We start from the raw sequence: 138498 nt of genomic DNA, 5'->3' as shown, positions 1-138498 counted from the left end.
AGAGAGAGTGATATTTCTCACTAATTCTACTTCCTATGCTGCATTATAGTGGGATCAAATCGTCAGGTGAACATTTAATGTCTTCAAGAATCAACAAATACACGCCACGGAACTAGACTAAACCAATGGTCCTTGTAGATAACGAACTCCTTTCCCATACATAAATTAATCACAGAACTCTTACACTAGTGATAGACACACTGTATTTGACCCAACTTGACTGGACTATTAATGTACGTGGCGTTGTGTTTGTTAATAAATTGAGATACTCAGACCTCCTATTAAACATTAATTTCCTTCTTGTTCAGGCATATGCCGATCGTATAAAAAAGCAACAAGAAATTAAGAATTGGGCGGATCGCTATTACCTGAACGAAAGGTCATTAAGTGAAATGTCAGATTTGATTAAGGATATCAAAGAACGTTTGGATCGGTTCGGCATCAAAGACAATGAGGAGACGAACAGAACGAATTGGACCTCGACCGAAAAGTCGTTAATATTGAAAGTGGTCATTGCGGGTAACACTTCAGCTTATTAACTTAATTTTCCAATTATCCGCTCAACCTTCTTGTTGTATCTAGGAGCATTCTATCCCAATTATTTCGTCCATTCATCGTCAGAAATGGAACAGCGGGAAATATCTCGTGTCCTCAACGGTCGTGATCCGTCGAATACAGTATACTTTACAGGCTTCCCGGAGAAGTACATTCGTCCTTTGTACGTTAAATCGATAACTAAGCTGATGAGTCCCTGCACAAATTTGCGGGAAAACATACAGGTCAGCTTCGACGAAGGAACCGAAAAAGTTTTCGTTTCGTTCAACCAAACAAGAATGTCGATAGAAGCGAATACAGATGCTGATCTCAATGTTGTTGAAATGGGTCCGGAGGAAACGTGCATTGAAGTGTACAAAGCACTGAAATTGAAAAAGTCCTCAAAGCAGTTGGTGCTTCGTGTTATGCAGTAAGTGCAAAAATTCTAAAATCTAAATTCAATCAACTTAATGACAACGTGATTTTCAGTCCCTTTGATGCACAGAAATTTGCCGAAGAAATGGGTGTTGGTTCGTTGGTCCAAGGCAAGTGGATATGCAAGAAGAAAACAATCGAAAATATCGAAATGCTCTGTCTACCGCGAAAGGATGTGAGAAGAGTGAAGGGAAAAATTACTCATGTAAGCAACAAAGTAATGACATCGCAGCGTCAATTTGTTATCTCTTTTTTTTCTTTCTCCAGTACGACACCAATTTCAACCGCTTCTGGTTTCGTTCTTCTGAAGAGGAGAAATATTTCCGCGTCATACAATCGGAACTGAATTCATCGAAAGATATTGAAGAATTCCAGACTTACGATGATATCGAAATTGGGCAAGTAGTTGCTGCGTTTTACGACGGAGTGTACAATCGTGCTAAAGTGTTGTTAGCTATTGAAGGAGCTGACACCGTTCTATACCATGTATACCGTCACCATAGCACATACTATAAGAATCGATGTAATTTTTTGTTCCAATTTCAGGTAATGTTGCTGGACATTGGCTCGGACGTTATGGTGGAATTCAGTGAATTGCGACGGTTACGTGGTGTGTCTGCACAGTACACGGACATACCACCACGCGTTTTCGAATGTCGCTTAGCATTTATCCAACCATCTGAAATGCATTCGCATCGATACGAATGGCAGTCCATAATGGCTGAATTTCAAAAATTAATTTCCGACGAAATAACAACCGTCGAGGTAAGTCAAACGGAGACCCATTTTGTCGGTTTGTCGTTTTACGATGATTACCTTCACTCAGATTTACTCCGTGGAGAGGGGTGTCGCCAGCGTTTCCATCTACATAGACGATCAAACCGTGCAAAACTTTTTAATCGGTGAAGGATTTGCCCGTGCGACGGACGAAAATTTCATGTCAAAATTGGACCACGATCAGAGGATTAAAAAACAGAAAGAAATTGGTGGCCGGTATGACGACGAATGTGATGCGATGGAAGAAGAAATGCGAAAAATGATGCCCATCGAAGAGGCATGCGAAACAGAAGAACCAAATATGTCGACGAGACACATTACTGTGACATTAAACGGACCGAAAAGTCCGTTGGAATGCGAATTATCTTCTAGCTTGCATCAGTCAAAATATCAATCGAAACACGTTATCGTTGATACGCATTCTGTGAATTCGATTTTGCTGAAAGCTAACCCTCAGGTATGGTTACTGCTGCTCTTTTCGTGCGGTGTGGACGTCCCTTGTAGACACAAATCCGTCAGTCGTTTCAAATGTTCATTTCAATTTACAGGATACATTCGAGAAGTATGTGGTTGCTGCTAGCGTAACTCAAAGCCAAAGAGAAAGTAAATTGACCGTTCATGAAACATCGCTTATGCCAAGTATTCCCGGTTTTGGACCTCTAATGGCATTGCTATTCAGTCCGTATTGTGAATTCTTCCGCGACAGTTACAAGTCACGGTACACTGCTATCCTTTGCGGCTTGGGCGAACATCCGAGCACTAAGCAACCAATTTACGGTGAACATGATGCCGTTTTCAATTTAGATGTGGAAATTGATTCGACCGACATCGAAACAGTTTAGTTCAATACGATTACGCGCCGCATTAGATTTAACGAAAATTCCTTACCGCAGATCAATCGATGTCGTGTTATTATGGATACGTTTCTGCAAATGAAACCTGACCAAAAGCAGCCAAAAGTGATGGAATGGAATCGTCATGATCTAACTTCGAAGATAAAGACTGAAATTCTGTCGTGAGTTGATTTTTGTACTTGTCCCAATTTTAATATTTAATCATCCCGAGGTAAACACATTTATGTATTCGCCCTGGTGACGAAGTGATTTCTGATTTTCTTCATTTTATTTACCTGGTTTTTCAACCTATTCCAGACTTCTCGAAAAACAACGTCCACTTATGGGAATCTCTTATAACTCTGACATGCGATGGTCAAAATATCATCCCAACGACTTGATTAGAGCCAAGAGTGTATTCCCATTAACGGCCATATTTCCCACCCACAACATTCTCAGTTTAGCTGCCGCAGACTCGCCGGACCGACTGTACTATCATCATGATTTAGTTGAAAATAACAAAGAGTTGCATCAAACGTCTAAGTCGTACGTTTTGGGACAGCTGCTTTTTGTGCTCAATTTGAAATTTTCGTTTCTTTTTTTTTCAGAGATGTAGCCTTGAGACGTCCTGTAAACTGTAGATTATGTCTAATGGAATTGGATACCGTTGCGGATTTGAAGATTCATCTGTATTCCCGTCTCCATTCAGAACGTGAAAAGAAAATTCTGTCGGGACATTGAAATTATTTTAAGAATTTTTTTGCTTGAAATATAACTGTTGGACAACTCAATTATTTCACACTTCGTTTTAGTTTGATTTGTGAGCCAAATAAGCATTATATGTTAAAGTGGATAATGATGTACCCTACGATCATGTTCAAGAAAATCCATAGATAAAATTGTAACCGAAATACTTTTTCCTTCCCCCGCCTTTCACCTTTCAGCCAAAAAAAAAACAAACAAAATTGGCAAAAATTCAGAGCCGAGCTAAGAGTAATAACAAACTGGTTTTTATTTCGAATCTTTTACTTCACTTTTTAAAACATGATTTTTTGCTATAATGAGCCAATTTTAATTCTGAAAAATTCCTGAAGTTTTTGAGAAAAATGCTACAAAAATCCAATTTTTTCCCCGAATTTTTCGGAATTTTGTTGATTCCCCCCCAAAAAAAGCACTGGAATATGGACGATAACCGACCGTAAGAAATAAACGTTTCATAGTTGTTTTATTCGTTAGTCTTTGCAACATTAACTTTTGTCGTCGCTCTCAACAACATGTGTACTCGTTTGCAAGTCAAACTTTCATCTACTCACAAAATAGTGACAACCAAAGTGACTTAGACTTAAAGGTCTTTTTTTGTAACCATGATTACAATTCTTTTGTTTTGATTTGGGTAGATTAGATTAGATTAGATTAGATGGGAGGGTGTAAGCCCAGCACCTAAGCCTCAGATGGGCCTGTTGTGCTATTGTACAAGTCTCTTGATCATATGGACTGTGATTTTACATCATATCTCTCCCGACTTAGATTGTTCACAAATCGACCGTGTGTTAACGTCCCATACGTTGTGAATTCTCCAAGCCGTGGGTGGTATGCGAATACCACAACCATCACTAATTGACCTGTACATTTTCCCAAAGATGGCGCTATCAACATTGTCATGTTGTAGCTCTTTCTACTATTGACATTATGTCGATATGGTTTCTTTTATGGAGAAAGCGAATGTTGGGTTTTTTGATATTTCCGACTTTGTTACGGTTACGGCTATTAGTTTTAGGTAATAGCAAGTGTCTAATCACCATAGGCCATGAGTTGCCTCTTCGTATAAATCGCCATGCCACCATGTGACTGAACTCGTTCTGGCGTTGCAGGTTGTAGCGTTTGAATGATTCGTATTTCGTCATATCCCTTGACATCCATACAACGTATCAATCAATAGATCTGTTAAACCTCGCGGTCATTTTGGAGTACAAGATAGTTTCTGTATCTTGGGATTGTACCACAGCAAATGTGTAAAAATTTGCTATGTGGTTTTGGGGTGTCAAATGAGAACCCGAGGCGTTTGTACCTTACCTGCACTAAAATTGACTGCCAGATGCCATACGGCAATGTGTTGATTTGGGTAACAACACCCTCTTCACACATTTCAAAAAGACATGGTTTCCTGAAGAGGCAAATCTACGAAAAATGCCTCCAAAAAATCCTCTGACAACGAAATGGACGAAATTGGAAATTGTTATCCATCGCTCGTCCTTTTATTTCCCTTTTTCCCTTCATCATCTTGTCTTACCCCGCACACGATTCAGCGCCAAGGCTTCCACTTCGCTCCAAGTCTTTCCTTGGTCCTTGGCTTCTTCGATGATTGTCCTTTTCCACGTAATCTTTGGACGACCTCTCTTCTTGTTTCCCTGTGGATTCCAATCTAGCGCATCTTTCGCTATGTCTTCACTGGGTCTACGTAGAGTCGTTCCTATTCAATTCCCCTTCTTTCTCCTGATCATTAATGCCATTAATACAAACCTGTTTGTATTTGTCAAGTTTTTTTTTTAAATATATTGCGCGTTGTGTCAAGGCAAGATGAAAGTCACAACAATATTTACACAACAATATTTACCGCGCCGAAAAAAGTGACACTTCTCATGATTTTCTGTTTGTATTTTTACCTAAAAGTGTCCAGTAATTTCTATCGGATTTTGATTCATACGATTGAATATTGAAACGTTTGGGAGTACATTCTGTTTTAATGATACGTCGTAAGTCACAATTGAGTTGATGTGTTTTGAATTAAAGTGATTAAGGGTATGAAAACAAAAAGAAGATTTTCAACCCTTAGTGATCAGATTGACTTTTTTGGTTGCAATTTTATGACAAAACTGTATTTATTACAGTAAATATATTTGGCTAAAAGTACAGGCTCACAGTCACTTTCTTATAAAGACATAATCGTTTTACATGTCCTTCACACTGTTCTTCCTGTTCTGACATAATGCAATATACCACGGAAGAGTAAAATAAAGGCAGTGGCGCTTGATTTGACTAGAGACCTGGATTATCTAGTATAGCCTTATATTTTGCGAATAAAATTTGTTCAATTTATGTCAGTGTTCATTTGAGTTCATTTTCATACAGTGAAAGGGACCTAATTATATGACGTTTCAAAAATGAACCGCTCCTGCCTGATCTATTTTACTCTGCCATAAACAAAAAGACTAACATTTTCTGACTAATGTTTATAGACTTCGACCCAATCGTTCAATCAATGCTTCAAAGTGTCCTGCGAACTAAGATCACTGTTATCACTGCGTCACTGTTATCAAAGTTTAAATTTCCGTTAAAATATTCTACGGCTAAATTACTGTGTAGTCCGCAGTGATTAATAAAACTTCCGTTGAAGACAAACGACTCTTTTAAATTGATAGTTGAGCGCTCTCCTCACAAAAGTGAAAAGTAGCTGGATATTCATATCATAGCTCACCAATACCCTCTCACCTATACAGAAAAAAAAAATTCATCCATCGTCACACTGTCAGTATTCGGTATCAAAATTTTAATTTCCGTTTAAATTTTCTACAGCTATGGAATCTGCCGGCTTTAATGTTGTTTCGTGGAATGTGAATGGACTACGGACGATCAATATCAAAGACGCTCTATCTCAGTTGGATTGTTCTATTTTGGGTATACAGGAAACAAAATTGGCAAGTACGTGTTTTAGGAATCGAACTTGGACTTTCTATGTTTTAATCAGTGTAGTAGTAGATTACGTTGTGTGATGCGAAAATAATGCATTACATGAGGTAACAATGTGGTGATAAACGCAAACTCACACAAGTGATTTTGTGCACTGGACAAATACGGGAAAAAATGCATTTCTTTACGATTTATCGTGTCAGAACGGTTTTGAATGAATTTTTCCATAATTGAACAAATTTAATATGGTCAATGTGACCCTCGACAGGAAATGGATTTTTTCAGCACACGTCCCAATTTTCCTTACTTGCTTCGCTCGGACTTAGGACTGGTGCTGAAAAAATCGTCATTTCCTGTCTTGGTACGAAAAATACTATTTTGTATCCGAGCCGAAGGCGAGTTATAAAACTACTTTTGTCGAAAAAGTTACCAAGAGTTACCAAGAGTTTGCGAGAATCACAAGGTTGTTTCCGAATTAACGAATTACGTACCAGCATCCAATGTGTTCTGGTTTATTTCCTGTCCCAAGCGAAAATTGATTATCACAAACAAATTCAAATAAAATGAACCGACAATGTTCATCATTGCCGCGAGGGGGCTAACGGCCATGTAATGATCAAGTTTCGCATGGTGCAAGCAATAATAGTATATTACTTCCGAGGTTCCAAGTTGTGTATTTGATAAGTGGGGTGTTACAGCCCGACCCGAAGGGGAGGGCTGTATTCCCCACTTGTCAAATAACAACTTGGAACCTCGCTTGGAACCTCGTAAGTACAATGCTTTACGTGATTAGGCAATGTAAATGAAAATGAAACATGCCGTAACACGTAAAATAATATTTTTCGTAGTGTGCTAGGTTCAATTCTCTGTGACTCTTTCGACCCACAATTTTTCACTCAAATTCTTTTCTTTTAACTATGTTTAGGGGATGCTTTATCCGAGGATGTTGGTGTTGTAGACCACTACACAGCATGCTTTTCGTTTTGCCGTAATCGAACTGGATATTCAGGTAATTGAACATTTTTCGCTCAATTCGCCTCAGTGAAAGTAGCAAGACTTTTGTAGGTGTTGCCTTATATTGTCGTGACAATTTTATGCCGACAAAGTCGGAGGAAGGGCTGAGTGGATTATTAAATAAGAAGTACTCGAAGGGGCCTGACAGTCTGATAGCAAGCTATGGAAATGTTGAAGAAAACGAAAAGACGAATGCCGCTGCGGCTGATGACGACGGGAGAAGCATTTTGACGCAACACACGGTAAAGGTAGGTGCGAAAAGCGTCAATAATGTTCCTTTTCACCCTCGAATTGACAAAACAGAAAAAAACATTATTCTTCCGCTGTAGCTGCAATATTTCATTATGCAGTGGTGCTGTTAACGTCAAAATGACATTCTAAATTTCCAAGAAAATCGTTGCAGATAATAACTTGAAATTCAATTCATTTCCAGCTGCCAAATGGAGAACACAAATTACTTACTGTGATCAATGTGTACTGTCCAAGACTACGTACGAATGATCCCGACGATCCAGTGGACAACACCGATTTCAAATATACATTCCACAATACTCTAGGAAAGCGAGCCAATGCGCTTGTGGCGAACGGATCCTTTGTCATTGTAATGGGAGACTTTAATATCTCACACAGACCTATCGACAGAGTCGAGGCTGATGATACAGAGGTAAAATTCACTGGATTGCCATATCAATATTCGTCTTCTAATTGCATTGATTGATGTGCAGGAGTTTGCTACCGATGTCTTCAGGAAATGGATTGACGAGTTGTTATCACTTGGATTTGTTGATACTTTTCGAATGCTTCATCCCGATACTTCTGACGCGTTTACATGCTGGTGCAGCCGAACAAATGCTAGACAAAATAATTACGGCAGCCGAATCGATTACATTATGGTCGATAAAGAACTATCGACCTATCTCGAAAAGGCGGAAGTTCATAGCGATATCTATGGTAGCGATCACTGTCCCATTTCGGCAACATTTCACACATTAATTCCGGTTCCGGCCGAGAAACCACCGCTGGATGCAGCCAAATATTACAAAGAATTTTGTGGAAAGCAAACGAATTTGAAAGATTTTCTGAGTCGAAACGACGGTTGTCCCACTCAAAATGCATTCGAAATTCTTAACCGTGCGAAAAGTAAAAGGAATAATGGCCCTGAAGGCAAACAAGCCGATATCACCAAATTTTTCGCAAAAAAACCAAAAATAACAAACGACACGATGACCGTAGAGAGTAACTCGTACAGGCATGACGATATGACCTCAAGTGGCAAAACGTTTGTCGATTTCCAACAGAGAAAAGAGAAAAGTTTGGCCGATGCAAATCAGGATGCGAGTAAGAAGTGGAAAAACCTAATGTCAACTCCGAATACTCCGTCCTGTGCCGGTCACAATGAGCTTTGTGTTCTTAGAACAGTTCGGAAGAAAGGATTGAATCAAGGCAGAAAATTTTGGGCATGTCCTCGTGGTGTGGGGCAATCGAACGATCCCAATGCTAATTGCAATCACTTTGCGTGGGTGGTGAACACGAAGTCGTAAATTCTTATTTTGATGAAAATGATGCCTTGGGTGTGACTGTGACGGTGTGAGTGTGTGATTTTTGTAAATTTGTATTTGCTGTGATTAATAAAATTCCCGTTGAAGACAAAAGATTTGTTTAAATGGATAGTTGAGCACTCTGCTCACACAAGGTATATTTTCGCAACAGTCAGTGCTCTTAAAACAGTCCTTCAATCTCCCCAGTTTCTGTGTTCAAATCAATATCAAAAATGCAAGGTCTGGTTGGCAGGCCCGGCATTTTCGATATTTCACCGCACATCGGAACAATGAAGCCAGCACCAGCCGACAGTGATATATCATTGACCGTCAATGTGAATCCAGTCGGAGCGCCTTTGATTGATGGATCACCCGTTAATGAATTCGACGTTTTTGCCATACAAATTGGTAGCTTGTCGAACCCCTAGAAAGCCGATAATGGAAAATCAGCTCAAAGCAATTCAAGTTTTTCAATCAACTTACCTTCTCGGTATAAAGTTTGATCGCTTCTTTGACTTTGTCGTTGAAATCAACGTTAGCAGCGCCGTACATTTCGCGGGCAATTTTCAAAATTTTCTCTTCAATTGACAAATCCAATTCGTAGAGAAACTTAAACTGTGAATCGACACCATCACATGCGTTGATTAGTGCACTGGCAAGATTCTCAGCTCCAGCTCCTCCATCACTCCAGTGGGAAGCGATGACAGCATCAAAAGCGCCATTTGCGATAGCCGATCTTCGGACAAGTTCATGTTCCGCAGGAGTGTCGTTCCTAAATAAACGAAAAACGTTTTATGACTGTCCCGATCCCGATTGTCCTGATGATGACAAGTTCTTCATACTTACGAATGAACATTTATTGCCACTACCACGGGGAGTCCGAACTTGGTCACATTGCCAATGTGTTTGATTAAGTTGGGTAAACCCTTCTCGAGTAGATCGAGGTTTTCCTCTGTGTACTCCTTTTTGAGAGGCGATCCAGCAGTCACAGGTGGTCCTGTCAAAGTTTTGCAAAATTAATGAGATGAAAATCTTATTTACCGAAGAGGAAACGTACCACCGCCATGCATTTTCAGCGCTCGTACCGTAGTAACAAGTACAACAGCGTTTGGTGTTTTCTTCGACGTTCTACACTTGATGTTAAAGAATTTTTCCATTCCGATATCAGAACCGAAGCCAGCTTCCGTCACAACAAATCCATTCCTGCCAACTAACTTCATAGCAATTTTGTCAGCAATAATTGACGAACATCCATGGGCAATATTAGCGAATGGTCCGGCGTGAACGAACACAGGCGTACCTTCCAAAGTTTGCATCAGTGTCGGCTCAATGGCATCCTTAAGCAAAACCATTATTGCACCAGTCATTCCGATGTCGTCAGCAGTAACAGGATCACCTTTACGGTCAAAAGCCACAACCATTTTGGAGAGGCGACTTTTCATATCTTGAAGGTTCGTAGCCAGCGCTAATATTGCCATTATTTCACTCGAAACGCTGATCGCATAACTTGTATCTCTAGTGAAACCTTTCTCTGTCGGAGACTGCCCAATTGTAATTTTTCTCAGGTGACGATCGTTCACATCCACCACTCTATTCCAGACAACATTGTTCGGATCAATATCCAAGCGAGAGAAACGAGTAAACTCCTCGATAGTCAAACTGTCCGGATCGGTTTTAGTTATACCCAATCGTTCAAGCCTTCTCAACTGAATGGCCGAAAATTGTCTTACTCCTTTCACTTTCGGAACCAATCGACTGTACAGAGCCTCATCACTTTGAGTGGATTCGTGAAACATTCGTGTATCTAACTGAGCGGCTAACAAATTATTGGCCGCTGTAACAGCATGAATATCCCCAGTCAAATGAAGGTTAAAATCTTCCATCGGAATAACTTGAGAGTATCCTCCGCCGGCTGCACCACCTTTGATTCCAAATGTTGGTCCTTGTGATGGTTGTCGTAAACAGGCGATAGCATTCCGTTTCTTGTGAGCGGTAAGAGCCTGCACTAGTCCCACTAGCGTTGTACTTTTTCCTTCGCCCAACGGTGTCGGTGTTATACTAGGAAAATTACAATTCGTTAGATTGCTTTGGAGTGAAGACTAGTCCCGGGCTAGCCCAATGAGCGTTCAAGCGATGCCTCAAGAGCGCAACTCGAAGGACATTTTCGAGTCTTGTTTGACCCTTGTAAAGACGTTGTCATTTACTCACCCAGCCACAACCACATATTTTCCATCCGGTTCATTTTCCAATCTATTCAAAGTTTTCAACGAAACTTTGGCCTTCTTCGTTCCATACAGGATGACTTCTTCTTTGATTAGTCCAATTTCTTCAGCAAGACTGGATATGTCCTTTGGCTCTTGTGATCTGGATATCGATATATCACTGGAGGGAAACAATAAAATATTTAATGGAAGTTGATGATGATGGTACAAGTAACGAACTGAGACGTAGCAATTGCTAGCTGTTATGAGATATCGCAATAGTCTATCAGCTCATAAACGTTCATCGATTCTTTAACAACCACTTTTCGAGTCTTGTTGTGTATATGATCATTGTTCAAAACAAATTTTAGTAGGTGCGTATGTACAACGTACTCCTTCGACCTTCTCTCATTCTATGAATATGTACCTTCCATCTGATGTGTGCCTACCTAATATGTCGGATGACTTAGATGACTTAACACTAATTTCTTTGTTTTCGAAGGGATTTGTTTCGTGAGGCAATTTGGAAAACGAGAACGATTTTAAATGGGATTTTCAGAGTTTCAAATTTTTAATTAAAAACTGTGAATATCGTGCAGCCTTCTACGAAAGGTATTATAGCAGCCAGAAATGAATTCTGATAAAATTTGCTTATAGCTCGCATAATATGTTATGAATCAGGTCGCAACTCTTTACACATCCTGATTGTCATCTGATATGCGCAAATGATGAATGTGTTTTAATTTTAACAATTTATCAACCATCTCCATTCGTAATTTCCCACGAACACATCATATTATACAGACTCATCAAATCTCGTTGTGCAATGAACTTCGACGCAATAACTTAAAAAGTTCTCGTCTTACATTCTTACTAACTAATGTTGATATAATATCACTCCCTAGCTAAGAGGCATAAACTGAAGATTTCTGCAAAATTCCTTTAATAACCAATTTATCTCGTTAAGTGGATCGCATTACTGAACTGGTATCTGGTATATGTACACACAAATTTCAAGTCATTCAAATGGCTATAATAATAAGACGATAATGATATCAACATTCAATCACTCCGTAATATATATCAGAATGGTGTGAAGAAGATAAACCGAAACTAAGATATTGCATTTACTCAAAAAAACCGGAATGTTTTAAATGTTATGGACAAGACTTGTTATCAGTGGTTTGTACTTGGCAACTTTTATGTTTACACGCACAAATTTTCAATAATCATGTAATTTGCGTAGCTTAATAACTTCACCAAAAATATTTTGCGAGATTCAAATTCTTGAGCTTCCTAACAAAATTGTGTATGGTTTGTGGGAGAATACACTTCTATTTCGCACTGAATCTGCCTTACAGTTGAGTAGTATGTAATAGCTACTTTCCTAAATGGCTAGTTTTGCGAAAAAGCTGCGACAGTTGCCAATACGATAGGGTAAAACACCCTTCTTACACACACACACACATATCTGGGCTCTCAAAAATTAATGTTCACGAGCTGGAGTACATAAACTTCCAATTGCAGATTTTCAGGATCCGAGACTGCTTTGCACTCGATGTCATAAATAATCTTACGCACCATGGGCGAAGCTGAGGTTGACAACGCATGGCAGATGTGGATCGTCATTTTTACAGATTTTACGCACTAGTGTGAAAACCCAGTTACGTACTACTTTTATCGCACTATTGTAGATAGACTAGTTTAGGTGCTTGGGGAAATGAACTCAAGAAACCGTTTCTAAGGACGCAGGTAATGACACATTTACTTATTGTTACCCGTGACAGTGCATTACGTCCGTCGTTTAAAATTTTTATTTTGACGAATGGAGACGTCTAAATAAAAAATTCATGCCTTGGGCATAAATTACGGAATTTTTCTCGTATATTAGGCATTCAGCATGAAAAGTTGTATACGCATCTGTTGTGGACGGTTTTTTTTAGACACTTTCGCTTGTCACTTCGGGCTACGAAATTGCCTAAAATATACAGTCCACAACAGATAAGTAAATAACTATTGAACGACTACGTACTGTACTTTGTGTCCTTCTAGTCTGTAATGGACTCAACAATATTGCATTTACCGACCAGGAGCACGTAAAAACATATAAACTAACTTACCTAGGAACAGGACGTTGTACGTTCAACGGTAACACTCTTAATTTCCACTCCATTGAAATGATGTGTTTGCGACCAGCACAGAATGACAACTGAAGACAAGAAATATTTCTTTTTCGTTTAAATAACTCACGTCGTTTGTTTTTGTTTGTAAACATGAATGATAATCACCATAATATTCTGATACATGTTGCGCCTTTATGTATGTGCTGAAAGTAAGTAGCCTGAAAAAGCTGCAGTAATGAATGGCAAATGTGGAAAGCTTATAACATTTTGTTGATTAAGAGGAATTGATGCTTAGTTAAAATTGTAGCCTATATTTGTGTGTCTTGTATTTCATTTTTGATGAATACTTTTCATCAGAATGCTTTTTGTAAATTGTACCAATGACCGCAATTACGACCACGAATATGTTGCTTCAAATGAAAATTCGTTTTGTTGCTCAGTTTATTTTTCTCAGAGCTGGTCAAACTGCTATAACCAAATCTATTTTCTGTTGAAAGGTAACCAATACTCTCTCTAGCATCGAAACTCTCTCAAAAAATCGATGTAGAGGGGAAAATAAGTTTACGAAACGCTGATTTTTAATATGACTTAAAACCAACAACAACAACACGAGCGAACAAAGTAGCAGTGATTCATAAACGTATCTACCACCTTAATAATTGTAGTTTGGTTGCTAGGGAGAGTATTGAAGGTAACACATCAAATGAAAGACGAGGCACACAAATGTTGGCTACAATTTTAGCTAAGCATTGATGCCCAGACTCTTCCTGGTCTGATTTTTATTGCAATGCTTAAATAACTGTGGAGGATATGACTTACGCAGTAAAATTAGATAATGGAACTTCGTGTCGTGATATGTAATTTACAGCCATTCACATTTAAAATTGCCGTCATACTTACTTTAAATTTCTTATGTCACCAACTTCTCTCATTTCTCCATAACGAGTATATGGAGAAATGAGAGAAGTAAGAATTTATAGTAAGTATGACGGTAATTTTAAATGAGCATGCCTGTAGGTAAAACTTGTGTGGTAATTTATTATCTATCCTTAGATGAGTCATTTAACACAACGAATATTGTTTTGCTGTTCAAAAAGGTGTCAAAAGTACAACTAAACGTGATCTAAGAAAGGCAAATGCTACTACAATACTGAATATTGGTCACTCTTATGACCAAGTAAAAAATCCCAATTTCGTATTTAACCTGTTACTGCGGTTCCCCTTCGATTCTCTGATTTCGTATACTATTTCAAATGTCAAACGAGGAAAATCACAGTCGCCAAAAAGAACAGAGATAGGATAATATGATTTTTTTACGTGTGCAAAACAACCGGTAAGAAAACTATATTTTCTCCTTCGTTAGACATAGAGAATAAATTTTAAGCTACATTAATACCCATTCAATCTTTCCATCAAACATTGCTCCATTAACCAATTTTATCGAATTTAATGCTTGTATTCCCTATCTAGTTTAAATGTATTTGAAACGCACTTTGCAGCTCCGGATCTCCGGACGATTAAAAATTAAATAGCTCAAAATATAAATCGAAAACTGTTCCTGTTCTCTCGTACATATTACCTTTTATCGAATGCGTCTATGAAATTATATACTCGCCCGTGTTCCCCATTTAAGGCTTTACATCGGATCAGATCAACCTGAAAAATTAAGGTCAGATTATCTTGTGAATTACCAGAGTTCAGAATTACCTACAATTTTAAGAGTCAATTTGCGAAAACTTTGAACAAGTTGTATGCAACTTAAAGACAAGCTGTTAGGACTGTTATAAGTAGTTTACGGTACATATTTTGTCTTGAAATAGTTTCGTGTTTCCATGCTGGAACTGATGGAAATTGGTCTGCACAGGGTAGGTCAAAATCGTTTTTGATTTAAATTTCTGACAATTCTCTTGAATCTGAAATTATAGCAGTTGGTACTACCAACTTGGTAGATATTTTAGAGACGCACTCGTTGGACTTTTTAAATTTTGAAAATTTGCGTATGAGCGGTATAGATTCATTATTTAAAAAAAAATACAAACTTATCGAAGTTTTTACAAAAAACTACAGTTTGTACGACCTAAAAGCAGAGAAATGATACGTTGGTACGCCTGTGGCGAGATAGAAGGAACATTGGAATGACAGTTGGCTTTTATGGGAGAGAATGTGATATAATTTGTATGTAACTTTCTAACATTCTCTCCCATAGAAGCCAACGGTACTTCTATCTCGCCACAGGGGTACCAACTTATCACTTCTATGCCTAGAAGATATTGATGTCGTTGGACAGGTTCAAGGAATCCACAATTTCGCCGATGGCTTGTTTTCAAGTTGTTCGAAGTTTTCGCAAATTGACTCTTAATTTGACCTGATTTTCAGGTTGACTTAAAACGTTTGTGAATAAAATGTGAATAGACAGATTGCAATTTTCACTTATCAGTTGACGTGAAACTTGAACATATTAAGGAACTTCTTCATAATAAATGTATGGGAAGTAGACTTGATAGCAACTCTATGGTAAGAAACTCACACCGCTACCGACGATAAGTCACAGAAAACCACAATGTCATCAAATGAACCACGGCAGAGTAAAGTAAACCAGGAAAGAGCAGTCAATTTGCCAAGAGACCTAAATTCATAAGTAGACCTTTGATTTTGACGTAAACGATTGTATTGGGATTTAGGTCCCTCCTTTGAATGTATTTGCGTCCTCTGCTCCTGCCTGGTTTACTTTACTCTGTCGTGAATGAACACATTTGAACGAGATTTGTAAGTCTTAACATGACATAAAGCCGATAGGTTTGACTCAACGTTGTTCTACTTTCATTGATTGAAAAGCACTTGAATGATTCAAAATTGTTTGATTGTTGAAAGTTTGTATAATTTTTGATTTCATTCTACATGCATAACAAACCTATCAACGAAAGAAACGTTTTCTGAAGAGGAAAAGTTAATCGAAGTTTTTCTATATAAGTGGTTGAATAAGCCTAGTTAAAACTAACTGCAAAAAAGAAACCAAATTATTTAAAGTTAAAAACCACTGCACAAACAACACACACACACACACACACTTCCACTGTACAAATGTTTTTTTCATAGGACTTTATGGTTAACATTGTTTAACTAACCGATACAGAAGTACTGGATGTAAATTATTTCGTTTAACTTAATCGTTATGTACATCAAGATATTCCTTTATCGCTACCGAATTAATGTAGTTCGATACAAAATGCATAAACGAACCAAACAAACAAAACTTTCTTGTGAGTCAGAAGTTCCCAAACAATTTTAGCAAAAACCAAAGCAAAATCAATATTGTTGTTTGATAGTTGAAATGATGAATGTCTTGTCAAGTTAAACAATTAGAATATAAACAAACACCTTGTCATAAATCGCAGCATAATTTCGGAATCGGTGTGAAACATTTGTTTCGTCGATTCATATTCTTCTGATGTTGTTTTGAACAATCATTATCCATTTACATATTTTCTACCATTCGTCTTTATATGGAAAAACTAAATCTTCAATTTAATCTTTATTTTTGTTTGCTTGTGTACTGACCTCATGACCGTGTTTATTTTGAGTTTATTTTTAATATTTTTAATTACAGTTGCAAAAAAATAAGCCGATACTATCGTCTGAGTACTCAGTGCACTATTTCTGATTTACAATTTTAGCTTAGTCGCTAGCGTAACTTTTAGCTTAGTCGCTAGCGTAACCTAGCGTAACGACACAGGATTTTAATTGTCAATATACTAGTTTTACTCTGTTGTCTCGCAATTCTTTAGAAAGTTTCTAAAAAATATTTTTTGAGTTAGGGGAGTTAGTGAGGGTGAATGTGCCAGTATCAGTCACCGACCTCAAGCCCATTCGATTCACACGTAGTGTTGTGTCTTCAACACTAACTAGCTACCAGCTAGTTTTCGATTTGTGGACTTTGGGGCGATTGATATTAAACTCTTTGATTCGGGCTTGTCACCCTTTAACTTGCGTATTTTATTGTCGAATGAATGTTTCTTCTCTTACAATTTTTCTTGGAGAACTCGATTCATTCGTTTTACAATGGCAAACTTGGATTCACGTTCCAACACGTAGTGATTGATGCACGTACAGCGACTGATGCACATACAGCGACTGATGCACGTACATCGACTGATGCACATACAGCGACTGATGCACGTACAGCGACTGATGCACGTACAGCGACTGATGCACGTACAGCGACTTATGCGACACACTAAGTTGAAACTTTACCTCAAGCTTTTAACTTAAAATACTGGGTAATGAAACAAAAGATTTTAAGGGTTTCTCGTTTGCTTACCGCCCCCGGTAAACTTCACAAGAAGACAAGTCCATACCATTGATACTATTCATGTTTCACCAACAACATTATCGACAGAACATAGTGAAGTATAGTGACTTACACGTTTTCCTCGTCTACCACTCGGACTAACAAATAAAAACGTTCAAACAAGTACGTAATGTCCTATTACGTAACTGACTTTTTTCAGCGTGAAGTTTGTAGTGCGAATGTCAGCTGTTAGTATCGTAATTAGTTTATTGCCGTCATTTATACCAAAAATAAGATGAATAGCATTTGTGCATAAAAAAGTGTAATGTCTGGCTCGCTTGTAAAAAACATTTTGTTATTTTTTTAAGACTTATTAAACTTATCGTTAAAATACATAAACAGATTGACCCAAGATGATAGGCAAACGACAGGGGTCATCTCGTCGGAATGATATTTACAAAAATTTTCCTTATAATCTGGTCAGTCGAAAGTTGAATTTAATCGAAATTTGTTGTCGTAAAATTTTCAATCAATTCTCCTCAATTTGAATTTGATGCCATGGGAACTTCAAATACAGGAAAAGTGTTGTCCGGCACCGAATTGTCAAAGTAAGACCCATTTAAATCAACGATTAGGCGACTTCTGATCTGGAGTTTTAGAACACACAGAAACAGACGTACAGATTCGTCCTTTTGTATCAAATAGGTCAATCGGCATTTTTTCCACATTTTTTAATCATCCCGTATAGATACCGCAGGTCCAGAGGTGTTTTTCTATGAGTTCTAAATAACAAGGTCAGAAGTGGATCAACCATTTCTATCTCTCTCTATCCAAGAATCCTTAGTCTTCATTTACAAACATTTCTAGACAAATTCGTGATCAGCTGAAAGAAGATGTGAGTGTCTGGAAAGCAAAATTGCCGGGATTTTCTCCTGGACTGGCAATAGTTCAAGTTGGTGGTCGCGAAGATTCTAATGTTTATATTCGAATGAAAATTAAAGCAGCAAATGACATTGGCATTGAAGCGCATCATTTGAAATTACCACGGACTACCACCCAGCAGGAACTAATGAGCAAGGTATATTCAACAAATTTTCCTTTTTGTTCCCCCAGCGCTGCAAACAATAAATGAGAGTTCAATAAAATTTTCGTCGCTTAGCTAAGGAAATTGAATGATGATCCCAAAGTTCATGGAATCATCGTGCAAATGCCGTTGGACTCAATAAATAAAATTGATTCGCATGTGATCACCGACTTCGTTAGCCCCGACAAAGACGTCGATGGGTAAATGGACTTTTTATCAAAAGAGTAGCTAAAATTGCATACCATTCGTACACAGATTGCATACCATGAATGAGGGCCGTGTAGCTATCGGCGACCTTACCGGATTTTTACCATGCACTCCGAACGGATGCATCGAATTAATTAAAATGAGTGGCGTTCCGATGGCTGGATCGAATGCAGTTGTAATTGGTAGAAGTAAAATTGTCGGCACACCAATATCAGAATTGCTGAAATGGAACGATGCCACAGTGACTGTTTGTCATTCCAAGACCAAAAACTTAGCTGCAGAGGTACGTGACGTCTGATACCTATCAAATCAGGGTTGTCTACCATTCTCTGTCTAGGCTAGAAAAGCAGATATATTAGTTGTTGGTATCGGTAGACCTCAGATGGTTAAAGGAGACTGGATAAAACCCGGAGCAGTAGTTATTGACTGTGGCATCAATTCAATACCTGGTACGTGTAGCTAACAGATTTTTATGACATCGATAGTTCATTCTTTACGCTTTTGAAAAGATCCGTCAAAAGCATCCGGTCAAAGACTTGTCGGCGATGTTGATTATGAAGAAGCGCGTAAAGTTGCCGGATACATAACACCTGTGCCTGGTGGCGTTGGACCAATGACAGTTGCTATGCTTATGAACAACACAGTTCTCTCATCGATAAAAGCTGCAAAAAAATTGCTGTCGTCGAACTGGGACTTCCAACCACTTCAGCTAAACGTATTGAGACCAGTGCCTTCGTAAATGATTTGGAAGCAATGCAAAAGACTGAAATGATTCAATTAGATTATTCACTTCCAGTGACATTGACATATCTCGATCACAAGAGCCCAAAAATATCCTAAGACTGTCCGAGGAAATTGGCCTGATCAACGATGAGGTTACGTTGTATGGTACGAAAAAAGCAAAGATTGCACTATCAACGCTGCAGCGATTGGAGAATGTGACGGACGGAAAATATATTGTTGTGGCAGGGTGAGCATTCCGAGATTTTTCTTTTCGATAACCGTTAAAACAACTTAGAACTACGTTTCAGCATAACACCTACTCCACTAGGTGAGGGTAAAAGTACGACGCTTGTGGGACTTGTACAAGCGTTATGCGCACATAGGCAGAGGAATGCGATAGCCTGCATGCGTCAACCGTCACAAGGACCAACATTCGGAGTTAAAGGCGGTGCAGCTGGTGGAGGCTACGCTCAAGTTATACCAATGGAAGATTTCAATCTTCATATGACAGGTGATAAAACGATCATTCCGTCATCATTTACTGATTTTATTGACTTTTTACCTTCTTCCCCGAATCAGGCGATATTCACGCAGTTACTGCGGCAAATAATTTACTCGCTGCACAATTAGACACAAGAATGTTCCATGAATCGACTCAAACCAACCAACAACTGTTCGACCGTCTAGTTCCGAAAATTAAGGGCGTTCGCAGATTTTCGACTATTCAGCTGCGACGGTTGGCCAAATTAGGAATCGGAAAAACTGATCCAGACAGCCTAACCACAGAGGAAATGGGAAAATTTGCGCGATTAGATGTCGATCCAAATAATGTCATTTGGACCAGAGTGGTTGACGTCAACGATCGGTATCTACGTAAAATTATAGTGGGTGCTTCACCAACCGAAAAAGGATTCACAAGAGAAACCAGCTATTCCATATCAGTGGCGTCCGAAATTATGGCCATACTCGCTTTGGCTGTAAGTCTGGAGGATATGAAGCAGCGATTGGCACAAATGGTGGTTGCGTTCGATCGATCTGGAAATCCCGTAACTGCCGATGACATTGGTGTAACAGGAGCGCTGATGGTTTTGCTAAAAGACACCATCGAACCGACTCTAATGCAAACATTGGAAGGAAGTCCGATTGTAAGTCATTGAATGCGAATGTTGAATCTTTAACTAAAATCTCTACGAAATCAGTTCGTTCATGCTGGTCCATTTGCCAACATTGCCCATGGATGTTCCTCAATTATTGCTGACAACATCGGAATGAAATTGGTGGGAAAGGATGGGTTCGTACTGACTGAGGCCGGATTCGGTTCCGATATCGGAATGGAAAAGTTCTTCGACATCAAGTGTAGAACATCCCAAAAAACTCCTACTGCAGTTGTTTTGGTATGCACTGTTCGAGCGCTGAAAATGCATGGCGGTGGTATGTTTACTTCTTGGTACCGACGAAATTATATTTTGCTGATTTGACATAATTTCGACAGGACCACCAGTAACCGCTGGTTCGCCTCTGAAAAAGGAGTACACAGAGGAAAATATTGAACTGCTTGAGAAGGGGTTGCCAAATCTGATCAAACACATAAGCAATGGAGTGAAATTCGGAGTACCAGTTGTAGTTGCTATAAACGCCCATGGGTGAGTCACAGTACTTTCGTCTTTCTTATAGTCTCATGTCGTACTGGAGAATTCTTTATAATTTTGCCTTATTCTTATTAGAGCTGACACTTCAGCTGAACATGAACTAGTGCGAAAGGCTGCCTTGGCAAATGGTGCTTTCGATGCTGTCGTTTGCACTCACTGGAGTGACGGTGGTGCTGGCGCTACAGGTCTGGCCGATGCCGTAATAAAAGCATGTGAAACACCCGATGACAAATTCAAATTCTTGTACGAATTGAATTCATCGATTGAAGACAAAATAACAAAAATTGCAAAGGAAATGTACGGAGCTGGTGGTGTTGAATTTACCCAACAAGCTAAAGGCAAGATTGAGCTGTACTCGAAATTGGTATGCGTTACAAAAAATGTTTTACTGTAATTGTTTGCACAAGAGAAAACGAACAATTCCCTTTATTTACCCAGGGTTACGACAACTTAGCTATTTCAATGGCTAAAACATCAAATTCATTAACTGGCGATCCAGCAATAAAAGGTGCTCCGACTGGATTCACTTTGCTCGTCAATGATGTTTTATTATCGGCTGGGGCTGGTTTTGTTGTTCCCATGTGTGGTGAAATTTCAAAGATGCCTGGCTTACCTACACGACCATGTTTGTATGATATCGATCTTAATACGGAAACTGGAGAAATTCAGGGATTATTTTAGTTTCGGTTTTTATTGTCTTATATTTTTCCGTGCCTTGTGACATGTTATGTCTTTCGAATAAATTTGTTGGTTGAGTTGTGACATTTTTTTATAATATGCGATGAACCAGTTAAAACTGGGTACATGCTGTTGGAAGCAACAGCATTGCCACCAGATTATTTCATTAGAATTAACAAAAGGTGCACCCGAATTCGTAGATAAAAATATTCATTTTATAACATACAATCCGTCGTCCACCATTCCCATGTAATATTCTACACCAATAAACGATTTCTTTGCCCACACACATCGTGCTGCAATGATAGCAAGGCTATTTAATTATCATTATTGTTATGCTGCGTTCCATTGTGATTATCGTAAATCAACTAATTAGTGGCCATTAGGAAAGTATGTCACGCCATAGGATTTCACACAAACAACGTGACAGAGTGTATGTGCTATGCTAGGAAGAGAGTCCGCATTATGCCCCTCGAACTATTTGTTATATATTTGTATGCTTCATTTTTACATCGAGATTCAACGCCGTTTAAGCGTTTGATGGTATGAATCTTACCCCGATAGGTAATGCAGCGTTAACGGTTACAGTTTACAGTCACTCGGAACTAATTTAGTTTGAGATTTCAGCAATACACTGTTCGTTATAAGTGTAGACTAAGTTTTGATTTCATACGTTAGGGTGGCGGCATACCAGTCTCCGGTTCAGAAATCAACAAAAACAAACTTGGGACGAAATTTTAATTTCAATTCTAAAAGATTCATTGCGAATTCTACATTACCATCTTTACAACTAATGAAGTGATTGGTATTACGCTTAAATATTTTCAATAAGTTTTGATAGATAGTATTCTGTGTTAGTAGCAACTCCGATAGGAGCAGAACGTCGTTAAATAAAGATTTAGATTTAAATAAAGTACTCGGACACCTATATTGCTCTCTCATTCATAAAACAGTTTATCAATGAAAGAATAATATGCATCCGATCGACTACTGGTAAATGTCATATATAATGCCGATGATACGTGCTGGTCGAAGAAATAATTTTTTTCTGTTAGGCTATTACAAAGTTGAAATTATACCATGAAAAATGGATGCAAAATGAGCGCTTCCATTAAGTTTTGAAAAATATTTGGAGGTATTCTTTTGAAAATCCACCTATCAAAATCGGAACCACTTCGTTAGGTTCACATTAAGCGTCATCAGTACCAGCCCAGACCTGTCTAAAGTACACTCAGATTTTGAAAATTTTTATTGCAAATTTTTGGAAACATATATCAATGAATCTAATCAAACTAGGCATAACCCGAAAGTACTTAAGCTCAGCTTTCCAACGAGCCCACTCTCAACCGAAATGATTATTTATAACGGCCAAAAAATTCGGATAAAAATCACTATTTTTCCAACTTCGGAGAGAGACTGCAGAGAGCCAAGCACTTAAAAACTCTATTTAAGTTAACGTAAAGCTCTATTTTCAAAGCATTTATCCGACATATATCACGAAATGTGAATTCATCTTAACTTCATGAGAAGTTCCTAATCTCTTTTGGAGAATAAAATGATTCACAGTTAACTAGAATTCAAGTTGCAATCACTTTTCTCTTATAAATATAAACTCTTCGGTTGCAATACCTTTTACACGAATTGCATCAGGAATGATAGATACAGTTGACATAGAGATGCGGTTTAACATTCACAGAATATAAATACATTTCCGTTTTTCAAGTATTTCGTCTGGTTGAAACCGCTCAAAACGTGAAATATGCAATGTAGTGATTGATTTCATATTTTCGTAACATTGAATAGCGAGAAGCGAATAATTTCTAATCTATAGACATAGCAGAATCTACAGACGTATAGACCCATTTATTTTCCTATTTTCTTATCGCCAACCCACTGTCATATATAGCTGCTTCGTTTCAATAGGAATATTAAAATCGCACTTCTCTTTTTCAGAGATAACAGCCCCAAAAAAAGAATTAAAAAATATCTTCAACCCAAAATCCTATATTGATCGAAAAATTAATATACATAACACATTGTAATATAAACAAATTAACTCTGGCAAGTGTAATGCCTTGATGATAACTTTCCAAATTAAGTACGCATAATTAAATATGATATGTGTGTACACACACTGTACACACTCTGTTATTATCATAATATGGGTTAACTATCACGAAATTTCTATTTAATCCTTCTTAATAAACATGTAGTACGTATATATATTCGCAACATCTATATATCGTACAATGAGTACAATATTCGTAATTAGCATTTATCAAGCATATTGTAGATATTTTGTCAGCTTTTAATTAAATGAATGAACTAACTAAATGTTTATTTAACACATTTTCCGATTCATCTAGATGCTACAAGTTCATGGCTAGACACTAGGTACACGGTACAATGTATCTACTGAACGTAAAGTGATCCTAACATTCACAATTACTTTAGCGATGTTTACTGCACTGAAAGATCTGACACATCCGTTGAGCCTGTACTTTAAGCCGAAACTTTTTCTATTGGATTTATTTTTAGAGCTTTCGTAAGCTTTCGCTTTCTATAGAAATCTATAGCAGGAAAAAATTAATTGGAATGAAAAATAATTTAATAGTCTTAGTAAAGGCAGGGTAAATTGAAGTGATCGATTATAAAGATTTTTAGCGTATTGTGATTTGAAAACGAGTATAGATCTAAATAACAAGCTTTTGGTCGATTTGCAAAACATTCACAATGTTTTTTCGGTGTATTGAGCTTGCGCTCGCAAGTTTATACTTCGAACTCGAGCTTATGCGTATGCATTGGAACTGTTTACAAAAAAAAAAAACTTAAAAAATGCACCATAAACAGTTCAAATGGGCGGTATGTAAGATTATACTGGCTTTCAAATCTGTCTTCACTCAGAATCGATCATTTTATTTTGCTTCCACTTTATGTAGGACCCAAAAAATCAAATCAAAACGAGATCAAAAATTGTTTTCTGCAACGGCGCTGCGAAAATGAACTTTTTCATGCGTCGTTTGGGTGACGTTCGATGGGTCTTTTTTTCACTGAGTAGTCACTGACAAGATTTTTCATTATGCAACTATTATTATTAGACAATTAATTTAAATTTTTTAATAAAAATGAATATTTTTCTATTACGACGTTTAAATTCATTGCACTGAGCTGTCATATTAAGAGGCATAGGTAAGTATGCGACTGAAATTAGAGTCAACATTTGGGCATAGGTTCTAAGAAAAGTCAATAGTTTGCCTGAATTTTCATAAATTGCTGAGTTTTCTCAGATATGGGCGAAATGTCACAAAAAATATATTTTTTATTGAAAGCTAAAGCATTTGTGAAGGCTATTGTCGTCTTAAATTTTTCAACAATGTTTCTTTTGATACATAAATACAGTTCCAATACTTTAAAACAATACTTAAAAAGCGCACTAATGTAGGCTTTTCAACAAAGCATACATTACTCTTAAATGTATTATATGGGCGACGATTCTCGTTTTTTTGTTACTCCAAATATTCGTAACGTGAAAGTTGCGTGTATAAAATCGCATAAGTACTGACAAGTTACGAACGTCATGAGAATCTACGCCCTGAGTACAAGACAAACAAGTATTTAAGATATTTTACTCGTAAAGCCTTGCGAAAGTGAGTTTTAAGTCAAGGATTTAAACAGTAGGTGAAATGAAATTCTCGTACATTTTTTCACATGAGCTGAAAATTTTGACAGATGACCCAAAACCCATACATTTCTGTCAAAATTACATTTCACCAACTGGTTGTGTATACTTGACTTTACCGGTAGTGTCAAGCATATAATGACTCAATTTCGCGGGGTGGTGTCAGTTCGAAGTTAACTTTAAATTTCATTATATATACAGGTCCAACACTGAAATCTCTCATAAAAAGACATTTCGCGCAGACTGCCCAACCAATTGATCGTGTTGCTCACAGTTTAATGTTGTCAGCAACACGATAATTTGTTTTTTTAGTTTTTCCTAATACAAACAACACGCACTCTATGGACAATTATCGAAAGGTCAATGATCAAATGAATGGTACCTTCAACACAAAACTTTTGGATTGTGCCACGGAAGCCACCGGAACCACTTGTGAAACTAAGCAAAATTTTCACTTGCCCGCTATTCTCCGTAGAGTGGGGTCCTATTCTTTCAAAAGGTAACCGCAACAACGACAAAGAAATTACAGCCAAAATTACTTTAATGGCTTTCTTATACTTTCACAATAGATCATCTTCAAGGCCGTTTGAAATATCATCCACAATTAGAAATGCCATCCACGTTAAAAAAATCTCATACAAATGAATGAATGAACCAAACATTTAACGAAGCTTAAGTGAGGTTACGTGTGAAAGTACCGTATCTTGAAGATGATCTATGAAAATTGAGTACAGCTGACCTGTGAATGCTTGTATAGAAACCTCCTAAAAAGGAGAATCTACCCACTTAAATTTCTGAAAAATATGAGACAGGACAAGATTGAGAACAGGTCATAGAGATTTTCGTATGACCACAACATCAAATTCAATTTCACCGTCAGTGCTCCTTGCATATTTACATTTCATCCTGTGAAAATAGAAATTTATTTTGTTTACTTTAGCATCAAATTTAAATAATGACAAAACGATTTATTTCCAAATAAAAGCAAAAATCCTAGCTTCTCATTCATTTACAAAATCTGGGTGTAAGTTAATGTAACCGTGATTCAACAAATATATATTACACCTCAAACACACAACTTATGAAACATCGGTGAAAAATAAAACCATTTTTCATAAAAAAAGAAACATTTCGTTTTTCACAAGTCTTTTCGTGTGTTTTTGATTGTAATATGTAAAAGTAATATTCCTGCGTCTTTATAAACCGCTCGTTATATTATTTATACATACCGAAACAATGTGTACATTGTTTCGCATATTAACATTAGTGTTCATGCTTCATCTCTGAGAAATATGGAATATATGAAAGTTAAAAATTACTAAAAGCGGATACCGACTCCGACCCATTTGTCCGTCTTTAATCGGTGTAGATGTCATCATATAGTCAAAAATATTCAGTGGTTGCACGGCTATGTTAGTAGCACGGCAGAGTAAAATAAACCAGGCAGGAGCGGTTAATTTTTGAAACGTCAAATAATGGATCTAATACATTGGATGAAAATGAACTCAAATGAACACTGGACTACTAGATTATTCGGGTCCCTAGTCAAATCAGCGCTCCTGCCTGGTTAACTTTACTCTGTCGAATTAGTAGTATTTTTCCGAGACTCGGTGACCGAGTGCGAGGCACGACGGAGTACACATCACGCGTGTTCAGTGGAGATTTATATTCCATTTTGATGAGTTTCCAAAACTAATGTTCAACGAGCGTAAAAATTTAAATCACGAGAGGGAGTAGTTCTTATATACGTGTTGTGTATTATTAGTTTCACTAACACCATGTCCATGTCCTTGCACTGGCTAATTGAATACTTTTGCTTTGTTTCATTCTACACATTTTTTCTCATTCTTTGTTTAATTCTATCTATCACTCCAATCTACAGACTAGTTTAATGTCCATTAAAACCATGATAAGCTCGAGGAAAAAAAAACACTTTGCCTTATAGCTATAGAAGATAAAAAGCACATCCAAACATCCAAAAAGAAAATTGTTCAGCTACACACTTACAACCATGTTGAACAACACACTATAAACGCTGGTATATATACACACAAGGAAACGTCACCACTGAGCATATGGTTCTACTTGAGGAAAATCGTAATTTTCATCTTTACAAAAGTTTAGTCGTCAGTTATCATAGCGCCGCGAATGATTGAACATCAAAATTTTCACGTCGTCGCAGCGTTATAATACTTTCGAGAAATTCAAATATAGGAGACGGTTAACGTTTTTCCGAATTTATTTTATTTGTTGAACGAATTTGTGTTTGAGATTTGAAAAGAAATTTTTGTACATTTTATGTCTACACAAATTATGTGTACCGGCATTGTATTGCTTACCGATTGTTATATTTAGTTTGTGATCTGAGGTTTTGGTTCTTTTTTATACAATCAACAATAATGGCAGAAGACTTGAGCCTGGAAAATATGACAACACTTTGTCCATCAGATGTTGATGATGAACAAATCGAAGACGTTGTTTCGAAAGTTGTTCCGATACTTTTCAGTCTGATTGGCATTACTGGATTATTGGGAAATGCTTTAGTGGTTTTAGTCATACTGTCGAATCCGCAAATGAGAAGTACCACAAATATGTTAATTATCAACTTGGCTATGGCTGATTTGTTGTTTGTGATATTTTGTGTTCCGTTTACGGCTGTTGATTACATGTTATCCCGATGGCCGTTCGGTGATGCCTGGTGCAAAATTGTACAATATTTGATAGTGGTTACGGTACAAGCAAGCATTTACACATTAGTTTTAATGTCGTTGGATCGATTCTTGTGTGTCGTATATCCAATTGCTTCTCGATCATTGAGAACGGAACGTAATGCACTTCTAGCCATATTGATATTATGGTTTGTTATATTAACAATATCGATACCAGTCATATTTGCACATGGAGTTGTGGTAAGTTAATAATCATTTGTTTATTTTGTTTCAATGTGGTAAAGTGTTGAGGGCTTAAACTGCTAGTTTCTGGCTTTGACTTTTTATTCTCAATTTTATCTTTGTGTACAAAAGGTCCCGAATTTAATTTACAAACGAAACAAGTGGTTCTCGTCTGTTACGGACGGCTATCATGTGTTATCTAAATCGACTTCACGAACCAACAAGCTCTGATTATTGTTGTTTTAGCTGTTTTATTTATCAAAAAGCATGTTAAAAAATGAAGCTAAGGATTTGAAATCGACCTCCTGAAAATACCTAAATCAAATGAAGTAATAGATTCCATAGTAAAACTGCTGCTATGGTTGCCACCTGTGAAAGATCAAAAATTTCAGTGAGAAAAATCAGCGCCAGGGGCGTCTTGTAGGTATTCTAAAAAAAAATTGGGAGTAGATGCTTTGGACTCTTACTCACTATTGGCACGTTTTATCGTGGAATTATCTCTGGTAGTAAATATAATTTTCACCGGGATGTTATGCACGTATATGCATGGAACTTAGATCTGAGATGTTTAACTGATTAATTGACTTTAGTTTTCAGAAAATCAGAAAGGCAGGTGAACATCCGGTGGATAGAATTCTATCTGAATTTGTTACAGATTTTGTTTGTTATTCGATCTCTACGTTAACGTTTGGATGGATGCAGTATTCTGATATATTCATACATGTGTGCAGTGTAAAACACACGTATCAACAATCATTTACTGTAGAAATAGGTGGCGTAGGTTACACCGAAAAGTAACAACAATGTCAGAAGAGGAAAAAATAGTACATTGAATGACAAGGGGCGAAAGTAAAAAAATTCAACCGTGTGCGAGAGTTGGAGCCCGCGCCGAAGGCAAGGGCTCTAATCGCACAGGTTGAATTTTTTTACTTTTGGCCCGAGTCGTTCATACTATTTTTTTTGATACCAACATTGAAAATTGATACGTATCGCAAACATCGCAACAAAATGTTGAAATAAAAAGGCATTTAGCCAGAAAATGCGGGGTCCAGGGGGCGGCAGCCCCCTGGTATATGAAAAATTTAATAATTTAGCCATCACAACAATAACACACACAAAAATTAAGATATAACTAACAAATCATTCAGTAACAAAAAGTATCAACTTTGTATGCTAATTTCAATAAGAACACTGGCGCACAGTGTTTTACAATTTTGATCAAAGTATTCTGCATAATATGAGCGGATTTTGTTGACAACTCGACTCATTTCTCTCATTTTCTGTGACGTCAGTCACTTTCGCTGTTCGTTCAGTTGCGTTCGCTCTTCGTTAAGTACTTTCTCCCCGTGGGATGCATTTTTTTACTTTCGCCCCTCATATGCGGGGCGAAAGTATCATTTTTCAATGTTGGTATCAAAAAAATTATTTTTCATGCTTCGGGGCCGAAAATGAGGGCAATTTTTCGAATTTTCTCGGGTTTCCGGCCCTCTGCATGAAAACTCACATGTGCACCTGTTTGGGACGGTTGATTTAAGGCACTTTCGCTTGTAGACCTCACTTCGTTCGGCCTACAATCCGCGAAATTGCCTTAAATCAATCGTCCAAAACAGGTACACAAATGACTATTATGCAGTAGATTAATAAACGTAGGTCACATGTTAGGCCATCCAGACTGTCCACCAGCTAATAAATGTTTTCATCAAATGCTGATTTTACAGTTCACAATATCTCTTGCTTGTCTATAGACAATAAGGTAAACAAAACGACGGATGATCGGATCAAATATTTTGAGTAGAAATCGTCCTAGATAGAAATATAAAACAGGCTAAACGAATCGTGTTTATCGGTATCTAATGTAATCAAAAACTTGTTCGTCCATATGCGGTTTCGTCATCTAATACTCGAAATACCCCTGGGTGTCATTACTGGAATTCACGATGAAATTCTCCAATGCTACATTCTATTCGGTATAAATGGACACAGGACAATTAAACACTTGAGCTAGCTTGAACGGTTAACTAAAGTTTAGTTACTAAACTAAAATTGTGTACGACCATTTCATATAAATCATAAAATCGTTTTCCTTTGAACCAAAGAAAAGTGGAAGGCGTACAACCTTTCTCGATAATTAATTTTGAAAATCAGTTCCTTTTCCAAGTCATATACAACCGAACGAGATATTATGGCAAAAACATTTTACTCGCATTTTACTTACTATATCTAAAACTATAAATGCTATGTCCGACCAACTCATGGTTGATTTAAAACAGAAATTTCAGATACAGTTTCTCGTCTTCGTTCGTATATTTCATTTCCCGGAACACACGTTTGCTTTGTGCTGCAAGCGAATAAAATTGAAATGAGTTAACTTTGATATCTTTCGAGAAATTGGAAATATCGTCGTTCAGTCAGTGAGTTCAGGAAAATGTAGAATTATTTTCTTCTTTTGTGTCGATAAATTCAAAGTTGCACTCTGATCTTCAATCAATTTTCAGTTTGTCGAAAACTGAAAATGGTTGATAAATATGTCGAAACCACTTCACATATTTGCATTGTAGTTTCCGAGGTAATTTCAAAATTAAGCTCTGTAAGAAATATTTCAGTCAGTGTGGCGGATTAAACTCAAAAGATTTATATCAAAACACTTTCGCCAATCAGTTGTATGGCACTGTTTTTCTGTTGAATTGTTAATATTCCTTTAATGTACGTGTCGAGATATCTGCTTGTTCGACAAGTGGTTTGACACTCATTCATTCTAAGAAATCAAATCATTTTCGAGAAATGTTCGGATAATCAAAACTTAGATCAAAAGGAGCAATCGATTCAATAATTATACAGTGGTGATAAGCTTGACGTCTATAAGAGCTTAACTGAGTTTTTTTTGTTTCTTCATAATAGAAAACAATATTCGGTATCGGTAATATTACGAGTAATGGCGCCCATCTAACTTGGTTGATGTATGATTCATGGGTAGAAAAATGACATGCGGGGGTTGAAATGAATTGCGGACTCACTTTGCTCGAGTCATCGACTCGTGCTGCAAGCTTCGCACACAGTTGAATTTTCTCACTTTCGCCTTTTATTATGCAAATATCTACCTTAAGGATGTAAAGTATTGTTTGTTTTGTAGTTTGTGTGTAAAGTTGTTTTCCTAACTAGTGTTAAAATATATCGACTTTGTCGCTTATTTCCCACGTCGTTAAGGAAAAACGTGGTTCCTAACTCATGATAAAAGCCTTCTTAAGCTTTTTCGATTCCAGCACTCGCCTCCGCAGGAAACCTCTCATTCGCTAAAAATGCATTTTAGCATGCATTACGAAAATAACTATTATGCAACTCGGTGCGAAGTACTTGATTAGGCTCATGATGTGTATTTTGACACACCTAATAAGGCCTAATAAAGTACTTCGCACTCGATACGTTGTATACGTTAGGAAAAACGTTGTTCCTAACTTATGCTAAGATGATTTTGTAGCCTTTCGTGTGATTTGTTAATTAGTCTCGGCTTCGCCTTGAATCAACAAAATGCACACGAAAACTGGACTTTTCAATTTTTGACCCCTTTTTTGTAGATAACTATTTTTCACCCAGTTCGTGGTTGGATATAAAACTAAGTTTTAGGTACCGCGTAGCAAACACTACAAGGTAAACTCTGTTTATTTTTGAAATAGACACACATTCTACAAAAAGCTTCCAATACCAATATAGAAATATTCATAAAAAATTCGTTTACCAAGCATTTTATTACGGATATAACTATGTTGTCTATAAGCTGCGTGATGTATTTTTATGGATCGGGTAGCTGTATTGTAGAGATTACAGTTTTTATTATAAAATGCAGCCTTGTTAGAAAATTCTGAATTTTTAGTGTCATATCGATCTTGTCTGAATACAGTATGTTCATAATAAATTCGGACAATTCCTATATGTCAAAGTCTTACATATTTACGTAGTGCTAAAGTGATTCTTTTTTCCAATTTTTTACTGAGATCTCCATTTTTATTTTCAAAAGCGAAAAAAAAGGCTGCAATGCGCAACCAGTAAAAAACGATCTTTTCAAAAGTGCTTTGAAATGATCGTAATGACATGCATACAACAGTTATTTAGAAATTTGTGGTGGGCATTAGATTTTAGGCGATTTCGCGAATTGTAGTCCGAACGAATTGAGTACCCGTTCACAAGCCACGAAATAATTATATTGTAGTCTTTTAATACCGACTGTAAACTTTGCATACGATTGATTTTTTTTCATCCCGTGTGACCCATACAACTTTTCATTACAACCATCTACGAATATTGTAATTTTAGCTTGTCAAGCTCGACGAAAAATGTTACCTTCTCATACATTTAACGAAAATAAGATGAGTTTTGTGGGACAAAGGAGGTGTGAGCTAGATGCTAGAGAACTTAGTAAGACTTTCTCGACTCTTTTGCGGCTGACTGGGGGTAGGTTAATTTTTCAACTACGTAAAAGGTGAACTCGCACACAATTTTTCGATATCAAAATTTTGTAAAACGAGTCATTAAATCGATGACATGGCTAAAAGCATTTGCAGCAAAAAACTTGCGTGTGCGAGTTCACTCTTTACGTAGTTTAAAAGTTCATCCGTTTGGCACCATGTGTCAGATTCCCTGATACCAACTGGGGTGAGGAGTTGCATTTTTTATTTTCTTGTCTCATTTGGTAGGCGAAAATTAAAATTTTCGTAGTTGGTCCAAAGAAATGGTTATTTCATATTTTCCTGGACTATTGATTTTGCTAATTTCACTTGTTATATAGCCCGAAGGGTACGTACCAAACTTCTTGAATTTAGTGTGATATTCAATGTTAATAATTGGATGCGTGGTAATTTTTTGAGATATTTTTTATTTTTTCCGAGCTTTCGTAACGTTTTCGTCATAGGGAATTAAATGTGAATGATTTTAAAAGGATTGCTAAGTGAAATCAGTGAAGTCTGATATTTTCGGAGTTATTGGTGCCCATGCTCGACTTAAAACTAAACCTTTGTCTATGTTCATTAAATTGCCATTGTATTGTTGAATTGCTAAACCTTCTTTGATGCTTCGCAGGGGGCAATTACTTTCATTATTATTTTTGAATTTTCCCAACCGATTTTGTGATTTTTGTTACGTATCACAAGTCTTGCTACAGTAGATTTTTTGTATTCGCGTCGTCTTACATTTCCTTCGTGGTCTTTTTCTATTTCAATGAGACGTAATGATTCACCCAAATAAATTGAATCACAAGAATTGCATGGAATTTTGTATACTCCTGCTGGTTCTTTCTCTTCTTTGTCTTTGATGCAGTTTAGTGTGATCAATCCCATCAGTACCGGACTGGCTCGAAAAAGCCCATCGGGGGCTCCATGCAACTCAATTTAAAAAGGCCCACAAATTAAAAATTTTCATACAAAAATCCAAAAGGCCCATCGGGAATCCCCCGAATTCACCGTATGGCCAGTCCGGGCCTACGATTTTGTATATTTAGAAAAATAAGTGCGACATCACTCGCTCATCATATAAAATTCTTCACATGTTACAGCAATGTAAATGCAGCTTGTTCAAATAAAATATATACTTAAATTGCTTCATCACGCAACCTCCGCCTCAAACATTTCAACGTTTTATCGCTAGATCGCTCTAAATCTGACTTTTTTTTCTATAGAATAGAGCCTGATTAAGACTGCAATGTAAAGTCCATAAGATATTGCATCCAAGTGTACAGACTTTTATGACTCACTAATTTTCCTCTTTTTTAGAAAAGCAAATAATTCGTTTCAAACAACATCAGTGAAACAAAAAAAACGAACTTTTAAAATACAAACAACTTAAAAGTGTACTTACACTCTCCCATATATACTCGCAGAATTCATAATACCGGCGAATGATAATTATATTTCTTCACTTCCCTTTATGAAATATAGTTGAACAATTCAGATTTAAAAAACATAAAGAAAAAGCAGAATAAAGAATTAGATTTATAAAAGAAAAAAAATATAATATTCTGTGTGGAGGTTGAATTCAATCCAATACTCATTCAAGGTATAATTAAACAAACAAAAAAGACGATTATGAAAGCACTTTACCTACTCCCATTCAACCACTCAAGTTCAGAAACTTTCATTCGAATGTATAATGAATCTGTACAGAAATTTAATCCCTTTTTATCGATGTAAAACACATTTCATTTCCGAATTTACATTCCTCGATATGGCATTATGTCAAATCCTTTCAACACCTTACATAAGCTTTCCCTGGCATCCGCGAACACATAAAACGTAGAACTTAAAAAAAAGTTATTGAATTAAGTGAAACAAGATTATTATGAAAATCTCACGAAGCTTCCTAGATTCGTTATACAAAGGCTAAAGCAGTGAGTATGTGAGTGAGAAAAAAAAAAACTTTTCGCTTGTTTTAAATTGTCACATCCATACCAGTTAAACGTACACCTAATTCTCGTATTATACGTACAGTGTACATCTTGGCTAAATTAATGGTCTGCAAACATCATTGTTTTATCAGTTTTGTATAGTAATAGGGATGCAACTGGTGTCGTGTATGTATACATATGTACCATGACAGAAAAGTGGTCTATTCAAATCATCGTTATGTACCATTAGGGTAATAGCAAATTTTTTTGTCATTGTACATTCCAACCAATGAAAATATATGTTCATTGTTATTTTGCAATACCGATGGTTCCTGTTGACGGGGTGTTTCACTTGTAACAGTTGTTTCACAAAGCATGTGGAAAACAACGGTAAAGTTGCATATACGTGTGCTTGTGTAATTATACAATTTGAGTATATGATTCTTTGTTGTGGATTCCACAGTATTTTTATGCTAACACAGAAACGTGTTGTCTGTCGATCAATACATTCGAGCCCACTTGATTGTATTCTTTCACAGACGACAGTCGTATCACCGGTATATCTATTGAGTCTATTACTTCTTTTGTTATACGTTGCAGACAACATTATAGAGTCCGTTTGTTTGTTAAGACAATTCTTCGTTCTCTTTATGGCAATCATCTCCAGCACTTCTCTTTTCTTCTTACAAGAAGACAATTCTTCGTTCTCTTTATGGCAATCATCTCCAGCACTTCTCTTTTCTTCTTACTGTTTTCGGTCTCTTTTTGATAAGAGAAGAGATTTCGTTTTGACCACCGATGTTATGTAAGATTGTCGATTTACCGAATTTGATTTTTATTTAGTTCTAATGTAAAGGAATTTGTCAATTTATTTTAGAATTGGAGATACTGTGACGATGATGTATTTTACTTTAGAATTTGATTTTTGACTTTGAGGTAATTTTACATTTAAATAAAAGATGTATTGTGTCCAGTGCGCTGATATTTTTTGATGAATTTTGTTACAGCCACTGATGATGACTTCGATTTGAAGTCGAAATATTTGGCAAATTAAAAGAATAAACTGAGCTATTCCGACTTTAAAATACAAAAAAAAAATGAAATTCATTTTCCATCACCCATTTATTTGTAGATTGACTGTCTAGTAACTAACTATTCGGACAAGTTCCTTCAAAAACCAAACATATCATAAATCTGTTACTTCATTTGTGTAAAGTATCTCGATCTCTTGTGGTTGATACAAAATCTATCACTTTAATTCATTTATCATACAGTTCGCTATATAAAAAAACGCTTCAACACAAAGCCTATTATTGTCGAAAAATACTATTCGTACCACGAACTAAAAGTCTTTTTTGTGTATTCGACTCAAACTTCTCACATGCTAAAAAAAGTCTTTTAGTCCTAGGTACGAAATGTACTATTTCCTTCACTCTTTATAAACTCTTTAACGGACCTACATACCGGTTTGTTTTATATTTTATATAACGACAGTTGAACTGACAAATAAATTTCGAATCGACGGATTTTGGTCAAACAAAAAACCAAAACGTAGTGACCCCGGCGAAGCGATTAGTTTTTCAATTGGACCAATATCTGCCGAGCGATAAGACGTTGAAAACGTGATGTGAAAAACATGCAAATGAAAACTTTTTCCAAAGTCCTGTCGCTCGGCAGATATTGGTCTGATTACTCTTCAGATCGTGGCACTGGCATTTTGTTTGACCAAAATCCGTCGACACGATTTTTTTTTTCAGTTGACAGTTGTCGTTATACTCAATATACAGGATATCGGGTCTATCCCGTATATTGAGTACTGGCTACTGGATATACTCGAATATAAGTTCACAACTGTGGATACCCCACTACGAATTTTTCTGACATAATGCAATTAGTAGAACTATACCGGATATAAATATCAAACTATGTAGAAGATGTATATACTGAGTTTTCTCATTTTTCTTTAATTTTTTCGATTTTAAGCAGACGATTCAGCGGCAGAGAATAAAATGTAAATATTTAATTCTATTGAATTTTTTAAAATATAAAGCTTTTACAGACGGCAAACACATTACGAGTAAATGTATTGAGTCTGCATGTCTACAGCTTGATTATATTCAATTAAAATTGTCGAAATTTTCCAAATGTAATGCCAAGAATGCATGCATAATTTCTCCATGGGATGGTGATCGATATTTCATCTGGACATAAAGAGATTGACACAGAAACTATTATTTTATTATAGTTTAGAACAATGTTTGCATTCTTTCTATTAATCTATCAAAGCAATAATTTGCTTAACATTTACAGACTAATGCAACACGGCATTTTGGGTCAGACACTTTTTATTAGTTCGAAGACTTAGGCCAACGAGCCCACTCTCAACTACATCGCTCATATTTAACGGCTATAAAATGAGTCTTAAAAAAAACCTTTTCCACCAGCAACCAGGTGCAGCTTGAGACTATTCGTGTGTTTATTGACCTCGGCTTCGCCTCGGATCAACAAATTTCACACTAAAACTCTACTTTTCATCTTTTTATGTAAAATGTCATGTAAAATACTATTTTTTTTGACACAAATTAGGATTTCCTACGGCCGTTATGGCCAGGCCATTCTAGGACTAAAACAAATGTTTTTTTGTATCGGGATGGCGTAATCATAATATGGCTTAAAACCGTGGCCTTATGAATGACTCAAAATGTCGTGGTATCTTAATGTTGTTTTATGTCGTTGATTCGAGTATACATTATATTCTCTTGCGTATATACAAGATGTTCGTATACATGCTTGTTGTGAAAGCTTTCACAAGATATATATAATGAAATGAATCAAATTAAAATACGAATGGAATATTTTAGTTTTACATTTCATTATTTTGCATTTTTCTTGTACACAAGCTGGCTTCTCTGGCTTATCAGAGTAGCATAAATCGACTGACATGGATTGGTGACTTTTTGTTACTGGTTCTGAAAATAGTTTAATGTCCTGAATATGTTCAGGATAATTGGGATTAGAAATCATTTGTCAGAGTGAACCTTTGATCATGGCTTAATCGCTTATATCAAAGTGTGTTAACTGATGGTTCAAGGTTTAACATTATAAAATTTTGCCTGCAGCGACTATTTCTCCGGTTAAGCAAGTCAATAATATTGTATCAAGAAGGGTTGATGCTTCGCACGTGTTTTAAACACAGAATGAATTGTGTGTATCATATAAAAAAAAATTATTTCCCACATTTATAAAGTCCTTACACAATATTCGATTATACTCCAGATTTGTGTTCCGTTGCAAAATGTCTTTTATATAAGACTATACGTTTATGGGAGAAAATGATGTTATATTCTCCCGACGACAAGTCTTACACAGCAATCAATTCACTTTGTCAGTATCTTCACCAAAACACGAAAACAAAATTAAAGTCTTTAAACCTAGCTGTCTTATTTAATTATGTTAGGAACGATGTAGTTATTTTACAATTTTATAGCTCCTACAACATGAAAATTTAATCCAATTATGGAAACATCATAATTATTTGTAGAAAGTTTCAATGGAAGACGATGTACGGTAAATAAGAGCAGAAAAATGTCAGCTTCTACGTTTTTCATAATTAATTTATTCATTTTCAAATTACTCTATTATTTAAGAGAATAATGCAGTAGTCTCGATCTCTGTATTTTATAAAATTGGAATATTTCTACACTGCTATTGTCAACTCTTTCAGTCAAACTAAAATTTTTGTCGTTGTTCATCAAGACTCGGGTGGTAAGAAAGCTAAGTCCAGAGTATCTGTACAATGCTTACAACTTAACTTTTTAATGTTAAACCAGCCAAATAATCTTTTGCACAATTCATAACAAATTTTAAGTTTATTTTACTGAATTATACTAAATCTAAGCACCTAGTAATATTATGCTATGCTAAATAGAGTAAAATTTACACTAAACATGACCTTATAAAGCGGTGTACTTTTACTTACATTCATTCCGATCCCAAGCCTTTAAGTGAAATATTATTTAGTTTCAAACAATTAGACGGCTAATTTCAACGACAGTTCAAAGAGCTTTTTCAACCCCTATGGTGCGGACCTCATCGAGAGAAAAGAAAAATCCAACTCAACACTCATAATGCGAGGGCACGTGACACACTTTAATTACATTTACATCAAAATAGACTTAATGCTTAACATTCAAGGTGTAAAACAATTATAATTATCTTGTCTTCACAGAATTGAATAGTTGTTTATACCTAATGCTGTTTAATCATGAATCTTTACTTCATGTGGTTTGTAATAACAGATTTATCATTTTATAATTAGATTTTGTGTAGATTCTGATGATTTGAGACATAAAACATAAATAAACAAATAATGCTGTTAGATTTACAACTTTAAGCTGTCGGTAAAAGAACGGCCCACGCAATACAAAAATATTTTGATTAAAGTTTATACTCTGGGAAAAGAAAATATAAATTCTTTAGCATGTTACTTTATGTATACACAAATAATTACCGAACACATTTTACATCTTCGTTTTCGTTTTCTTTTCAGGAATATGAATATAAATCTGAACAGCTTACAGCCTGCAAATTCATAGACAATGGATTAACATTTGCCGCCTTTCATGTCATATTTTTCCTGAGTTCATACTTAATTCCGTTGATTTTGATAAGTGGTTTATACTTAAGAATGCTCAGCCGTTTATGGCGAACCGTGGTGAATGGACAAATGTCAGCAGAATCACATCGTGGCCGAAAACGCGTTACCCGTTTAGTAGTTGTCGTTGTATTCGCTTTTGCATCTCTATGGTGTCCAATTCAGGTGAGTAACATAAAAATAACATTTATAAGAGGAATGGATCTCCAATCCATTCATCGGAAGGTGTGATATAAAACTTTTCGCATTTTCATTGTTTTTAATAGTCAAAGCTCCTTCAATTGTATACACACACAGGCACACACCACAGAAAAGCTGTTGTGATCTTATTCTACTATAACACACAAAAACCTCAAAAGTAACCGATAATATTTACAAGGATTAGAAAGACCGTGGTACAAACATGTTTTATCACCGAGTTGTTCCCATAAAAAATTTTAAAATTAAATTGTGACTCCACGACAGAGTAAAGTTAACCAGGCAGGAGCGCTGATTTGACTAGGGACCCGAATAATCTAGTAGTCCTATATATTTTGCAAATAAATTTTTTCAATTTATGTCAGTGTTCATTCGAGTTCATTTTCATACAGTGTATCAGGTCCTTTATTTGACGTTTCGAAAATGAACCGCTCCTGCCTGGTTTATTTTATTCTGCCGTGGTGACTCCTAAAGCGATCGAAATTAGGAGAATTGTGTTCATTTTGACAGATCCCGTAACCTTCTTTGTTTAATTAACTACCAGAGTTGATTTAAATATGACCATGGATGATCTGTGTTAACTAACGCACTAATCACAACAATCATTAGAGTATTATGATGAAAGACAAAGAAATATTTTGACAAGTACCCCAAGGCAAGTCATAATAAACTAGTCTTCGGTCTTCTCACTCATATCATAACATGTTGAAAGAGAAGCGAATACTTTGACAAGTACCACAAGGCAAGTTATAATTAAATGGTCTTCGGTTGTCTCGCTCTGACCATAACACTTAAAAGAGCGTAAAAACAGATGAAAAAAAAGTTGTTAATTTATCTGATCTCGATGGAGAACAGGGGAAAAAACTAGTTACAGTGTTAAAAGAGCGTAAAAGAGAGAAAAATGACCAGTTGTAAAAGTCCAGTTAACTAGGAACAAACTAGTTAATTTAACTGAGCTCGATGGTTGAACACTCTTTTTGACATTTTCTTTAACACTCAATACAGTGAAGAGCGTAAAGAGCGTAAGAGCAGGGAAAAAACTAGTTAATTTAACTAGGCTCGATGGGTTATATGTCAAAATTTGTATTTAAAAGTGAAAAAGAAAATAGTTAATCCAACTGATCTGGATGGGTGATATGTCAAAATTTCTACTCTCTTTTAACACTGTATACTTTAGACTGATCAGAGCGAGAATACCGAAGACCCGTTAATTTATTATAAATTGCCTTGAGGTAGGTACTTGTCATTCAATATTTTCATATAAATTCGGCTAATACTTGAAGACAACTTTAAACAACTGGTCCATATTTCCTTCTCCATCGTCATTAGTCTATATAAAGTCGCATATTAAAGAATTGAAGGAGGTCTACAACGTACCTAGCCCAATTTTTTTTTACGAAGATGCAAATGTCGTTTCATTTGAGAATTCGTTTTACATCGACTGAATCTTTTATGTTCAATTTCGCAATTTGATTGTTTCACAACATGCTTGCTAGAGGAATTAAGTTAAATTTATAATTTGTTGCACCTAGCGTTCCATACGAGTTCGACTATAAATGAACATTCGTCGAAGTTTGCTCCATTAAGCTAGTGTAGAACCTTTGTAAACTTTTAATTGGCGGTTTCGTGTTTGTGCTACCTTTTTAAGCTTTATTCCGGAATTACCCTGCTAAAACGTTTTAAACACAGTATAGGTTTACGGATTGCGGTTTGCGAAAATTGACTGGAGCTTTGACTGGTATGATAACCCCAAACCACGAGTAAAAGAAATAATAAGGTGTCTATGTGCTATGAACCCTTATTTTATGGGATGTCACTTTACAAAAACAAATTCAGTCTAATGTCGTCGATAGATTGGAATAAACGACCAATTGAAACCGACATGTGAACACTCTGAATATTATATCTCTGAAACAAACAATCTGAATAGTGACGAGTCAAAATTCAAAAAAGCCTAACAAAAACCTAATTTACTAATTAATTCCAACGCAGAAATATTCATACCGTCATCAGTCCAGTCAATTTACCCGTAACATACCAATTATGCTTGACTACATTATATAACGATGTTAAGCTTCGATGTTATCCTCCCAGTGTCACTAAATGCTATCCTACTTTAGACTTCCACATGCCGCGAGTATTTATTTATCATAAAAATTGTCAACGCGTCTCTCAATTTTCGCATTTGCAGCGAAGTACGATTCAGTGATGTGTCTATTTCTCTTTAATGGCAATCTTTACGACTGTTTACTGAAAATAATCTTTTTAGCGAAAGTCGTAAATGTCATTTTTGTAGGCGATTTAAATGAGATAAAGATCAATTGGAAGAGATCTTCGTACGCATTAAAAGTAATAAAATGAGACGTTTATTACTCGTTATTGACGCTTAGAACGAACGGTTTGTTTGTATGTTCCTGAATTGTCGGGGATCCGGTGCCAAAAAACAAACTAAACATCGAAGCGTTGGATACATAACGAAATAACTACAATCGACGAATGGAACATTCAAGTGACTCACCATCATTCATTGAAATTTCTTGGGTCAATATTGAATTGTTATATTTTACCGTGCTAATCGCATCGGTTCAAATGTGAATGTCTTTTTTTTGTGTTCACAATGAGGTCGTACGAGGAGTTTTTAGCTGACAAGTACATCGAAATTTTGTCGTAATGTTTTTATTTTAATATCAGGAAAAATCACTTAAGCATTCAATTAAATCAGAAAATTCATTTCCACTCCCGCAGGCACGTAGCATGAAAAAAAGACAAAAAGTGATTTAGTCATAGTCGAACGTTGGGCCATGTGTATACACATATATATAGTACCCACATCACTTATTGTTTTCATTTTGCCGCTACATTCTTCGGTTTTTATGCAGACCATGGTGTGTAGTCTCTGCGTTCTTCCTTTTTTTTCGGTTTACACGAAAAGTCAAACGCAAACATCACACGCTTTTTCTCTCTGTTGTTGTTACATATAATAGCACGTACCAAACTCACACAACACAAAATGTGTTATAAATAACAATGTACAAAATGAATATTACGAAAAGCCCCCCCCCCCCCATTCGGCACTTTCATTCATCAAATCAAAACCATATCCTGATGGGATAAAAAGCTTTAATCGCACAAAATGACCTTAAAATGGGAATATGTGACGCAAGTCCATGTGTGCTTTTACAACTGATACCGATGTCGATGACGGTTTCCGCTTTGGCACGCACAAATTATAGTTGGCCAGACAAAGTCTCTCATAAAAAAGTTGCGTCACAAATACCACGTGACACGGTTGTGTTTATGATATCCTGATGGGACGAAAGCTTTAATATTAAAGATTGGGTTAAAATATATAGACGACATGAGTCTTTTGAAAACCTTTCAACACGTCGCGTCGTCGACGTTACTGTGTTTTCCAGTGCATATATATACGCACATCGTTTATCGTTTTACGGCTTATAAATTGAAGGGAAGGCCTTTTAAAATGGATGTGTATGTATGGATGTAGTATACGTAAAAAGTGGTGTAAAACCTTTATTTCATAAAATCGAAACATAATCAACATCGTAATGGGTGTTTAAATGGTCGAATGAGATATTTCGTTCTGTAAACGTTTATATAGTTTATTGATTTACTCCGGACACTTTCTTTCTTAAACTTGCGTGTGTGGAATTAATTCGTTTGACCACACCTAGAACCTATAATTATGTCATTAAGTGTCGATACATTCGATATCGAAAACTTGTTGCAACGAAGCGGAACTCGATTTCATCAATTAAATGGAACAGACAACTCGAGTACCGTTTAACTAATGATAGCATTTGGATGTGCTATATTCAAGTTACTACTGGAATTTACATTTATTCCACAGGAAATCCTCTCAACTTGAAAATAAAATGAGCTGCGACTCTCATATTGAAATGTTCATTTTCGAATGAACGGTCGATTGCATGCCATCAAAAAAAGGTGTATACTAGGCTGCTCTCAAAACACACATCAAAAATGTGCCGAGATAAAGTCGCTGTCAATATTTGCTTTAATACATTTTGTAATTTGTAATTTGTAACGAATTTCTAGAATTTAATTTTCTTTTTGAGCGAGAAATATGAGAAAATTTACGAACCGGAAATGGTTAACTTTGACTCATAATGAGAAATACGTTTCCTCTAAATTTGCGAAATTATTGAATAAAATATTTAAAAAAATGAAAATATTTTAGTGGCATTGTCTATTGTAGTCTGACAGGTTGATGATGTCCGTAGTGCCGCCTTTTCCATATGGGTTAAATGGGCAAATGCCCGTGGCGCCCGAAGTGGAGCAGAAGAAAATGGCGCCTATTTTTCCAAATGCCCGATGGCGCCCAAAAGCTAAAAGCGGCACTGGATGTCCGTACGATACGTCCTTCTTCGTCCTTTGCGTGCAAAGTAGTTAAAGTGGTCCCGATATGTCAGCATGATTTTTTGGACTATGGTTCAGACACAAACCATAATTTCGATATGCTGAAAGGAAAAATGAAATTAAAAAACAAATTTTTATTGAACAGCCCGTCGCCGTCGTGCCACCTAACTAAAATTTTTAATTTGTCTGGCACGCCAAGAATGACAACAATTTTTCTATTAAATTTAATTTTTCATTTGTCGCTACGTACGACCTTCTTTGAAACTCACTTCGATTTTCTACGATAATACAGAATAGAATTCAAACCGTGGCCTATAATATTATCATCGGACGTGTATTGAATACTGCATAATGTATGTATACATCCAGGCCTGGACTGGCCATACTGGACCATGCCAGATAGTCTTTATCTATTTTTGTATCAACGTCTCAATTTTTCTGACCCTCCGAATTTTGCATACATCGCTCGGTGGCCCTTTTGGTAGAAAGTCCGATCCTGTGCACTTATTTGATGTACACCAGACGTACCTGAACTAAAACCCAAAATTGATTTTTTCGGTGTAGCATTGGTATAAACACTGCCTTCGAAAAGCACATATTTGAGGAAAGGTAAATTATTTTTGCACCTAGTGTACCAAGGGCTATTTTACGGTAACACACAAGAGTGTGATCGACGAACACTGTTCGTTTATATGTATGGAAAAATTCATTGAGATTTTGTGTACTGTAGATTGAATGACCGATTGGGATACAATAATAATTTGCGTGTCTCTTGTTGTAAGATAGATACGCACATTATTTTTCATGTAAGGGGCCGAAAACCCCGACACATGAAAATTCAGTTGTATCTAATTGTAATGCTCATATGCGGTGCCAAAAACTTGAAATCCAACGGATTCATTTTCTTCCCAACCGAATTGTTCAGTTTACACTGGTCATCGTCAAGCAAAGAGTAGTTATACCTTAACAGTACGGTACAGTATTATGTATTTATCGGCGGGTCGATTGATAGAAATGGTGCTTCAAGTGTTAAATTTGTTTAGATCCGAGCTGAAGGCGAGCAGTGTGGTCAATGAGCATAAGAGATGCCATTTTCATTATTTTTCTAATGGAGCTATTTTTTTACTCAGAAACACAAGATAAAGTTTTTCAGCCGTGATGTATATTGTTTCGACAGTTTCCAAGATTGCTTTGTAAAAGCTTAGACCTACATCATCATCTTTATGCCAATTTTTATTTTATATTTTTGAAACACTCAGGAAGACCTTAATATATCGGTCTAGTAAGGAAAATGGCATCGTTTCTGTACGATTTATTTGCTTACATCTACAAAAACGTTGTTGAATAGACAACTGAAACAATTCTTCTGACAGAAACTACAATAAAATTTAATTAAAAATGTAAGAACGTCAGCGAATTAATAGAGAATTGGGTTTAATAAATTTATGCGAATCAAATATTGTGACTCACTAGGATGGAAAAGCATTAACTGAATTAAAATCAAGAAGCGAATTTCGCTTAAATCTTCTGATAAAATTAAATTTCTAGTTTCGATTGTAATATTTTAATTTATGCTCACGTCTACTCAATTATAAGTTTAATCTGTGAGATATGGAAACCAATTACAATCGTTATTGTGTAAGTGGGTGGATGTCATCACGGAATTTGACATACGCTTCTAGTGCGAAAAATAAAACTGTGACGACATTGAGAATTTTACATCAAATTTTACAGATGGCTGCGTTGACTATTAATCGATTGAAGTATATTGAAAATGGCTGGAAATAAATTGGGGAAGCAACGACCTTAAAGAAATATTTTTTATATGGAAGTATCCTACATATGACTTTCATCGATACCTACGTGATTGAGGTTTCAGTGTATCTAAGAGTCTCTTTTTATTTGCATATTAATTTCGATTAACCACTTCTGGTCACAAACAAACTGCCATTCACGAGCAAAAATTAAAAAGGTTTCGTCATTATTGTCCTTTACCAGCTGCTAAGCAATCATTTCGTTAGCTACGAACGATTACGTGATTGTCGATTACGTCAAAGGTTTCATAATTTAGGAATTAATTAACAGGCAGACTCCTCCTCATGTTCTTTTAATGTTTGAGATGCTTTTTCTAAAAATTTTGTTTTCTTCAGCGATTTTTTCGCCACTTTTTTCATGAGGCAATCGAGATACAACTGATGTAAAAGAGTCATTCAATTCTGTTCTTTTTCGATTCGAAACCTTGCACAATTTAACCTTATGATTTGCACGTATTTGCGCTATACATCACTTTCATACAAAAATCAAGTAAAAGATTGTAAACAAAAATGCAAAAGAAATTTTTCACAATAATTGATGTTCTTGTGTTCCTTTCGTTTATTATTATTCTGACTAGACGTTGCATTGTTTACGTGAGTGACTGAAAGTTTAAGTAGAACACGGCGTATTTACATAAAAGTTTCGCAATCTATCGACAGTCTACACATTCAAGGAAAAAAAAGGCACTCAGTCGATACCGACCTCCATTTTATTGGTGATGAGGTTCAAATACAGAACCGAGGCACAGAATAATATCTTTAGATTAACGAGATTACCCACCCGAAGGCACAGTAGGAGTCCATCAGAAGCCAAAGTATGAAACCTTAGTGAATTTGTTTACTATCTGATACGAAATAGTAGATAAAGTGGGATGCTGCGAAAGTCATTCATTACATGAAGTAGAAGATTTATCATAAAACTCATGAATTTGCGAGTATCAGAAATAAAATTGTTTTTCGATGTGTGTGGCGTTTGTAACGTGAGTCGAAGGTTTCGACTACAGTTAGACAGATCGAAAATATATTTGTAAGCGAAAATCCGTACAAAAAACTTTCACTGTAAAAGGATGTCGAAAATCGGTATTCCCAAATGGAGGAAGAAAATACCATACATCGTGCCGTATACCATCCTACTCTCTCTATATATCTTTTAAATGCTTGTTTAATAGAACCCTTGCATTACAGACCCATTGTTATTTTTTAATGTAAAATAAGGCACTTTTCCATACTGGCATAAATGAACAAGAATTTTCTCGACAACACTGTACCTTTAAAAAAATATGGTCTGCTCCTGTCATCAGAATATACACGTCACAACAAACGGGCTCACAATAATATGTTACCGAAAAACATGTCATGTATAATTTACTGTACCTTCATGTTATATTCATTAACACTCGCTGAGTGTTTATTTCAGAGAACTGCTACACATACGTACTAATTTATTGTGATTTAATTGAACATTTTTGTTTCTCGACGACAAATCGAGGATAATTCTATGCTGTAATCACTCTGACATTTTTGTTAACTGTCCTTTAATTAAATTTATTTAAATTTCACTGCTGAGAATGGGCAATTCCATGGTTAATAACGCTACAAAAGTTAGGAACCTTTTATTTAAAAATTACTCATTCTAGTTTCAGTGTAAATGTGTGGTTAAGAGGGATTCTTTTGAAAAACAGTCTACCGAAATCGGACGCAGTTTCCAGTTGACTTTTTTATATATGCCTAGAAATGGGTTCGACGTTCGACCCAAAAGCACATAAAATTACCTCTCAAATGATACCCACACGACCATGTGCGTTTTGTGTTCCTCGAGAAATTTCTGTAAGAACAGCGTAAGCCTTCGGTTGAAAACATTAAATGCACATATTGCAGTGTGGATAAATTTTAAAACCAATAATCCCCTATTCGACTCAATTTTACATGTGACTACCTTTCTAATGACACCCCACACGACCCCGTATGGCTCGTTTAACAGGAGAAATTTTTGTAAGACAAGTGCAAGTTTTCGGTTTTCGATCACCTTTCACCAGCCAGACAAACTTCGAAGAATTTTTTTGAAAATGGTTTTGGCTTCTAGGGTCGAATACATTTCTAGGCACATATAAAAAAGTCGACTGGAAAATGCTTCCGATTTCGGTAGGCTGTTTTTCAAAAGAATGGGTTGTGATATAGTTTCGTTCAACGAGAGGGGAAATCAGGGGAAATCAGATGGCGTTGCGAGTAACTCTATGATAAATTTGAATATTTGTATGGAGGATGTAAGATTTTTCTGAATTTAAAAATTTTGGAGTACGGAAATGGAGGTTTTTGATTTTTCTCGTTATAAATAAAACGTTCTGCATCGTTTAAAAATAGTTCCAGTGAATAATTATTTTTTCTTGAAATTTCATGCGGAACTATTTTTATACGACAGAAAACATTTTAATTTTAACAAGAAAAATCAAAAACTTTGATTTCCGCACTCCAAAACTTTTAGATTCAGAAAAATCTCACATCCTCCATACAAATATTCAAATTTATCATAGAGTTACTCCTAGCGTCATCTGTTAGTCTTTCTACATACATGCAATTTTTGCCAAAAACAAGATGGCGAAAATCACAACCCATCCCTCTTAATGATCTGAATATACCCACAGAGTAATCACATTTTAAGGAAAGTGACAGTCACGCGCTACAAAATGTGACCTTTCAAAAAAAAAACAGTTGATGTCAGTCATGAAATGAACTGACTATACGTAACTATGTCAGCCGTATAATAAAGAATAAAAACTTTTGTTTGTATGACGGGATCAGCTGAAGCAAATTCATGCCAAACTTTCACTGATGCCCACTGCAGGAAAAACTTATAAAATAGAAATTGTTTACCGATAATTTACGTGAACTTTTGGAACAATTCACAATATGGTTCAACCAATTTCCCTGAGGCAGTCTGCCAGGTTTTACATTGATATGACCACTTTCCGAGGTTAATATTGTTATTAAGCAGTAATGTCAAGTCGAATGGCCCATATATCATTCAACTAAAAGTATTGGTGACCCTAATGTATGTTTTAGTGTTCCATTCCAATATCTAATAGTACGCTATACATTACCTATTTAGGTCCTAGCTGCAATTATGCTATATTCATCACAAACTTTCGAATTTTGTTTACCCAACCGGCCAACGATAAATATGTATCAAGCACTATGGACATTATCATTAACTGTAGAAGAAATACAACCCAATTTCAACACTTTACTTGCCACACCTCTTATTTAACAAAATTGAAATTATTTTGAGAATGCCTTAACCTTCCTCAAAGTATAGCACGTATATATGCGGTTACGTTTATCGTTAATGTATATCCTTTTCAACTTAAGATGTTCTACTTTATGTAGAGTGATTCAGTCAATATAATAAGATTAATAAAATGGAATTTACTTGTAACAACACAGAAAAAGGGCACAAAAAAAATTGCGTCAATTATGAACTGTGTGGCGTGATGTGGTTACAGTGTAACGACTTTTAAAAGTTTTCTTCTTGCATTTTTGTAAGTACCATTTTTCGAACTATTTAAGGAACAAGAGGCGCGTAATTAGACACTATTTACACCGATGGTCGGTCGATGGGTTGTTGTAGGCCTTACACGTGTTTAAATCACTATTTTCTGGCAACGACGAGATATATCCAAGAGATGCAAAACAACGTTGTTTTGCATCTCTTGGATATCAAGCTATATTAAGCTATCAAAATCATATTTTGTGCAACTCAGCTTCATAATTATAAGTGCTTAATAAAGTGCTTTGCACTCGATGTCATAATAGTAATTTATGACATCGAGTGCGAAGGACTTTATTAGGCTTCAGATGTGGAATTATGACATAAGGCCGCAGGACACATCGTGAACCTAATCAAGTACTTCGCACTGAGATTCATACAACGTTTTATGCAACATATCAAAGCCTATTTTTGGAAATTTTTTTGGAATTTTTTTCCAAAATTTCCAAAAAATTGCCAACAATTTCCAAAAACTACGAACGTCCAAAAACTGAATTTTTCCATCATTTCGAACGGTTTTGCCAACTCCTGAGCTCAGCCTCGCGTTTTAGCTGACTCAATTATTTTGTTTGATTCTTGACACTATCAGTTTTCAAATGAAGTCGAGCGTGATTAATTTGAAAGATGAGAGCGTCAATAATCAAACAAATCATTAAGAGCCGGCTAAAACACAAGGCTGAGCTCAGGAGCTGCCAAAACCGTTCGAAATGATGGAAAAATGCAGTCTTTGGACGTTCGTAGTTTTTGGAAATTTTTGGCAATTTTTTGGAAATTTTGGAAAAAATTTCCAAAAAAAATCCAAAAATAGGCCCTGCAACATATGGATCAATTGTCACTTGAACCTCATGTCACTACCAATTTTACAAAATTATCCTTCAGTTTTATAACGACAGCTTTAACCATTTATCCAAATGGAATATTGAGTACAAGAGACAAAAACATCAGTTGTCGTCACTACTCTAGATTGTTGACAAATTAGTTTTCTAATCGTTCAGAAGTTCTCGTTTAATGTTGGCAGCAGTGACGATATAAACTGTACTGGCTTCCCGAGAGACATCAAATAAATTAATAATATTTCACTAATGATAGTCGCATTAGCGAAAAAGAATAGAGAAGCGATACATTTCCTTATTGATTTGAAGATTTTCACTTGTTTTTGGCCAATTAATTCGACGTTATTGAATGATATCAAACACGAATTTATTGGTGTAATATACCGTTAACGATGTCTAATTCGATTATTAAATCGAAGAGCTGTTGTCGTTTTGGAGTATTTCGTACTCAATGCTGAATTTATTTTCAATAATGTTTATCATCTAGGGCACATACGCCCACCTAATGATGATGAGTAGCACAAGCTTTGAAACTAGAACTACAATGAAAATCCACGAAATATCTAGTGCGATGGTGCATTAAAAACAGTCGTTCTCTGTGGAGTGTCGATTTTAGAAATCCATTTACAATTTACATAAGACTATGTTCATCTTAATTTAAGTCTAATTACTGTGAAAATGAGCGCGTTTAGAAGACCTCTCAGTGCTCCGGGCTAGCTACATACATAGCCTAATTTAGGAGTTGAAGTCCTTAAAACTGTTAAAAATTCTTAAAGTCGACGACTTTCAAAAGAATGACGCATTTCGTTTCAGCTGATCTACTCATACAAACATATGTCCTGATTCTTGTTTATACGGGCGAACAATGTACACGCATGCTCGTGGTAAAGCCATTTAACGACGTAAAGCCGTATTTGTTTGTATGAGTGGACCAGCTGAAACGAAATACGTCACCTATTTCAAAGTCGTCTACTGTAAATTCCAATTTTCTTAAATATTTTTAAAATTCTTAAATTTAGGATTTTGAAGAATTTCTGGTAATGAATCCTCAAAACTACTTAAAATTCTTTTAAGAAAATTTTAGAATAGAATGTGACTTGTACTGAACCTGAATGTTACATACAATTGTTCAGGATTTCTGGATTTTACGGGAGGTTTGAACTATTACTATATTAATAATTTTACACGGCTCTCAGAAATTTCAGAGTCAACCTTTATAAACTTGAGAATTTTATGTCGGTGCAGGTCAAACTTGAGAGTCGTACAGTGTTTTTAGAAAGATTATCGGAAATGTTTTTGATGTCACTTCCGGTTATCAATGATGTAGAAATTGTTAATTAGATTGCAGCCTGAAATTTATTAATTTTTATTTGGCTGTGACGAAAATGTTTGATCGATAAATTTATTTAAGGAAAAAGAAAATCTTAGACAATTTTCACCAGATAAGGTGTGCGTGCAGCACAATGAATGGATTTTATTTTTCCCCAGAGAAAATCCCTTTTTTGTTGAGTTTTCACTAATATGATTTGATTATTCAACATCATTGAACATTTGGTGCCACTTGAACTCCTAACATCTTTGTCTTCTACCGTCTTTTGTCACATTACGTTCTTTCTTCTACATACACACATTTTCACCCCCCTCGAACACAAAACTCTTATTATTTAATGAAATATATATTATATGTACATTTTCATGCGATACACAGGACGATTGATACACACAATTTTATTTTCAATTTTCAGATGATTTTAGTGTTGAAAAGTGTTGGACTTTTTCATCCTTGTACACATTTCGAAATTGGTCTGCAAATCTCGTCACACATATTGGGCTATTCATCGTCATGTGTAAATCCGTTATTGTATGCATTTTTGTCGGAAAACTTTCGGAAAGCTTTTCGTAAGGTGAGTCGAAATTACGAAATTTATGTTTCTGTTTTGGGTTGTGCTGGTGTGTACATGGTGCGCATTTTATATTTTTCGTATTTAGTAATAAAATGAAAGTTTTAACTTCTTTTTTTTTCGTGAATATATTATCGAGCTGACCCTTTTCGAGCTTACAAATTGAAGTGGGTAAAAGTTACGATGTACCAACAGTTTTACGATGTCGGCAAAAATATTTCGGTGGGAGTGTTGTCTCAAGAATAGTTATATATTATTGGTGCCATTATATGGGTAATTCCATGGTTAGTTGCGTCACAAATTTCGTTATCTGTGAGTCATAAAGCTAATTGTGTTTGCTATGTTTTGCGGTAATAAATTTTCTAATACTCAGGAGACACAGTCCTTTCATACCACCCAGAATTGGAATTTTTAGCCTGCGAAGTGTGACTTGTGTGATCGCAAAAGTCGGCGGTTAGTTGCGTTACATGTTTGTGACTTATCGAAATATTTTCAACAAAAAAAAAACTTTTTTTTTCCTGAAAGCTATGGTCAAGACGCGCAGTTTAAGCCCAATATGAGGTTGGTAACCCAAAATTTGAAGGAGATATGTCTAAAAAAGTAATATTTTTCGGAGGTCATTAATAGCCAGCAATTTCACAATTAGTGGTTGTTACCTCACAGAAAATGTTGCTTTGGCTCACAACCGTTTAAAAAAATGGTTACAAAAGAGATAACCTCGACGAGTTAAAATTCGAGGATGACTTTTATCACCTCTAAGAAGCTGTTTTCACCTACTTTACTCACCCAACTAGCCTGATTGATTCAAAGTTATTTTTCTCGTGAAGTCATATGCTGTAGCTTTCGAATGGCACCGATCTTCAGTTTTTATTTGAAAAAATGTAATTTCGGCAACGCTTGGGTCGAAGTGATTTTACCTAACTTCAAAGCAGAATGAACCAAAAATCTTCAAAAAAAATTGAAGTTCGTGTCATTTGGAGCAATTGTGGAATTATAGCGTTCACATCTACAGGAAAACAAATTTACAAAAATCATTTGAATTTTATCGAGAATATCTCGGAATGACAAACAAACAATTTTTGGTCATATCTCGCCGCATATTGGTGTCAAACTACGCGTCTTGTCAATAGCTTTCAGCAAAAAAAAAGGTTTAGTGAAATCGGTTCAGGTTTCGTGAAATAAACTTGAATTTTCAAAAATTTGCTAAAAACAAGCATAGATTTTTATGGTGGTATCTCCCCAAAATTTTTGGCCACCGACCTAAAGAAGGGCTTAAACGACGCATCTGGTCAACAGCTTTCAAGGAAAAAAAAGTTTGCCGAAATCGCATTTCAATTGGTGAAAATATTTTGAACATTCACAATTCACAATATATACAGAAAATTGTCATGCCACCAAAATTTTCACTTCAATCACTTATCACTTATTTGTGTGTATATGTATAAATATGGAAAAAATACTGTTTGTAAATATACAAATGGGGGCATTGTTTCATGTTCATCTTTTTATATAAAAAACAATGACACTTGCTCAAAGAAAGACGGAAAAATTTTACATCATTGAATTAGAGAAGCGTAACATTTGTGTCGAATAAAAAATCCGTTTGCCTTCCAACGTTCAAAAGCAAAAACCCTCCTTCATTTAGATTCTATTTCAGATCTCTCTAACCAATGAATAATCAAATTCAATTATCGAAATGCACTCCTCCTCCATTATAAAGCAAAACATTCCAAGTGAAAACGCCTTAGAAATTGTGGTTTACATTTGGCAGAAATTGTATTCCGAGCAAAGAACAACATTGTCAAACGATCAAACATCGCGACTTGTCTGTTGAGCTTCGCAACCTCCGACGCCAGAGCATAATTACCGGAATTTAGTCGAGAGCTTGATTGATTGCGGTCTATCATTCACCGACATTGTCATTGCCATGTCGGGAGGTAAGTCACAATCGTCACAATGGTGATGTTGCGATGGATACCATTGATAGTGATCTAATCATTGATCCTTTGCCTCTAGCGTGCGAACCAACGATTTCCATTGACAATGTTATACCTATGAGTCGTCTACAGCTGACTGCCATTTACGCTTTTAAATTAAACCAAAATTCCAACAGCATAGCGAATAAAAATATTTTATTGATACCTACACTCCCGACGATGGATTGAAGCGCTACTGCACTCTTTTCCAACCCCATTTTGTTGTAGGTGACTGATATCACAAAAGTTTTATTAAAATTTCATCATCAATTGTACGGGAACATTTTATAGTTCTCTTCCTTTACCCATACAGCTAGCCGTGATGGCTTTCAACAAATTTCCGTTAATCAGACAAGATACAAAATGCTCAGTTCTCGGAAATACTATAACGTATTTATGTAAAATTAATTCGTTAATTGTCTTACACGGATGTTTCGGGGGATAGTTTCACAAAGTATATATCATCTTGAGCAATTTCCACGAAGATTAAATTCTTAATTTAATAATTCCGTACTTGAATCGTACACAAGCAGTTTACTAAGTTGTAATCAAAGAAAACCATCTTCCCAGCATTAAACCATTTAAATGCTCCGAGCATATTCGTCTCAACAGACAAGCCTCTTATTCATAATATGATGCTTATAGGCATTACGGAAAACTTAGCTTATATGTGAACCATCGTTTATTATATAATATGTGAAGGCAAGTGGCAATGGTGGCAATCCGTATAACTGTAAAAAAATGGTTTACCTCAACGCTATACACATTTAATGGAAAACCCTCAAGGAATCAAAAAATGAAAATACCTAAACAGATCATAAATGTTACACTTTTAGCCAATAATGTCGTCAGAAGGGTGAATCAATTTAGGTTTTTTTTACGTTTTACGGTCAAATGGACCTGTCGTTATCATTTCATTCATTTGGCAATTAAAAGCATTTCAAAGAAGGGCATTCGTTACCTTCAAAATGTTTATTGTATAAAGACAGGATTGTATATGCAATCGCTCATACAGTCAAATATTACAACTTAAAAATTCCTTACAATTTCACGAAATTCATTAAAATAGAGAAGAACATCATTTGAGATCGGTAAAGAAAACCCTTTGAAAATCTTCTATACCAACAGTCTACGTTTACAAAAAATTTCTCCGTTTTCATTTCGTTTTGTCTCCGTTCACGATCAAAAAAAAATCAACACGATTCAATTTTGTCACGGTTTAGTACATAGTTTACAGTTTACTCTCAAAAATTCATTTTGATTCCATGGCATTTGTTTAATTGTCATATAAACGGATCGTGTTCAATTTTTTTGATCGTAAACGGAGGCAAAACAGAATGAAAACGGAGAACTTTTTTCTAAATATGACTTCTCTACTGTAGTAGGGCTCACTAGTTGAACAAAATGCATTTTTTGGTGCATTTTAGTATAAAAGCGTGAATTTTTTACCATTGATAAATATGCATTTGGGGATTCCAAAACGATTAGGAGACTTTTAAAAAGTGACCTCTAGCGCCATCTACATCCGGTTTAAGTTTTAGATGCAGTGGTAACTTCGTTGAATTTCTGTGTAGCGGCAATCGAAGCTACACAGGGGATATTGGGCTGAAACGAAAGCTAAATTTTCAATTTTTTTTTTGGTGCAAAAGTAATTTTTAAAATTGGTTCAAAATAGTATATTTCTTTACGAGTGATGAAAAGTAGAATTTTTCAGTACTAGTCTTAAGCTTCGGCTTCGCCTCGTTAGGACAAGCTTAAGACGTGTCCTGAAAAAATTCTGCTTTCGTCACGAGTCACGAACTACGTTTTCTGTGCCGTAAGGATCATAATGAGACGAAAAACAAAACAAAAGCATTACAACAATTTCAGCTTTTCTTAGCAATCACTTTTCGATCGTAGGCGCAGTGACGAAGTACGTCGAATTATGATTCTAAGGCACAGAAATGTCTTTTTTTCTTCGCTATTATCGTTGCACATTCAGTTTCCAATGTTTTAACGATGAAAAAGTTTTTGGATGTTCCGCAACAGAGGCAACTAGTTTGAGTATTCATTGAAGATTTGGACTCTTTTGGGGAATGGCGATTTTTTTCCGGCATTTTTTTTTTCAGAAATTTAATGAGACTAGTACCGGAACAGTTTTTCGATTTAAAAAAAAAGTTTAAGTTAACAAATTTGCGAAAAACTGCTAATTTTCCTCCTTCGGCGAACTTTGACAGATCCTACAAATTCCATAAACGCCTCAAAGCCAAACTAGTTGCCTCTGTTACGGAACATCCAAAAACTTTTTCATCGTTAAAACATTGGAAACTGAACGTGCAACGATAATAGCGAAGCAAAAGAAACTTTTTTGAACCAATTTTAAAAATTACTTAACTTTCACATCAGTTTAAAAATATCATTTCGGAAAATTCGGAAAAACTGCCGGAAAAACGGAAAATTCGGAAAAAAATTTTGTATAAAAAACCGGTAAAAAGGAATTTTATCGAAGTTACATCTGCACCTAAAACTTCAACCGGATGTAGATGGCGCTATAGATCACTTTTTCAAAGTCTTCTTATCGTTTTGCAATCCCCAAATGTATATTTATCAATGGTAAAAAATTCACGCTTTTATACCAAAATGCAGCTAGTGAGCCCTACTACTGTCCTTTCTTTTGATCGTTCGAAGAAAACAAAAGACAACAGAAGGCTCGTATTGCAGTAGGTGTTTGAATTTTGCAATGGGGTAGTTAATGATAATGATTGATTTTCGATTACTTTAGACTTTTGAGTCTCAATGTTCACACAAATATGTATAAAATTTTGTTCAGACCAGGCAATCACTTTCACAATTCACGTAACGTCGCTGTGCTTAGGGTGGAATATTTGAAGTTTTTCGGAAATAAAGAGGAAAACTATAACTGTTTTGATGGTCTACAAATCATCATAATTTCACAACATTTGTGGGTAGATGTGTCAGTAATGCAAACATGAAAGCTTTTGAGAAAAAATTGTTTTTACGAAAGTCTGACGAATTCTTAACCCTAAATGTCGTTAAGTAACTTTATTAAAATTCATCAATGTTGTCGTATAATTGGAACTAACGAAAGAAGGTTGATAAAAGAGTCAAGTGCTTTCATAACTACATTGTCACTGTACTGGTATGGGAGAGAAAGAAGAGAATGCATAAAATCCATCCCCATTTCAACCCATTATTATATAAATTTGAATATTTCGAATTAACGTGGAATTATGATTACTGGTTGTGCGGTTTCTTGCTTGAGAAAATATTGCCAATTAAACTTCAATCAATGCAAAATAAAAACATAAATTCTTTATTATTGCGTTGATTCATTCCCACTAAAAGCTGATCAAATTAGCAAAACTTTTACCAAACTTCTACAATATTTGCACAAAGTGAAGATACTGCAGCGTTATAATATTGTATCAAATGAAAATGTTTCCAATTATATTGTGAATTTCGACATCGTCTTTGATGTGTTCATTTAGTTGACATCGACCTAATTTTACCTTATTTATACAGAGCGTCACACGGAGAACTACTGTGTGTATATATTTCTCGTCACATCATATGGAAATAGAAACGACTTTATATTTATTAACTGTTTCACAACTGTCTGTATCTTTTTGTTGCGACTTTTTTTCCATTCATTTATCGGATATTCTACGATCAAAGTAATAAAAAAAACTATGTTTTCTGTTTTAAAAATAGAAAAAAAAGTCTTCCTTCCTCAAGTGTACCGTTCACACATATTTACCGCAGAATGCCATAAAATTTTCTTCACACCAGCACTCGGTGTTGGCTGCTACTTAAATTCAGTTCTCAGGTGTGTTTAAAATATAGCCGTACCTGACGTACCTTTATGTTTAATTAAATATCACATAAACATACCAACGATGCGATATACTTTCAATATAAATTTCAACAAGCGCATATGTTATTTATATTATGTCTTATGGGTTATTAGAAACTCATTACAAAGGTAAAAGTACAGGAGATACGTTTGGTGAAACATGACAAGTTTATTATATTGAAAAACTCCTTAACTTTCTTTTTACTATTTTTTTCTTCTTCTTTTTCGTTCTGATCTATATTTCCGGGGTATAACATTATTGATTTTAAAATATGCCGCGTTCGATGTAGTGCAAGCTGAGTGTTATATACGGTGTTCTTTTTTTCTATTCTTGTTTTTGACTTTGTAAATTCTTTTCACGAACTGTAGAAGAAGAATACAGGTACGTCAACTCCACACTATACCTATTAGCCCGGTACAGAGTACTGATTTTCTTTGTACGTTGATTCTGTACTGTTTTCGAACTTATTTAGTTGTCCATTAATAATTTTATAATGACGACAAAAAATGCTTCAGAAAAATGTTCTTTAAAAACTAAAATGGAAACAGATAGTCTGAAAGTAGTTTTCGACGTTCAAAGTAAAATTTAATCTGGCGATGATGGCAGATCTGTTGATAACACAAACAATTTAAAATTTTACTGGAAATTTTATCAATTAAATTAGAGATGAGTGAACTACCCGCATTAATGGGCAGGTAATGGATATTTTCATCAATCGTCCGGTAATTTTATTAATTCCATTTTGGAACCTATAAAGGACTTGGTTTGAATGGTCGTTGAATCAATAATTTTGTATCTGAGCGGAATAATGGTGAAATAAATCAAGTTCAACAACTGTTCCACTCCAACTGCTATATTTGTTAGAACTTCCATACATAAATAACTTTAAACCTGCCTATTTAGTGGGCTTTTGAATGGTGTCTCTTAACCATTCAACTCGACGATTTTTGAAAACAAAGTTTCTGACCTGGGCAATGGACTTGGGCATTTTATTCTTGGACATCGTGCTTTGGATGAGCTTTTTTCTATGATGGGGAAACTTTGAGCTTTGGGCTCAAAACTGTGATATGCCCATTCATTTCTAATTTAAGCTAGGGATTTTTTCGACTTCATTAAATTTGCTACTTCTATTGTTCATTGACAAATATTTTACTTCATTAAGGCCAATTCATGGTCGCATACATCGGAAATGTGGAAAGACCTTGAGACAGACATTTTAGGATAGGATAAGATATAGTACTATCTTCCGTCCTTGGAGTTTTTTTTTAGATTTTCCTTATAGAAAGTGATTTGAATCATTGAATGTAGGTGTTGCACTTGTGAATTGAGTTCCATTGAGCGACTTTGTTAGACTCACTAAAAAGACTACGATAGACTAATAATCTATGATTAGGAATAATCGTATGAGCATTTTCGTCCCGGGGAACCTAGATTGGACAGAGCGTGTTGCTTATTTTGTCTTTGTAAATAAATAGATGAGAGTGATTCTTCTGAAAAACAGAAGACCGAAATCGGACGCATTTTACATTGCAATTTTCTATATGAGCCCGGTAAACTTATTCGACCCCAGAAGCCAAAACCACTTTCAAAAAAATTCTTGTGGCTAGTAAGAGGTCATTAAAAACCGAAAACTTGCACTTCTCTTACAAAAATTTCTCCGGTTACACGAGCCGTACAGAGTCGCGTGGGGGATGTCATTAGAAAGGTAATTGCATGCAAATAGGGTCTTATTGGAATTTGCAAGCATCTACGACGAATTATGAGAAGTTGAAATGTTTAAATGCTTATATTGAATCGAAGATACTACCAAACTTCCGTAAGCTCTACTTTCCCTGAAAGTATATGCAATTACCTTTCTAATGACACCCCACACGACCATGTACGTTTCGTGTACGTCGAGAAATTTCTGTAAAAAAAGTGTAAGTTTTCAGTCTTTTCTCGGTTGAAAACTTCAACTGCATATATATCTCAGTGTGGATGAATTTTAAACCCAATAAGACCCTATTTGCCCCAGAAGTACATGCAATTACCTTTCTAATGACACCCCACACGACTCTGTACGGCTCGTGTAACTTGAGAAATTTTTGTAAGAAAAGTGCAAGTTTTCGGTTTTTGATGACCTCTTACCAGCCACACAAGCTTCGAAGAATTTTTTTGAAAATGGTTTTGGCTTCTGGGGTCGAATACCTTACAGGGCACATATAAAAAATTCCAATAGAAAATGCGTCCGATTTCGGTCTTCTGTTTTTCAGAAGAATCCCTCTGAATAGTAGTTACTTACATTGTAACCTAATAAAGTTCGTTTGACATTTTGGGCAACGATCAAAAATTTTGCTTAGAATAATATTTGATTTCTAATGTAAAAAGTGCCAAGATTCACTATATCAAACTGTATGTAGGAAGGAATATATTACAAGTGCTTACTGTCCTGTGCATGTTTCGGAGTATGTGAAAGCATATTATGTATAATGGAGTTTAACATGCCCGGATGGGGTAAGATATACTTGCACGTCGTAAAGCTATCTGCTGTCATAAACCTTTTTTTATCTATTTTCAATTGATTCTATTCGATGGCGATGTAGGAGGAGGAGGACCTGCTTTTAAATATATCTTCTTCCTTTATTATCACGTGTAGTAATCAAGGATGTGTAAAGTACCATTAGGCATGGTAACAATGTTAAATGGAATTAATCCTTTTCAGAGGTACCTGATGCTTGGTCACGGTTACATAGGTATACAGTTTCTTTCTGATAAAAGTATATTACGAGCGCTCATTTCAGTTTTCGGGTAACATTTTTCCGCCAACATTGTATTGGTGAACTGTGCTACAAAGTTCGATCATTCTCTAACTGTAACGCCTTAGCAAAACGATTATTTTATTTTATCGCTTCGGTATACGGTAAATTATTTAAGTTTGAATAAATGTTCACTGGTTGTTTATAATTAACACCAATTTCACACGTAAACGAATTACTTATACAATAACATATGACGCCTCGATTAAATTTACTTTTTATTATACACGGCGATAAAACTTGGTTCGAGCTCTCATTCTTTGGATAATCTAAAAACAAATTTACCATTGCCTAATAGAAACGATGATAATAATTTTAAAGATTATATAAAATACGTAAGTAATGGAGACACCGAGTTTACTTTCGTTGAACACATTGTCTAAACAATTTATTTTTGTTGTTCTGGTTGATTGTTTTTACAAAAATCGCAACCTCTATACCTCCTTGTAACAAAACAAAAAAAAAACTTTGAATGTGCGTATCGTGTGTTGTGGTATGTATGATGTGTTTTTATCTTGCAAACACAATTTAAGATTTTAAATAAATTAATTTTTTTAACACAAAAGAATATTTAAAATATGTTTATAAATTTATTAACGATTTTATGGCCTGAATGAGAGATACATATGGGAGGTAGATAATTCATAGGACTATTTTTAGAATAAAAACGAAAAAAAAAAAAAATGTTTCCACCGAAAAATACAAAAGTCTTTGCAACATGAATGAACGTATGGGTGAATATTTTCGGACGGCAAAGTTCCTGCATTGTAAATCGGTATTAGCTGTTTATGCATTGAATGGGAAAATATGAACGCAAAATAGTGCAGATGGAATAATAAATTTGAGACCATCGTTATATGCTGATATGATATGTAATGTTCTTATTTGTGTTGGATTGAAATGTATTTATTGTGGAGAAGACAGAACATGCTACAATTCAAAGCAAACGAAAGAAATTATTTTACTATAATGTTTGGAAATTATGTGGGTAGATGCAGTAGAACCTCAATAGTTCACTAATATGTTGTGGCAGTGACCAAGGTGTGAGTCTTGAAATATTCGAGCTTAGAGTCGGGTAATTCGCTCGCTTTACGTTTTTCGAATTTTTTCTTTGTACTTGACTTGAAAATGGAAAATCGACATTCCGGTCGGAAAAGCGATCTGTATGGAAAAATTAAAAGGCAAGCATCTCTTGGACGAAAGAATTTCTTTCGAAAATTCTTTTTTTCCTTGAAAGCCTGATCAAGTATCAACATTTCGAGGAAGTTACGGAAAAATTTTCTAAACTTTCAAATTACCTCACACCGGCAATTCTAAGCTTTATTCAGTAAATGAGAAAGCTGATGTCAGTACCTATCGAATGCTGGATGACTTTGAGCAGTTGCTGGATGATGAGATATAGGCCAGGATTTCCAATGACGGTAGAACTGAGAACATTCAAAGGTCCAACATTATTTAAAGGTTTTCTGCGGCTGAATAGTAACGATAGATTAATATCTTTCGATTGAGTTTGTAATGCTGGTCAGGATGTTGTTGATGCCATTTACCAGCAAAATTCGTTTTATACATCATAGTTATTATTGCGTCAAAATTCTTTTAATTCGATGTTTCGATGTCAAAACCTTTTTTATGATGATAACTAACAGCACAATATGCAATCCATAAGTGTTACACCCTTCCTGATGTTCAATCTTCTCCCATCTGAGGTTCTTTACACTTCATCATTCCTTATTGGTCAACTCGAAAAATTTAAAGCGACCAACCCGATTTTTCCTGACACAGCGTACCGGACTATTATGCCAGGAAGTTATAAATTTTCCTTGGTGTCACTTAGTACTATGAAACTAAAGCGTAACGAAATTGACACAAACTGATATTTTAATTTGAAATAAAGTTCGGTCGTCTAATATGAATCTAATATGCTGAATAAACATCCCACGCGCTAAAAAGTGGACATAATAACGGTTGAACAATTTTCAACTACCATCAACTTTGCACCCGAATTGAACAGTGTACATAGCTGTCTGTTTTCCATGCACTCGCACGATACAAGACTCGTCTATGTGTCTCTTTATGCAGCTATGATTGATGTTGTTATCAATGAATTATTTTTGTTACAGCCCTGATGATTTCCTCGAATTGAGAATGAAATATATTGGCAAAAACTAAGAAATTTGTATTTTGATTGAGCTATTCCGACAATCTGAATACTCGTATATTCGTATGTTGTATTAGTTAAACTTAACCCATTTCCACAAATTTCTTTTTCCGTGAAAAGGTAATCGACGATTTGGAAGATGAGCAACATGAGTCAGTTTTGAACACTTTCAGTTGTGGGTTCTTTTGAAACTTTTTCAATTTGTTTGTGTTAGAGTGGCATTCATAGAAAAGACGTCCCATTTTTTCTCTAGTTTCTTTCGGAGTCAAGTGACCTAACCCACCCAAAAGGTTGTGCTAAAAAATTTGGACTAATGTTGCTGAAAACATGGTCTAGGCTCCTTGGTGAACGTACCACTTCTGGGGTGCATAATACACACGTTTTAAAATTGATTTGAAATTCATTATCTGCTGAATTGAAAGATGAATAAAACATTTAACACACACGAGAACACGAATACATTATCGTGTCGTTATGTGTTTCGTTTTATTTTATATAAGATATTTTCGGTAAAATTAAACTAAATTGATAATTTCGGCTCTTCATATACATACTAATACAACATTTACTTTATAGCACGCATCCATTAAGCCTATGTTTATTATATATACTTCTAATCCTAAATGCTTATAATTCATTTAACCCTGAATTTTGAAATAAAATTTTCTATGAGAGTTCAGATAAAGCATTTCTGTTAAGACACCAGACATGCAGGCATTTACACATTATGTAATAATATGTTATTTAGATAAATTTATTTCAGGGAGCATTCATATTAATAATTTCGTCAGAGTTGGGCCCATTTCTCATGGGAAATTGTAGGGATTAATAAAAGTCAACCGTTGGTTATATACAGTGCCGCCTTTTCCATATGGGCCAAATGGGCAAATGTGGCGCCTGAGGCGGAGATAGGAAAATGACGCCCGAGGTCCTTTAAAATATTTAGCTTTAATAAATTGGCGCCAATTGTCCGATCGCGCCCAAAAGCTTAAGCCGGCACTGGATAAATAAGTACAAACTGACTATTCTTCGAACTTCGTATTTCTGGGAAGAAAGAACCGAATTCACAAAACAACTTAACGCAACTATAATAGTGTATCCAACATTGTTGATGAGGATATAAGATTACGAAACTAATTACTCGGAGCAAATGGTTGATTTGTCAATGTCTCAATGTAATTTTCGTGCGAGTGCAATGTATACCAAACGATATATCTGTGAAAATCGATTGGAAGGTTTGCAAGAATCATCATTTGGAAGGAATGTAAATATTACACTTATGCAGGCAAATATCTGCAATTTCAATTGTGAACGAACAGGTAACCTTATTTTGTTTACTGTTTTACAATGAGAGTGTATTCGTGTGAAGTAACGAATCGGTTGGAAGGAGACATATTTCTTCTATATGAACCGTGAAATTATACTTTCTGGTGAATTTGAGTGCCCCTTGTTCCATTTAGTGTAGTGCTTCCGATTTATATTAAATTCTATTTATCCATTATTCGAGCATTCGATCCACGGAACCGATACGAAATGGTTCAACAACGGATATTTTTACACACTTAAAAGTGGAAGAGCTAAACATTTTCCATGTCACCGAAGCTTCGATCAGTTAACAATAATTCCAACCTCAAGGCCGATTTAATGCTGAATCCTAAACGAGAAATGATGGTTGTAAACGAAGCGTAAGCTCGAAATCGAGAGGCACACCTATCCCAAACCTTCTTTTACCGAAAGCATTTCATCAGTTCGTCATATCAAGTCTGTCTTTATAAGTTTCCGCTTGAGAGACTAATACATTCAACTTGAAAATCTCCTTTACACGCTTCATCATACGAAAACAGACGAAATCACTCGCCGAAAGTTATCGGAAACCATAGTTTTTTAGTTCTCTCTGAGCAGACCTTGTAAACAGGTCTAGGGATATAGATGATGTTTAACTCGCTTGCGACCTGTTTTGAATTGATGTATACGAAGGCGGAGCTAACTCTCTCACTTTCTTTTGCACTTTTTGTTTTTTCTGTTTTTCGTATCGCGTATAAAATTGTATTTATTATATGGAGAGAATTATTTTTGCATACGCATGCATGTTGCGTCTCGACTTCGTCCCGACGAAACATATATACTTATGCAAAATAATTCTCTCGGCATACAAACTCACACTGTAATTTCGTGGTTTCTCTCCTTGTGATGAAAATAACCATTAAACTTTAGGAACAGCCCGAAATGTAAACAAATCGCTTTCACCAAATTCTAGTTATTTATGTAATATTGTATGTCAGGGTCTTACACCTGAAAATCACTCGAAAATGTAACAAAATATTCACTATAATTGAAAATGAATGATTGTAATAGAGAGTTTGCGAAAATGATGTTTAATTTGTAAGTCAACTTATAAGTTAGAAATAATAAAAAAAACCTTCCAGCACTTCTTGTAAGATGTGACTTATTATCTCCAACTTATATGTTGACTTAAAATGTATCAAAATGTTTGACATTTCCCATTTCTCGATAAACTAAGTAATTCCCAACAGATTTTGAAAAACATGTTTCTGAAAATGCGCGTTGAGAATTGAAAATGGGATTTGAAAGTGTTCTGTTCTGACTAACACAGCGTTCAATTACCCCACTTAACGAAGGGAGCGTTAAAATTAATTTTGCGATTAATTAATTCATTGTCTGATTTCTTGGTAGTTATTTGTATGAATATAGGAAGAAAGATTTAATGTGAGGTTTACGACCAGAGCGAGGCGAGATAAGTTAATTATTTTATTCGTGATCAAATTGAGAAATACATCTTTTCAGCATTTTTTAAGGAAAAACACGTTTCGATCATACTTCAGAAAACTGAGTTTTGAAGGTAGAATATTCTGAGCGGGACGAACCCTGCACCTGGCCTCTTCCAGGTTTTGAAGGTAAATTCAAGCATGCGTGTACATTATGTAATTCACTGTTTTCTGATGGTTTCGGAATTTGAATAGTGAAAATAAATGAGCTAAAAGGCCAGGCTACTTTTGGAACAATTTCTTGTTCTGTTCTGATAACATTTTGAGATTGAAAAGTCATTCAAAATTTTAAAAATATCACTAGAAATTCATCAGTCTAAGGGACTTGACCCACCCAAACGGTGGTGCCTAGTTTGATTGACGTGTCCTGCATAAAATTTGTTTCTTCTCATCAAAATTGTTTTTGTTACAGGTTGTCTACTGCGGCAAAACTGGAACACGTTATTCACGCCATCAACCGGTGCCGACGAAAACGACCAGATCGGGCAGCACATGTCCAGATATAATATAGCTTCAACTGAACTTTTAAACGCGAAAGTAACTTCAATCATCGACATATTTCCTACTTAGTTTACAGATGTTTTATATTTATTTGTTGATTTTCCGCTTATTTAAGGAGCGAAAAGAGAGAATGGAAAAAATTGGCAAACAAAATATTTTTATACATTTTTTACGCGTATAAGCTAAAGTTTAAATTAAAATTGATTTTACAATCTATCACTGACATAGGTAAATTTTAGGTGAAAAAAACGATGTTCCATCATGTTGGATTCAATCACAACTAGATTTTCTTTCAGAAAGTGCACACTAAAAAGGTACATTCATATGTTCAGTTTATATTCTCCTGTGACTGAACATAATACTGCAGAAAAAAAAGTAACTAGCAGATTTATCGGTCATTAGAAACAATAGCAAGTGAATGAGAAAATGAATAATTCATATTGTTAACGGCAATGTTGTCGCTATAACATTAGTGAAGTCGTGATGGGGCAACCAAACCCAATACTTGAGGCGACTAAATCGGTACGCTCGAAACAATCGTTAAATTATTTAAATTTTATTAGCAAATTCTGGCTCTCAGCAACTTTTCGATAAACTTAGTTAACGAACAAACTATTCAAGAAGTTCCTCGGCACGGCCATTAATATCAGCAAACTTTATGGTGAGCATAAACTTCTACATTTACACTCGAAGTTGATGTTTGACTATTTATAGTTTAGATGTTCAGGTCCGACAAATATAGAAATACGTTTAGTTGACACAATTCCCACAATGTTTTCATTTATGACTTTTTGCATCAAAGAAATGGGAGTCCATATTCAGAGGATGCATGATCTGCATAGCACAAAAGAGTTCATTCACAAAGTGAATCACACTCTTTAGGGATCACGCAAAAGTGTCCACAGTCTCTCGACTAACTTTCGTCCTTATTTCGCATTTTCAAAGCTGAATATACACTATCATACACTCAGCTAATGACACAAAATCTTTATTAAGGCGCGGCGCCATCTAAAATGGGTTACTTAAAGAGTACGTAAAATGGTTGTTAAAATCTTGATCTGTATCCCTCGGAATTCTGTAGTGAGTACTCACTAAAACAGAACTGTTTGTGGCTCAATATCAGTTTTCAAATGAATTGAACAAAAAAGAAACTCCGCATCGTAAATCGTGACTCTCTGTATAGCATCGGAAAAACGTCAGGCTCTAAAGAATGTAATATAAAATAATTGCCAGTGGCTTCAGTAAAGTGAAGATGAAAATGTTATATTAAAAATTGGTTGATACACGGAAAATTGATGTGTGTACAGTAAACACCTGATGTGGATGTTAAAGTTTTTTTTTTGTTCATCTAACGTCGATTTTATTTTTCATGCTACACAACTTATGACAACACAAATTTCAGTTAATACTGCTTTTATGGCTTTATGGTTTGTGGATCTCTTTTTAATGCCGAAGTTTCATCTACTTTTTGTCATGTATATACTCTATGGAAGAAGATGATCCTGCAAATTGGTTTACATGCAGTAAAACGGATTTCGCAAATGCATCATAAGTTGAAATTGGAACTGAAAATTATTTGTGTTCCTTTGTGTTTCACAAACCGAGACAAAGAGTGACCTCACAGCCGACACGAATAGTATTTATTGATTATAGTACTGCTCATAGCATGAATATAGAAAATGTTTGGAGGCTGATGAAATCCTCTATGATAATTTTGTAAAGATGGACGACTTGCTTTAGGTGTATGAGTTGAAACATACAATCGTAAGCAGTGGATGCTATTACTAAAACCTCCAAATTTGACGCTTCGTAATCCAGTGTTAATGCTTGGAGCAGAGTTATGACTAGTAGCACCCAAGTTGCTTTTTCTCATGTACAAATAACAACAAATTGGAACACCCTGTCAACAGACACTTTTCTCACTGGAGTGCTAAGAGTAAAGAAAAAGACAACTTCTACCAGGGCAATATTGAGATATTTAGCTAGTCACCAAGTTTCGTTAACAGATTCACCAAATTTCTTACAGGTAGAGGCAGTGAAATTTTAAGATGAATTTGGTTCAGCTGGTTTTCAGCTGATCCGCATAAACAATCAAAACTGTTTATGTTGTCCAGGTACTTGTGTAATTCCGTGCGCCTTAAGTTCGTTAAGATTTTTTTTTGTTCCATGTTGTTTGCCACGAAAAGTTGTGGAAGAAAAAAAAAATCCGTCTGGAAAAGCCATTTATATGAAAACTTTCAAAGTTGAATATCTCCGAAAATACAATATATTAAAAAAAAAATTCTTCTGTTCTGGAAGCAATAACTTATTTATTACCGATAATTCATGGAAGAACTTTTTTTTGGAGGAGTCAGCCACCGAAAAGTGTCCCGGAAAATTCATCAACTTTGAAGCCTCGATAAAATCAATCGAAAGAAATTATTGGTAATCGATTAATCATATCGTTAACGATAATTAAATAATTATCGATAATTATCAAAATATCGAAATTCGATAATTATCAAAATATCGATATTTTGATATTTATCTGAAAATTCATGATAATATATCGATAAATATCGGATTTTCGGACCGAAATATCGATATAACGAATTATCTTGAATTATCAAAATATCAATAATTATCGATTGTCGATACTTTTTTTTGATAATTTTCAATAAAAAAGTCGATAGTTATCGATTTTTTAATAAAAGTGGTGACATTCGAAAGCTACATTAAAGTACTTCTGATGTTCAGTAGCCATGTATGTCCTTATCGGGATTTTTTAAGTTTTTTATCAATAAAAAGATACGTAGCTATAATATGGGGTACAAATTCCAGTGTTTCTTGCACATGCATGTCATTACTACAGCCCCACTCCTTGATTTCTTTTCAAGGTTTCTGGAAAGTTACATATTTGGGATGATATTGACGATTTTCCCTATGACATTTAGATTTACTTTTACAAGGAATGAGTTTTTCTGCCGGAAAAACAATTTTCCATTTTTCGTAAAAAATTTTGTTCCACAACTTTTTGTGGCAAGCAACATGGAGCAAAGAAAAAAAAATCTTGAAGAACTTAAGGCGCACGGAGCCTTTTTTCGACACAAGGACCTTGACTTATATGTCTCTATACGGGCTTACCACTACCACGCGCATGTGTGCATAGCAGCTTCAATATTATAAACAAGAATAAACAGTTTTGATTGTATGTGTGGATCAACTGAAAAATAGCTGAAGCAAATTCATGTTGAAATTTCACTGCTTCTGACTGTACCGACATTTAGTGAAAGGACTCTAAATATTAGGCCCTGATTCCTACCAAACTTTTATTAGTATTGAAACTTTCACAAGGTTGAGTGAGATTCTGCGTTGGGTACAAAGTCGTCATTATTAAAAAAAATATCCAAAAAAAGGTCGTTTTATCGCTTCAATAGCCCTTAACATCTTGGAATCGTGATTTCGAAAAGAAGAAGCGACAGTTCGAATCCGATCTAAAAAGAGTTGACAAAACATTTTGTCTTCATTTTCAAGATTTGGTTAGTTAACAATTACATTGTATCAGTTCGTGTGTTGCTATGTTAGTTCTGGGACCATATTTTCAATGACTGTACCATCAATTTTCCATGGAAAATGATGTCACTTGTATCCAATGTAGCAGCCTATTTTATCAGATATACATCTGATTTTTTCCAGTTATAATGCGAAAAATAAACTCATCAGATGATAAGCTTACACACAACAAATCCATCAAAGAACGGTTCTGAGAAAAATACCAGCTTGAAAGGAAAAATTACAGTCAAAGGAAAGCTAAGGTAATTCAAATGAACTAAGGACATAATAGAACGTACATACAACTTAAATCTGATCATTCATAATAACATTAACGCTTTTTCTTTTACATTTATTTCAAATTTTAACTTGACTTTTGTGTTCCAACGATAAAACATGCTATACCCGATATTTACACACAAAATTTGTCCAATCAATTGTCGATTATGTTTTATCCCTCACACCTTGATTTTTTTTTTTTGAAATTACCCACCTTAACGTTTCCAACACCATCATTCACCGTCCTCCCACTGATGGCACACGCTGAGTGCAAATGCCATTCCATGAAACTTGATTTTCAGGACAAAAAAAAATGTTTTGTTGAAATGTTTAGACTTTATTGGAATTTTCCCCAATTTTCTTCTTTAGCTTAATTAAGAAAATTGACAAACATACACTGTACAGCTTCTGATAATTTTTTTTTTCTTCTTTCTTTCACCTCTAAGTACTACACGAGATACTTGAAAAACTGTGTTGAATCGAGAATGAGATCGAATAACTTTTTAGCCACAACAAGTACTTATTTGTATATTTACTTTTCATGTTCATGTCGTCGTATAATATAATACTCATTTCCTTACAGGGTTTCGAATTTCTTGTTATATCGGAATTTATTGTTTCTTCTTCTTTTTACATTTTGATTTGTTTCGAGGCTACGCGGACTGTTGTTGATGAATTAACTAGCAGTTTTTTTAGGGAACATCCATAAATACCGTCAACCGAGTAACACTTTCTTAAGTGAAAAGTGAATACCTTAAACACTTCTGAGTTGCCAGTATGAGAGTACTCGAAGCTCAACCGCAGACAATGCACTGGTTGCAAAAGCGCAAATTTCAAATTGAAGGTCAGGTCAACAATAAATCAGGTCAGATCAGGTTCAGGCCATTTTATTTCAGGTTGAACAAGGTTTCGGGTCAATTCAGGTCAGAGATTGAAAAATTCATGTTCAGATCAGCTTAGGGTTCCGGTTTTCGAAACCCGACCTGTACCCGAGCAAGGACGGTAGTCTCCTTATATCATTGATGGGACCTGGTTTTTAGGAATCTCACGCCGCGTCATTCACAATAATTCACATTTTGACACATTCTGTATAAGGAAGACGTCACTTTGTGAATTATTGTGAATGACGCGGCGCGAGATTCCATAACACCCCCTCTGCTTAACACTGGCGCAGTAAAACATCTCGATAATGAAGGGGTTTTTCACAAGTTACGAAACTAGTACATTAATGATCAATGGCCCGAACCCTTCGTGGAGTGTAAAGACAGATTATTATTGTTATATCTTTCGAACAAGTTTGCTCTGATCTGTCATTGTCATCATCATCGTAATCAACACCATCATCGTAATCATCATCATCGTTATCATCACAGCGAAATCAAACTGTCCATTAATCTAATTCGATTTCATTGCAACCGTAAATAAAGTGGAATGAATTTTCAATTAACGAACATAAATCAATACCCAACAAGAACCATCGCGGTCTATTAACTAATCTAATCTAACACGAACAGGTGTTTTTCGTAATACACTTCCAAAAAATCATAAAAGCAAATGGGCTAAAGTAAAAGTGAATAATAATTCATCAAATAATCATAAATAGACGTCCGGAACTAAATATTTACTATAAAGACATTCAGTTATTTGACTCATCATTAAATATTATACGTACACCATACATCACTAACAAGGCTCGGAGTGTAACTTTATGATTTATTAATTTGATCATATTCCAAAAAAATATTGGAGCCTTGTTTTTGTTGGCATAATAAATTTTATTGCCCGTAAAGTGAAATGTTATTAAATGAACTGGACAATATTCGATTCCGTTTGTTTGAACTGTTCCAGCCATGGCTTTACGATACATATTAAGACAGTCAATGTTTTTTTTTTTGAATTTCTTTTTAGGTGCGACGGACGGCTGCTACACGTGTTGTTGTCTTTCGTTCGCATTTTGTAGTGCACACACTTTTCGCACTAAGAAAAGTGTTGATTTAGGTAAAAAAAAGAGATTCGTCTCTGGAGATATTTCATTATTCGGTACCTTTTCTTTTACTTGCATTGTGTCGGGAACTAGTAATTATGTGAGGACATTTAAAGTAATTACTTCACCCTGCTGGTAAACATTTTTGTAATTGGAATCGTTGTAGAGATTCTGTTGAAGCTTTGACTACGTGTATGACGCACTTTTAACGTGCAGACTCTAATTTAATTACGCAAAGCTTCTTTTTCGGTTGAATTGACGTACTGACGTGCAAATATTTTACCTGAAAATGATACATGTGGCTGCGTTTCTATTCGACTCTAATTGCTTGCGAACCAGCCGGTAGATGAAATTTAAGTGCGTTCCTTTCTATCATCTAAACGCACGTTCTATTATCGATTTGCAGATTTGTTTATACCCGCGTCATTTTTTTAAAACATTCGTTCCGTTGTGTATGAGCCTCATTTATAGGTGTGAATTTAAGCTTTCAATCTCAGTTGGAAAATAAACATGAAATGAGACGTGTACATCAGCACATAGGTATGTTATCCCTTCAATGTTATGTTGTCAGGTTAGCGTATTGAGTAGGTAAACTTTGCCTTGGTGTATATATAATCGAGAATCTATTGAACTGCGCTCCAACTGGGCTATGTATGTTCTTGAAGATATTTTGTTTCGTGTAAATGGGAATTATCTTCTCACCGAATGGAAATGTATAAAATCGGAATTTTAATTTGAACTGCAGTGTGAGTGTGTGTGTATAGATGTGTAAATGTATATGTACACAGGATTCATTAGGGGCAATTATTTGTGAGAAGGGAATTAAAACGAATACCGAAGGGCAAGGTAAACACACAATTGATGTCGAGATCTTCGATTTACAAAGCTTTTTCCATTAATTATTGAATTCGAACTGCATTGTGAACAGTGTCAATGTCAATATTACTTTTTAATTGAACAACTTTTTCCAGTTGATTTTTTATTTACGAGAAGAATTTCGCTAACGCAGACATTTATTTATGAGGATAGTGAGAGAGGAAGGGCGAATAACCTTCTTCTTCTTCTCTGGGTGTAATCGAAAAATGATTGTGGAAAGTTTTCGAATATTTTTTTGTAAGTCTTTTTGAAGGCTCCTGCTTCATTCAGATCTCAACGAAATCAAATCATGTATATACCAGTGGTCTGACACCTCTTGTTCTTTCAATTGACAAACTTTATGAATGAAAGAACAATAGCTGTTCGAGCATAACCGGAGACTGGTCCAGCTACCCTTCTAGATGAGAATGATTAAAAGTGGTTAACTGAAAGAATAAATCGCTTAGGTGAACTTTTTCTGAAAGAACGTTTAATTTCATATGAACAAAAAAAATTATTTATTTTTACTATTCGGGCTTTTAACTTTTCCATTAATTATTTCAATTAGTCTTCTCTTTGATCGGATTTCGTCATTCGTCAATATAATTGAATCCTCGATAAAGTTTCCATATCCAAGAAGTCCATCAATAGGAAATTTGATCGCAGTAATGGAATTAATAGAAATAACACATCGAAAAGGTTATATCATCACTCGAATGACCTTCATTTCTATTTTAATTCTTGTTCTGTCGATTTTTTTTTTGTTGGGAAAAGAACATTTAAAAACTTAGCGGAAGAGGTAGACCGACAGCTTCAGCCGCACGTAATTTAAAAGTGAGTAGATCCGGAACAACTGGACAAGTGCCTCCGTTTTCCACGCTTCTATATTCAATCGCATTCTCTGGAGGCATTCCGAATTCAGCAACCATTTTTTTAACTAATGGCAGCACCCACGGATCCGGGTCGCCAATACTAGCCACCTCCCAGTCTTGTCTCGTTCCATTCACACATCGCATTAGGAAAAAATGTTTTCCGTCACACCACACTACTTGATCGATTGTCATAACTGATGGAAATTATGGAAGAATGTTTTAGCGGGGGAACTTTCGAAAGAGAACTGTAAGTGAATTCCTACATTGATTTGAGATAATCGACCCCGGCGACTCCGCGAACGTTGTTTGAATCTTAAATTTTCCCAGTCCGAATGGAGTTCTTATAGGAGCCGTGGGATCCAGTTCAGTCGGTATAGCCGATCGAATGCTGGCCTTATGACCATATCCCATCTGTATTACAAGTACTTCAATTAATGCAAATCTGTAACACATAGCGTCCAGTTCAGCTCTATCCTTTGCAGGACGTCCGAGGAATGATTCAGCATAAGTTCGGTAAAAAGCTTCACTTGCTATATTAACGGTATACACTTGAGGTATGATTAGCTGTAACAAAAAGTAAAAAAGAATAACTCAGAACAACCCGAACAACTGAAAATGATGGAATATGCAACAATGTATCAACTGTGCTAAGCGGAAGAAAAACATGCTCCCGTTGGAAGTTTATTTCCTCTCTTTCACTAGCAGATACAGTCTGCTAGGAAATCTAAAAAAATTTCTTTGTGCATGCTTACCTCACCGAAACAACCAGTTATGTTATGTGCAACAGGATTTAGAGTGCATCTACCATCAGAAACGTCGTCTACATACAGTTGTCCATATGTCTTCCTAACTATGCATACAAGGAAGAACACAGTAGTTGAAGAATTCAACATTTCGTAGAAGTTTTCTTTGGTAAAGTTACATTGCATCAGTTCAAAATATGAAAATCTTTTGCGGTATACGATGGACAGTTAAAATGAATTCAATAGTTTCAGGTAATTAACTTGATATAGGATAGGTATGAAGGCTGATTATGCACCTAGGCCGCAGTTGGGTCTATTTTGCTTATACGCACGATTTCTAACTCACTGACTCCGTTGCTATTTGGAAAGTAAAGGACGTGTTTCGGATGGATGCTCGAAATTCATGCCTTAGAATTTGAATTTTGTGTCAATGAGTGAACATGAGCGAACCGAGAAATAAGTTTCAAAGCTGTTTTATCTGCGAATGAATGGGGCCTTCGTACTTTACATTTTGAATTTTTAGCTGGAGTGAAGACAAACAGGGGTAGCAAACGCAACGTTCAATCACTTCGACATTCTCCTATCAAAGTGAGTTGAAATTTATTTTTCAATTTATTTGTTCAACCACTCATCCTATTTCAGTGCACAAGCCACATTATTTGATATCAACCGATTCCGTAACTGAGGGTACATTTTATTTATACTTTCACAACTTCTAGATTTCACAGGTATTTATTGCAACACAGTCGTCGCACTTTGTCACCCATTTTTATAGAAATTATCTAAATTGTAAATATTGCTGAGGGTCAGCAATAAGTTTAAACAAAATTGTCTCTACTGAGAGCAGTAAAATCTTTTAGGAAAATTCTCTTTCCTTGTCTAAGGAAGATTGAGATTTCCACTTATAATTACAAGTCTCTATGTTAGTCTATCGTTTAACGTCAATTTATAATTATAAGTGAAAATCGCAATTTGCCTATTTAATATTCAAAACTGAAATTGCATTGCTCTTTGTTCTGTGTTTAATAACAACCGAACGATTTAGCGTTACTGTACAGTTTGGTAGGTATAGCTAACTAGCAATTTTAAAAGTTTACCAAACACTTCCACTTTGTTCGGTTGTCACTAAAACTAGTTTCATATAAAAGCTTGCAGGTTATTTAAATCGTTCAAATATAATGTAATAATCAAATGAATTTTACAACAAAAACTCAAATAGATAAGCAGAAATTGGACTTTAGTATTAAAAAAAAAGTCAGCCAAATATTCACTTACATTGTTGTAATCAATGAGTTTTTATCCAGACCAGAGCGAATATTTACAGTAGCCTAATAATAAATTGTTTATTCGTCATTACTATATACTGCCCTACAACGCATAAAAAACTTATTACAAATGAGATCAGCCTTAATTTGTAAAAAAGCTTGATCGAAAAATAAAACATAGCTAACGCCGACCCGTACGAAACACCTATTCGTATGAAAAGCCTTTAATGTGAAACTCTTCATTTCTCTTACTTCATTTTCTTCTCTGCTGAAAAACTATTCTCCCTTTAAAATCACTTACATTATCCACTCTTTGCCTTGTTATCATATACAACTAAATTGCCGGAGGCAATATTGACAGCCCCGTACGAAGACAAATTTCATAAATTCCTATTTAAACAGCTATATACCGCTATATTTACCTATATTTTACTTTAAATAAGCTTTTCACAAATGAATTTGCTATTATATAGCTCTATATGCCTGTATATAGCTCAATATAGCTGTATATAGGTATATATAGATGTCCGTATATGTAATCCCTGGAACCTCACACACATAACAAATTATTTCCATGTTAACAGAAACTCTCTAAGTATCATTTTTCCCAAGATATTTCTATTTTACTAAAATCCAATATGGCCGCCGGCAGCCATTTTGTTAGGAGACTGGAAATAGTACCGACGCTTTACATTCGTTAATACCTTTCAAACAAAAAAAAATTCATGAAATTCGGTCAAAATTTACTCGAGATATTGTCAAAATACACCACGTTCACTGTACTTCCGAGTAGCCAGATAAGAGCTCACTCCAAGAGACCTAACTCACGCTCCGAAGAACATAATTTCATAAACTTTTTTTTCCCTGATTGGTACGGTCAATACCTATCTGATAAAGCTAAAACGAACGAAATATGTTCAAATGTGGCCGACCTACAAGCAAAAACTGCTTGCCGCCCTGTGCCTGTTCCACACCAAGGGGTCTAACTCACGAGTCGGTCATCCGATTGCCATAAACTTTTTTTTTTGTCGATCGGTATTGTAAATACCTTTTATTTGACGTACAAGTTTAACGTTTAAATGTCCGGAGATATCTTCGAAAAACCGTAAAGCACTTATTGGGCCACAGCTCGGGATGGGTCGATCCAAAATCACTCATCTTCGAACTTAGCCTGTCTTTTGACATTACCAAACGGGAAAAAAAATAATTTTCAAAATCGGATGCGTTTTACTCAAGTTATCGTGCAGACGGACAGACGAACAGACGGACAGACGGACAGACGGACAGACTGACAGACGGACAGACGGACATTTTTTTTTCGCGGATTTGGCATCTCTAGACAACCACAATAGGTTTCCCCTTACTCAGGGAGTCCAATTCGACGTGTTACAAACGTATGCGTAAACCTATAAGACCCCAGTACTTCGTACGGGTCTAAACAAAAGAATTCTTTTCTAAATTTCTACAAAAGCAGAGATGCACAAATTTTTGAGAGAATTTTATGCGTTGTAGAGCGGTATGTTACTATAAGATGACCCTTGAGCCAAGACAGTGACCAATACAAAAAATATTCTAAAATTTGATTCATTCTTGTCATACATTGCAAATTCATATTCTATTTAACAACTAAAAACTTATTCTGCTGTGGAATTATAAGTTTCATCGTTTACATGTGAAAATTTATTGCAATTCAATCCACTTGAGATATATCAATGCTTAAGTATACCTAGAACACTACACAGTAAAAATGAACTTTGACGAGCCGAAAATAACCGATGTTACCATCGGGACGTGGCTCAAAAATCTTGCGTAGCAGCCCAGTAATGCTAGGAGAACATTTTGGATTTTGCGATTTTGGTATAACACTTTATGTGTAGGACCAACGAACTTCAAGCAAAAGTGCTTCGAGTGACAGCTGTCAAATAGAGTACTATTCTAAACAAATTACTTTTGTTCTGGTTAAAGCTTTCGATAATTTTTGGCATCTTTAGATGGCGCTTGATAAATTGAAATGACATTAAAACAGACTACGAGAATTCTCTTCCTAGGTAGAGTATAACTTCGATTATCCGACAATCGGGACCTCTTTTGTGCTGTATATAAAAATTGATGGAACTTATAATTCCATAACAGTTATATGCCCATTTGATACAATGAAAACAAAAATACCGCCTTTCTAAGAGAAAATGTAGAATCATGCACTGTTGACTAATTTCTAATTTTAGTTTATTCATTTAGTTTTCTCATTATCAAAAAACTTTTCCGAACTGGACTCTCTATGAGATTTCCTGTTCAGGCATGATTAGTCGATTTTATCTGCAAATAAAGTTGCAATTTTTGGTGGAAAGTCTTAGTCGAGAACACTGGCAGAGTTACTCTGTCCGAGTCAGCAATGTGTGCAAACTCACGCAACGACCCCGAAAATCAAAAATCAGCCGAGAGGTAAGGGAAAAATCAATTTATTTAATTCTAAGTACAGCCTGGGTCAGGAGTTTTAAAATAAAAACAAAATGAAAATACGACCCACCCTACTGCAGATCCGTCAGATGCTTTTTGGTAACATGTCGTAGAACAACTTTTTGCTTATAATATTGTTTTACGTTGCTCAAAAATATTTTGCAAAGATTCCAATTCTCCCATTGATGATTTCAGCTTTTTAAAAGTGAGTAACTGTGGAATATGATGAGTCTTCACGTTAGCATTATTATCCATTTAACTTATGTTAATTTATTGTTAATTTAGTGAATCTGACCGTTACAAAAATTTGTATGAAATTTACCGGTAAACGTTACATTTACCGGTAAAATTCATAAAAAAATTTACCGGTTGGATTCATTGGTATTATTGCATCTCTCGTGTGTTGAGTATTTACTTATGTAATTATGAAATTTAATGTAACATTAAGCCAATGGATTTATTAATTTATCCCTGCATTATTGTGTAAATATAAAATCAGTCTTTTGTACAATATACTTTTAGGTTTAGTTAGAATAATTAATTAAATAAATTAACAAAAATTACCATTACAATTTAAGAGACAAAACATAAATTCTATTCACATAACAATTTTACCTTTAGTGCCAATGATGTTTGGTATAACATTTCCCCAATAGACATAATATTCAAAGTCGTAATCGAAGTCAATTCTCGTATAATGTGTGAAGGGAGAGAGACGAGAGAGATATATAGATAGAGTTTAAGAAAGAATGAAATATAAAACAGAAAATTAAATTATAGACCTTTTCGTATGGTAATTTAGTAGATAAATTATAAAATATATAAAATAACAATATTATGCACCCTATCGTCATCAACTACTATAATACTTTTAAAACAGCCAAACATGAAAATATAGTTTATATTTGTTATTGTAAACTCTAAAAATGTCTGTAAAATAAAAACCTAAGTGAAAATAAAATTGAAAGCCTTATTAGCTTTCCATCAGACACTTTTCGATTCATTTGGATTTGCTTGCGACGTGAGTGAGGTGCATCAATGGTCATTCCTCGGCATTATTGGAACTTGCTTATTTCTATCAGGTACAGTGGATGCGTTAAAAATTGGGATTGGAAATAAATAATTACTTGAAAGGTAAAAGTAAATGCGACGCAAGTTCTTGTTTCGCTATTAAAATATCTAAACGTAAAAATTTTAACGAAGAAAGAATTTACCACAAAAAAATCGCTTCAAAAATTGAAGGGAAAACTACTTTTAAGAAAATTCAAAACTTGACTTAATCTATTGACTTAAGAGATAATATGGAACGATATGGAATGTCGACTTGTAACTTCAAAGTTTTACATATTGAACAATGTTTTCAAATTTCTGTACATTTCTCGAAGTTGTGTGAGAGAACCTAGAGACATAGGGAAAACAGGACAGTTATGATCCCCTTTATTTTGGTTAGGAGGTTCCTCTTCTCGTTCATCTCTTTCTAGCATACATTTGTGTGGCTCAATTTTCTCTTTCAGTGATCGTAAATGACAGAGTGCTCGTAGCTAACCTGTTTACCCTATTAAAAGTTACGCAAACGTTATGAAAGAAATGTTTCGTCAATTTAAAAATAGTACATTACTACGGCAGGGTACTATTTGGGTGATAATTACTGGCCGATAATTCCAATACAAATTTTAAATTTTTCGGTCTGGGCGATAATTCCCTGGGCGAAAATACCCGTCACCATGTAAAAATACTAAAATTTTAAAAATTGAAGTTGGGTGTGAAAAAGATTTTCGCATCTTTAGTATTACCAATGTCCTCAAATGGCTAAAATCTATGCACTGTCAGATGTCAACTTTCCTCCAAATGCTTATGAGTTCCCGGTATAGTCTAATTTAAATTTTGTCGTATAAAGTAGACTATCCTTGATATGCCTAAACAAAAAATGCCGCAGCAAGACAGCAACGTATGTTTGCTTATGGCCAGAAAATGCAAGAAAGTGATAAAAAATATTGTATAGTTGAATCTAGCTTGAATAATTCATATTTTACCAATTTCCATGTAAAATATAGATTTTCTACATGCTTTTCCTTTTTTACACATGTACATATGCAATCTCTTTACGACATGGAAATCTAAATCGTCAGAATTAAATCAATTTTTAGGTTTAGTCAATACGATATTGCATTTCGGCTATTCAAATAATATTATACAAACACTGAAAACTAAGGCTGTTGAACAAGGTAAAAACTGTATGCATCATTTCAATACCCTCTCTACCAGAGAGTCTCTAGCAACCTAGCTATATTTATTAATGTGGTAAAAATTCAACATATCCTTTGTATTTTACATGTAAAATTAGAAATTAGTCAACTGTGTATGATTCTACTACCAAAGCAATAAGGTGGTATTTTGACAGCGTCAAAACGAAACTTGCTTGCTAGAGAGAGTATTGATCATTTTATATTATCATTTTACAGAGAATTTTGTAATCACCACATTTCCGAAAGCATTTTATTTCATTTCATTAAGACACGGCAGAGTAAAAGTAAACCTGGCAGGAGCGGTTCATTATTGAAACGTCAAATGAGGGACCTAATACACTGTATGAAAATGAACTCAAATGAACACTGGCATAAGTTAAAAAACATAGGGCTACTAGATTATTCAGGTCCCTAGTCAAACAAGCGCTCCTGCCTGGGTTACTTTTACTCTGCCGTGATTAAGACGAATACGAACGAGCAAGGTAAATATGCAATTAATATCGATCTTCTATTTTACAAATTTTTTTTTAAAATTTATTATTGAATTCGAATTGCATTGTGAACAGTGTCAATGTCAATATTACGTTTTAATTGACCAGTACTCTTGCAACTTTCTTGAAGCAATCACACATCGTGTTGTGAGAGCATTCAACGTTTCATGCAATTCAACAGCGGAAATGAACTTCTTGCCTGTTACGAATACTATACCCTGCTGCATTATTTTCACCAAAGACATGATGGTCCAACCATTCAGTCATATTTGAATGCGTGTACTGTTCACTTGAACACAAATTGAATTTGTGTTGAGTTAGAAGAAAGGAGAGTAAGTTTTTATGTCCTTCACACACATTGCATGTTTAGCTAATTTTGCTTGTTCCCTCGAGTAAAAACCAGGGTCTCCCTCATTCGACGTGGAATAGGTCAAGTTCGTAGATGCACGATATCAGTCTCTACGAAAGCTCATATCTATAACCCCGATACGTGAAAATGTAAATGTCCAGGATTTCCACTAATGTTGTCGGACACGCTAAAACGTCCTGCAATTAGTTTAAAACAAATGTAAAAAGAAACTATACAGTCGAAGGCATAGATTGCGAGATAATATCGCAGGAAGTGGGAAAACATCCAACAATAATCGGTAAAAGCTTAAACGCGCCGCAATGAGGTTACAACGACTGCGAAACGCAACCATACAATTGAAGACATAGATTGCCTGATAATATCAGAGGAAAATAAAATCGGTATTTACAACCCCTCTTTGAAGCGTTAAAGGTGGAGGGTACCTACCTCCTTTCCACATTTTGCCGACAAATTGGCTTCAAATGCATAAATGAGTTAAAAACGACTGTAAAAAGAAACCATACAATCGAAGGCATACAGAATCTGATCTGGTAATATTTTGACATTTCTGGTGCCTGCAGGTTCATTTGTACGGGAGCAAATTGTTTAAAATGTATTTCAAATTCACGAAAGTAGATAAAAATTAGATTAAAGTGAAAGAAAGTCTCATTAGTCAAGGGAGCCGACCCAACCAAATGGGCCAAATTGTAGTCAGAGAAGATATAGTAAATTCAACCGGGACGAAAACTCCTCGGAGACCATTTTAGCGTTGCAAAAATACGCTAAAAGCTGCACTTAGATGTACACTTGTCGAAGTTCTACAGTTGGTAAGATTCACTGAAGTCCAGAATTTGCAACAGCTGGTGCTAAGTTCATGCCATTGTTATGCTAGATTTCTACTGACGCCGTTTTGCCTCCGTTTATCTAAACCACGCCTCAAGCTTTAATGTTGGTGGTAGTATGATTGTGTGTGAGTGAATAATCGGCTAATACACTATTGATGTAATCAACAGCACGAACACCAGCTGTTGCAAATTCGGCACTTCAGTGAATTTTACCGAGTGTACTTCCAACTTGTTTTGGTTAGAGTATATTTAGGGCTTTATGATTGCATGGATGAAGTGTCTCAAGTAAAGTAAGTGAAACAACAACCCAGAAATACATGTTAGGATTTTGATCTAATTTTCCATATTTAGCCCATATTTATGCCACAAGCGAATCAAAATAATTTCGAAAATCTTTACACGTTCTTCGTTTATTGTTCATTCATTTTCAATTTTACATAAGAAAATGCGCTACACTCTTTACACAAATTATCAACAAAATTTTGGTATTTTATTATCAAAAAGAAGTAACCGACGGCAATGGGAAACCCTTCTTACTTCTCGTATAAATTCAATTGCGTCCATTGTATACACACGTTCGGTTCAAATTCAAAATCTCTTTTTTATCAATTTTTCGTCAAACTAGCTAACCGGTATAATCCCTCCGATGCGATCAAAATGATTCATCATTAATATATTGATGGTTTGACGAAAAATTGATAAGAGTTGATTGCAGCGAATCAAATTTTTTGTTTATCGACTTACAAAAATTATTTTTAGGTTTTTTTTTGGCTCAACTCACTCACTAACACTGGGGGAGGGGGAATTTCCGTTTTTGATTGCTTCTGTCAAACAAAAAATAATTTAATAATTAGTTAACAATTAAAATTACTATTTAAGTTCTCCACCCATATTACAATATTGCTACACATGACATTATTTTATCCCGTGGCATCGGACGACGGTTGCACTGTCGACACACTTCTGTCCCGACGAAATTCTAACGAACCAATTTTCGACGTTACATTCGCTAGCTTTTCCTCAAGCCCATCCAAACGTTCCTTGTTTTTCCTTACATCCACATCCAATGCATTGCTTCGCTGGGTCAATGTATCGTTGAATGTGGATACGTTCTTGGACAACGAACTTATTTGACTGGTGAAATTGCTCGTAAAATTCTCGATGACCTTCATTGTCTCATTGTTGGAGGTGGATGGTGCTGTTATTATTGTGGTGGTGGTGTTGAACGTTTCCGCTAGTTTGGTCAACTTTGTTTGGGTCACATCTTCATCAGCTTTAATTTGCTGCAATTTCTCCTTTAAACTATCTACGTCTGCCCTTAAGTCGGCATATTTAGCACCAACAGCGACAACGGCAGCATTATTCTCCTCGGAGGTGGCTTCCTTTTTGCTAATTGCAGCCTTTACAATATTCAAATCAGTTTCGAAGGCGTCGATCCGCTTCTGCAAGGCATGTACAATACTTGACATGGACGTTTGATTCTGTTGAAGCCCTTTGGACGTTTCATGCCATTTTTGTAGGGCATCTGGAACACTTTGACTACTGGTCGACAATTTGGATATTTCCACTTCTAATCTACGATTTTCGGTATATACAACAGCCATCATGTATGATAATATAAGTAACCAGCCGCAGCTCATGAACACAGCTATCCAAAGGCCAATGTTTTGACATGCTGGTTGCATGTCATCGGTGGAATCTTTGTGTGACGCATTGTAACTACGCAAATGTGGACTGGCTGATGTGCGTACCTTCCGTCGTATTCGTCGTTTCCGTTGTGTGGTCACTTCAGGTAATTCCAGTTCGGACGATTTTGATGTGTCCGACAATTGGAGCAATTTAAAACTCTCTTTCGTGGCGTTGTATTGCATGGTGTCCAAGTCGTTTTTTTTTGTTCAAATTGTGCGATTGCGAATAATCATCATCGGATCTGTAGTAATACAACACAAGAGCTTAAACAATATCACGGTAAATTATTTGTTTTTGAATTTACATAACACTTTTAGATGACAAGTTGAAATGGGCTTTAAATTTGCAAGATAAAGAAATGTGTTAGCGCATTGTTTTGGCACCACGTAAATATTTTGACAGTTTTTTTTCCTCTCATAATGTGTCACTATGTAACCTATTTATTACTAAAAAAGACAATGATTTCAATTTAAGTGAGGTTAGGACGTTCTGTCAAAAACATTGATTTGAGTTCATTCAATTCTAATTTGTATAAATCGAAGCGGTTAATAAATTGTCCATCGGCGAAAAATTTGAATAATTTATTTCTGATCAAAGCGAGGAAATGTTCTTTTGGTAAGTTGATTTGTCCAAGGTAAATAAACATACTGAAGGTAACGCAAATCCGCAAGAACGCACGGACACTACTTTCGGGTGAATTTCTATAACGTTGGACACAAGTGTAATTCAATTTGTTATGCAAAACAAGGTTCTGAAAGAACAGGTTAAGACACTTCTGAATTTTGACAATTTATACATGTTTTGTTGTTTTGTTAAACACACTCATTATAGATTGTGTGAAATGTCAACTTGATAAAATTATTTTCTTTTCTTTTCGTACAATATTTAATGAGTGAATTTAATAAAACATGCCCAAATTGTCAAGATTTGTATTTCGCCCGCCCTCGCAAGTGTCTTTAACCTGTTCTTTCAGAACCTTGATGCAAAACTCAATACTAAACAACTCGGTTGTCAATGAAGTATAATCCAGGTATGGTCTGTTCATACAAACCGGCAGATATGACCTCTCATGAGAGGTGAGTTTGTTTACATACATACAAAGTTTGACATTCGACCATACCTTGTGTTGACGTTCATTGACGGTTGCAACATAACAAATATTATATTTACCCGAAACTTGGGGTCCGTATGTTTTGATACTCCCTGAGGGACGAGTCCCGCAAGTATTCACCCTTTTTGCAAAGATGCCGTCTATCACCAAAAACAATTTTCAGATTCAGGGTCGCAATGAAATTAAATTAGCTTCAGGTCGGATTCGGATTGAAAATCCCAACTCGGTATCGCAGCAAAATATTTTTCAAAAGAGGAAAGGATCAGTTTGCAAATAAGTAATAGGTACAATATAAGGTAAGCACTGTGAAGGATGTGTAAAAGGTTCAACATCAACTTTTACCACGGGTCTGACACTATTCACGCTATTCTTCATTTTTTAAATGGGTATCGGGTAATCTGGCGGAGGAAGCATAAATATAACATTCTTAAAGTCCATTTTTCGCAATCTCGCACACGCAAATTTAATGCTATAAATGTTTGTTAGCTCTGCCATCAACTTAATTATCCCTTTTACGAAATTTTAGTGAAGCAAAATTGTGGGCGAGATCACCTTTTACGCAGTTGAAAATTCCATTATTTTTGCACCGTGTGCCAAGTTACCCCACGCCTTTAAATGCTGCTATTTTACATAGAGTGTCCAGCCCGTGGCTTTTACCCGATTTCGCACATCTAATGAACATGAATAAGTTCCAAACGTTCCAAACTTACCTATGTTTTTTAGACCTCGAATTGGCATTTACTTAGAACAACGTGCAGAAAACACATCACATTAACAACGTCTAGTACTTTGAGGACAATACAATCAGAATGCTGTAATTTCTCTGCATCTAACTGTACATATTAAGTTGATAATATATTTGGAGCATACAGTCACTGGCAGTGAAATTTCAGCTTGTTTTAGCTGTTTTTCAGCTATTCAATCAAAACTGTTTCTACTTGTTTATACGCTTGAAGTTTCTATACGGACGCACTCACGTGGTAGTGGTAAAACCGTATAAACAGTTTTGATTGTTTGTCTGGATCAGCTGAAAAACAGATGAAATAAATTCATGCTGAAATTTTACTGCCTCTGACTGTATTGTTTTCCATTCAAAAAGTGATCGAAAGAACAATAAATATCCGACGACTCATACAAGGTTATTAAAAGATGTTCGAAAAAACCTTGCCTTACAATTTTCAATTTATTTAGTTTCAAGAATTTTTTACAAACGATAAAAATCGCGATATCAGTCTACTTTCGATTTGACCAAATTATTAATTTTTTACTCCTCTGTCGATGGGCTACATCACATTCTCCATTAAGTATCTAAAAGTTGAATAAACTCATAATACGGCGCATGTTGAATCTTTCAAGTTGTATCCGATGTATCAGCCCTATACTCATTCTTGTACGCACACCTCACAAGATCAACTACCGTTGACCCCAATCCAACATTAAGTCCGCACCACCTCGGGTTATCGACTGAGTAGCTATGACAACATCACCGTACGACTCCACACATAAACCCTTCGTTTTTTCACCTTCCACTAGAATTTTCGGATTTCTCAATTCCGGATTACGATCGGTAAACCAAGTAGTTAGCGATGACCAGATATTTGAGCATTTTATCTGAAATATTGGTGCTCGGATTTCTCCGCTAGTAATTGGCAAATGGCATCTAGCGTATCCCTTAGAGCTTTCTGCTCCCCAAAAATTGTTACCATACAAGCAAATGATAATTTGTGGCCCTAGAGACGATGGAATGAAAGAATGACAAAGGCAAATGAGTAAGATTGATTTAGTGAATTTATTTAGTTCAACTCAGTGCGGAAATTTCGATCGGTTAGCAAACTTACAGCCAAATGGATTTGTAGACTTATACATCACTTCCAAAGGCATATTGAAGACAATTTCTTCGATTCGTGAGCCTGCTCTGGATAGTTGTGTCACGCCCGATGAAATGCCCGAAACTAGATCCCAATCAGCTCCAGCAACAATGTCGTATCGACAAAATAATTTATTCCCGTCGATTCCGCATGGGAAATAGCAGGATTTTATTTGACCAGTTAAACTGATGTGGAAACAGTTTTCTGTTTCCATTTTGTGGGTTTGCAATCAAAACAAAAGTAAAAATAACACAATAAAAATCAATAAACAAAGCAGGGATTGTTGCTACGGATACCGGACGTGTTGAAACAAAATACAAAAATACTGTCCGCGGTTCATCGTGTGCTTAATGCCATCTGTGTTCAATTTTTAAATTTTGATTGAGTTTAATCCGTTTAATGATATTATTGTCATCGCTGTCATCTCAGATGTCTTATCGAGTGAAGAAATAGTCATTAAAAGGTCATTAGAAACCAATCAAAACAAAATTTGGAATCATTACAATTCGCCCAAGAAACAAAGGTCAAACCTTTTTTCATTTCGTTTGTTTGCACAGCCATATTTTTGGTCAAATTTAATTTGTTTTTCCGCTTAAAGCTTGTCAGAGTGAGTTCCAACAATTTGTTTTGTTGTCGTAAATTGAGTTACAGAACAGGGAAACTACGTTGTCTTTAAACCAAAAACATTTTCCTCTTTCTCTTAGCTGCAATAAACACAGATCCAGCAATGAAATGTCGCATTTGAAGGCTATTGTATCTGACGGTGCAGTGTTGTAATTCATAACAAATACAATCAAACAAACATATGTCACAACAAATCACAAACAATCAACAATTATGGCAAACAAAAGTCGTGCAATCGTGAAAAATTGCCCGAAATGCGACCATAGTGTGGCCGTCGCCTCGAAATCGTGTAAAAATAAGGCTTGCGGTCATTCCTTTTTCGATGCTAAACGAACGACACGATCAAGGTACACCTGGTATAATTTATGATCCGGTTATGATTGATCAATCGATCCATTTCACTTTCCCATCCAACAGGTCTGCCCAATCCGCTGTGGATGAAGAGATGTTACGACGACGAACGAAACGCGTACGTCGTGAGAAGCCCAACTATTACGATTCGCAGGAGTTCGACAAAAAGAAGAAGAAAAAGGATCGTCGGGTAAGCTTAACCACTTCTTAATGTTCGATGTGGCGTTCAGCATGATAATGAAACTGAATTCAATCGTTGAACAGGGACGTCCGAAAGCCATTTGTCAGGAAATACCTCAACGAAGCAGCAAAAGTCCAGCCAATACAAAGGAATCCACAGCAGCCAGAGCCAAACGGCGAAGATTACGGAAAGAGCAGGAGAATGGGGGAGGTGACATTTGTGCCCGATTGACAACAGAGAAACAAGAATTGGCCGCATTAATTTTGGCTGAAATTAATCGGAAAATTGGATCGGTGGTGTGGAGGCCACCAAATTAGCCTTTAGTTTAGCAACGTTAATGATATTCTGTGTTCCGAGAAGCTCATTCAGAAGCTCATTCATATAGTTTTACTGGACATTTATTGTATAAGGACTGTATTTTGTAATAAAGATGTGTACAAATCAGAACGCGTCACCTCCACATATTCAACTGGCATAACATATGCCCGATCGTATAAAGCTCAAACCTTGCGACCAGAGTATACAGTATTTTCGGGAAGATTATATCACACTCTGGACCTCGATGAAGGTTGGGAAAATGTTGAAATTATGTGAGGCTCGGAACAGGTCAGATTTCAGACATGATTGATCTGCACCTCTATTGGTTATTCTGGAAATTCAGGTCAGGTCATTCCGGGCTCAAATATCTTCAGGTCAGCTTGAATTTTAGGTTCGGTGTTAGTTCGAAAGAAAACCGATCTGAAAAAGCGTCGATTCTTTCGTTGTAGTAGAGAACGGAAATTTTATTCCTATGCGTCCTCTTCCAAGGAAACGAGGAAAATAGGACATGCTGGTTGCAAGGTATAGTAAAAGTGCGGACAAGTAGCCTCCTTTTCGCTCTCTTGTAAATTTCTACTAAAATTTCGTTGGAGAAGACTTCCAACGACAAGCGATTCAAGTACTTAAAGAGACGCTCACTTCATCTGTTTCTTAACCGGAATCATGTTTCCCAGCCTACAGTACAGTTGAATAAATTTTTTTTACAAAAATGATTTTTTTTACATGACTAGGGAAAAAAGATGAAAAGTAGAGTTTTCGTGTGATCCGAAGCGTAGCCGAGGTCAATAAACACACGAAAACGAGACTTTTAATTTTTATCCCGACATATGTAATGAAAGTAATTGAAAGTAGTGTCTGAAACATGAAACGTATGGTTTTCAATGCATGTAGCATGTAAATTACCTTAACCGAATATGAGAAGTCCCATTACGAACAATACATCAAAAATTGACCTTCTTGGTCATTAAAATATCATGCTGAAACAAGAAAACATGGAAAGTCGCTTTCCGACCATCCTGACGAAGAACACTGCTCACTAAACTCGAATAGTTCCACTAAAAATACCCGTTTATGAGACAAGACCATTTTATGGTCTTGTTTGACCCCTTATAAACTGCATGACCCTTCCAATAATGGTTTGCTTGTTCGTTCACTGAAACAACAATTTGTTTACACCACATAAAGGCCGTAATTTATATGTTAATTTAGAAATTTATCTGGAAGGAAATCAATATTTAATTTGGTTAATAATTGGCTAGTAGTTGTAGGTCGGTAATCTATTCTCTTTCATATCGAATTTTATTTATAGACGACGCGTCTTCATCTTTAAGTGTTGGTATTTCGTTTTACTGCTATTGTTATGCATGCATTGATTTACCGGGGCTTCAGCTATTTTTATTGTCGCATATACGCTATTATAATTATCTTGACATCCGCAACCTTAACATTGAACTTTTTTTTCTTCTTCAGAACACAGCTACAATATCACTGAATTTAGATTGTTATAATATGAAAGTAATATGAGATTTAAAGTGATATAGATGCCCTGATTTCTCCATTTATAGTGTACTTGTACTCCTCAGGTGGTTAGGGATTCTTGACTTGCAATACTACAGAAATTTCGTTAGAAAGAACACCGAAGTGAAGGCTTGTCGTTAGGGTCGTGGGAACCGTTTCTTGATAGTGCAACTCGAGTACGAATTTTAAAAGGATGAAATGTTGTATGAACAAGAGTCTCACAAAGAGATTCTACAGTAAACGTCAGTGAAATTTAGACATAAATTTGCTCCATCTGGTCCACTCACAAAACTACCACGTACGGTTTTACCACTAGAACAACGCCCGTGTGTGTAACTATACTAAAAACCAGCTGAAGCAAATTCATGAAGACTGTATTAATGAGTTGAGTACTTAAAAACAGGTGGACACTACTGTATAGTCTTGCTAGAGTTGTACAGAACTGTTCTGCAGAACTAACTATCAGATGGTATAGCTGATCTCATCCAACATCATATCTCATAAATATTTCCCTAGAAGTATTCATATGCTAGAATGTCTGTAAAGTTGACTCTATATACACAGGTCAAAACTTCAGTGGTTGTTTCAAACTATGTTTAGTTGAACTTAACTTATACGTTGTCTAGTACGCTGAAATCTTAAGTGTTGTAGAACTTGCGTCACTATCCAGTCAAAAAGCGATTATGATAAGTTGAGGAACAGATGGACAAAAACCAAACGAATTTAAAGCTATTTGGACATTTGAACTTTCCAACAGACGGGTTAACAGTATATGTGCGATTTATAAGACAATCAAATTTATAATTAATTTCAGTTCCAATTCGCAACTCTCCCGATTATTCACTCACTTCGCGAAATCTATTTTAAAACGAACTGTTCTTTATTGCCATTGGTTTTGAATAGCAGTCCTCGATATACCAGTCTTCGCATAAAATTGAATGAGTTGAAAGTTGAAATGTTTTAAGGAAATTTCATTTTACGAGTCGCATGATGAATGAATTTAAAAACGGAAAATGTGATGTGGTTTCATCCTCCGACATCGGCAGGTTGACTCAGCTATTAATTTCTTTCATAATTTAAAAAATAACGAAAAATCGCTCATCAGGTATGTAGTTGCCGTTAAACCGTTGAAACAAGGCGACTTACTTCTTTGTGAACAGCCCGTGATTATTGGTCTGAATTGGGGGTCGGATTTGCGTTGCTTGGCGTGCTACAAAGGTTTTTCGCAATTATGCAAGTAAGTTACGAACCTTTCTAACGCAACAAAATCTAATCAAAGAGTAAAAACCATACATCTGGAACAGTAAATGCCAATTGGCTCCGCTATGCTGCGATTGTGAACACGAACCTTTCGAATGCAATTTCTTAGCAACGGCTTCGCTTCCAAAAAATTTTCTAATCGACAATTTTGATGTAGTAACGGCATTGCGGTTCATAATGTTAAGTCGAGATCCATCGAAAAAGCAGATATACGAAGAAGTGATGCGGATGGAATCTCACTGTGCACAGCGGTGCGGAACACCGATTTGGATTACGCATGAAAACTGTGTTACAAAACCACTTAAATTAGCTAACGTAATAGGCGAGGAGGATGCAGCAATGATACAAAAATATTGCGGCATAATGGATGTAAACGCATTTGAGATTCGAAGTGAGACGTTTGAGGTACGTGGTGTTATAGCAATGCTCTGTTTGGTAACTAGTCAATACGCATCGGCGTAGCTTAGTGTAACTTAGTTAGTAGCTTAGTGCGACTTGAAGTAAGTCAATTTTGCGGCATCCACATTACCTACCTAAAGAACTGTTGTGGGTGGTTTGGTTACATATCAACGCTAATGTACACATCAATTTTGCTTGATTGCTTTAAAACTGAATGTTCGCAGGAGGTGCCAATTCGGGGACTATATCCGAAGGCTGCATTATTATCACATGATTGCGTTGGAAATACATTCATTTCGTTGGACGAAACTAGGTCACTGAGAATCTATAGTTCCGTAGATATAGATGCCGGCAAAACGATTTACAATAATTACACATTCGCGCTGGTTCTGTCGGTTAGTTTCCTGCAATTTCCTTTTAAATTAATTAACGGTTATGAACGGTCGATTGATAGGGAACGGAAGTTAGAAGACAACATCTGAAGGAAGGAAAATATTTCCATTGCAAATGTAGCCGTTGCATGGATCCAACAGAATTACAAACAAATTTAAGTTCGCTTAATTGCCAATGCTGCGAAAAAGGATTGATTTTATATCAGGAAATGTCCGAAAATTGGCAATGCAATGTATGCAAAACGTCGCAAACGACACAAGAAATAAATGGCATTCTGACCGCAGCGACATCAAAAATGGTAGAAATTACCACCGTCGAGAATCTAGAGCAAGCCATCAGCATTCAATCGAAGCTACTCAATCCCAACCATTACTTGGTGATTGATATGAAACAAAGACTGGCATCAATTCTTCGGAACATCTGTGACCGATCAATGGTGCCACAACCGAAAATGCTTCGGCGAAAAATTGAACTTTGTGAAGACATCCTACCGATCATACGGATACTTCAACCCGGCATAGCACGATTGAAAGCCATTGCGCTGTTCGAGTATTTCAATTCAAAGGCAGAGCTAACCATCCATGAAATGAATGACCAAAAACTTTCAATCAGCGAGGGTATTGTAAGTCAAACGAACTTTTTTTTTTTTTGCTATTTCAGAAGTTTAATTTCGATTTTTTTTTTCGATTTTTGTTCAGGCAAAGCTGGCATCAGCTGAACAATTAGCTACAGAGTCTATTAAAATGCTTTTGTATGAACCGAAATCGACGCCGGAAGGTCATTTAGCCAAAATTGCAATGCTGAAATTGAAGTCGATCCGAGAAAACATAAGTCTGTTCCGAAATATGTTGGACGATGGCCGGGCATAATATACCTATTTAGATGTTACTGCTCGGGAATAAAGTCCATTTTCGTCTTTCCATGATTATTTACTTGGACCTATACTAAGCAGGAGTTCGTTGCTGGGACTATGTGGTGTAACCCGGAAACGTCGTGATTATAGACGGTCGTTTTCCATGTAGTATGAAATGTTGGTCAAAATGTGCTTAACAATCTCGGATATACTTCGATTCTTTACGTAAATCCACACAAATTTTTCTAGATAATTTCTCAAGGCTCTGCATACACCCTACATGTAGTCGAGCGACACATTCGGTGTATGAACGATCATTTAACTGTCTTATGGACCTCATGTCACTTTGAGTCGACACGAAAGATACCAATACTCTCCCTAGCAACCAAACCACAACTATTAAGGTGGTAGATACGTTTATGAATCACTGCTACTTTGTTCGCTCGTGTTGTTGTTGTTGGTTTTAAGTCATATTAAAAATCATAAGTTTCTTAAACTTATTTTCCCCTCTACATCGATTTTTTGAGAGAGTTTGGATGCTAGAGAGAGTATTGAAGATACGAAAAACATTTTTGCGAGCCCTAGAAGGGTCTTTTTGGGGCCAGTCTAGTGTATAAATCCGCCCTCACTCATCGTAGAAAATCCAAATTGGTGTCCGAATAAAGGTATTAGTGCCAAATGAAGAATAAAATTTGAAAATATTTTTATTGAAGAGCCTGCCGTACCAGACAACTCCTATTTTCAAGGGCTTGGCGCAGGACCTAATTTAAGGAATGGAAACTCCTTAAAATAGGCCCTGATTTGGCGCAACAGACTTTTCAATAAAAATAATTTTTGGGACGAATTTGGGATTTCTAAATAAGACGGTCGAGATATACATTCAGGTAAACCGTGGTGGCCTTATGAGGGACTAAAAGTGAAGTGGGGGACTGGTGTATAAAGATGGAGATTCGTAAGGCTTTGTGGTTGACTCGTGTATTATGGCAATAAACGAACCTCTAAATTTCGTCCATCATCCGTATCCGTACGTGTACCACAGAAGGCGAAAGTTTTTTTTTTTATTGAAAAATAGATTTTATTTCAAAGTCTTTGATGTACCACTGCATCATTTAGTTATTCAATGCTACGCTGACACACTATTACCTCCACCTCAACCCAACCCAGCTCACTATTCTCTGTTTTTTTTTTCTTTCTTTTTGTAGTATAAAATCCAAATATGATTAAAAAAAATCCTCATAAGAAGAGGTAATGCCATCAAAAATATCAAAGTATTGTTGACGTAGGCAGTCTCGGATTAATCTATGTGCTGAATAAAGCTCAGTGCTGTGAAATTTTGAAACGTTTTGCCAATTGTGATTTTCGAACAAATGTTTGCGTTTGAGGTAAGAAAACGTTGAAACGACAGACGACAGATAAAAGATATTGAACATCCTCAACGCACCTCAACAGAACCAAGCACTAGGACTTAATTTTAGTACGGGACCTGTGTATACAATCATACTATGCTGTCATTATTGAAAATGAGAGTGGCTGTAAGTTGACATCAGAAAATCGAAGTTGAAAATGGAATTACCTGTCAACGTTTAAATTACATGTCCACAAGCACAGTACAAACAATAACACTGACTCATATGATCCTCAGTTTGGTCCGTTGACAAAGCGTTACAAATATCGAATGTTCTATCATTCCTGGCCAATTAGTTACCAAGTTCTGCTGATAGTTCAGTTACTCGTTCTGCCAACTGGCCAGGATTTCTCTTAGCTGTGAACGAATCGAAGTCTTTGATTCTTTTGGATGGAAGACCATCACAGCACAGCGACGCCAAAAAGCTTAATCCGATCCTGACCCGTCGTTCGTAAAACATTTCACGGAAAACTAATTTCACAGAAGTCATGTCAAAATGTTCGCTTAAAATTTGCTCTTACGGGTTGCCCTTTGGTTGCCTAAATAGAAAAATGTCGCACCGTGTGCCTATTGATTCATTCGGTTCATTTCGACGTCCACGTCCATTAATTTATTCAACGTTGATGCTTTCGATTCTAAATCTTGGAAGGCATTTTGACGATCTGGTCGTTCGGCCGACGTCGTTGCATCGTCCGATTCATTCGATGAAGACGTCGATTTGGAAGATTCGGTTGACTCGATTTTCACTTTTGACATTAAAGCCGCATCCATTTTTATTGCAATACCTGGCGGAGCACCAAACGGGAATCCATGTCCTCCCCAGGAGGCACCATTTGGTTTACCTATTCGGAAGAGCAAATGATGAAAAGAAATTCTTTTCATCGAATCCTTATCGTTTACCCCATTGCGCCAGCCATTGTTCGGCCCATTGCGGTCCCCATGGTACTCCCAAATACATAACATTTTCTGGTGGAACCTCGTGCGGTTCGCACGGCGGAGCGCTTGCCTCTTGTTCAATACTAGATTGTACTTTTGGATTTGCTTTCGGTAAACCATCTGCGCCCAGCAGCGAATCATCTGGATCATCGAGTCTTTTCGGACCGCTGCCTAATTTTGTATGAATGATATATTTGACTCTATCCCGTTCTATGTACGAAGATCCTCCCAGATTTGTCATATACTGAAAAAACCGACATGTTCCATGAATGTGAACCACTTAATCGAGCAATTTTACCTCTTCTGATATTTTACTAAGATATTTGATTGGAATGCCACGAACGAATTTCCCTTCGTCGTATGCATCGCAAGGAAAGAAGGCAGCCAACATGGTAACGAATCTACGAACTTCTTTTTCCAACAAATAAACGCAAACGTTCGGACCAGCGTCAAATGTGTATGCCACCTGGAATGATTGATTAATTAAAATTTACAATGGTCAATCACGCATCTGTGGCCTGCATACTCACACAAGTTTCACCAGCGTTCTTATTGTATCCGTGGATTATAGCGGCTATCCTATGCGAAACGTCCGTCATATAAACACACGGAGGATAAGTGTCTAAGCAAACTGCATGGAACTGATTGCTGTCTTTCATTGTCAGTTCACCAAAGTCCTTGAAATTTCGTTCAGCAATCGCCTGCATTGGATTTACGATTATTTATCATCGTTCCGTCATTTTACCGTTACAAATCGAACTCTACCTTCTTCATCAATCGAACGCGTTCCGGAACGCATTTCATAATCCGATAATTGAACAATTCCGATGTGGTGGTCGTCGAACTCATGCCACTCGTTGAGCTGACCGCCTTTTTCCCTTCGTTCACGACAATGATCAACACTCGCATTTCGGGCCAATAGTTTTCATCGCATAGCTGCACGGCCACCGAATCCTCACCGGTCGGACTGACACCTTTCAGCCAATGTACAAAGCCGCCGTTCAGACTTCGACACGCTGAACCGCTACCCACTCGGGCTATTGGTGTTAAATCTTCATTGTCTATTCCGTACAATTGGGCCAATGTGTAAACTGAAAGGAAATTCGTTTTGTAGAAAGTCATCTTAGCATGGAAGGAAGGATAGGAGGATCCACAGGACTGAAATTGTGATCAAGACAATAGAATCGGTGAATTTAAATTAAGTGACAGGTCCTGTTTAATCCTCTGGTTTACTCCTCCAAAGATCGAAATGGTACACAAACCTAAGCATGAATATCCAGCCGCACTAGACGCTAAACCAGCTGCCGTTGGAAAATTGTTGATAGAACATATGTGCAATTTGTACTTCAAGGCTTTATTCTTTGGACATTTTTTCTTTGCCAATTTTTTCACTGGAAAACAAACAGAAAAGCACGAGAGCAAACATTCGTCGTTAGGACAACACGTACCGTTCAAAGTAAACAAAAAACGGAAAACCGATTCTTACTTGCTTTGATAACATTTTTCATTCGTACGTTCGATTTGTAGTCGCCTTCGATTCCATTCAACCAATATTTGGTCTCGGTGTATGTTGGAGATGCTGCGATTGTTGTCTTTGCACATAACTAAAAATAGCATTTCCATTGTAGCATAGGTCAAACAAGGTGTGTTTCGGCGATGCCATGAAAAATTTACATTTTAGCGAGAAAGTTAAACGATTGCATTTGTTTCAAAGCGAAAAAAAAAGAAAGTGGCACGGCACATACACACATTTTCTTTCGTTGGAATGATGTGTTACACGACCATATATATAACGACGTGTATAAACAAAAGCAAAAATTTAAATGTTTCTTACCTGATCCGTAGACAAGGTACCGCTAATTGAATCATTCACTGGTAGTATCAGTTTATCATCTCGTTTTCCCCCTGCAAACATTTAATTTCCGTTTAGTTGTTGCGTATACCATCGGACACCAGTGGTGATATCACTGGATCTCACTTAATTGAATTATAGTTATTCAGTGTGTGTAAATAACAAAACTTACAATATTTTACGACCGCAATATTTATCGGTGCAATGCATGTTGCTGTTATCACTTCTTCCATAGCCTTATGTTCGAAGAATTTCGCTAACAAAACAATAAAATGTTAAACGGTTCGTTTCTGTTGGTATCAAGATTTACAATGCTACACCACTCAATTTAGCAACACGATTCCGATCCACAAATCAAACAACTTTCCATCTATTTGACTTTTATGCAGTGTTGAGGTAGATTCAACTCTGTGTGGTGTAGGGGGGAGACAGTCGTATACACTGCAATGATGACTGAAATTTACTACGTGCGGTAATGTAGAGTGCGTTGTCATTATATGCATAACAAGGGGTAATGTTAATTTAAATTTGGGTGGCATTGGTGGAACGTCTATGTCACGATTTACGGATTTCTTAAGCTATTAACCCTCGTCTGGCAGAGACTGGGTATGTTTCGGAAGCTTCTATTGCCTGTTATCGAATATGATACTTCGTTTCCAATAAAATTAATGAAAATCTGGCGTGAAATTTTCTACCCAAAAGCCAGGAAAATAAATCGAAAAACATTTTAAATGCAAATTTAACCGATTTCTGGAATACACCCGAATATTTTAACTTAGAAACTTTTATTCTCCTGCCTTTACAGTTTCTCAATCCACATAAAAGACTTCGTGTTACCCACGTTCATACTGATACTGTTGTCTCGCGCGCATAAGTGTATGTGTAATCGAGCTATGGATTGTATTATTAGATTGAATAACGTTGAAAACATCAAAAAAATTCTAAGCCTAGTTCATCGGGTGTACAATTGGAAATTCCACGTTGTAGAACTTATTCTATTCGTTTCAAAGTTTTTTCAAATTTAGAATTAATTTAGAAAAGTAGTAACGTTAAACGAGTATAGTCCGGTAGACCATCAGCTGGTAATCGGTCAAATGAGTTACAGTTACAGATCTCTCTCGTGTAGCTCCATGATGTCACAACAATTCAAAGTTAATATATAGACTCATTCCTTCTGCTTGCTACACTAACGTACCATATTTTGTGTTGGTTGCATCACTATCAGTACTACTACTACTACTATTGGTATTCAGAGAAACAGGACTTCTGTGGCCACCCAAGTATCAGAAAAGTAAATTTTGCTCTTAACAGAAGTCCGGCTTCTCTGAAGCCCAATAGTACTGATGATGTTGTTGTGATCACTCGTAACCTTGTTCACCTTTATGTTATGTGTTTAGAACTAATAGCTGCTTGTAAACCATGAGGCGACGCTTAAAATTATCGGACAGTTGAATATTAACGACCGCAATTAAATTCGCTAACGTCGTGTTGACAGTACTTAACCTTCAGGGGGGAAATTAAATGGTGAAACAGACAGTGAATCAAGCAAAAAACATCAATTAAAAACCCGTAACTTATTTTATTTTCCGTAATTATTTATGCAGTCCATTTAAGACAACGTGTATCTTGATGTGTACCTAAGCACCTTACGCTACAGTACCGAGTACCGCATGAAGTGCACGTATAAGTGGATGGAAATCCGCATACGGCGCAAAAATGTCGATCTGGCTTACTGGACGGTCCAACTTGAGCGGTACAGTAATTCGGATCGTCGGCTTGGATTTGTTTGTCCTCTTCCAAAAGTTGCATGAAATTTTTACGATACTTTGCCTTCATGTAATCGGCCGTTCTTCGTTTGATTTTACGGTTTTTCGATTGATCCAAATTGTCTTGAAATTTTGGCACTTTCTTGGACATCACTAAATCGGCATGCGGGTCGTCATGGAAATTGTCCTGTTCGAGAGCTTCGAGTGCTTTGCGTGCTCGACGCTTTCGCGATGCATCGTCAAGAACACGCTTCTTATCGGCATCTTTGATGCGTCCGGATTCACGGTTCATTTTAAATGGACGTTAACAAAACTGTACGGGAAATTCGATCGACGTTTTTTTTTCGGGGTTTTTTGTTTTGATTTGGTTTTGGTTTAATTGAAATTATTAGTTGGTCTTCTCGTGCAGTGGAAAACTGATCTGATCCATCATATCATCGAATTTCGCTTGAAGTACCTCCACAATATCGGGTGAAATGAACAAATGTGTGTCGTCAAGGTCGTGGAAAATGAATTTGCGGCCAAGTGCTAAAATTTCCAAAGCGAAAATTAATTCATTCCGTTTTCGATTTATATTAACAGTCTTGCTTGACTGTTAATGTTAGGCTAAGTATATAGAACGTACCTAGCGTCTCATCTAAATGTAGTAGAAATTGTTTCATAGCCGGGTCACTGTAAAAAGACCACAGAAAATTTAGTCAGTCATTTGTGTACTTCAATAAAATGCTTCCATCTACTAGCATTACCATTCAACTAATACACCTTTTAACAGGTTTACCATTTCTTGTATCAATTTAATGAAAGTCTTCCAATAAATTTATCTTACGAGTTCACAATACACAATAAATACTGTTCTTAATCTGTTGAATATTCTTCTTCGACTTCTCTGTTTGGTTTCAAGGGTATTTTGCATTATTACCGTTCAAGACGGTTAATCAAAAAATCTTCATGGTGTGAATCGAATGTCTTTGACACATATAAGCAGCCCGCCTCCATTCAAAATAATTATAAAATTCACGTTCGGTCATGGCAGTAGACTTTGGAGATTTCGTATCTCAATGGTACAAATGATGGAGATGATGCACTTGTGGAATTTGCTGTTGCGAGTCGCCTTTAAACACTGAATGTAAAATTTAACTTGTTTTTTTTAGTAATGCTTTGACTTGAGTCTTGTTCCTAAAACCTAACATTCGTCACAACAGAAGAATTTACAGCCAAGAAAAAACAAAAACATCCTAAAAGGATCCCAAGATATAAGTTTTTACATTTACATTCGTTCCACATCAGTGTTAAAAGAGCGTAAAAACAGGGCGAAAATCCAGTTAATTTAACTGACCCCGATGGGTGATATGTCAAATTTCTGTGTAAAGTGTTAAAATAGAGTGGAAATTTTGGCATTTAGCCTATAGACTGTTATGATGAGAGCGATAGCACCGAAGACTAGTTAATTATAACTTGCCTTGGGGTACTTGTCAAAATATTACTTTCTCTTTGAACACAACATTCGAGATCAGTTAAATTAACTGGTTTTTTCCCTGTTTTACGAACACATTTTGACATGTCACTCATCAAGCTCAGTTGAATTAACTGGTTTTTCCACTGTATTTAAAAGAGAGAAAAATGACCAGTTGCTGGTATCGAAGGGTTGATACGTCGATTTATACAGTGTTCAAAGAGCGTAAAAGAGAGAAAAATTAACTGATTCCGTTGGGTGATACGTCAAAATTTGTATGTAAAAATCCAGTTAACTAGGAAAAAACCAGTTAATTTAACTGAGATCGATGGGTGAACACTCTTTTTGACATTCTCTTTGAACACTATATATGTAAAAGTCCAGTTAACAAGGAACAAACCAGAACACATTCAAAATAATTGCGGCTTGTCAACTTTCGGCACCCTTTACTTTACTACAAGCGAGGAATGCCTCCAAATAAATTTCTAAAAATCTAGAATTCAGTTTTGGATTTTTAGAAATTTATTTGGATGCATTCCTCGACTAAGGTCTAGGGTGCCGAAAGTTGGCAAGCCCCAATTAATTTCAATTGAGCTCGATTGGTGAACAAAGTGTTAAAAGAGAGTAGAAATTTTGACATATCACCCATCGAGCTCAGTTAAATTAACTGGTTTGTTCCTAGTTAACTGGGCGTTCGCTTGGTTTTTTCAATTTTTTTTTTGTTGGCAACAGATGAAATTATATGTGGAACAAATAAAACTGCAGGACGTCAAACACATTGGTAGGTCAGGTCACATACTTATTTAAGTGAGTAAGAGTAGTGAAGCGGAACGAGTGTAAGGACTTTCGTACAGTTGAAAGCAAAAACTAAGCCTGTTCGAATGACACTACGAAATGAGAATATTGAATTTTCATCGTAGTTCAACTAACTTTGTCATCACAGTTATAGCAGAGATCATAGAGTGTAACTCTATGGCAGAGATGGTAATAGTACATGTTGTGTTGCAAGTATTGTTATGTTGATTTTTTCAGTACTAGACCCAAGTTTTCCATACGAGCGGAGCGAGGTATAATGCACACCAAGCATAACTTACCGCGCGCTGGCATGTAAAAAGTTTAATTGTAACGACTGTAAGAAAAAAAAAATCGGTTAGATGTTGTTAGTCCACAAATTTTATCCACTTACTGTCTATGCCTAGAAGTACTAGATTTAAAAGTGAAAGTGGTGCGTGTTCAATCAATAGCTGGAATTATTTATTTGTTGTGGAAGCATTACATATCTTGACATGAGTTAAGAGTAATCTGAAATCTGTTATCTGGTGATTTTGAAAGGCTCGCGTGCCATACAGCCACAGTATGCTACTAATGTGAAAAGTAAGAAGAATTCAGAAAACGTCACAATAACAAAACAAAAATAAATGAAAAATCTATAAAAACGAGCAGAGCAAAGAAAATTCTTTTTTTTGACGATAATTCATTTAATTTCAAAACAATTAAGTTAATTAATTATTAAAATTAAAAATGCCATTGGACAGTAGTAGTACAATGTCGGGCAAATCATCGAAAATGTCGAAACGGACATCAAGGCTGTCCAGCTTGATCGAAGATTCCTCATCCGTTTCCAACGTAGCTGATGCTCGAGCCCGACTTCATTTACTGTTTTCGCAAATCGAAAAAGAGTTCGATCTGCTCTATCTAGAAAATATTGCACGTGAGTTAAGACAACCTAAACACTTGTCACAAATTTCTGGATGATCTGTCGCACTATTTTCACAGTCCAAGAAAAACTGGATTCGTTGAGTGGCAATCAGCCGACGAGTGAACGATATCACCAAGAACTGTACGAAGCTGATCCACAGACTAGCAAAAGTTTCAAATCGAAATTGGGAGCAGCGGGTAACAAAGTTAGTCAGTCAAAAGCTAGTCATAAACTCCGGGCTCAGACCAGCCGCATCGTGTCCAGCTTCAAAGCCCAACAATCAGTTGTTAGTTCAATTGTTAGGAATTTTAGCGGTCATAAGGATGGCGTTTGGCAGGTCACAGCAAAGACGGGACAACCGATTATTGGATCGGCTTCAGCTGATCATACCTGCTGTATATGGGGCGTGGAAAGCGGACGATGTTTACTGCAATATCAAGGACATTCGGGCTCTGTAAATTCTATAAAGTTTCATCCGAATAAGGATCTCGTGTTAACGGCTAGTGGTGATGGATCGGCACATATATGGCAGGTAAATCAGTGATCGGATTTTAGTGCTCTAAAACAAAAACCGCTTTTGGTACAAGTAGAAGAAACCAAGATTCTCAACCAATTTTGTTCCCATTATTTATGATGAGCGATAGTGCCTTTGAACTGACAAAAGTGTAGCGCTAAAACAATACCATTTCATTGTTACAACCCCATGAAAGTATTCAAGTACAACGACTGTTATCAGTTCAAGTCATATTTCTCAAACCAAACTTGAAAAAGTAGATTCCAACGTGGTCATGGTAAATTAAATTGAATTTCAGGGAGCCGTCAATTGGGAAGTGCCTTCACGTAAAGGTAATTCATCGGAAGAAGAATTGGACGATGAAGATGATCCAGTTGACGAACGTGAACGTGTCGACGTTCTACGAACTCCTTTATGTGAATTTTCCGGTCCCAATTCGCATACATCAGTCGTTGTGGCAGCGGATTGGCTACCTGGCGGCGATCAGATCGTAACTGCCAGCTGGGACCGATCCGCTATTTTGTGGGATGTTGAAACCAAGGAACCGGTACAGTCGTTAAACCATGATTGTGAATTGACACACACATCGTCCCATCAGAGTCAACGGTTGGTAGTCACAGGTATGTGGTTTTGGACGTCCTTTTGAGATCGACCTGATAAAATTTATATTTTTTGATATTTAGCATCGCGTGATTCAACATTTCGGTTATGGGATTTTAGGGACGCAATTCCTGCCGTTTCAGTATTTCAAGGACACACAGAGTTAGTACAAAAGGTGGTATCTCTCACGGCCTTTCGATCTCATAGTTTTCATTTCCACTATTAGAAGTGTTACATCTGCAGTATTTACTCGTGATGACAAAGTTGTGTCCGGCTCAGATGATCGGACCGTTAAAATCTGGGAATTGAGAAACATGAGGTCAGCATTGACGACAATTCGTACAGATTCGTCAGTAAACCGATTAGCCGTATCAAATAATGGCGTTATTGCCATTCCTCACGACAATCGTCACATTCGACTGTTCGATCTGAATGGTCAACGGGTTGCGCGGTTACCACGAACCAGCCGACAGGTATCACCATTTCATTGTCCCATTTAATTTGAGTAAAACAATTTCCGTTACGAATATAGGGTCACCGTCGCATGGTTTCATCCGTTGCTTGGAGTGAAGATATCGGTGCCACTTGCAATTTATTTTCGTGTGGCTTCGATCGTGTGGTCCTTGGCTGGTCGATCAGTTTACCGAAAGAGAATTGAATCGAATGAATTTGGTAAAAGTAAACTATTTAAAATCTCCACTCGTCACTATATAAACATACACAGAAAATGTACCATTTTTAGTCATTAAGCTTAAACTAATTTATTTTGTTGCTGGACGGTTAGTGTTAGTTACTTGTTGATATTATTCACACCACATGGAAAGAATGGATGGAAAGAGAAAATACAAAACAAGAAAAAGAAACATTGGAAATTAAAGCAATTTGATGGTCAATGCAAAAGCTGCAGTTTATTTTCGAAGACAACGTCCTTTGCGTTTGTCATTCCATTATTGTATAACATTTGAGTTCAGTTCCTTAAGAACTGTTTCACTATTGGGTTCGGTTTTACATGAGCGAATGCGGAAAGTTGGAGAGGTTCATGTTCTTTGTGTGCCTTTGTGCCCCTGAAGTAATTTGTAACCATCCATGGACCCGTGAGTTAGAGATGGTAGTGCACAGCAGTCAAAGGTAGGGCGCAAATTTATCGTTAAAACAGAAGAATGAAAGGAAAACTGGCTATGGGTGAATCAATTTGTTTTTCGCTTGGCTACTGTTTTGCACACGAAAAAGATGTCAGTTTCGTATCTAAGCTCTTCGTTTCTTATTTATGTCATTGGCCATTTAAATTAGAGAAATCAGTGAAACGGAAGAGGAACAGCTTAGATACGAAAGTGGGATTTTTTACGTCCGCGAAGCAGTAAATCCCTTTTTTACGAGAAAAGTATTATCGATCAATCTATCTCTAGAGCTATATTGGAAAATGGAGATAAGACTTCTAGAAGACTGTTGTTGTTCATGTATCGCACTAAGCATTGGGAGAGCGTTCCGTATTTTTTTGATGACGGCGATTTTAAAAAAATGACTTGGTTTCTACAGCAGATAAGACTTTAGGACTGTACCACACGACGGAGCTGCGCAGCCTGATAAAATGATATGGGGTGATGACAATATCGTTCGATGATTCAGGATGATCTTTAGACGCGTGATCACCTTTTGACTACCATTCACGTATGAGACAATAGCGCCCAGTACGTCACAGTCTCCCGTTCAAGAAAAATCAACCTGGTTTTAGGTAACTAAACTATTTTATTAAAATCCGTATTTATTTTGAGTTTGTCTGCGTGTATGTCTATTGGCCGCCCACATCGCTTGCAGTTCCTGTTCATTCGCTTTGGCTTGATGAGCCAAATAAGTGATTTGATGTTTCTTTCGTGTACCTGCAGCCGGTTCCTCGTCCACCAATCCTCTCGGTTGATATTCGGTTGTCGATTGCAATTGATTTCTGAGCCATTCGTCACGATTCGGAAGCACCTGATCGCCGGTTAGTTCGATGACTACACTCGGTCCATCGCCACGTCTCGCTCTCTTCGCACCACAAAGTGCGGCTAGTGCCTCATCATCGATACGAGATTGTTCGGATACGTTCTCGACACTTTCGGCTTCAATGTCGACATTCTGTCGTTCCATGCTCTGTAGGTACGTTGTTGTGGCCGTTTTCATGTCGGCAGCCTTTTTCGCAACCATTGCATTTATTTCTTGTTGGCTGACTTCCGGCAATTTCGTTTCTGTGTGGAATGAAAAATAGTCGTCATCATCGCTGCTGTCGCTTCCACTGTTTCCGTCGTCGTTAGTTGCAGGTTTTTGTATGATTTTCTTCGAAGTTGCAGCAACTTTTGCGACTGAATGCGGTATAAATCCGTTGGACTGTTTGGTTTTAGCGGTTGCTGTAGAAGCATGGGCATCAGTAGCAATCGAAGTCGCTTTTTTACTGAAGCTACCGAAAGTAGGTTTCGGCAACAGATTGAGAAGTCCTGCTGGTCTATTCGGTTGTGCTCCAATGAACTTCTCTTTTTTATTCAATTTCGGTTCATCTTGTTTCGGCAGTGCTGGTATAGTAATTTGAACAGTGCCGCGTTTGACTGGAGGTTTCGGTGGTGGTTCTGTGGGCACAGCTTTTTTGTGCAGGAATTCGTCATCTTCTTCTATCACACTATTGCTCGTCTGTTTTTTCGGCGATGGAAGTTTCAGTGCTAATGTTGACGCAATACCTGCTGGCTCTGCAGTCGCTGATATAACTGGTTCCTTTGCAGTGGAATTACTTGAGCTCGATTTATCTTCCTGCTTCTCGTCGGATGAATCATAATCATCACTATCTTCATCGCTACTGTTTCCGTATGCTACCAGGGACATAATGATATTTTGAGGGAAATCTCTTCAAACTCCAACCAAAACAATAAATAGACAAAATATGACACCCCGCGTATGACACAAATATATCTGGCAGCTTTTGACAGCTTGAAACGACCGATACCACAGATACCTATAAAGTAGCGGGTAGAACCGAAACGTTTTCTTCACTTTTACATGATTGCCGGTCATTCATTCATATGGTCTATGAGGAAAGAAGTCAAGATGAACTACTCGAGTTAAGCCGAACTACACCGAACTACTACGCCATCCATTGCTGACATTGATTCAGGCAATTCTTGATGATTCTGGCTTATAGGCTGTTATAATCAGAGCGAGAAAACCGAAGACTAATTATTTTTTCCTGCCATCGGGTACTTGTCAAAGTATTTGCTTCTCTTTCAACGTGGTACGTTGAGAGTGAGAGGACCCGGAGACCAGTTTATTTTAACTTGCCTTGGAATACAGAGTGTTATGATGAAAGAGAAAGAAATATTTTGACAAGTACCCAAGACAACTTATAATAGATTGGTCTTCGGTCCTTTCGCTCTCAACGTAACATGTTGAAATACAATGAAATATTTTGACAAGTACCCCAAGGCAAGTTATAATTAACTAGTCTTCGGTTCTCTCGCTCTGATTGTCTATTGTTACAGTCTATTGTTACAACTTTTAGAGATCCAAAATGACTGCTAAACTAGACTAGAAAATGGAAAACATTCCTCAAACTGGGTCGACAAAAGGGTCGATCAGGTTTTGTGCCCGCTCACCTCTCTTGCCTAATAATACCGGTATGTCCGTTTATAGTTTTTTGCGTTGGGACAAAACATACAAAATCAACGAAATGAGCGCAATCCACGAGACAACACAAAATGTTGACATTTACTGTCATTTTGTTTGTGTTTTTAAAAATTTCGCGTCCGCTTACCCAAAATTATTGAATTTGAAATCTTTTTTGTGACGGTAGACCCAACACCGTACGACATTTCCCGAAACGAATACAATAGCAGTGGAATACACAATGGGTGGCTGCCGCTGCACCTTTCGAAACTGTGACAACAGTACGCAGAACAATCCGTCAATGCACTTCTTTCACTTTCCATTTCGCGATATACAGCGATGTGAAAAATGGGCCGAATATTCCAATAATTTGGCATTTCTTCAATTGCCAATCAGTCAGCTTCGTAACAAAGTTGTGTGCGAAACTCACTTCAAAGAGCCGTGCTTCATGAACATCAAACACGAACGTCTCACTAAATTTGCCATTCCAACATTGCTCCGAGCAAAGAGTGGCGAAATAGTTGATCTGCAAATCGATCAATCAAACCCAACCATTTACGATGTTCAAAAGGTCAAAACAAGCAAGCATTACGAACCACCAACATACAATTCAACAGTCAAACTGCTGAACAATAGAGCGAGCAAAGTTCAATCAGCGAGTGCCCTGCGGGAAGAACCAACCGCTTCCGATAACTTCGTTGAGGCAGCAACGTTTGAGTTTGCGGATCAATGTCAAGAGGAAGACCTGAACGAGTCGGTCGAAATCAGCGAGCAAACGATCATCGAAAGTGAAGCCGATGAGCCTACACTTTTGAACGGAATAACGCTGACGAAAGTCGACATTAATCGTTTCGATCCGGATTGTGAAAGTGATGCAGCACCAACGTATACGAAATTAAAAAGGAAAATTCAGCCAGCAGTGAAAAGCAAAATTCAAAATGATCGTGCAATCAGCAAAGATATTGCAGTTAAAGTAGACTATGATGAGCCTGAAATTGAATATTTGGAATTCGCACCAAAACGTCCAAAACTCTTTGAAACAGACAATTTGGTGGATAAGTCAATTTTCTCGGACACAATGGAAAAGCAAAAGAAGGAAATTGCCGACCTCAAGAAAATCATCTCCGATAAATTGGACAAACTGGAGGACTCAGTGGCTTCAAAGCAATCAGCATTGTTACTGCAACAAACACCGCTCACACAAAACGCAAACGACAAACCATCCCGGAATACAATCGAAGCTGGACCAACGAAAACGAAAATTCAACTCTTCAATGGAATCAAAAAGTATCTAAACCCATCGATGGTCGCTCTGCTGAGAATGGAAATGTTCGGAGATACGGATCGTCAATATAAATCGGATGAGAAGTCGCTGGCCGTGGAATTGCTTAACGTTCAGAGCAACATTTACGAATACATGCGATCGGAGCTACGATTCCGTTTGCCACCGAAGAAGGACGCGGAAAGCTGGGCGAAAGAGATGAGTGAAAATGGTAGGGAAATCGATTGGGAGGATGAATTTTAGATTGTGGTGTGTCGTCGTATGGTTGACGGGTCTGTTCACGGATCAATTTCAAATAAAAATTTGTAAACAAAACTGGAGTTTTGAATGGCAGTAGGACTCTCCGGTCGAACGCCTGTGGTGAAAATCGTCGAAAACGAAAGTAGAAAGACGTGCTGGATCATACTCCAATCTCGAATCATGTCTCAGTACCAGAAATACCAGGACGTATCCGAACAAAAGATTGGAATTAGCGTTCGGCCTCTAGCAAACTTCAAACAATTTCTTACTAAAACCTATTTATTGTGGCTATGGGTTGTATCAGACATCAAGGCGACCATTTACTCAAAAATATTCTTAAAATCCACCTTCACTTTCGGCTGCTCCGTCTCTTTCTTTTCTTCGGTTGCTACTTCGAAACTTTTCACCAACCCGACAGATTCCCTTCGACTCTCATACCGTTCTTTCAGTTTGTCCCTGACAATGTCTTGTGCCACTTCAACAATTTTATCGTCATCCAGTGCACCCTGGCTTTTGATCTGGTTGTACGCTTCGATGAACAATTGGGTTTGCGTTTGGTTTTGATTGTCCGATAGATTGACGGTGACGTTTCTCATTAACTTATGGTATTTCCTGTGAGATAGAAAGGTGAAAAAGCGGTACGTTGATCGACATGATAGAACTCGGTCCGTGAACTCACGCTCTAACAACATCCTCTTCGTAAAATATTTGCTTCACACTGATATTCGGTGCTGGTCTATCGAATCGAGGTTCTAGTGGCGGTGGGAATGCTGCATACACATCATACCAAAGTGGCCGGTCTTCCATTTTCATTGCATTACATCGAATCAAACCAGTAGTTCTACGAGTGCGAAATTTCGTCTCAATTTTGTGATGGGAACAATGCCATTTTCAACTTGTCGAATGACATTTACCTTGAGAATATCGTCCCAATTTTCTCCAAACGACTGCTAGCCATAGCTTTTATTTATTGTGTTTGTAGGACCGTGATAACCGTGATTATAACCTTTGATGTTGGTGGTGTCGATAGATACTTTCATCGGCCTGTCTCTTGACGTTTGGAAGGTTATGTAAACTCTTGTTAAATGGCGGCTCATTGATCGGCCAGAGTATGAGCCTCCGACTGTCGGTGGACCACAATAAATAACAACATCAATATGCAGAAAGTTCGGTGTTATAAAATCGTAAAAAATAAATTAAATTTTCTGCGTTGCTGTTCAAGCGTAGCGGCAAAGAAGCCAGAGTACACCGCTACAATAAATTTACCGAAAACCAAATTTCCAATCAAATTAAAAGCCAAGGAACAGCCCGAAGTTGAACGGAAAATTAATGAGGTTAGAGCACTGATCCATTCAATGAACCAATTTGCACTAAAAATTGCGTCAACATTTAGGATTGCTTTAAACATTTGTACCAATGGCAACGGAAGCATCTCGACGGCACAGAATTTGTTTTACACGATGGCCCACCGTATGCGAACGGCGATTTGCATATGGGACATGCAGTGAATAAGGTAATACAAAATAAAACATGAAAGTACACAACTCAGCGGGTCGGGTCATTCATTCAAATCTCGTAGATATTGAAAGACATAATTTTGCGTGGGAATATTATCAATGGCAGGAAGGTTCACTATGTACCTGGTTGGGATTGTCACGGTCTTCCAATCGAGCTCAAAGCGATGGAAAATGATAAAAGCAAATCCGACTCATTGGGAATACGACATAAAGGTGCAACCGATCTAGTCCACACTGCTGCAACCACTTCCTAATTTCTTCTCTTATTTCCTTAAATGTAGCCCGAAATTTTGCTCTACAAGCATTGGATAAGCAAAAGGCTGAATTCGCCTCTTGGGGCGTTACGGCTGATTGGACGGATACGATTTACCGGACGCTCGATCCACCGTACATTAAAAATCAAATGAAAATATTTCACGAGCTCTACGAACGGAAGCTAGTCTATCGCGACCTGAAACCGGTCTACTGGTCACCGTCATCGAAAACAGCTTTGGCCGAGGCTGAATTGGAATATAATCCCAAATATCCGGTGCAGTCACTTCTTCTTCGTTTGAAGATGCTCAAACATCCAAAATCGATTCAAACTACCGAGAATGTGTACGCTTTGATTTGGACGACGACACCATGGAGCATACCATCCAACCAGGCGATTTGCTTTCATCCTGACCTCGAGTACTGTGCTGCTAAATTGCACGACCGGGACGGTTTGTACATTGCAGCCAAATCGCTAATAGAAAGTGTTCCGCATTTCGATCGTGTGGTCGTTAGCTTTTCTGGAGACGAACTCAATGAGTGTTCGTACTATCATCCAATAAACGGTGATAATGTGATGTCACTCTATCCCGGACAGCATGTCCTCGGCGATAAAGGGACAGGTTTAGTGCACATCGCTCCAGCTCATGGGCCCGACGATTTTGTGATAGCTTTAAAGCACAAAATTGCACCGGTAAAGATCTGAATGATGTTTGTACGGTCTGCCATTGATTGTGATACATTTCGATTTTCAGATTTGTTTTGTGGACGAGGAAGGCAATTATACAGCCGATGCGCCGGAATTTTTACGCTCAAAATCAGCTCTACGGGATGGACCTGATCTAGTTCTGAATCATATAGCCGACAATGTGATTGATTCACAGAAGACTTTCATCAATTATCCGATGGATTGGCGAACAAAAGAACCGATTATCATCCGGACTAGTAAACAGTGGTTCATAAACACGGATCGAATCAAAGAGAGTGCACTGCAAGAGGTTTATTCTACAAAATTGAGTTGCTCTTTGTCGCATCCTTTGAAAACTATTCCAATGCTCAGGTCGCCAATGTAAAGATTTATCCGCCAAGTTTGGACGAAGCCAATCGGAATAATTTAACGAATCAACTGAAGAGACGCCCGTATTGGTGCATATCTCGACAGCGAGTGTGGGGAACGCCGATACCAGTATTCTATACCAAAGATACGGGAACCGAGATCGTAGACAAAGACATCATTGACCATTTGTGTGGTCTGTTGGAAGCGGAAGGAAACATGGATTTTTGGTGGAAGAAAACCGTTACCGAAATGATTCCACAACATGTCTGGACCAAACTTAACATTGATCCGAACAATGTTGTCAAGGGACAGGTAATTGGTTTACTCGGAAATATTTTCACACTCAGCCACTGATCCATGTGACAGGACATTTTAGACATTTGGTTTGACTCTGGTATTTCATGGATGTCGGTACTGAATCCGCCGAAAGTTGCTGACTTATACTTGGAAGGTGTTGATCAATTTACCGGATGGTTTCAATCGTCGTTGATGACTAGCGTTGCTCTGCGCGGACACGCTCCATTTAAGTGAGTCCTGTCCTATATATATATCACAAATCAACTTCTCCCCTTCATGTTGGCCGCTTCCAGATCAATATTTGCGCACGGATTCACAGTGGACAAAAAAGGTCACAAAATGTCGAAATCATTGGGGAACGTAATTCATCCGAAAGATGTAGTGACCAAATACGGTGTCGACACGTTGCGTTGGTTCGTTGCAGCACACAGTTCTCAGCATTCTTCAATCGTTGTCAGTGATGGTACGCTTCAGAGCGATTGCGATAGCATTCAACGATTGAGAAAGGTTTTACGGTTCATGGTCGGATGTTTGGAGACCGAACGAACGGCGAACGATCTGAATTTTGACACAACGAACCTGTACATTTTGGACAAATTCATGTTGAACGAGTTGTTGGAATTCGACGACAAAGTGACCGAGGCACACAAGTCTTACCAGTTCAATCATGTAATCGCGACCACATTGGATTTTGTAGCCAATCAATTGTCTGCTACGTACATCAATCTATTTAGAGATCGCTATTATTGTGGATCGAAGCAACAGCGAGATGATGCTCGAAATGTGATTCGATCTGCGTTCTATGTGTTGAGCAAAGCACTGTGGCCGATTATGCCGTTTACGGTTGAAGAGTGTTGGAGTTATCATGGTAAGTGGAGCGATGTATGCCAAACAACACCCGTTTGTTGTCTTGTATACTGAAACATGTTTCCCTGAATGGCATACCGCTTCAGCGCTAACAAAATTCCGTCTCTCCCTCAGATAAAAATCCATTCTACCAGTTCAAAGTTGACATCCCAGCCCAATGGAAGGATCCAAAATACAAACAAATGTGGAAAGTGTGTCTCGATTGCAAAGAGATTTTACGTCAGTACGCACCCGACCAGAAAATTTGGTCGCAAAGCCTTCAGATTTCCGCGTCAATGCATAACATTCGCTTGCTGCAGGTGAGCCTAAAACAATTCCCACAATTAGAACTCACTCTCGATAACTAAGGTAATCTTGACATTGAAACAGTATATGCACTACACTCTGTTGGAACCGGAAGAATCGTCAGAACTATGTGAACTTTTGCAAGTTCAATCAATAACATTGTCTCCGAACGAAAATCATGAGTTCATCACCATGTCAACAAAGACTATTGAAAACTCGTTGTGTCCAAGGTGTCGCCGGTTTGCGCTGAACGGTGGGGAGACTGTTTGCCAACGATGTGAGGAAGTGATGTTGGAGAATGCATCAGTAAATTAAAGTTTTAGTTTTGACACCGTGTCACGTTAAAAAGTTTTCGTCCGACTTTTAATTCGTCAATTCTTCAATTTCAACAGAAAAATTCCATATCTGAGACTGTGCACCTCGTCGACACGGCGATAACACTACCGTCGAATGATAGTTATTTTCCAAACATTTGCCCGTACTCAGGTGAATAAGATTTCCTCGCTTCCGAAGCCACAGCTGATCAGCACTCGGTTCGCAACGCAACAGCTTCAATTCGCCTGCATGGAATGTCAGACAATTTCCCGTTTGAATGCTCAACGTTCCGGATTGATTGAAAAACCAGCGGGTTGCGTCGCTTGAACATTCATCGACTGTAATGCCTTTCAATGCAGTCACTTCGAGACAGTTTTTGCCGTGTTTTAGTTCGCCGAACGCTACTTGCTGGTCATTCGGTATTCTAATATGTGGAAGGAAAATCGAATTCAAAATCTGAGTGATTCACCACGCAATCTTGACGATCTCACCTTAGTTCCTGGAAAACATTTTGTAGATACCATCGGAAGGAACGACATTGCAATTTTTGTTTTAATCGATTTGCCTTTTGGATACTCTTGGAGCAGGTGTTAGTGTCCATTTCGATTGGTTGAGCTTTTGGTTGAGTTGAGTAGAAGAAAAACTTGTAATCCTCAAGCCACGATTCGGCAATGCATCTCGTATTGCTTGAAACGAAAATAATTTACGGAATATAATTACAAAGACGGGAAAGAGTTGCGAAGATATTTTGAGTCTCTGCTGACCGATTCGAGTAGTTAAGATATACCAACAACGAATTCAGAATCTGAACGTCTGGATTAAGTCCCCAACCAAATATCGAGTCAATTCTGAACGTTACACCCTTACATGATGACAACTTACTGTTGTATGGTATCCCTGATTCCGTTGGGAAAATCGAATGAATGCTTCCTGCGAAACACGTGACCCACTCGGCTGCACACTGCTACTTCAACATGACCACCACACATCCATGTCTTCAACGAAAGTTCTAAAGATTCTCCGCCGTAAATTTTCAAATTGCTATCGAAACCTCCAAGTTGGCGGAACCAAACTCTACTTATCAAAAAAACACCTCCTGGAATCGACGGAGTGCTGGAGCCAGCACAGAATTTTTTTTTAATACTAAAAGTGAACCGATCGATGGATTGACTCACCACTCACCTATAGGCGAAACTCTCCTGAAAACTACGACTTTCTAATTCTTCTTCTGGGATGGCAATCCATTTGTACTGCAAACTCCAGTCGAAACCACCTCGCAACTTGTTCGACCCACTTCTGTACAGCAAACTTTGCCAATCAATCACATCCAATATTGGACTAACAACTACTCCTTGCTGTTCTTCAGCCTGGTGTATCAACGGTTCCAACCAACCAACGTTCACTTCACAATGGCTGTCCAAAAAAACAAGGTAATGACCGACAGCAAGCTTTGCTCCAATATTCCTCGATCGAATGAGTCCTTCACGTTGGTCGTTTCGAATCAATTTAATTGTTTTGTGATAATTACGTAGGAACTGTGGCTCAACATCTAAAGATAAATAGTTTATCGAGCTGACGCTGCATAAAAATCATTTTGTATTTTGTGTGTGTGTCGACTTACCGGTCGTACTATGATCATCGATTACAATAATTTCTTCGATCAAATCGAGTGGAGTTCGATTGAGTATGCTGTTGAATGTGAATAGAATTGAGAATAGAAGTCTTTTACATTTTATACCGATCACGGTGATTGTTTTACCTTGTCAATGTCCTTAATAAGGCAGATCGAGATTCGTTATAAAAGGTTATTATCACAGACGCTTTTTGGCCGTCTACCAACTGATAATTTCTTGTTTTACAGCTAAATGTTGAGTAAAGAAAAGCCATTAGAAAGGAAAGCTAAGTGCCATTGATAAACTGTGATTCAATGGTCAAACTATATATCAAAATGCTTCAACAATTTCGTTTGAATTACATTTTTTTTAGAATGACCCTGACAAATTTCTACCTTTCTGGTCGTGTGTCTGGTACGTCTCGGTTAACTGTTATGTGAGATATTCCTTCCGGCGAACCAATTTCTCTCGCTAAATACTCGGTAGTATCGTTAGAGTGGGTAATGTTTAACATCAGCGTTCGATCCTACAGAAATCAATTAATTCAAATTATCTTACCAAACCTTATCCACACCTCTTAAATGGGTCAGAGGCTCTGTACACAATTTACGAATATCTCTTTTAAAAACGAAATTTTCGTCCTGCAAGAGATCCTTTCCCTCATAAAGAAAGACAGAGGATTTTGACGCCCCATACGATTTTTTGTACGAAGGGTAAGGTGTCGGAAAAAGTCGACAAATGAAGATGATATTAATGAATGGTCGCAAGGAAACCGTTCCAAGGTACAATAAATCAAAGGAACAATACTCACAGTTCTTGTACGTTTTGGTCCTGTCTTCCGTCCAGATGCAGAGATCATTGACATTTCGACTAGTATCCAACAAAGGTAGATCACAGAAACGATAAGGAGTGTTGAAAACATCAATTTACGATTCAAAATTATTCTCATTGCCCATTTGCATTTTCTTTTCTTCTTTCTCACTTCCGATTTCATTGGGCCGCGACTTCAAATTGGCGTCAATGTTGAATACATTTTATTTTGACCGTCACGCAGGGCACAGGTCTCACTGTAAGAATAATTTTGTCCGTTTACGGGACAAATATATTTAGAAAAAAAGGTATGTGTGCCTGTAACGTTTGTAACGGTCCAAAAATTTATTGGTTTAAAAACTCACATTTTCTCTAACAAAAATTGTCAAAAATTATCGCCAAGAAATTTATTTAATGAAACTTAGAATCGTTACATTGAATGGTTGCAGACCGATTGATTTTAAATATTTTGTTAGGTGTTTATGGTATAACTCACACTTGCGTCTTATCAGTTGTTGTTTTTTTTTTTTTATCTCACTGGTATAATGCTTGATTGATTTCGAGAGGCGTTTGCAAGTGTAAAACATGCCACTCAACCTAACAAATAAGGTTCTTTAAATGTGGTGACTTAGTTCTGGTCTGGATTATATTTATCATTTTATATCTCGTAATTCGGGTCTGATTTAAAAAAAAAAAAAATCAACAAACCTCTTAAATAACCGCACAGAATGTTACAGCATGTATAGGTGGTACACTTGTGTATGATTTCACTTTTTTCGATAAACTAACAATTTATGAAAATATTGTTTATCTCTCAATTTCACTACTAGTTGATTTATTCAAACAATAATGTCAACAAACCGTTCACATGAATTTGTTAAATTTTTTTTTATTGAACCTCTCTATCATCTTCTATATGTGTTCGATATGTGTACATTGATTCTCGTTTCCTAGACGTATGTATTTCAGATAAAAAAAAAAAATTGTATTTAGCCGGCCGGCTAAAGTAGTACTCCAGTCAATGATTATAACGTTGGCAACCAAAACTAACTAACAAAATTTTCGTTTGTGAAAATGTTTAGTTGTAAAAATGTTGCAGAGACTTTTCAATTATTAAAGCCTTTGAGTAAACATCATTTTAAAATGACGAGGTGTATTTTAGCCAAGGTGTATACTTAAAACAGCATTAAGGTACACACCGAATAACATTTTCGTAAAATTAGAGTACATTGAACGGTTGTATGTGAGCACTAAACATTATCGCTTTGTGACAGAGTGAGGATAACATTCAATATGTTAATTGCGTCACAAAGTTTTTGTTTACTCGTTCTGCTGCCAAAACTTTATATAGTCGATATTCAAGCACTATCCAATCGTTTTCTTTTAAACTTCCAAATATTAATGAAATTATATACTCGCGAATGGATGAGTCGCTGCTAATTTGCGGAAGAGAATGTTTGAGATTACGAGCAAATGACGTGAAGACGTGAATAACATTAAATCATTTATTTGCTGTGTTTACGATCCCTTGAGTAATAGGGTAAAATGAGTCGTAATTCGTTGTGTGCTGGTTCGTCGTACACAAAACGAAAGGCAAATAACACAAAATGTTACGTTATCAGCATTGTGGAGAGCTAATTTTCAATTTACTTTTTACGATTTGCCCATAACTAGAACGACCGATATATAGGTTTTGAGGTTCAGCGTCATTATCTGTTTCAGTTTTCGATGATTTATCTGCTGAACATATGTGTTTACATAGTCTGAATACTCAAACGACGATTATCAGTTCCGTTTACGTTTTGTATGCATTTCTCAGTATATTTTCGATCTATAAAGAAATATATTCAACAGGACCATCCTTGCTCTGACCATTCTTTTTTTGTTGCAAATATTCTCTAAAAAAGACTGATTGTAAACCAATGGAAACTAATAAAACCTTGTAAAAGCTCTACCTCTCACAGACGGCAAGAATATCGTTAGTTTAAATATTGAATCTATAACGACTATTGATATGAAATTATTATTCGATCGATTTACACGGCAATTTGTTTAAAACATAAATGTTTTATTGAGAGCACTGTAGTGTTTGTTGGTGACGGGTATTTTCCTTGAGAATTATTCCCCCAGATTAATAATTGGAATTATCGCCGGGAGAATTATCGTCCATACTTAAAAATTTGAAATTATTACCCAGGAATCATGCCCAAGCTATTTTCTCCATAGGATTATTCCCTTTAAAACTATTTGAACGACTCCATTGAATTTGTCTCTTTTAAAGAGTCTTTAACAAAATTTTAGTTTTAGTTTGAGGCACGACACACTTTTCAATCAAAAATTTGTTTTTAGATGTCATTCGTCAGTTAGGAGTTAGGACCAACACCTTAATTTTGATTCGGCTTTTCTACGATGCGTGTAATGACAAAGATTTCAAACTGTAGCATTACATGGTACTCAAAACGCCTTGAAGCACTGGTCTGGATTTCATGTCTTTACTAGTACAGAACTACCATTTTCCACAATATTTATGATATCAAAATCTTTTGTAAGGTTTGAGGAAGAACTTACAGAAATCGATAATAATACTTCTTGAGAAAATAGTATATTCCTTACCAATGGGTTAAATTATGGAAATGGTAATTCTTGTGTGAAATTTGCCGATCGAGGCGTAGCCGAGGTCGGTAAACAAAGTACCATTTCCATCATTTATCCCATTGCCGAGTTAGGTATTTTTAGTCAAAAACTTTACCTCAAATATATCAAGTCGGCAAGTCCAGTGCCGTAGCAGCAAACCCAATCAAGACCAATGTAATTGTGACTTACCCATGTATTGGGTAAATTTCACTGGACTGCAGAATTTACAACAGCTGTTCTTTTACCGGTATCGAGGAATCTGGCGCTAGTAGGAATCTCGCCACTGTACATTTTTTTGAAATCTGTTTAAAAATGTTTTGAAATCGGTGCGAACTCGATTAAGAGGGTTGAGATGGCAATGCTACCCGAAAAATCTTTTTTTTTTAACCCAAAAATCGTAAATTACCAATTTTCAGTTTCTAGTAAAACACTCTAGCATCGAGTTCGCAACCATTTCCACTCGGTTTTCCAGGTGGTTCCAAGTTGTCCAGGGCCTATTGTTTGGGAATCGATTTTTGTGATTATTTGGGAATTTTTGGGAATATTTGCGAATTAATTCCAAAACAATTACAACTTTTGATTATATTCTGCCAAAATGTTTGGTTTCTTTTTTTTATTGTTATCAACCAGGCTTTATAAATCGTGTCTAAATAGCACTGACATTTAATGTCATCCATCAGAAGTTTATTTTCGCTGTTCACAAGTAGGAACATCCAACGGCGTTACAGCCGGTATTTTCTGTCGTCTACACTTCTCCAATATTCTACTTCCCAAAAAATCGGAAATATTCCCAAAATTCTCAAATAATTCCAAAATAGATTTCCAAATAGTAAGCCATGAACGACATCTATTCGCGAAGTAGCAAGGCGTATTTCTATCGGCAGACTTGAAGAAGAGAAGACGATAGAAAATGATTGCCGTACTACCGCTCCAGTGTGGATTAAGTACTCAATTCTACTGGATCATCTCTGTTCTAGAATCACTGCCGACTAAAACCAAATTAATTTATCAGAAATCAATTTAGGGACTTAGATGACAAGGCTTTTGAAGTAAAAGTAAAAATTTGGAACCACGGCTGTAATGTGCTTTACGTGATTGGACAATTGATTGGACACATTCCTTATGAGCGAAGTGCTATTTCCATCGGCTTAAAACAGGTCCACTGATTGTTCAAATAATCAAACGGTAGTTACATGCCTGTTGCTGAGTGAAAAGACGTCTAAGTCTCTTCAATTCAGTTCAATTTTTGGGAATTTTGTTAACATTTGTTAATATTTGGGAATTAATTCCTAAATAATAGGCCCTGAATAGTTGTCCCAAAGTGATGTATGGAACGTTGACTTATGACTTAGCAACAACGGTTTACAGATAGGCTCTCGTTTCGCATTTGCATTCTGGCAACTAACTTCGTGTTCCACAACCAAAAACCCCAAAATAAATTCACATAAAATTAGTTTTTATTTTGGAATTGTAGAAATTGCGAAAATGTCGCACATTTTATAAATGCTGTCTTAGTAACTTAAAACAAAATGAATTACAAGTTTTCCCGCACCGGGCAAAGGGGAGCGAAAAAAAAAATTTAAAAATAAATTAATTTAAATTCTTAATGAGATATGTATAATATAATAACGAAGAAAAGAAAAAAAAAATAATAATAATTGATCGAGCCTTACGGTTAACGCGCGCGATTTAAACAGCACTCGTTTACGAATAGAGGCCATGGTTAATGTATTTTGAAAAATTTCATTTCATTCAAGTGTCCGATGACGAAATTTTAGTTTTCAACCGTCTTATGATGATAACTCTGTATTCAGCTAAGAGTCCTTAAACCACTATTTCACTTAATATTGAGGCACTTTAAAGTCATGCTAAAAACACTCAACATTATATCACTTCATTATGTTCCAAGTAAGTAGTTCTTCAATTCTTTCATTTCTTAATCGATCCGAGGACGGGGTTTTCTTGACTGTAAAATTTTATTTAACTACTCAGATACAATTTACAACCGAATGCCATGCTTTAAACGCTTTGTTCGTTTTCTGTGTCCTTACATCCAACTTGGCTTGATTGGATTGAACTTCCACTGTTGATACGCATTGTTTATATCGCATGGATGTAGAGATAATTGTCTAGTTTGTGGATGAACAGCCATGCACTTCTTATGCACCCGATGCAACAATGTATGCGTAGTTTCGTCGTACTGCCACGGACCGTCTACAGTACCTAGCCGACAAAATGCTAACTTAATTCCCTGAGTATCTGCTTCGATGCACCGCTCACCGACGCCTAACTGACCGGCTGCATTCAAGCGTATGAGTTGATTATTGCCGAATCCATGGCAATGTTGCAGTCCCATTATTGATGGTGGTTGACGACCCATGGCATCCAGACACGATTCGGTCGCAATTGATCGTAAATCTCCCCAATGTAAGTTGGCCGGTAGTTGTGGAAATTTGTCGAACACATCGTAAGCCACATTGTCCATGTACCACTGGAAACTTTTGCAATTCAGTCGCTCTTTGAGCGCAAGCTGTTGACTGATATCGCCCATATCTAAAAATCTAGCTAGTGGTTCGCGTGTATAGAAGTATTCCTTGTACTTGTCGTCGAACCATGTTTCGATGACACGCTTGTAGTTGATGGTGATCAAGGGACCTTTCTTTTTGTCGGCCAATTTGCCGAAATTGTACGGCATAAAACCGCGATAAACATGACCGACGCGTGAACATGGAACCCATTCAATGCTTCCACCGCACTGCCATATTTTGAAACTCAACTCGAAATTCTCACCTCCCCACACCAATAGACCGTCATCGTAGGCACCCAATTCCAAAAAGTATTTCCGATTCATTGCAAACAGGCCGCCAGCATGAGTAGGACTTCGATATGGTTCACTGGATGAGATGGAAGTGGACGTGTAAAATCGACTGTGAATTATTTTATGATGTGAAAAAATGCTTACCTATTCTGTTCCCGTCGTTTCTGTTCCTTTCGCGGAACTTCGTTTTCTTTGTACAACATTCCCCACTCAAAAATGCCTCTATAATGATGTCCATCAGCATAAACCGGACGATATTCAAAGGTTTTATGATCGATACCATCAATTATTGGCACGGTCATAACGGTTCTGTCGCGATAAATTGGAGCTAGCAACGGCGGCAGCCAATTTGTGTTCACCTCACAGTGAGCATCCAAAAATACAATAACTTCGCCCCGAGCTTCTTGTGCACCCCTCGATCTAGTCCGAATCAGACCTTCACGTTCTGTATTCCGAATTAATCTCACTTTACCGTCGTATCGGGTAATATAGTTCTCCAAATTGTCTTTCAAATTCTCTTTGTCGGAAAAGTCGTCGACCAGCAGAATTTCATATAAAATGTGCTTCGGCGTTCGGTTCAAAATCGAATGTACTGTTCGCATCAGCACCGAAAATCCCTCGTTGTGGAAGACAATGATAACGCTGGTTTTTGGCAACTCATGCGGGTACACCCAGTGGCGACATTCGGGAAGACGTGTGTCCTTAATGGTGCGATCAAGTGATATCTCATCGGAACAGGCGATATTCATTCCGTATTCCATTTCCGATTCGGCAGCCGCATTGGCTTTGTCATCTGGAAGATTGTACGCTTCACCACCTTCACCGGGACCTTCACGGGTCTCAATATTTTTCGGCTCAAAGTTGCCCAGTTCTGGAAAAGCAAACGTTTATCGTACATTTTGTGAGTGTATGCTGGCGATTAGTTTCGAAATTTAAATGGACTAACTCTCCTAACTGTTATCTATACTATCAAATGGTTTCGACAAAGTCTTCCTGATAATTATTTCTAGCTGGGTAATCAAAAGCGACCAAAAAATATCGTTTTCACGAGTTAAGACGTTCACAATGTTTGTGTTTTCATCTAATTATTCGCTAGGTCGACAATGCATTGCGTAAATGAATACCTAACTTTGTCACACCGTGTGATTGTCGTCATTAGTCAAATCGTTAAAAGATCATCAGAATGGATTTGAAAAACTGTAGGTACCTTGACTCATCATTCATCGTGTGATGGTATCTTGTGTGACTTGCCGTACATTTGTGAGCAGCAGGTTCTTTCAATTTCAGTATTTTTTTAAAATTATTATTATTCAGGTCAGAAAATAGTTCAGAAATTATTTTGTTGAACACAATTAAGATCCGAATCATTTTTTAGCTGTAGAGTGTAAAATCTAAACCCTGTTGCGTACATTTTTTTCTCATGTGTTGGTTCAAACGATCACATGACCAATTGCAATTCAACCTAAATCATTTACAGTGATGCGCGATATGGTTAAACATTAGAAAATACAGAAAAAACGAAGAAATTTCACTTTTGCTGTGATGGTACCTATATTGATGAATGGAGTAGTAATTCAATTAAATGATTATTGTTCTGTAAGGTAGAGGTATGCTGCGCGTGCTGTGATATTGTGAAATATAAATATTCGTTATTACACCGGGGGTCATCGATCTTTAAACCTGGTGGCACTTTATGTATTAAGCAGCTGAAGAATCGATCTTTTTATGTTCGAAAATATACAAAATGAAAGAAATATTTTTCGCACAATTTGAATGCTAATTAGGTTTACAGGTTAACGAATGAATTAATTTAGCTGAGCCGACCATTTAGATTTAGAAGGTACAGTATGAGTGCCCTTAGCTAATATTTCCAGTGCAAGTTTCACTCATAAAGTACGTCAAATTCAAATGAAAAAATATTCAAATTTTGGGAAATTAAGTCGATTTTACGCTGCTGTTTTGCACATTTTTGCATATTTTGGGTTAATTTACGTAAGTTATGAAACAGCCACAGTTAGCAATTGTTTCCAAGAACACGAAACATTTAATTATAAGTCTTGAGATGGCAGCGTTTCTCGTGTCTCTTATCAATCATCTATAAAAATTTAATCAATTTTATCTGACAGGATAGCATAGATTTCATCCTTGATTTAAGCATGGTTTCCACTCAACAAAAAGTACTCAGTGAGGGTAAACAAGTAAACAAAGTAAAAATTGCAAAAAAAAAAATCAATTTTGTCTCTCACACGGAGTACTTTTTTGGTGAGTGTAAATCAAGCCTTATATTACTTAGATGTTATGGTATAGGACTTAAGAAAAGACTTAAAATACGATTATAAAATGCAATTGTTTCCAGCATGATTAGTAGGTACAGTCTTCCTGGAAGCTGTTCATACTGAGCAAAACATTTCGTATAGTTTGACTGATCAATAAACATCAAATCAGAAACTGTGCATAATTGAGCATGTCAGTAAATAATGGATTAAAATAGCAGATTCATTTGCCTAGAGATGAACAAGTCTCTCCTAAAATATCAATTTTTCTTCATGGAATTTCTAACGGGAGTCTTGTGACAACATTTTGTGAATTAAATAACGTTTCGTATCTTCAAGAAGCGCGAAATTTTTTGCTTCAACAAAACCACCACAAACAATAAAATGCGGAACTGTGCTCAGCCAAAGCTCAATGTTTGTTGACAGTTTTTTTTTGTTGTCGATAACATGAGCTAATCTTGTTTTCCAAGCCAATGACAAAGTTGTATAAATTTTTTATCGGAACAGAAAAGTGGTGGCGGAAATTACCTGATTACATAAAGATACCGACCAACAATCTGATCGAATTTTGAGTAAATGTGTCAGTACACTCTTGACACAGGCGATAAAAAAAAACGGAATTTCAACGATATGACGTCCGTGATAACTCGGAACTGCCCAAAAATCCGTTAGGTCATGCACTGACGTAGGATAAATGATAGAGTTGATGGAACACAATGTCTCAGTTCATCTAATTAGTCTGACATCATGGGGAAATTTTTAATTTTCACAGCTCCTTGCTCCCTACTGTAACGTGTCCATTCTAGTCATAAGTCGTCCCAGAACCATTACAGTCAATTAATGTAGTTGTACATTCAGATCAAAGTTAAGTATCCGAACAGTTCAATAAACTTACCTGAAATCAATTTCGGTGCTTCTCTCGGTGACCGCGACGCGAACAGCTGAGAATGTATCGATTTGCCCTTCTCGTCCGACCATGTCAGGGTCAAATATAAAATTGGCACAACAATTGCAGCTACGATGCATATTCGCAGAAGTCGAGTTCGCCGAAGGGTGATCGGTGTACGCATTTTTAATTTGCAAAAATACAAATTTTGTCCGACAAAATGAACGAGAGATAGATCACTCTGAAATCGAACAGAATGCACTCGTTTAGTCAATATAAGTTAATTCGATTTAAAATGGACGAATGTGATGGCAACGTTAATGGTCATTCAACCAGTTAGCCGGTGGTCATCACTTTGTACCAGACATTATTGGAAAATAAACACTAGTTTGAATGGATCGTTGTAAATAAATTAAATTGTTGACGTGTCTAGTGTGCAGTTTTGGTGTTTTTTTGTTGAATTTCGCAGAAAATGTCCGTCCAATGTTTCTTTTATCACTTACGTCTTAGCCGTAGTTATCACAAAATATTCCAATTTTCACAGTTGAACCAATCAATCAATTACAGTTCAATCGTGTTGAGCAAATAATACAGAAAACTTGCATTTTTTTTTGGCTAATCAAATATACAACATTTTCGTACACATTGACATCTCAAACAACTGAAGTTGACGCGGAGACGACGGACGCGTTTCTGGATTGGGTAATGCGTTGTATTGTGGATCTGTGGCAATTTTTGAAATGATTTTGTGCTAGAGAGGTGTTTGAAATACAATGGGAGGTAAGAATAACTCTTAAAATGGTTTTTAGACACTCAATAGGTAGGTCTTTTCGTCTCACTTATAACTCCTAATGCGAAACGATTTCAAACGAATAAGATTTTCGATGTACCCGATCCGTGGGTCACGCAATAAAAATATTAAATTGAAACTGTGCATTACCCGGTAGCAATACTCTCTCTAGCAAACAAACTTCGTTTGAACGCTGTCAAAATACCATCTTATTTCTTTGTTTGTAGATAGGCATTTTCACTAAGAAATAGGGTGCGTCGATTTTAACAACTTGAAAATCCACAACCAGTGGCATGTGCAGCTTGCCCAAAACTAATCAAAGTGCAACATTACTCTTTTGTTTGAGAATACTTTTGACTACCGCACAATTGAATTGGTTGAAGGGGTTTCTTAGGCACCTCGTATTTCCTTTCAAAATTTCATAGACAGTTTTCCTAAAAAAAAGCTTTGATAAGCCTTGCAGAGGCTGTATTAGACTGAAACAAACATAATACAACTTAAGAGTGATATCGCCGAATCTTCAGGAGATTTTTTTAACTTTGGAAACAAGCGGTCTCCGATTTTAATGAGTGATAGCTCGTTGGATTCGTCTTTCAATTCTAGGAAACACGTGTCTTTCACTTTTTCTTAAAAAAAAAATTGTTTTCTTTGAAAAGCGCTCAAAAGTGAAGACATGTCAGAGGGTACCGAAAACAGTTTTTCGGCAATAACTCAAGAAAAAATTATTTTAAATTGTTGTAATGTTGTACGATTGTCGGCCTTGAAAAGACCTACAGGTGGAGTATACGCACCGCTTGGTGCTAGTTGATCCACTAGAGTTATGACTAGAAATATAGTGAATGTTCGGAGAGTCCGCCTTTTCTGCAGCTTCAATGTACCACGGAGATGAGTATGGGGTGTTGTAGCTGGCCTCAACCACTATCGTTGCACATATAAATGAAACCAGTACTTTTGGGCTGCAAGCCTACAGAAGTCTTGAAAAAAAAGTTGGTGCCAAAATGTAGATTTTTTCCTTCTGTCTGAGGGCCCAACTGCCAGAACAGCTTCTGGAACGGTTCTACGTGAGTAATTTTGTATCGTCTACTATTCCCTTACCGTATACGCTTAACTTTGACTCGAATATAGGTCGTTACAACATATCCAGTGTTAGTAATTCTTGTGAAAAATTATTAAATTTTTCTCGGAGGATTTTAGTCAAATAAAGTGTTAGCGTATAGAAAATGACCTCAGGAGTCCGGAACAGTAATTAGTTTTTCAATTGGACCAATATTTGCTACGCGACAGGAGTTTGGAAAAACGATACGATCAAACGGTTTTCCAAACTCCTGTCACGTAGCAAATATTGGTCCAATTGAAAAACTAATTACTGTTCCGTAGTCCTGAGGTCATTTGCTATACGCTAACACTTTATTTGACTAAAATCCTCGGAGAAAACTTTAATGATTTTTCTCTTGATATTACTAATAGTGGATCTGATATATTCGCGACATAGCGAAGCGTTTTTCTATTGATAAGGTGAAAGAATAGTAGACAATAAAAAATGATTGCCGAAGTACCGTTCCAGATGCTCTTCTGGCAGTTGGGCCCTCAGAAAGAAGGAAAAAATCTACATTTTGGCACCAACTTTTTTTTCAAGACTTCTGTAGGCTTGCAGCCCAAAAGTACTGGGTTCATTTATATGTGCAACGATAGTGGGTGAGGCCAGCTACAACACCCCATACTCACTTCCGTGGTATATCGAAGCTGCAGAGAAGGCAGACTCTCCGAACATTCACTATATTTCTAGTCATAACTCTAGTGGATCAACTAGCACCAAGCGGTGCGTATACTCCACCTGTAGGTTTTTTCAAGGCCGACAATCGTAAAACATTATAACAATTTAAAATATTTTTTTCTTGAGTTATTGCCGAAAAACTGTTTTCGGTACCCTCTGGCATGTCTTCACTTTTGAGCGCTTTTCACAGAAAACAAATTTTTTTAAGAAAAAGTGAAAGACACGTGTTTCCTAGAATTGAAAGACGAATCCAACGAGCTATCACTCATTGAAATCGGAGACCGCTTGTTTCCCAATCACCTGAAGATTTGGCGATATCACTCTTAATTTGAAAAAATCGGCGTAGTCGAAGTGAAAATATGTACATTTTCTATGTAATATGAGGAGTCTACGAGCTTTGAACCACCATTTGTACATAAAAATCCCTCAAATTTGGTTAGTTCTTTCTATTTGAGTAAGAATAGGTAAAAACGACAATGATGGATATTGTCAGAATGTTTCAGATTGGTTATCAACGATGAAATAGTTCTAGAGGTCGAGCTACTCTATTAGAAAAATATTCCGTGGTAAAAACGCCATTTTTTGAAGTAGTAGATTCTGATGTTAGTACGAAATAGATGATAACATTTTGTCATTATCAATAATCGACTGACATTCAATTATCAACAATCGATTTTCATTCGATTATCAACAGTCGATACTCGATTATTTCTGAACATCGATAAAACATTCGATTGATATTGATTTGTTGAAAATATCGATAATCGATTGCCGTCGAATAATATTTTATCAATCAATTGATTCATCGAACATGCCTATTTTTTGCAGAATCATGCACAGTCGACTAACTTCTAATTTTGCATGTAAAATGCATAGGCTATGTTTATTACGCATTTTTACCACTTTAATGAAGTACTTAATGTAAATTAAAAAAGAAAAACTTTAAAAGCGGTTCGATCGAGTCACTTTCTTATCTTGAGGGCCGTTTCATCGTAATGTATTAATGGCCAATTCTTCAAAAAATACTTTCTTTCAAAGAACAATTATTCTGAAACAAACTAACTAGTTTCATTCATTCATTCAACTGCTGCAGATCTCGCTGCAGATATGGGTACGATCTACCCAGCCAAGACACAACGGGAAATTTCACTTCAGTTTGACTGTCTTCATGGTTCATTGGTACAGTGCAAAGGCAACCCCTTTCGAATTTTTCGCTAACAAGTAAGGAAATATCAATTCACCTTGTAAACTTACCAATAGCTTTGGAGCAACCTTTCTGAGCATTACTAGGATAACTCGTTCAACTGGTAATATTATTGAAAATTGGTTTTAATATTGTCCGCACGTCTAGTGGTGCCAAAGGTTTAGATTAGATTAGATTAGATTAGATGGGAGGGTGTAAGCCCAGCACCTAAGCCTCAGATGGGCCTGTTGTGCTATTGTACAAGTCTCTTGATCATATGGACTGTGATTTTACATCATATCTCTCCCGACTTAGATTGTTCACAAATCGACCGTGTGGTAACGTCCCATACGTTGTGAATTCTCCAAGCCGTGGGTGGTATGCGAATACCACAACCATCACTAATTGACCTGTACATTTTCCCAAAGATGGCGCTATCAACATTGTCATGTTGTAGCTCTTTCTACTATTGACGTTATGTCGATATGGTTTCTTTTATGGAGAAAGCGAATGTTGGGTTTTTTGATATTTCCGACTTTGTTACGGTTACGGCTATTAGTTTTAGGTAATAGCAAGTGTCTAATCACCATAGGCCATGAGTTGCCTCTTCGTATAAATCGCCATGCCACCATGTGACTGAACTCGTTCTGGCGTTGCAGGTTGTAGCGTTTGAATGATTCGTATTTCGTCATATCCCTTGACATCCATACAACGTATCAATCAATAGATCTGTTAAACCTCGCGGTCATTTTGGAGTACAAGATAGTTTCTGTATCTTGGGATTGTACCACAGCAAATTTGTAAAAATTTGCTATGTGGTTTTGGGGTGTCAAATGAGAACCCGAGGCGTTTGTACCTTACCTGCACTAAAATTGACTGCCAGATGCCATACGGCAATGTGTCATTTTCGTACATTAATCGAGCACGTAATTTAGCATTAGCTTCTGGTAGAGTCGATTGTTAATCCGCCAAAGGTTTAAAGGAGAGGTTGCTGTACGAGGAATTACTTTTTGTTTATTTCTGTTTTTTGTTGACTTACACATTATCATGGTAATTAAAATTAAAAGTGGAAAAATAACACAATCTTGCTCTGCATACATGTTTAAGCTAATAAATTAGACATCGTCGAACAATCGTTTCGGTGGCGGACCGCGATAGCCGCCTTCTGTATCACTATCCATAATATTGGCATCGTGGCCTCTAAAGCCAATATGAACCTGGGTACTAGCTCCAAATCGATCATTTATCTCTTGTGACAGACTACGGGTGATATCATTGTCAATGGTATTTGTGCTATAATCGATCGGTTCCGTATCTCGCAGCAATCCGTCTCCTGGACCAAAAGAATTATCAGATCTGACCGATCGATATAAATGTTTATTACCACTAATGTTTGTTGTATTTCTGGACAGATCTCGGCGACGGTTCATCATTTCTTCGGCGCGTTGAAATTTACGCTTCTCGCGTACAATCAAATCACGTCCCTCTTGCACCAGTTCGGTGGCAAATGATTCGTTTAACATGAATTGCTGGAAACCGAGTGCATTCAATGCACGGCTACCCAAACTGAACCAGGTGGCCAGGCAGAAGGCAAGCATACACATTGGGAAGTAGATGTTAAATCCGTCCGAAATGATTCCAATCACATCCATGTGACCCATTATCTGCGTGTAGTATGTCTCATAGATGCGACTTTTGATGATGTGCGAGTCCATGTGTATTAAGCCCAAAAAGTTTAGACACATTGGCGGTGTTAGACGGCACAATAGCATTCCGCTGAATATAAGGCTGGAAAGATGGAAATTCCAATTTAGTCACACTTGCCACTTGTGGTTCATTAGGTTTGCGATCAATTGTCATCGAGAGGACGAAACTCACCTGTGTTCATTCGTTTGATGGTGTGGAGCCAGGTAGTAAAGATTCAAGAACTTTATCCGAAATACAGTTGAGTAGCTGCAGTAGCACAAGTAGCATAAGGTGAGCATGGAGAAAATTTCGATTGTTAGAAAGTCGTAATTGTTCTTCGCTACGTTTAAGACATTCGCAAAAATCGACAAAACGGGCTCCCGATTGAAAAATGTCAGTTCGCTCCACACAACCATCAATGATAGAAGACCAGTGATAACGGCCAGACATTTTAAAAACGGCGGTCTCAAACAGCATTGCCAGTACCAATCCAACGTAGGACTGTAGAACAGTCGCTCCAGCCTTGAGCGCGTAATCACAAATTCGGTTTTGAAGCGTTTGTCATTGGAGTTTGAGTTACGAGCCACATCCTCCAAGAAGAAAGCTTTCTTCACCTGAACGTTCCACAGAGCTTCAGTTCGTTGGAATGTTTGCAGCGATTTAATGACTTGTTTGTGCAATCGTACTAGCGCCTTCTCGGATGGTATCACAGTGGACGTATCACCATTTCGGTTAGCATTTCTCGATGCCTTCTCCATCAATTCGAGCGGAACTTTACGCAGGATTGTCTCAAGCGATTCACGTAGTGGATGATTGTTTGGTATTGCTTTGCTAGCGGAATGCAGAGATTCTAGAACATCATCGACATTTTCTTCAGCTTCGGCCTTCTCGATACTAAGCTTGGACGTTTTGAAGTACGCGTATTGCAGCGTGAAATTTGGCTTTGAATTATTCCACAAACTGCGCGGTACTTCGACGAGTGCATAACCGAGCAGCAGCACTAGCAGAAACAGACCCCAAGTATTCGACGCACTACTCGCAATCGCTTTCAATTTAGGCCAATCCAAAGAAACGCCCGGCTTCAATGCAATGTACACCAATAGTACTCCACATATGAATAGGTATGAACCGTAGTATATAGCGTTGTCGATGATGGCTGCCTTCATTTTGCCTTTGAATGTAAAGTCTCCCGCTTTCAGATATGACTGCATCAACGGCATTATCAACCATGTCAGAAATTGCGATGACCAGTAAATGATTCGCCATAAATTGGGGAATATGTTTTCCGGTACCATGCCCCACGGCTGTTGACACTCAAGCGTATCCGATTTGAGGTCGCTCCGATTCGAGTCGAGATAATTTGCGGCAATCCATTTGGTTACATTGTTCTCCTTGATACATTGACGATAAACTGTCTGTGAGAAAAGAGTCAAGGCTTTAAGTTTCGAAACGCTAAAGTCGTGGTATATGGAATGACTTACCGATGTCACATCTAACGGTATGGTAAAAACGATTAAAAACGAAAAGCTCCAAGCTGTTAATACAGAAATTGTGACCAGTGGATGTTGTCTCTGAATGTTTCCGTAGCGGAACAGAGACACAGATGCCAATATCAGCGCGATGCAAATTGCGAACTACGTGAAATTATGGCAAAATGCAATAATGTCAGCCATCGAAACGATCTATATCGACAATTTTCGAATATTATACTCACTGCAAGTAAATATGCCATTTGTTGCGTTCTTTTATGTAGATATAATACAGATGTGAAGAGTGCTGTTTCACTAAATTTAAGGTTTTATTGCAATTTTTTTTATTTATCGGACGTGGCGGCCGCTGTTGTAGCTCGAGTTTCTTTCAATTGTGCAATTGCTTGCTTTTGCATTCTCTCCAATTTCTCCAAAGTGATCGACTTCAGTGGCATAAGATGTGGTTTGCAAAAAACAAATGCACTCTTTTGCTCGTAGAATAATCTTCCGAAATCTGGTAGAACCAATTCTTGTTGAAACGTCGTTGCATGAGATGACATGTCGACAAGCTGTGGAAATGTTAGAGAAAAAGACATGAACTTGAGAAATATGAAAAATTATTGTGGTTCATTGGTTCATTGAACTAGTAATTTATTCTACTAGTTGCGAAAAGTGGTAGTTTTTGTCACTAGATGTGATGTTATCAAACAAGCGAAGCGAGTTTGATAACTACATCGTGTGACAAAGACTACCACTTTTCGCAACTAGTTGCATACAACGTTTTTTGCAACCAGCTGCGAAAAATGAACTTTTGAAATGCAAAACATAACTCTACCCTTAACATACATTCGACTGTATCAACGAAATATTGTTTTCATGCTTCGGGGCCGAAAATGAGGGCAATTTTTCGAATTTTCTCGGGTTTCCGGCCCTCTGCATGAAAACTCACATGTGCACCTGTTTGGGACGGTTGATTTAAGGCACTTTCGCTTGTAGACCTCACTTCGTTCGGCCTACAATCCGCGAAATTGCCTAAAATCAATCGTCCAAAACAGGTACACAAATGACTAATGAACGATCGACTACATTTAAGTACGCATCAAAAAATTGGTTCACTGCGATTATATATCTCAATAGCCGAATGGTTAGAGGTGTTGCTTGATAAGAATTGGGTTTTGGTGTCGGTGGTTCGAAATTTGGTCAGGGCAGAATTTTTATTTACGTTTAATGGTTCAGATGTTCAGAAGGAGCGGTAAAAAGTAAATCCATTGCACCACTAGTGACGAAAAGCGTATATGAAAATCCATTTCACCACTAGTTAGTCAAGTGCGAGTTGTCCAAAAAAAGCCGTTTCGCTCATATTGAATGTAAAAAGCGATTTTATGGTTGATTATCGTAGATGGATCGACCAATAACTCAAATCGCGATGTTGCCAAGCTGGGATCGGTCTGGTTTGGTCTAGGGGGCCGACGTTGCCAAACACTTCTTTTCGCTCTATGAAGTTTTGATTTTTGAAAATTTATTTAAAAATATAAAATGAAATATTTTTGACATGGTTCCATGGGCGAAATTATTCCGAATGGTGTCTATTTTATGTAAAAAATAAAAAACATTAGTTACTTTAAAAAAAAGCATTTACCGGATTTTCCAGATATGCACATTTTTTGTATTGATGGTCGACATCTTGAATTACAGCGCAACCTGCATATTTTTTCAATCACTTATATTTTTCTCGCATGCAGAAAGGTTCAAGGAACGCAAGATTTTTTTCCCACTCAATTCGGATCAAAATTCAATTTTATAGAGCCGAAAGAAGTTTTAGCTGACGGCGGCTCCCTGACCCAAACCAGGTCGATCCCAGCTTGGCAACATTGCGATTCGAGTTCGTGGCCGACCCACCTACGATAATCAACCATAAAATCGCTTATTACATTCAATATGAGCGAAAGGACAACTCGCACCAGACTAAGTGGTGAAAAGTAAAACATAGAAAGCTAGAGAAAAAAGACCATTCGATGAAAAAGACCCTAATCACGCATGAAAACATTTCAGTTTTCGCAGCGCAGTTGCAGAAAATATTGTATGAATGTTGTGAATGTATGTCCCGAGCTGAGTAATTGCATAACATTGAGGTGATTTTTATGAAAAAGAATTGCGAAAACATAACGACACATTCACCGTGTTACTGTTTGATGGAATGGAAATTACCAACAGCTAGATCCCGTTTTGTACATTTTTCTAAACTCTCTTAGAATGGCACACCGTTTAAATAGCTGTGTGCCAGTTTCCCCTCTCTAAAAAGAATTTTCAGACCACGTATAAAGAGAACTCGCCCGCAATTTCTTCTCTCGGAAATATTGTAAAAAGGGCAAATTAAGTGTATGATAGTGATATCAGAGAGTGATTGTGCAACTTTGTGAAAATTTGTTTCAAAATTGTTTTTTGTTTCGTGTGCCAGATTCCCTGACAATTGAATTTTTACCTATCACATAGTTTATTACGAATTTTGCAATTTTCCATATTCTCGATATTAAGTATCGACCGTGTGCTAATCGGACCACTCACGCCGAGGGCTAGCTGTCAAATTCGTTCCCTCTTCCGGTTTGACTTTTTGCCCAGTTTAACTCCTTTCTTTTATTGTGAAAAAATAAAGATAAGATAAATACTGTTGATCATCCAGATCCCAGTTCAGATTCTAGTGACCGTTAGCTGTCAGCTATTACAGTTCAGGATCGTTCGTAGCAATGCAGTGCTGTTCGTAGTCGTAGTCGTAATTAAATTTCGATTCCAGAAACTACAAAATTCGTATCCGTTATGTGTCTCTCTCAGAGACTCTGTGTCATAAAATCAACAACCTTTCCATTTGTTCCGAATGCTTCAAATTAATCGACTAGAGGTTAAACGTTACAAGCAAATCGGTCACTTATTAATGTTATGACGATTACGATTAGACTAAACATTATTCGCTAAAATGGATTTTGTCGTACAGAAAACAAGAATGAATTATGTAATTGGCCTGCATTGTCTGTTCAAGGACGTGCTTAATAAAAATTACATTTTGACAAGAAAATCTAAGATATTGAGTGAATTAGTCCTTCAAATTTCTGATTTCAATCGTTTCCGTATTTGATCTACTTCCTTTTTAAGTCTATAAGGCTATCTGGTTAACTCTCTCTGTCGATTTTTCATCTCTGTTTGAAGCTAAGAACTGAATGAGAACTTAGCTTCGTCCTATGTTCTTCCTTCAGTTATTGGCTCTTCTCACAGCTGGGATCTGTACTTCTACTACAAGATTTGTACGAATTACGTCACAGTATGTAGGATATCAATTATCTTTTGGTATCACTATGCACAGAACATTTTTACCACCGAGAGCTTAACAGTTCAATGACTACAGGCTACTGACCCCTTTCGTTCTCTTACAGCTTGACCGGTGGTGTGTACACTTGTAAGGCTTTTCATGGCTTGGTTATACAAGGTTGAATAAATTAACGTTGTTCGATACGTTGTTTTCTTTGTTGTCGTAAACGAATATTTTCACAGACTCCCCACAATTCGTCGAGCATGTTTCAAAGAGCTTTTTAAAAATATTTTTAGAAGACTAACACGACTAAGTCGTCCGGGTTTCTGTCATATTCACGCATATGTTTCAAGTTTCAACCACTTAACGTGCACTCGAAAATTGTCAAATTAAGTCACGTAAGAGAGGTAAACAGACGATCCAATCTGTGATATTGACTCTCTTTGTTAGTTTCTGAATGTAAAACGAATCTGATTTAATTTATTGCTGTTTCGGGACTGATAATAATAATGACTCTACACCACACTCTACGTCTTCATTTCGCATAGCAGATTATCGATTAATATTTCTTGTTACTTACTGTAAAATTAACCAAATTGTTTGGTCATTTCAGATTGATGCCTTCAACAGCATGAAGCTTTGCAGACAGATTTTGTATTTCGCGAAATGAATTAGTTTAAAAAAGTTACTTCAAAAAGAGATTTTCCCCAAAATAATGACACACAAAATATACAACAACACTCTGTTCTCTAGTCTCTTCGCCTGTTCAGAATATATTTTTGACAAATGATTGCATCGTAGTGCTTACGCGTTTTTGGTAACGCATTCCGATGTGGACACATCGCATGCGATGAATTTATTGATTTGAAAGGTGGCGGGGATTTTACAGATTACTATTTTTGAAAATATTCCCATCGAAAATGTGTTCGTGTCCATGTTCACAGAATTAATTGCCTCAAAATAAACCAATTTTTGCAGGGATCTGAATGTCTTTTATCAGACATTTTCCATGATCTGTTCACTGAATGGACTGAATGGTTCATCGCAACTTTCCGAAAGACATTACACCGCAACTATCTCTGCGGCAAGAGCGGCAAGAGCGTTCGTTGCGTTACAGCCGCGTTTATGTCAAATCAACATATTGACATTTCGCTATATTGTTATATTTTCAAAGATTTTGTTTTCCAACAACAATTGAATCTGTTTAGAAATTAATTTATTATAAATGAAAATGACTGATACGGACTCGAAAACAACATGCATTTCGGAGCACGATCGTGCGTTGACGGTGAATGCATTGGAAGAATTTAATAAGTGAGTTTCTCGCGATAATGGGTAGACATGTTATGCATTCTAATTTTCAATTTGCACAATTTCACACACGTTCTCAGCAATAACTATGGGACATGCATTCAGAATCTTGTCGAATTGGAGTCGTCGATCGGTGTGGATCCGTGCATCATTCACAACAAAGCGGTGGCAGAATTCTATAAAAGCGACTTCAAGAACTACGAACAGTTCCACAAGGTTCTCAATCAACTGATTGGAAAGGTATGCTTAACGAAGCCAGTCTATTCCAAGGTGGATGTTTTATTTTGTGTTCCAATTCATAGGCTGCCGACTCAAACAATTATGAATTTGAAAATGTTAAAATGGCAACTGTTTACTTCAACAAGGCAGTTCTTCTATTCCAAATGCGACAGCACCAGGCCGCCCTGAAGATAATGTTTGCTGTGATGAAGCACATTGATAAACTCGGTTAGTATTGCCTCCACTTCGCTAGAGAAGGTGCAACCATCAACTTAACGAATTCGATTCATTTGTCTGTAGATGATAAAGTCGTTCAGAGGGCTGGTCTTTTAACGGTCAATTTATTGCTGAACACAAATCAGCCGAAGAAAGCTGATGCATTGGTGGAACTGTTGCAAACTCGTTTGAATATTTCCTCCGAATCATTGACCAGCGACGAGGATGATGACAGCGACGTAAGCCGAGATAAGAAGAAAGAGAAATCGGTAAAGTCGCTGGATTATTTCAAGTGGATGTTTCGGCTGTACAAAACTCGTTCGAATGTGTTGAACGGTAAGAATCTGTTGATTCCGAACGAGGACACATCGGAAATATCAATTTTACGCGGTCATCAGTACTACAATGGAATCGACTATCAGATGGCCGCTAAGGAACTGTCGAAAAACTTCACAAATCTTCAGTCAAACATCAAGTAAGTGTACGAGAGTGTGTGGTGAAACGACAAGATGTGCTGTAAAGGGTAATGTGTTCTTTCCTCTTAAGGAAAAATGGGGAGGATCACAACACGGTCATTGCCAACAATATGGGAATCATTCACTTTCATGTTCGTCACTATGCTATGGCTGCCCGATTCTTTCAACATTCGTTAACATTTGATCAGACGGCCATGGAGAGTGTCGGCGACTCACCGCCTTTGCAAAGTTTAGGTGCAACAAAGCGACCGGAAATTTTGTACAATTTGGGTATCGCTATGTTGCATCTCCAGAGGCCGAAGGAAGCCTTTGAGTGTCTGCTAATTCCTCTGAATTACTATCACAACAATCCCAGACTATGGCTGCGTTTGGCCGATGCTTGTATTATGGTGCACACTCAAGTAAGTCTGACTTGATTGTTTTTAAAGTGGTAAGGAAAGTTGACGCAGCGTATATATTGCTTGTTTTAGAATTTGAAGGACAAGGAGAACAAAAACATTGTATCGGCTGTGGTTGGTTCCGGATCTCATCGAAAGTACATCATACAGCGAACTTCAATGAAATATGTGTCGTAAGTCCACGTTTGATTATATTTTGAAAGGACATTGTCTGACAAGTGAACCCCTCAGGGACGAAAGTCAATCTTTCGCTATACCAAGTACGAATTTGGAATTTGCTTCTCTATGTTTACGCAACACAATTACGCTAATCGATCACCATTGCAACGAAATCAAGAAAACGCCATCGACTGCAGCCAATACTGACTGGACCCAAATCGATGAACGAAATCAATGCAATCCATCGAAACCGTTAAATATGAACACCATCAATAAACTGAAGTGTGCGGCGTTGTGTAAGTTCAGTTATGTTCAGCTATGCCTCGGTGAATATTTGCTGGCCCTAAAGTCTGCAAAGGAATTGCTTCAATTGACATACCTACCGGATGTTCATGCGTAAGTGACCATTGTAATGCCTTCCTGGGCAAACATTTACCGACTACCAATATTGCAGAATGTTGGGACACATGTATTCAGCTGAAGCGCTTGTCATGCTGGACAGAATAACAGAAGCTAGAACATACCTAGAGCCGAAATTCATTGCCGAATTGAAAGAGGACGATTTCATACACCGTGGATCGCCTGGTAAAATATTAATTGATTTGTATGGCAGGACCGGTGTCACATTAATTACGGATTTTGTTTGGACAGATTGGAATATAAATACGAAAGACGCTGCCCAGTCAATTTTGAAGTACAATTTGGCCGTGACGCTGGTTCTTCAAGGGGAAATTGAATTAGCTAAAAGTATGATGAGCACATGCAAACATCCAATCGTGTACGGTCACTTGAAAATGCTGAAGATGTACATGGAATTGCAGTCGGGCAATGTTGAGAATTGTCGGAAAATGGTTAAAATCGATACGCCACAACACAGTTGAAGCGAAAGATCTTTTTTTTCACAAGTCCAGTACTTGTATTTTCGGCTTCAATAAATCGCAGATTTAGAAGATGATCCGTTTTTTGAATAATTTGAATCGAATCGAGTTATCGTCTCGATTTCACAAAAATTCTTAAAATTTCCAAATTTTGTTTTCTGTTAGATCTCATTCCGAAGTAATCAGTCAAGCTCAAAGACATGAAAAACAACTTAAAAGGCAGTAAAAACAACATTTACGATGCAATCTGTTGTGTTTTTAGATGACATGACGAAAAGTGATGGAAAAATTTGAGAATTTTTGGAAATTTAATTTCCTTAAAATAGGCCCTGATTGAAGGACCTGGAAAATTCCGTTTCCATGCAAAATGACAATTTAACTTAAACAAAGATAACTCATGAGCAGAGAAACAATTCAATAAATTGCACTGAAAATACAACGTCAGGAGGAATTTTTGTAGTGTCCGCAGACTCCAGAGTAGTTGAAGCTTCGTACGCAGAATTTAAACCATTCCACCAAAGAAAATTTTCACATTGACACAGGGTCTGTTTATCTACTTCTTGAATATGGGGCATTTTCACCTTACTGTCCGATGAAATGATGTTGGTGTAATAGAGTGTAACATTCGTTCAACGTTTATACCCGACGAATATAATTTTCAGCAATGCTCAACTACAATACGACCATTCTCGCCAGTATTTTTCTGTCTAGAAAAAATCGTTTAGGAGCAAAATTTTCCAGATCTTATATGCCAGTTTGATCGATCGGATGAAATATGGCCATGGTGATAGTCATATTATAGTTGTGCATTGCATGTACATTTGTTGATAGACATAGATAAGATGAGAGTGTATTCGAATGAAGAAAATAAATTGGTTGGAAAAGAATGAATTTTACTACCTACCCCATTCGAGAGTTGATGATTACATATCAATTTGCCCCAAGTGAAAATGATCCATTACATGTGGACAACTTTCAGTTCTTTTTTTATTTTTCTACTTATGTGGAAATCAACTTTTGCATGGGGCAGGAAGTAAA

At 36.8% G+C, this 138498-nt stretch overlaps 22 protein-coding genes across 29 annotated transcripts in view; 10 read left to right on the top strand and 12 right to left on the bottom strand.

The window, feature by feature from the left end:
* Nucleotides 1–3370, top strand: part of LOC119068443 (probable ATP-dependent RNA helicase spindle-E) — a 7907-nt gene extending 4537 nt beyond the window's left edge. Inside the window, exons 12-21 of the mRNA XM_037172017.1 lie at nt 309–519; nt 583–964; nt 1024–1174; nt 1237–1455; nt 1516–1734; nt 1796–2203; nt 2295–2582; nt 2640–2761; nt 2898–3125; nt 3188–3370. Coding sequence (XP_037027912.1) covers nt 309–519; nt 583–964; nt 1024–1174; nt 1237–1455; nt 1516–1734; nt 1796–2203; nt 2295–2582; nt 2640–2761; nt 2898–3125; nt 3188–3320 — 2361 coding nt within the window. The 3' untranslated portion in view covers nt 3321–3370. The remainder of the gene's footprint in view (nt 1–308; nt 520–582; nt 965–1023; nt 1175–1236; nt 1456–1515; nt 1735–1795; nt 2204–2294; nt 2583–2639; nt 2762–2897; nt 3126–3187) is intronic.
* LOC119068472 (DNA-(apurinic or apyrimidinic site) endonuclease 2-like) overlaps nt 1–8932 on the top strand; it is a 21146-nt gene extending 12214 nt beyond the window's left edge. Inside the window, exons 1-6 of one of the 2 annotated variants that reach the window (XM_037172080.1) lie at nt 5222–5332; nt 6153–6278; nt 7192–7275; nt 7332–7528; nt 7714–7944; nt 8006–8932. In XM_037172080.1, coding sequence (XP_037027975.1) covers nt 5323–5332; nt 6153–6278; nt 7192–7275; nt 7332–7528; nt 7714–7944; nt 8006–8821 — 1464 coding nt within the window. In that variant the 5' untranslated portion in view covers nt 5222–5322 and the 3' untranslated portion in view covers nt 8822–8932. Of the gene's footprint in view, nt 1–5221; nt 5333–6152; nt 6279–7191; nt 7276–7331; nt 7529–7713; nt 7945–8005 lie in introns of those variants that run through there. The other variant, XM_037172081.1, reaches the window with a different exon arrangement.
* Nucleotides 8933–8938: 6 nt separating this feature from the next.
* On the bottom strand, nt 8939–16578 carry LOC119068452 (C-1-tetrahydrofolate synthase, cytoplasmic-like). 2 transcript variants are annotated; one of them, XM_037172032.1, is made up of 9 exons: nt 16521–16578; nt 14722–14798; nt 13308–13369; nt 13140–13228; nt 11027–11200; nt 9876–10876; nt 9665–9815; nt 9302–9590; nt 8939–9242 (listed from the first exon to the last, which is right to left on the bottom strand). In XM_037172032.1, exons 3-9 carry the CDS (start codon nt 13323–13325, stop codon nt 9000–9002), a joined length of 1965 nt encoding a protein of 654 aa, XP_037027927.1. In that variant the 5' UTR covers nt 13326–13369; nt 14722–14798; nt 16521–16578; the 3' UTR covers nt 8939–8999. The 2 variants fall into 2 exon arrangements, with proteins under 2 accessions (XP_037027927.1, XP_037027926.1); XM_037172031.1 differs by lacking the exon at nt 16521–16578 and adding an exon at nt 16268–16482.
* Nucleotides 16579–17518: 940 nt separating this feature from the next.
* On the top strand, nt 17519–21846 carry LOC119068448 (C-1-tetrahydrofolate synthase, cytoplasmic). Of its 2 annotated transcripts, none has more exons than XM_037172024.1 (13): nt 17519–18038; nt 18298–18508; nt 18590–18714; nt 18770–19004; nt 19059–19170; nt 19231–19456; nt 19518–19691; nt 19753–19955; nt 20024–20589; nt 20644–20875; nt 20937–21087; nt 21169–21457; nt 21532–21846. In XM_037172024.1, exons 1-13 carry the CDS (start codon nt 17989–17991, stop codon nt 21772–21774), a joined length of 2817 nt encoding a protein of 938 aa, XP_037027919.1. In that variant the 5' UTR covers nt 17519–17988; the 3' UTR covers nt 21775–21846. The 2 variants fall into 2 exon arrangements, with proteins under 2 accessions (XP_037027919.1, XP_037027920.1); XM_037172025.1 differs by lacking the exon at nt 17519–18038 and adding an exon at nt 18209–18224.
* A 5754-nt stretch (nt 21847–27600) lies between these two features.
* Nucleotides 27601–66297, top strand: LOC119068481 (allatostatin-A receptor-like). The gene is made up of 4 exons (XM_037172092.1): nt 27601–28359; nt 39261–39530; nt 51895–52053; nt 66032–66297. Exons 1-4 carry the CDS (start codon nt 27850–27852, stop codon nt 66128–66130), a joined length of 1038 nt encoding a protein of 345 aa, XP_037027987.1. The 5' UTR covers nt 27601–27849; the 3' UTR covers nt 66131–66297.
* Nucleotides 66298–82427: 16130 nt separating this feature from the next.
* LOC119068440 lies at nt 82428–84190 on the bottom strand. Its single transcript, XM_037172012.1, has 2 exons — nt 84031–84190; nt 82428–83967 (listed from the first exon to the last, which is right to left on the bottom strand). The coding sequence occupies exon 2, from the start codon at nt 83906–83908 to the stop codon at nt 82958–82960; it is 951 nt and encodes a 316-aa protein (XP_037027907.1). The 5' UTR covers nt 83909–83967; nt 84031–84190; the 3' UTR covers nt 82428–82957.
* A 1815-nt stretch (nt 84191–86005) lies between these two features.
* LOC119068438 (B9 domain-containing protein 1) lies at nt 86006–87041 on the bottom strand. The gene is made up of 2 exons (XM_037172010.1): nt 86676–87041; nt 86006–86567 (listed from the first exon to the last, which is right to left on the bottom strand). The coding sequence occupies exons 1-2, from the start codon at nt 86917–86919 to the stop codon at nt 86251–86253; spliced, it is 561 nt and encodes a 186-aa protein (XP_037027905.1). The 5' UTR covers nt 86920–87041; the 3' UTR covers nt 86006–86250.
* Nucleotides 87042–87117: 76 nt separating this feature from the next.
* LOC119068439 (UPF0547 protein C16orf87-like) lies at nt 87118–88308 on the top strand. The gene is made up of 4 exons (XM_037172011.1): nt 87118–87312; nt 87410–87676; nt 87747–87870; nt 87945–88308. The coding sequence occupies exons 2-4, from the start codon at nt 87543–87545 to the stop codon at nt 88176–88178; spliced, it is 492 nt and encodes a 163-aa protein (XP_037027906.1). The 5' UTR covers nt 87118–87312; nt 87410–87542; the 3' UTR covers nt 88179–88308.
* Nucleotides 88309–90488: 2180 nt separating this feature from the next.
* LOC119068437 (SET domain-containing protein SmydA-8-like) lies at nt 90489–92700 on the top strand. The gene is made up of 6 exons (XM_037172009.1): nt 90489–90743; nt 90803–90934; nt 91002–91362; nt 91581–91751; nt 91811–92371; nt 92448–92700. The coding sequence occupies exons 1-6, from the start codon at nt 90685–90687 to the stop codon at nt 92616–92618; spliced, it is 1455 nt and encodes a 484-aa protein (XP_037027904.1). The 5' UTR covers nt 90489–90684; the 3' UTR covers nt 92619–92700.
* Nucleotides 92701–93787: 1087 nt separating this feature from the next.
* On the bottom strand, nt 93788–97563 carry LOC119068436 (diphosphomevalonate decarboxylase). 2 transcript variants are annotated; one of them, XM_037172008.1, is made up of 10 exons: nt 97557–97563; nt 96968–97031; nt 96778–96848; nt 96430–96547; nt 96206–96334; nt 95709–96034; nt 95474–95644; nt 95242–95409; nt 94908–95187; nt 93788–94849 (listed from the first exon to the last, which is right to left on the bottom strand). In XM_037172008.1, exons 2-10 carry the CDS (start codon nt 97026–97028, stop codon nt 94575–94577), a joined length of 1599 nt encoding a protein of 532 aa, XP_037027903.1. In that variant the 5' UTR covers nt 97029–97031; nt 97557–97563; the 3' UTR covers nt 93788–94574. The 2 variants fall into 2 exon arrangements, with proteins under 2 accessions (XP_037027903.1, XP_037027902.1); XM_037172007.1 differs by lacking the exon at nt 97557–97563 and adding an exon at nt 97106–97236 and having other exon boundaries at nt 96968–97051.
* A 791-nt stretch (nt 97564–98354) lies between these two features.
* Nucleotides 98355–98887, bottom strand: LOC119068434 (zinc finger HIT domain-containing protein 1). The gene has a single exon (XM_037172004.1). It carries the CDS (start codon nt 98851–98853, stop codon nt 98392–98394), a length of 462 nt encoding a protein of 153 aa, XP_037027899.1. The 5' UTR covers nt 98854–98887; the 3' UTR covers nt 98355–98391.
* LOC119068435 (general transcription factor IIH subunit 5) lies at nt 98391–99469 on the bottom strand. Its single transcript, XM_037172005.1, has 3 exons — nt 99308–99469; nt 99187–99233; nt 98391–99089 (listed from the first exon to the last, which is right to left on the bottom strand). Exons 1-3 carry the CDS (start codon nt 99340–99342, stop codon nt 98950–98952), a joined length of 222 nt encoding a protein of 73 aa, XP_037027900.1. The 5' UTR covers nt 99343–99469; the 3' UTR covers nt 98391–98949.
* Nucleotides 99470–101364: 1895 nt separating this feature from the next.
* LOC119068430 (WD repeat-containing protein 37) lies at nt 101365–103505 on the top strand. Its single transcript, XM_037172000.1, has 6 exons — nt 101365–101725; nt 101791–102245; nt 102526–102847; nt 102911–102989; nt 103054–103300; nt 103360–103505. Exons 1-6 carry the CDS (start codon nt 101536–101538, stop codon nt 103483–103485), a joined length of 1419 nt encoding a protein of 472 aa, XP_037027895.1. The 5' UTR covers nt 101365–101535; the 3' UTR covers nt 103486–103505.
* Nucleotides 103506–104553: 1048 nt separating this feature from the next.
* On the bottom strand, nt 104554–105787 carry LOC119068432. Its single transcript, XM_037172002.1, has one exon. The coding sequence runs from the start codon at nt 105675–105677 to the stop codon at nt 104577–104579; it is 1101 nt and encodes a 366-aa protein (XP_037027897.1). The 5' UTR covers nt 105678–105787; the 3' UTR covers nt 104554–104576.
* A 749-nt stretch (nt 105788–106536) lies between these two features.
* LOC119068431 lies at nt 106537–108046 on the top strand. The gene has a single exon (XM_037172001.1). It carries the CDS (start codon nt 106696–106698, stop codon nt 107977–107979), a length of 1284 nt encoding a protein of 427 aa, XP_037027896.1. The 5' UTR covers nt 106537–106695; the 3' UTR covers nt 107980–108046.
* Nucleotides 108047–108237: 191 nt separating this feature from the next.
* LOC119068433 (probable 28S ribosomal protein S23, mitochondrial) lies at nt 108238–109033 on the bottom strand. Its single transcript, XM_037172003.1, has 3 exons — nt 108891–109033; nt 108656–108817; nt 108238–108588 (listed from the first exon to the last, which is right to left on the bottom strand). Exons 1-3 carry the CDS (start codon nt 108932–108934, stop codon nt 108297–108299), a joined length of 498 nt encoding a protein of 165 aa, XP_037027898.1. The 5' UTR covers nt 108935–109033; the 3' UTR covers nt 108238–108296.
* Nucleotides 109034–109087: 54 nt separating this feature from the next.
* Nucleotides 109088–112602, top strand: LOC119068428 (isoleucine--tRNA ligase, mitochondrial). Its single transcript, XM_037171996.1, has 10 exons — nt 109088–109310; nt 109370–109489; nt 109556–109706; nt 109775–110439; nt 110501–110743; nt 110806–111114; nt 111169–111329; nt 111393–111967; nt 112081–112265; nt 112336–112602. The coding sequence occupies exons 1-10, from the start codon at nt 109134–109136 to the stop codon at nt 112564–112566; spliced, it is 2817 nt and encodes a 938-aa protein (XP_037027891.1). The 5' UTR covers nt 109088–109133; the 3' UTR covers nt 112567–112602.
* Nucleotides 112575–116459, bottom strand: LOC119068429 (polypeptide N-acetylgalactosaminyltransferase 16-like). Of its 2 annotated transcripts, none has more exons than XM_037171999.1 (9): nt 115698–116459; nt 114991–115246; nt 114575–114705; nt 114326–114427; nt 114188–114255; nt 113749–114115; nt 113449–113679; nt 113058–113252; nt 112575–112990 (listed from the first exon to the last, which is right to left on the bottom strand). In XM_037171999.1, exons 2-9 carry the CDS (start codon nt 115171–115173, stop codon nt 112615–112617), a joined length of 1653 nt encoding a protein of 550 aa, XP_037027894.1. In that variant the 5' UTR covers nt 115174–115246; nt 115698–116459; the 3' UTR covers nt 112575–112614. The 2 variants fall into 2 exon arrangements, with proteins under 2 accessions (XP_037027894.1, XP_037027892.1); XM_037171997.1 differs by lacking the exon at nt 115698–116459 and adding an exon at nt 115355–115586.
* Nucleotides 116460–119062: 2603 nt separating this feature from the next.
* LOC119068425 (N-acetylgalactosaminyltransferase 7) lies at nt 119063–124262 on the bottom strand. The gene is made up of 4 exons (XM_037171994.1): nt 124104–124262; nt 123610–123841; nt 120586–121312; nt 119063–120517 (listed from the first exon to the last, which is right to left on the bottom strand). Exons 2-4 carry the CDS (start codon nt 123782–123784, stop codon nt 119671–119673), a joined length of 1749 nt encoding a protein of 582 aa, XP_037027889.1. The 5' UTR covers nt 123785–123841; nt 124104–124262; the 3' UTR covers nt 119063–119670.
* Nucleotides 124263–128338: 4076 nt separating this feature from the next.
* On the bottom strand, nt 128339–134603 carry LOC119068423 (LMBR1 domain-containing protein 2 homolog). Of its 3 annotated transcripts, none has more exons than XM_037171991.1 (6): nt 134384–134544; nt 130748–131071; nt 130515–130667; nt 129226–130448; nt 128732–129135; nt 128339–128680 (listed from the first exon to the last, which is right to left on the bottom strand). In XM_037171991.1, the coding sequence occupies exons 2-6, from the start codon at nt 130763–130765 to the stop codon at nt 128463–128465; spliced, it is 2016 nt and encodes a 671-aa protein (XP_037027886.1). In that variant the 5' UTR covers nt 130766–131071; nt 134384–134544; the 3' UTR covers nt 128339–128462. The 3 variants fall into 3 exon arrangements, with proteins under 3 accessions (XP_037027886.1, XP_037027887.1, XP_037027885.1); XM_037171992.1 differs by having other exon boundaries at nt 128735–129135; XM_037171990.1 differs by having other exon boundaries at nt 128339–129135; nt 134384–134603.
* LOC119068427 (BBSome-interacting protein 1) lies at nt 130190–131069 on the bottom strand. Its single transcript, XM_037171995.1, has 3 exons — nt 130748–131069; nt 130515–130667; nt 130190–130448 (listed from the first exon to the last, which is right to left on the bottom strand). The coding sequence occupies exon 1, from the start codon at nt 131060–131062 to the stop codon at nt 130847–130849; it is 216 nt and encodes a 71-aa protein (XP_037027890.1). The 5' UTR covers nt 131063–131069; the 3' UTR covers nt 130190–130448; nt 130515–130667; nt 130748–130846.
* A 313-nt stretch (nt 134604–134916) lies between the features above and the next one.
* Nucleotides 134917–137537, top strand: LOC119068424 (CCR4-NOT transcription complex subunit 10). Its single transcript, XM_037171993.1, has 9 exons — nt 134917–135117; nt 135195–135354; nt 135417–135561; nt 135634–136024; nt 136096–136426; nt 136496–136596; nt 136655–136978; nt 137037–137167; nt 137234–137537. Exons 1-9 carry the CDS (start codon nt 135029–135031, stop codon nt 137461–137463), a joined length of 1902 nt encoding a protein of 633 aa, XP_037027888.1. The 5' UTR covers nt 134917–135028; the 3' UTR covers nt 137464–137537.
* Nucleotides 137538–138498: the final 961 nt, after the last annotated feature.

Source organism: Bradysia coprophila, assembly GCF_014529535.1.
Source record: "Bradysia coprophila strain Holo2 chromosome X unlocalized genomic scaffold, BU_Bcop_v1 contig_185, whole genome shotgun sequence".
Taxonomy (NCBI): domain Eukaryota; kingdom Metazoa; phylum Arthropoda; class Insecta; order Diptera; family Sciaridae; genus Bradysia; species Bradysia coprophila.
The sequence above is the reverse complement of the archived record's forward strand: the minus strand, read 5'-3'. Positions and strand labels throughout refer to the sequence as shown.

Excerpts from the sequence above, each read along its gene's own strand:
- LOC119068427 (XM_037171995.1), bottom strand. The coding sequence starts at position 131,062 with ATGTCATCTCATGCAACGACGTTTCAACAAGAATTGGTTCTACCAGAT.
- LOC119068437 (XM_037172009.1), top strand. The coding sequence starts at position 90,685 with ATGATGAATGAATTTAAAAACGGAAAATGTGATGTGGTTTCATCCTCC. Across the intron at positions 91,363-91,580 it reads TTCGAAGTGAGACGTTTGAG|GAGGTGCCAATTCGGGGACT; the intron begins GTACGTGGTGTT and ends GAATGTTCGCAG. Across the intron at positions 91,752-91,810 it reads CATTCGCGCTGGTTCTGTCG|GGAACGGAAGTTAGAAGACA; the intron begins GTTAGTTTCCTG and ends GTCGATTGATAG.
- LOC119068438 (XM_037172010.1), bottom strand. The coding sequence starts at position 86,919 with ATGGAAACAGAAAACTGTTTCCACATCAGTTTAACTGGTCAAATAAAA. Across the intron at positions 86,568-86,675 it reads GTCTACAAATCCATTTGGCT|GGCCACAAATTATCATTTGC; the intron begins GTAAGTTTGCTA and ends CATCGTCTCTAG.
- LOC119068424 (XM_037171993.1), top strand. The coding sequence starts at position 135,029 with ATGAAAATGACTGATACGGACTCGAAAACAACATGCATTTCGGAGCAC. Across the intron at positions 136,025-136,095 it reads AATCTTCAGTCAAACATCAA|GAAAAATGGGGAGGATCACA; the intron begins GTAAGTGTACGA and ends TTTCCTCTTAAG. Across the intron at positions 136,427-136,495 it reads GTATTATGGTGCACACTCAA|AATTTGAAGGACAAGGAGAA; the intron begins GTAAGTCTGACT and ends TGCTTGTTTTAG.
- LOC119068448 (XM_037172024.1), top strand. The coding sequence starts at position 17,989 with ATGGGAACTTCAAATACAGGAAAAGTGTTGTCCGGCACCGAATTGTCA. Across the intron at positions 19,171-19,230 it reads TGGCATCAATTCAATACCTG|ATCCGTCAAAAGCATCCGGT; the intron begins GTACGTGTAGCT and ends GCTTTTGAAAAG. Across the intron at positions 19,692-19,752 it reads AAATATATTGTTGTGGCAGG|CATAACACCTACTCCACTAG; the intron begins GTGAGCATTCCG and ends ACTACGTTTCAG.
- LOC119068429 (XM_037171999.1), bottom strand. The coding sequence starts at position 115,173 with ATGAAATCGGAAGTGAGAAAGAAGAAAAGAAAATGCAAATGGGCAATG. Across the intron at positions 114,706-114,990 it reads GACCAAAACGTACAAGAACT|GATCGAACGCTGATGTTAAA; the intron begins GTGAGTATTGTT and ends TGATTTCTGTAG. Across the intron at positions 112,991-113,057 it reads AATGTTTTCCAGGAACTAAG|AATACCGAATGACCAGCAAG; the intron begins GTGAGATCGTCA and ends TCCACATATTAG.
- LOC119068430 (XM_037172000.1), top strand. The coding sequence starts at position 101,536 with ATGCCATTGGACAGTAGTAGTACAATGTCGGGCAAATCATCGAAAATG. Across the intron at positions 101,726-101,790 it reads CTATCTAGAAAATATTGCAC|TCCAAGAAAAACTGGATTCG; the intron begins GTGAGTTAAGAC and ends CTATTTTCACAG. Across the intron at positions 103,301-103,359 it reads TACCACGAACCAGCCGACAG|GGTCACCGTCGCATGGTTTC; the intron begins GTATCACCATTT and ends TTACGAATATAG.
- LOC119068434 (XM_037172004.1), bottom strand. The coding sequence starts at position 98,853 with ATGAACCGTGAATCCGGACGCATCAAAGATGCCGATAAGAAGCGTGTT.
- LOC119068440 (XM_037172012.1), bottom strand. The coding sequence starts at position 83,908 with ATGCAATACAACGCCACGAAAGAGAGTTTTAAATTGCTCCAATTGTCG.
- LOC119068431 (XM_037172001.1), top strand. The coding sequence starts at position 106,696 with ATGGGTGGCTGCCGCTGCACCTTTCGAAACTGTGACAACAGTACGCAG.
- LOC119068436 (XM_037172008.1), bottom strand. The coding sequence starts at position 97,028 with ATGGAAGAAGTGATAACAGCAACATGCATTGCACCGATAAATATTGCG. Across the intron at positions 96,548-96,777 it reads GTACCTTGTCTACGGATCAG|TTATGTGCAAAGACAACAAT; the intron begins GTAAGAAACATT and ends TGCTATTTTTAG. Across the intron at positions 96,035-96,205 it reads GGCTGGATATTCATGCTTAG|TTTACACATTGGCCCAATTG; the intron begins GTTTGTGTACCA and ends ATTTCCTTTCAG.
- LOC119068432 (XM_037172002.1), bottom strand. The coding sequence starts at position 105,677 with ATGTCCCTGGTAGCATACGGAAACAGTAGCGATGAAGATAGTGATGAT.
- LOC119068435 (XM_037172005.1), bottom strand. The coding sequence starts at position 99,342 with ATGGTAAACCTGTTAAAAGGTGTATTAGTTGAATG. Across the intron at positions 99,234-99,307 it reads AAAGGTGTATTAGTTGAATG|TGACCCGGCTATGAAACAAT; the intron begins GTAATGCTAGTA and ends GTCTTTTTACAG. Across the intron at positions 99,090-99,186 it reads ACATTTAGATGAGACGCTAG|CACTTGGCCGCAAATTCATT; the intron begins GTACGTTCTATA and ends TGGAAATTTTAG.
- LOC119068428 (XM_037171996.1), top strand. The coding sequence starts at position 109,134 with ATGCAGAAAGTTCGGTGTTATAAAATCGTAAAAAATAAATTAAATTTT. Across the intron at positions 110,440-110,500 it reads TAAAGCACAAAATTGCACCG|ATTTGTTTTGTGGACGAGGA; the intron begins GTAAAGATCTGA and ends TTCGATTTTCAG. Across the intron at positions 112,266-112,335 it reads ATAACATTCGCTTGCTGCAG|TATATGCACTACACTCTGTT; the intron begins GTGAGCCTAAAA and ends ACATTGAAACAG.
- LOC119068423 (XM_037171990.1), bottom strand. Across the intron at positions 130,449-130,514 it reads TACCGTTAGATGTGACATCG|ACAGTTTATCGTCAATGTAT; the intron begins GTAAGTCATTCC and ends CTTTTCTCACAG. Across the intron at positions 129,136-129,225 it reads CATCAAACGAATGAACACAG|CCTTATATTCAGCGGAATGC; the intron begins GTGAGTTTCGTC and ends CCATCTTTCCAG.
- LOC119068439 (XM_037172011.1), top strand. The coding sequence starts at position 87,543 with ATGGCAAACAAAAGTCGTGCAATCGTGAAAAATTGCCCGAAATGCGAC. Across the intron at positions 87,677-87,746 it reads AAACGAACGACACGATCAAG|GTCTGCCCAATCCGCTGTGG; the intron begins GTACACCTGGTA and ends CCCATCCAACAG. Across the intron at positions 87,871-87,944 it reads AGAAGAAAAAGGATCGTCGG|GGACGTCCGAAAGCCATTTG; the intron begins GTAAGCTTAACC and ends ATCGTTGAACAG.
- LOC119068452 (XM_037172032.1), bottom strand. Across the intron at positions 11,201-13,139 it reads GTACAACGTCCTGTTCCTAG|TGATATATCGATATCCAGAT; the intron begins GTAAGTTAGTTT and ends GTTTCCCTCCAG. Across the intron at positions 10,877-11,026 it reads AAATATGTGGTTGTGGCTGG|TATAACACCGACACCGTTGG; the intron begins GTGAGTAAATGA and ends TAATTTTCCTAG.
- LOC119068425 (XM_037171994.1), bottom strand. The coding sequence starts at position 123,784 with ATGCGTACACCGATCACCCTTCGGCGAACTCGACTTCTGCGAATATGC. Across the intron at positions 121,313-123,609 it reads AGCACCGAAATTGATTTCAG|AACTGGGCAACTTTGAGCCG; the intron begins GTAAGTTTATTG and ends TTGCTTTTCCAG. Across the intron at positions 120,518-120,585 it reads AAACGACGGGAACAGAATAG|TGAACCATATCGAAGTCCTA; the intron begins GTAAGCATTTTT and ends CATCTCATCCAG.
- LOC119068481 (XM_037172092.1), top strand. The coding sequence starts at position 27,850 with ATGGCAGAAGACTTGAGCCTGGAAAATATGACAACACTTTGTCCATCA. Across the intron at positions 28,360-39,260 it reads TATTTGCACATGGAGTTGTG|GAATATGAATATAAATCTGA; the intron begins GTAAGTTAATAA and ends TTTTCTTTTCAG. Across the intron at positions 52,054-66,031 it reads TTCGGAAAGCTTTTCGTAAG|GTTGTCTACTGCGGCAAAAC; the intron begins GTGAGTCGAAAT and ends TTTTTGTTACAG.
- LOC119068433 (XM_037172003.1), bottom strand. The coding sequence starts at position 108,934 with ATGGCTAGCAGTCGTTTGGAGAAAATTGGGACGATATTCTCAAG. Across the intron at positions 108,818-108,890 it reads ATTGGGACGATATTCTCAAG|AACTACTGGTTTGATTCGAT; the intron begins GTAAATGTCATT and ends TCGCACTCGTAG. Across the intron at positions 108,589-108,655 it reads GAAGAGGATGTTGTTAGAGC|GAAATACCATAAGTTAATGA; the intron begins GTGAGTTCACGG and ends TCTATCTCACAG.